Source organism: Phacochoerus africanus, chromosome 8, assembly GCF_016906955.1.
Source record: "Phacochoerus africanus isolate WHEZ1 chromosome 8, ROS_Pafr_v1, whole genome shotgun sequence".
In the NCBI taxonomy this organism is placed as follows: domain Eukaryota; kingdom Metazoa; phylum Chordata; class Mammalia; order Artiodactyla; family Suidae; genus Phacochoerus; species Phacochoerus africanus.
In genome coordinates this window covers 35900795-36044973 of record NC_062551.1, presented here as the reverse complement: position 1 = coordinate 36044973, position 144179 = coordinate 35900795, and the positions used below count along the sequence as shown (strand labels likewise).

At 46.4% G+C, this 144179-nt stretch overlaps 1 protein-coding gene across 3 annotated transcripts; it reads right to left on the bottom strand.

Annotated features, from left to right (window-relative positions):
• Nucleotides 1-45403: 45403 nt before the first annotated feature.
• Nucleotides 45404-100714, bottom strand: N4BP1 (NEDD4 binding protein 1). Of its 3 annotated transcripts, none has more exons than XM_047794001.1 (7): nt 100268-100714; nt 67126-68819; nt 58982-59112; nt 56893-56989; nt 54476-54583; nt 52465-52572; nt 45404-50156 (listed from the first exon to the last, which is right to left on the bottom strand). In XM_047794001.1, the coding sequence occupies exons 1-7, from the start codon at nt 100463-100465 to the stop codon at nt 49796-49798; spliced, it is 2697 nt and encodes an 898-aa protein (XP_047649957.1). In that variant the 5' UTR covers nt 100466-100714; the 3' UTR covers nt 45404-49795. The 3 variants fall into 3 exon arrangements, with proteins under 3 accessions (XP_047649957.1, XP_047649958.1, XP_047649959.1); XM_047794002.1 differs by having other exon boundaries at nt 45404-51050; nt 100268-100684; XM_047794003.1 differs by lacking the exons at nt 52465-52572; nt 54476-54583; nt 56893-56989; nt 58982-59112 and having other exon boundaries at nt 100268-100682.
• Nucleotides 100715-144179: the final 43465 nt, after the last annotated feature.

The following is a 144179-nucleotide window of genomic DNA, read 5'->3' as shown; positions in this document are numbered from 1 at the left end:
AAGTAAAGGTGTCAGTATATGACTAAAAGTTATTGGGCAGACATACTAGCCAACCAACGTCCAATCCCCTCTGCTTCTTAGTAACAGACTGCCAGTTTTGTTCAAGGTATCAAAGTGCCCAGCCACAAAGCCATGCTTTTCAACAATGCATGCACATTGGAACTACCAATTAACTTAATTAGTTTTGGGGAAATTTTCTCAATCTTGACTCTATTGACATTTTGGACTGGAACATTCTTTGTTATGGGGGCTGTCCTATACATTGTAAAATATTTGGCAGTACCCTAGCTTTTACCCCCCAAATGGCAGAATACCCATCCCTATTCATGACAATAAGAAATATCTTCAGACCTGGCCAAATGTCCTATGGGGGACAAAATCACCTGTTTGAGAATCACCAGACTAGGGTAAGACCATGTACATATCATTACATCTTAAAATATCCCTAGGAGATTCTAATAGGCGGCCAGAGTCGAGAACCAACTCTAAGCCAATGATGTCAGTCTTGTTTCTTGCAGGCTTCTCCAGCTCCCTGACAGCTAGGCTAGGCTGTGTGATATAGTTCTGGCTAATGAGATTTAAGTAGAAGGAAGGCTAAGAAATCTTATGCTTTTTTTTTTTGGCAGCTCCCACAGCAGGCAGAAATTCTCAGGCTAGGGATCGAACCTGAGCCACAGCAGTGACCCAAGCCACAGCAGAGACAACACTGTATCCTTAACCCACTGAGCCACCAGGGAACTCACTCTTATGCTTTCTTGATAAAAGGCAACATAGTTCTTGTTTCTCAGCCATTCTCCTCTTCTTCCCTGCTTGTATGCAGATGTCATGTCTGAGACATCAGCAGCCATCTTGTAATCAAAAGGAGACAAACATGAATATAAAAGCTAATCTTGGAGTTCCTGTTGTGGCTCACTGGGTTAAGAACCTGACTAGTATCCATGAGGATGCGAGATCGATCCCTGGGCTCACTCAGTGGGTTAAGGATCCGGTATTGCCACAAATGGTGGTGTAGGTCTCAGATGCAGCTCCAGTTGGACCTCTAGCCTGGGAACTTCCATATGCCACAGGTTTGGCCCTAAAAAAAAGAAAGAAAGAAAAAAGAAAGAAAGCTAGTTTATTAAGGACAGCTGAGAGAACCTGGGCCCCTGCTGGAAGTTTTTGGCAGCTGAACTAGTGATAAACTGGATTTGTTTTGTTGTTTTGTTTTGTTTTTTGTTGTTGTTGTTTTTTCTTTTGTCTTTTTAGGGCTGCACCCACAACATATGGAGGTTCCCAGGCTAGGGGTCAAGTTAGAGCTGTAGCCACTGGCCTATGCCATAGCCACAGCCACAGCAATGCAGGATCTGAGCTGAGTCTGTGACTTACACCACAGCTCGCAGCAACGCTGGATCCTTAACCCACTGAGCAAGGCCAGGGGTTGAACCCGTGTCCCCTTGGATGCCAGGCGGGTTCATTAACTGCTGAGCCATGATGGGAACTCCTAAACTGGATTTGCTAAGTGAGAAAAGTAGCTCCCTTTGTGTTTAAGCCACTGTCATCAGGTTTCTATTATTTGAGTGAAAAGCAGGCACAACCACTATCGTCACAAATGAACTACAAATGAAGAGAGGAAGTAAAAATATAGAATACTATATTGGTGGGATGGGGCAGAGGAGGAGAGAGAGTAGTCTTAGCAGCTAAATATTCATAACAGGAAGTCTAAAGGGATAAATCAAAAACAGTTATACACACCCCCAAGGGATTGAAAACGTATGTTCATACAAACACCTGTACATGAATGTTCATAGCAGTATTATTCATAACAGCCCCCAAAGGAAACCAGCCAGATATTCATCATCAACTGATGAATGGATAATCAGTGTGGTATATCTATACAACTGAATATTATTCAGCCATAAAAAAGGAATGAAGTACTTATATACATATTTCAACATGGATGAACTTTGAAAACATTTTGCTACGTGAAAGAAGACAGGTAATGAAAGGTCACATATTGTGTGATGCTGTTGGTATGAAAAGTCCAGATGAGTCAAATCCATAGATACATGAAGTAGATCAGTAGTTGTCAGGAGCTGGGGAGGAGAAACAATGGGAGGTGATCACTGATGAATATAGTTTTTCTTGGGAGGGGGGTGAAAATGTTCTAGAATTAGGCGTGATGGTCATACAAATTTATGAATATAAAACATTCACTGAATTGCACTCTTTGAAGTGATGAATTTTTTTCTATGTGCATTCCAAAAACAAGAACAGAGGCATTCCTTTGTGGCACAGTGGGTTAAGGATCCAACATCATCACTGAAGTGGCAGAGGGTCGCTGCTATGGCTCGAGTTCAATTCCTGGCCCAGGAACTTTCACATGCTGCAGCTGCAACCACGCAAAAAACAAAAGCAAAAAAACCAAGAACAGTAGTTCCCGTCATGGTGTAGCAGTTAACGAATCCAACTAGGAACCATGAGGTTGCGGGTTCGATCCCTGGCCTTGCTCAGTGGGTTAAGGATCTGGCGTGGCCGTGAGCTGTGGTGTAGATTGCAGATGTGGCTCAGATCCCGCGTTGCTGTGGCTGTGGTGTAGGCCGGCAGCTACAGCTCTGGTTTGACCCCTAGCCTGGGAACCTCCATGTGCTGCGGGAGCGGCCCAAGAAATGGCAAAAAGACAAAGAAAAAATAAATAAATAAAAGCAAAACCAAGAACAGAAACAGCTATGTAAGTGGAGTATTAGGGATATGGAAGGATCCACCAAAAGGCAGGCTTGAAAATGATTCCTTCTTAGAAGCAGGAACAATAAAAAAAATTCCTTTTCATTATTAGCCCTTCTGTATCACCTGATTTTTAAAAACATGTTTGTGTTACTTTGATTAAAAAAAACTTAAAGGTAAAAAAAGTTGCATAAGAATCTTTCTTTCTTTGGAGGCTTGGCTAAGCTAGCAGCTCTAGTAAGGAAGAGCTTTTTCTTGCTCTCATTTCCAGGCAGTTTGCCAATTTACATCTCCTTCCTTTTCAGCTGATCTCTGCCAACCTGGTGTCAGACACTGAAAACTCACTTCGAAGTAAGAAAGTATCTAAGAAAAATAAAAGGCACATTCTTCACGAAAATCACACATTTATAATTCTTCAGCCCCATGACTAGTGAAATGTTTTTCATAACAGAGAAAAAGTGAGGAGGAGCCTAACTCAAAAATAATCTTCAAACCCCTTTCAGAGCTTTTCACAAGAATAAGGAAGGAGCTCATCGAACAGCAATAACCAGATCTCAGTTCCAAACCAGCAGTACTGAGGTACCTGGTCGTTAAAGACAGGATTCTGCAGATATCAAAGCAGAAGCTTAGTCTCTCCCCTTTCCTGGAGAAGCCACTTGCCCCCTGCAGATGACTATGAAAGGCCTATAATCCAAGACTTAGTCAACTGATCCTTCATGAATCCACAGTCCCAACTTCTTACAAGATGCAACTCATTTAGAAAGAAAAAAAATATAGGCCTACTTTCATTAGCTATCCCATGATTTTGGCACCTGGTTGAATGTTTGATGGCTGGCTGACAGTGAACGTGGAGGGAGATGGGAGCTGGTGTGTTTCCTCCCCAACCCCGCCTCCACTTCTGTCTCCTGGTGACTTCTGCAAGATCCAAAACCAGAACCTAAAGCAAATGGATTCAGAAGTGCTTTTAGCTGAAGTTCCTTCTGTGGTGCAACAAGATTGGTGGCATCTTGGGAGAGCTGGGATGCAGGTTCATTCCCCAGCCTGGCACAGTGGGTTAAGTTTCCAGAGTTTCCATAGCTGTGGCTTAGGTCAGGACCGTGGCTTGAATCTGATCCCTGGCCTGGGAACTCCATGTGCCATGGGGTGGCCAAAAAAGAAAAAAAAAAAATAGAAGTGCATTTAGCTTCTCCTGGCTACTTCTGGTGGTTGTCCAACCCAGAAGAAAAAGCTACTTCCTGTTTAGGGTAAGGAGCGAAATCTTTGGCTTCTATCACGGACAAAGATTCTCTTGAAGTCAGTCTGTACCTTTTTAATCCTTCAAGTCTGGAAAGATTTTTTTTTTCTTCACTCAACCTACTTTTCATACCACAATCTCACATTTTCTCTCTACATTCTTAAAGCACCGAGATCCTGCTGTGCCCTTACCACACCCACTCACCCAAGTGAATTATTTCGCTTGCTCAAGGAGTTACAGGGGATGAGCAGAAAAACTTGGATGCTCTCAATCAGTCCCTGATCTTGGCAACCTCCCTGCCTGCCTTGGTATTATTTTCATCAGGCTCCACAGCAAATGGGCCCCAAGGATAGGATTCTGATCGATTTTAGTTACTGACTCATGTGGTGCTGCCCAAGGGCATTGCCCACAGACTTTCAAGTCTAGAAGGCCTACACCAGTCAAAGGAAAAATGGTAGTGGAACTTCTGATGACGTGGTTGAGGGTCAGGAAGGACTGAGCTCCCACTTTGCACACTATCCCTTATAATTGAGGAAGAGGGCACCCTCCAGCTGGAATGAGGGTCAGGACGGCTACCAAAAGCACCAGGCTCACGTCCTGCAAGTTTCATAACATCCATGAAAATGAATGTCTCTTTCCCAGTAGTTCCAATAGAAGTCTCAGGACCGAATCCCATTGGCCTGGTTCAGTCACGTGTTCATCCCTGGACCAATCACTGTGGCCCAGTGGGAGGGTTCTGATTGGCCATGTCAACGTCACATGTCCACCCTTCCTGGAATCCGTGGACTGATTGTGTGGGAGAAAAATAGGGGCGGGGGGGGGGGAGGGCTGTAGTTATCCAAAAAGGAGGATGAATGTCAGAGGGACTAGAACAATGACTTTATATATGTCTACTTAAAAAAAATAAGAAGAAGAGACAAAGACAAATACTGAACATGAAAGTCACACATGATCCCTAGACAGATACGTCTTGGGGAGCCATCTCTGCTTACCATTTTGTAACAGGCTCTTATGTATTGACTGATCGTGGCATGGACCCAGGGCTCTAAGCTCAGCAAGGAGGTCTGGACAGTAAGACTGGGTCATAGAGTAAGCACATTTGAAAACCTCTTGATAGAAATGAGCAAACCACCTCAGGAAGATTTCATCAATGTACCCCACACTCAGGGTGCCTGGAGCCCCACTTCCTTAACCCTGCCCCGGCACAGCACAGCTGGGAAAGGGTACAGAAGTCAACTCTTCCCAGGAAGGTATTTTCAGGAACCTCCACCTCCAACTCACATCTTTGAGGCTGGCAAGTTGGGAAGGCTGGAAAATCTGCCCCTCACACCCATTCACCTCCTTTTGGGGGGCACCACGCCCCTTCTGGTATCCTTCTCTCCTGCTTCCACTCCAGGTTGGCTGGGGCAGGCTTATGGCAGGACCTTTCCAGGGGCCATTTACATTCTTTTTTTTTTTTTTTTTTAGAACCATACCCACAGCAAATGGAGGTTCCTAGGCTAGGGGTTGAATCGAAGCTGTAGCTGCCGGCCTGCACCACAGCCACAGCAACCTGGGATCTGAACTGCGTCTGCCAGGTCCTTAACCCACTAGACGAGGCCAGGGATCGAACCTGTGTCCTCTTGGATTATAGTTGGGTTTGTTAACCACTGAGCCGCAATGGGAACTCCTACATTCTTTTTTATTATTTTATTTTATCTCATTTTATTTATTTACCTACTTATTTATTTACTTTTTAGGGCCACACCTGTGGCATATGGAAGTTCCTGAACTAGGGGTTGAATCGGAGCTGCAACTTCTGGCCTACACCACAGCCACAGCAACACTGGGTCCAAGCTGCACCTGAGACCTACACCACAACTCATGGCAACGCTGAACCCTTAACCCACTGAGGGAGGCCAGGGATCGAACCCGCATCCTCATGGATACTAGTTGGGTTCCTTACAGCTGAGCTACAATGGGAACTCCAGCCATTTACATTCTAATCACAGGGCCTGAGGAGACTAACTAGTGGAATTTCAGGCATCAGACCTGCAGTGGAGGAAATCCTATCTTCTGATGTGAGGCAGACCTGAGTTTGATCCCCAGCTTTGTCACTTTTTAAGTATATGGGTTTAGGAGAAATATTTAACCTCATCGAGGCTTGAGTTATTTTGAGGATTAATTTAGAAGAATGACTGTATTTCAGAAACCCATCTGGAGATCATGTTTAAGTTAGACACCCAGTAAACATAAGGTCACTATGTTACTTGTTTGCAGTGGAATGCACTGGAATGGGGACCCGTGCTGCTGGGTGCCTTTGTCTAATCCGTGACCCTCTCTGGACAATGAAGCTTGGACTAGATGTTCTGCCTGCTTGGGGAGCCTGGGATTTCCAAATGCAGGCCGTGATGGAACTGGCATACCTGCACCTGTGTGTGTGTGTGTGTGTGTGTGTGTGTGGAGAGAGCATAAGCGTAGGTGTGTCCCTTTGCACCAGGTGGAGGTGTTACCCCTGGGGCCCCCAAATCCATGCATGCAGGGAGCCATAGCAAGCACTAGGCTGGCAGGGAGACCAGCCTGCTGGGGACAATGGTTGGGTCGCCAGCAAATGCTGATTGCTCCCTCTCCTTCCCTGGGCTGCTTGGAAGGTGCTGCGGGTGGTGGGGAGGTGGGAGTGTGGGGTGAGGAGTCGGGGCCGGGGTGAGTCCTCAGCAACTCTATCTCCGTGGAAAAGGCAAGGACGAGCTCGGGCCTCCTGCCGGGTGCTGGCCGGCAGCCAGGCCTCGCTGTCCATGGGCCACAGCTAAATTGGGTCCAGCTGTTGCCCAGGAATCTGATATTAACAAACGTGTCCCTGGGGCAGCCGCTCCTTCTTACCGCCAGAGGTTTCGGCCCCTAAGCCTGCAGCCCAGGAAGAGATTTTGGAGGGCCCTGGGCCCATGGGATCCCAGGTTGGTGGCTTCTTCCGTGGGGAGATAGGCTGTGTCCCCTATCTGGGCTGATTTCATGCCAGGTTATCATCTCAAGTGTCTGGTCAAGATGAGGGTTGGGGTCTCTTTCAAAGGTGCTCGAATCCCACTTCTCCATCTTGGGAGGCAGCTGCAGACCAGCCTGGTTTCCTGTGCTTAAATGTGCTTTTCCTCACCAGAGGCTCTCTCTCCACCAGGCTTAGGACGCTCAGGCAACCTAGAGCCTTGGTGGTGGAGAGTGGCAGTGAGTCCAGGAATTCAGAGTTGCTCTGGGTTGGTGCTCCATTGCCCTCCTAGGTTTTGTTTGTTTCTTTCTTTTTTTCTTTTAAAAGCTGCACCCGCAGCATATGGAAGTTCCTGGGCTAGGGGTTGAATCAGAGCTGCAGCTGCCAACCTACACCACAGTAAAGCAATGCTGGATCCTAGCCACATCTTCAACCTACACCACAGCTCAGGGCAATGCTGGATCCTTAACCCACGAAGCAAGGCCTGGGATCGAACCCTCATCCTCACCGAGACTACGTTGGGTTCTTAACCCACTGAGCCGCAAAGGGAACTCCACCCTCCTAGGTGATGAGCTCTACTGGTCCTTCTCTTCCCCACTCCCTCCACCCCTCCCTCCCTATCTCCTTCCTGCCTTCCTTCCAGGCTATTATGTGCCAGGACCTAAGGAAATACTCATAGTATGCCCTGCAGGGAGGCTGTGTTACCTGCTTGGAGCTGCTGCTAAATAACCTGATGGAGGGTATGACAGCAGAGGCTGGTGGAGCCTCAGTTTAAATCCAGTCTGGGTGACCCCTGGCAGACATTTCTCCCACTCTTCCAAGATGTATGCCCCAAGCAGGGGCCTGGCATGGAGGATAACGAGATGAACTCGGATCCGTGCCCATGGAGGCTGGCAATGCCGGGAGCAGTAAATAACCATGAGATAGAGAAGGGGGACACAGCAGAAGCCATGTGCAGAGGGGTGGCGACCAAAGTCAGAGAGGCTCTTTCTGAGGGCGGGCAGTCCTTGGAGTCAGTGGCTCTCTGAAAGGGAGCAGGATGTGACAACTCAGTGCAGTGTGACTCCAGGTTGGTTGGCTCTTGGATTGGGGAAAAAATATTTCCAAAGACATGAATTGGGAGTTCCCTTTGTGGCTCAGCGGTTAGCGAACCCGACTAGGATCCATGAGGATGTGGGTTCGATCCCTGGCCTTGCTCAGTGGGTTAAGGATCTGGTCTTGCCCTGAGCTGTGTAAGTCACAGACACAGCTTGGATCCCATGTTGCTGTGGCTGTGGTGTAGGCCGGTGGCTACAGCTTCGATTCAACCCCTAGCCTGGGAACTTCCATATGCTTCAAGAACAGCTCTAAAAAGCAAAAAAAAAAAAAAAAAAAAAAGTCATGAATTAGGGAAATTGATGAAATTTAAATTCAGAATGGGAGTTCCCGTCGTGGCACAGTGGTTAACGAATCGGACTAGGAACCATGAGGTTGCGGGTTCGGTCCCTGCCCTTGCTCAGTGGGTTAACGATCTGGCGTTGCCGTGAGCTGTGGTGTAGGTTGCAGACTTGGCTCGGATCCCGTGTTGCTGTGACTCTGGCGTAGTCCTGCAGCTACAGCTCCAATTCGACCCCTAGCCTGGGAACCTCCATATGCCGCGGAAGCGGCCCAAAGAAATAGCAAAAAGACAAAAATAAATAAATAAATAAATAAATAAATAAATAAATAAATAAATAAATAAATAAATTCAGAATGTATGTTAGGTAGTAAATTGTCCTATAAAAATTCCCTTCAGGGAGTTCCCGTCGTGGCGCAGTGGTTAATGAATCCGACTAGGAACCATGAGGTTGCGGGTTTGGTCCCTGCCCTTGCTCAGTGGGTTAAGGATCCGGCATTGCCATGAGCTGTGGTGTAGGTTGCAGACTTGGCTCGGATCCCGTGTTGCTGTGACTCTGGCGTAGTCCTGCAGCTACAGCTCCAATTTGACCCCTAGCCTGGGAACCTCCATATGCCGCAGGAGCGGCCCAAGAAATAGCAAAAAAGACAAAAAAAAAGAAAAAAGAAATTCCCTTCATTCAGGAGTTCCCCTATGGTACAGTGGGTTAAGGATCCAGTGTTGTCACTGCAGCTGCTATGGCATGGGCTCAGTCCCTGGCCTGGGAGTTTTTAGAGGCCTTTTTTCCCTCTTTTTTAAAAAATGTAATGACTTACAATGTTGTGCCAATTTCTGCTGTACAGCTAAGTGACCCGGTCACACATATATATAACAATCCCATTTTTATATTATCTTCCATCATGTTCTATCCCATGAGATTGGGTATAGTTCCCTGTGCTACACAGTAGGACCCCATTGCTTATCCAGTCTAAATGGAATAGTTTGCATCTACTAACTCCAATAAGTGTCCTACTTTTAGGAGATACAGCTGAAGTATTTCAGGATGATGAGTCATAATGGCTCTAACTTCTTCTCCAATGGTTCAGCAGATAATAATAGTTAAATATACAAATGTAGTGATAGAGCAAAGGGGCAAAATGTTCACAATGGGTGAATTTGTTTATTTATTTATTTTTGTCTTTTTAGGGCCGCGCCCACGGCACATGGAGGTTCCTAGGCTAGGGTCGAATCAGAGCTGTAGCCGCCAGCCTACACCACAGCCACAGCAATGTAGGATCCGAGCCGCGTCTGTAACCTACACCACAGCTCACAGCAACACCAGATCCTTAACCCACTGAGTGAGGCCAAGGATCGAACCCACAACCTCATGGTTCCTACTCAGATTCGTTTCTGCTGTGCCATGAGGGGAATTCCAATACAATGGGCAAATTTAGAAGAAAATATAAGGGAATTCATTGTACTGTTACTGCAACTTTTCTGTAATCTTGAAATTCTTCCAAATGCAAAAGTAAAGAAGTGGGAGCAGGGAGATGAGGCAGCAAAGGAGAAGAGCACCGGGAGAGAGGGCAGGATCCCGGCAGCTGAAAGAGGACATTAGTCCAGGAAGGCAGCAGAGGCTTTGGGAAGGTGGGGGTGGCGGGGATGTGGGGGGTGGCTGAGGAGCAATCTGGGGAGTCCTGGGGAGGATGCTGAGGTCCTGGAGGTTAGGAAGTGCAGGGGAGCTGGGGTGCCAGGAGAGGGGGGTGCGTTTTCAAGGGTTTCTCCAGAGATGGGATGGAGGCCGGCTGCACAGGCTGGCGGAGCACAGCAGCATTGGACAAAGGCCTTATTGGCTTGGGGAAGACCTGAACCCTTTTCTCAGAAAAGACAAAAGGGCTAATGGGGAGAGATGATAAAGAGCCGAGAGACCCCCTGTTTTGTTTCCTTCAGAGCTCTTATCAGTGTGGAATTACTGCATCTTAAGGTGTTTATTATCTGCCTGTGGACGCTCCATGAAGTGTAAGCTCCACGAAGGCAATCCCTTCATGTTATCTGTCTTCTAACCCTTCTGTTAATCTTCTCTGCTTTATTCCTGGCACACGTCAGGGGCTCTGTATTTCTGTTTTGTTTTGTTTTTTTGGCCACCCCGAGGCATCTGGAGGTCCTGGGCCAGGGGTCAGATCAAAGCCACAGTTGGTACCTACGCCATAGCTGTGGCAACAGGAGATCCTTGAACCTATGGTGCTGGGCCAGGATCAAACCTGTTTGCTGGCGCTGCAGAGATGCCGCCAGTCCCAGGGGGAACTCCAGGGGCTTCAGTGAAGGAGGGACGGGGGGTGCATTTGTTTTCTGGGACTGCCATAAGGAAGAACCACAGACTAGGGGCTTAATCACAGAAATGTACTGTCTCCACTTCTGGGAGCTGAAAGCTCAAGGTCACGGGGTCAGCAGGGCTGCTTCCTTCTAAGGGCTCTTGTTTCCTTCCAGGCCTCTCTCCTTGGCTCGAAGATCAGCATCTTCTCCCCATGCATCTTCACTTCCTTCTATGCGTGTTCTCCCCTGTACCCAAATTCCCCCTTTATATAAGGGACCCAGTTGTATTGGCTTAGGACCCACCCCCGTGATTTCATCTTAACTAAGTGTGTTGCAAGACATGTTTCCTTGAAAACTCCATCTTGTCCTTCTTTACTTTATCCCATCTTCTTGTCTTACTTTATCCCATCTTCCTGCTTTGAAAAACAGTCACAGTGCTGGTAAATGACTTAAGCTTAAGAGCAGAGACCTAAAGGTCAGAGTAAGAGCTTAACCCTTTACCACTTAAGTGGCTTTCTAAATAGTAAAAGAACTTATATAATAGTAAACAAACCCTGTATCATCCACCCATAGCCACTCCTCACTTGATCTCATCTAAAGAGCACAATAAAAGCAGTGTGGTTTCTTGAGGCAGGGCGCTCTTGGTCCCTGAGACCTTGAGTTCCCTGGCTCCCACCTCTACTTAAGATAAATGTCTCTGTGTCGTGTTTTGTGTTAACTATTTTTCCTTAAGTTCCACAGCACCCGTTCTTCAGCCCCATCCTGCTGAGTTGGCCCCGGCATAAGTGTATCTGCGATGACCCTATTACCAAATAAGATCACATTTCGAGGTACTAGCCATCAGGACTTCACCGTATCAATTTTGGGGTATGACATTCAACCTGTTACAGGAACAGGAGGGGAAAGAAGGAAGTGGGGGTGCATTAGGGTGCGGAGGGTACAGGTGGGGCCCTGGGGGACACTGGCCCAGAGGTGAAGCTGAGGCATCTTGGGGTGGGCCTGGATCAGCCAGCGTGGTGTTAAAAGAAGAGAAAAAGGCCCTCTTGTTGTGTGTGGTCCCAGAGGCTTGAACTAAAACCATAGGGAGAGTGTTTGGGTTCAATTAAAGGGAAATCTAAAAGATAGGATGTAGGACCGTCCAAAAACAGAGGCAGGTGCTCTGAGGGTGGGCAGCGAACATCCATCTATGAGAAGAAGGAGGGATTGGTGGCACCCCAGGGCCAAAGAGGTTGGCATTCCAGCCCATGGGCACTGGACTGACTTATTCATGCCTCAGCTTGAATAAGTGTGAGTGTTGCTCTGTGCAGGCTCGGGGCCAGGCTGGGAAGGCAGCTGTGGACAGAAGCTCCCAGGCTGTCTGTCTGATGTCCGGGAAAGGGCAATTGTGGAAGTCCTTTCTGGTCCCTTGGCTGCTGGGAAGTGGCTGGGAACACTGGTCCCACCTGGGCTGCCCTGCAGGGAAAAGAGACAGGACCACCAAGCCAGCAGGAGAGGGGGCCCAGGGCTGGGGAAGACTCCACCCACACTAGCTTCCCTGGCTGGGCTCTAGCATTGACACTGGGCTGGCCCTGGCTGGATCAGGACACATAGGTTCTGATCCAGGTCCATCAGTAATGATGGGCTGGGCCACTGTGGACCAGGGCCCCTCTCCTCTGTGAGCCTCGGTCTCTTCATTTGTATAAACGAGAACAGTGGTTATAAATGAATGTGGGTGGGTGACAGCGTAATAGAGAAAGCCTGGACTTGAGTCAGGTCCGGTCTGTGTTTGAATCTCTGTTTTCTCACTTCTCAGCCTCATGTTGCGGCCTTTTTTTTTCTGCCTAGAGAAGTTCCTTTAGTATTGGTTGTAAGGCTGGTTTAGTGTTACTGAATTATCTTAGCTTTTGCTTCTCTGTGAAGCTTTTGATTTCTCCTTCAAATCTGAATGAGAGCCTTGCTGGGTAAAGTAATCTTGGTTGGAGGTGTTTTCCTTTCATCCCGTTAAGTATATCATGCCACTGCCTTCTGGCCTGCAGAGTTTCTGCGGAAAAAACTTCTCAGCCTCATGGCTGGGCAAGTCATTTAGCCTCAGTGAGCCTATTTCTCATCTGTGTAATGGGCATGATATCCGCCCCCCTCCAGGGCTACTAACAATAACCCTTTGCCTCAATGCCCTACACTGGGGCAACTTTCCTCATGATTCATTTTGTTATTAATAAGAACCCTTTGTAAGCTCTGAATGCTAGGCGTTTTATTAATAATCAACTTTGGGCCATGAACTTGAGTCATTTAGGAAGGAAGTCTGGGAGAGGACATTGCCGGAGGCGGGGGGTGGGGTGTTGGGGGTGGCCCTAGTCTGGCTGCATCCTTTTTCCTCTTCTCTGCTGGTCTGGGAAATCAGCCAGTATGAGGAGGGTCTGTCAGAATGAAAGAAGTTCCTCCTCTGAAAGGAAGGCACACGTCTGGCAAATCCCAACTGATGGACATTGTATAATGGATGAGACTGGTTCTCAGAACCTTCAAGGTCATCAAAAACAAGGGAAGTCCGAGAAACTGTCACCACCAAGGGGAACCTAAGGAAATATGACAAATCCTGGGTGGGATCCTGGAACAAGAAGAAGACTTGGGGAAAACTAAGGAAATCTGAGAAACGTATAGGCTTTAGTTAATAATGTGTCAATGTTGGTTCATTGGTTATAACTAATGTGCCCTACATACTTGAGAAGTTAACAATACGAGGAGAAATCACGTGCGGGGTGTATGGACTGAGTATTTGTGACCTTCCCAACTTTGTATGTTGCAATCCTAGCACCGAATGTGATGCTGTTAGAAGGTGGGAGCCTTTGGGGGGATGAGGTCATGAGGGTGGAGCCTTCCTGAATGGGATTAGGGTCCTTGTAAGAAGAGACCCAGGAGTTCCGGTCATGGCTCAGCAGAAACAAATCTGACTAGCATCCATGAGGATGCAGGTTCGATCCCTGCCCTCGCTCAGTGGGTTAAGGATCGGGTGTTGCCATGAGCCGTGGTGTAGGGCGCAGACTGGGCTCAGATCTGACATTGCTGTGGTGTAGGCCAGCGGCTATAGCTCCGATTCAGCCCCTAGCCCGGGAACCTCCATGTGCCACAGGGGTGGCCCTAAGAAGCAAAAAAAAAAAAAAAAAAAAAAAGACAGCTTGTTTATGGTCTCTGCTCTGTGAGGATACAAGGGGAACCCAGCACAAAGAGCACCCTCACCAGACACCAGATCTGCTGGTACCTTGATCTTGGACTTCCCAGCCTCTACTATGAGAAATAAATGTTTATTGAAGCCACCCGTTCTATGGTATTTTTCTCACAGCAGCCCACACTACGACAGGGCCACGTGTGGGAATGCTCTGCAATATTTTTGCATGTTTTCTGAATATCTAAATCTATTTTTAAATTATTTACTTTTAAAAACGGCCAGTTGTTAAAAGCATGAAAAGGTTGTCACAGAAATGGTGATTATCTCCGGGAGGGTGGGAACTCAGATATTTTTATTTTCTTCCATATTCTTTTGGGTATTTTTTGGTATCTGTTACAATAAAATTTTAAAATTTAAAGAAAGGAAGGAAGGGGAGGGAGCAAGGGAAGAAGGCAGAGAAGGAGAGAGAGGGAAGGAGGGATGGAGGAAGGAAGAGAGGAAAGAAAGAGGAGGAAAGGCAGGGAGGACAGAGGGAGGGAAGGAAAGAAGGGAGGGAAAAAAAGGAGGAAGGAAGAAGGAAATCTAAAGCCTACGAGGCACCATAGGGTGAATCTGTTTGAGGGGAGGGAAGAATTGGGAGGGTGAGAATAACACGACTGTATGAAATAGATGATTAATAAGAACCTGGCGTATAGGCGTTCCTGTTGTGGCTCAGTGATTAACAAACCTGATTAGCATCCATGAGGACTCGGGTTCGATCCCTGGCCTCGCTCAGTGGGTTAAGGATCCGGTGTTGCCGTGAGCTGTGGTGTAGGTCACAGATGCAACTCGGATCCCACGTTGCTGTGGCTGTGGTGTAGGCCGGCGACTTCAGCTCTGTTTGGACCCCTAGCCTGGGAACCTCTATATGCCGCAGGTGCAGCCCTAAAAAGCAAAAAAAAAAAAAAAAAAAAAAAAACCCTACTGTATAGCATAGGAAAATCTTTGTAAAAAAGAATGGCTCTACTTGTATGTATGACTGATTCGCTTTGCTGTACACCTGAAATGAATACAACATTGTAAGTCAACTCCATTCCAATAACATTAAATTTTAAAAATAAAGCATACGGGGCAAGTCGCCGCCAGCTAGCTCAGCCATCAGCTGTCTTGGGGTGAGATGCAGGGAGGCCTGGGCCCCTTCCTGCCAGATGATTCCAGAGGTACGGAGGCATCTCAGCCATCCCCCAAGACCTGGGTTCCTCTCACACCCCCATGCAGGTTTGCCCCGGGAGCCTGATGAGGCCTTAAGCTCCAGCATCTCCATCCCAACTACAGCAACACCTTGGGCGTCTCCTTCACCTTCCCTGGGAAAGCTGCGGGGGGCTGGGGGTCCAGCTGGCACAGGGGGATGACTCAGAGGTGCTGAGAGGACCAGACAATCCATCGCCCTGGCCCGAGGCTTTTTGTTTCCCTAAAGCCCTCTCCCAACCAGTGACTCACCCCCCAACCCCCACCGCCCTAGACCAGCTGCTCAGAGCTGCGTCACCAACTGTTGAGGGGGAGGGGGCGTCTGGCATCCAGGTCCAGACAAGCCAGGCTCCCCCCTCCCCCTGCCCCTGCTCTGAGAAGCCCCAAGTTCTTCCTGAGTTTTGGGCATATTCCCAGAGGCCTCGCTTTCTCGTGGTTGGTTTTGGCCTTTGCCCTTTCTTCTATGTCTGCTGTCTCTGTTCTGCCCTTTGCCCGTTTCTTTCTTTTTTTTTTCTTTTTGGCCTTGCCCATGTGGCATGCGGAAGTTCCCTATCCAGGGTTCAAAAATGCACCACAAGCTACTGCCATGACGACACTGGATCCTTAACCCACTGAGCCACAAGGGGACTCCCACCCTTTGTCGGTTTCTATTTCAAAAGATAAAAAGCTATTCTCACCCAGGGTTCAGGAGTGAGAGCTCGTCCAAGGCATCAAGCGAAAGGGTCACACATGGGCCACACACCAAACCCTTAAAATAGTTAAGGGCCTTCCTGGCCCTCTCCCAGCTCCTCCCCTGGGCTGCCTCCACAGCTGGGCTTTCCCCCTCCCTCTGTAGGCCAGGAGGCTCTCCCGAGTCCCTGTTCCCCTACTTACCATCCAGACCTCTCAAAATGCACCCCAGACAGCCTGGCTGCTGGTTTGACAGGAGCCGCTGTCTGCTGGAGGCAGGTGCATTTTACTTAAGCGTTTGTGCTAAAGGGGACATCACAGCGTGAACGGTGCACGCAGCATATTGTATCACCCAAACATATCCATGTCACTTGCACTCTGACCAAAAATGGAGTGCAGCTGGCACCTAGAAGCCCCCTCCTGCCCTCCTTCCCCAAGGAGACCACCCTCTTGACTCCCAGTGGCACAGAGGGATTTCTCCTGGATCTATTCTTCAGTGGCTTCACCTGGTATGCGCTTCTTTGCATCTGACCTCTTCTCAGCATCCTGTTCCTTGTGCGGGGCCATAGATCTTTATTCTCATTGCTGCAGAGTATACCATTATGTAACTATATCACAATTTATTCTAGTTTTGTTTTTTGGGTTTTTTTTGTTTTTTTGTTTTTTTTTTTTTGGGGGCCATGCCTGTGGCATTCGGAAGTTCCCAGGCCAGGGATGGAACTTTGGCCACAGCTTCGACCCAGGCCACAGCTGAGACAACCCCAGCTCCTTAACCCCCAGAGTGAGTGGGGAACTCCAGTTTATTCTACCCTTGATGGGCACTGGGGCTGTTTCCAGTTTGGGGCTGTTACTTATAGCATCGCCATGAAAGGTCACATGTGTGTCTTTGGGTGGATTTCCACTGGGAGTGGAATAGCTGGGTCCTAGGAGATGCACCTGTTTCCAAACAGTTTTCCAAAGTGGTTGTAACAATTTGCTCTGCCGTCATGGATTTATGGCAAAGAATTCCAGTTGCTCCCCACCCTCACCAGCACTTGATATTTTTCCTTTCATTTCAGCTTTTCTGTTGTATATAGCTGAGGTATGTTTAAAGAAAATTTTTTTAATACCATTTGACTATTTTTACCCATTTTGCTTACCCACACACCCCACCTCTGGGAGCCACTAATCTGTTCTCTGTATCTATGAGTCGGTTGTGCTTTTTTAAGATTCCACGTATAAGTGAGGTCATACAGTATTTGTCCTTTTCTGTCTGACTTATCTCACTTAACATAATGCACGCCCTCATTGTCCATCTCTGTGGTCACAAATAGCAGGATTTCCTTCTTTCTCATGGCTGAATAATGTTCCATTGTGTGTGTGTGTGTGTGTACACACATATTTATTTATTTGTGTATTTACTTATTTTTATTTTTATATTCAGGGCCACACTTGCAGCATATGGAAGTTCCCAGGCTAGGGGTCGAATCGAAGCTGTAGCCACCGGCCTACGCCACAGCCCCAGCAATGTGGGATCCAAGCCGCATCTTCAACCCATGCCAGTGCTTGCAGTAACGTCGGATCCTTAACCCATTGAGCAAGGCCAGGGATTGGACCCATATCCTCATGGATACTAGTCAGGTTCCTAACCTGCTGAACCATAATGGGAACTCCCACACACATATATATTTAGATGCATACATCTTTTTTATCCATTTACCCATTTAGCACTTAGGTTGCTTCCATGTCTTGGCTATTGTAAATCATGCTGATATCTGTGGTTTTAAATAGCAAACGGTATTTTTTCCATTAAACAACACAAGAGCAATCCCAGAGTAAGCACTAATGATTTACAGGCATTATTGTCAGTATTGGTTTTAGGAGGAAGACTGTACTTGCCGTGGCTCGTGTGGTCTGGCCCCTGCCTCGCGCGCCCCTCACTGTGAGGTCCCAGCTCTGCCCGTGACCTCCCTGACCCTTTCCTATTGTCTCTCTGTGCCATCGTCCCTCCTGCTTTACTTTGCTACAGTCGTCCCCTCTCACCCTTCAGATCGCTGGTTACATGTGGTTTCTTCAGGATCCTTCCATGCCCCCGAGGAGATCAGGTCCTGTATTGTCCATCCTCAGGCATGCTGGTACTTTTCTTTCTTTTTTTAATCTTTTTAGGGCCGCACCCGTAGCATATGGAGGTTCCCAGGCTAGGGGTCTAATCAGAGAGTTGCTGGTCTCCACCACAGCCGCAGCAACGCCAGATCCAAGCTGCGTCTGCGACCTACACCACAGCTCACGGCAACGCTGGATCCTTAACACTTGTAGTTTTCACTTCTGTATGTGCTTTTCATTTCTTTTCTTTTTTTAGGGCCACACCTTCAGCACATGGAGGTTCCCAGGCTAGGGGTCGAATCAGAGCTTTAGCTGCCAGTCTACACCACAGCCACGGCCACAGGGGATCTCAGCCACATCTCCAACCTACACCACAGCTCAGGGCAACGCCAGATTCTTAACCCACTGAGTGAGACCAGGGATTGAACCTTCTTCCTCATGGATACTGGTTGGGTTCGTTAACCATGGAGCCACAACGGCAACTCCTGCATGTGCTTTTCTGATTGTCTCTTGCCTCCACCAGACTGGAGGCTTCAGGAGGGAAGAGACTGCATGTGGTTCTGTTTTCTGCTTTATCCCAGTCCAGAGCCCAGGGCCTGGCACAAAAATGGCTCTCATATCAACTGGGATTGGGTGTAACGGTGAGTGACAGAAAACCCAGAGTAATAGTGACTTGCAGAAATACACATATTTATTTATTTATTTATTTTTAAGATTTTTATTTTTTTCCATTATGGTTGATTTACAAAGTTCTGTCAAGGACGATTTTTTTTTTGGGGGGGTCTTTTTTCTCTATAGGGTTGCACCTGCGGCATATGGTGGTTCCCAGGCTAGGGGTCTGATCAGAACTGTTGCAACTGGCCTACACCACAGCTCACAGCAATGCCAGATCCTTAACCCACTAAACGAGGTCAGGGGTTGAACCCACAACCTCATGGTTCCTAGTCGGATTTGCTTCTGCTGCGCCACAACGGAAACTTCAAAGTTCTGTCAATACATTTATTTTTGTCTTATGTGAACAAGGGCCACTGATGGGGAGTCCCATTGCTTACACCATAATTATCGAGTGGGAACCCCCATGATGAGCAAGACCCCAGGCATCTTCTGCTTTGACTTCCATGCCATGGTCCATGATGGCTGCTCTAGACATCATTGCCAAATTCTAGCCAGCAAGAAGGAGGGAACCCAAATCATGCTTCTTTGTAAGGCTTCCCCAAAGTTCACATACCGCGAGTCCCTGCTGTGGCTCAGTAGGTTAAGGACCTGACATTGTCTCCATGAGGATGCGGGTTTGATCCCTGGCCTCTCTCAGTGGGTTAAGGATCCGGCATTGCCGCAAGCCGTAGTGTAGGTCTCAGATTGGCTTGGATTTGGTGTTGCTGTGGTTATGGTGTAGGCCTGCACCTGCAGCTCCAATTCAACCCCTAGCCCGGGAAGTTCCAATGCCTCAGAGATAGCCATAGGAAAAAAAAATGAAAAAAAGCAGGGGTTTTGTTCCCAAGAAAGGAGAATAACTAGCAGTGACTGCCAGAGCCCTCAATAGATATTTATTGAGTGGAGGAATGCTCTTCTTTAACATGACAATCCTCTAAGGTAGGTATTATTATCACCCCCATTTTATAGATGAGTACACTGAGGCCCAAGAAGATTAGGGCAACCTTCCAAAGATAGTAAATAGGTGGCCTTGGAGCTCTGGCCCAGCGTTCAGATTACCTACTGCTTTTCTGTGGCACCCTGGACATTGTCTTACGCACTCTGGGTCTGTTTTTCCATCTCTCTGACCTTCTGCGTTGTCACTCCAAATCTGAGGTCCTGCACTGGGACGATCCAGAGCCTTGTAGTTCCCAGCATAGGGTTCCATCCATGGGATGATAAAAGTCTAAGGCTCGCTCCATGAGAGCCTGGCCTCCATTCCTCCCACTGAGGGCTCTGACGACCAGGGACGACCTGCTCGTGACATCAGCTTCCTCCATCAGAACCCCCACCCCACCTTCCCTTAGGGCCCCATGAGCCTCTGTCACTCTGTTTAGTTTCCTACAGTCCACCGAGCAGGATCCCAACCTCCTCACCAAGACAGGGCCCCAGGTTTGGAGGGTCGGTTTCTGCTCCCCACTTAGAGGGAACGTGAGTCAGTAGCTGCTGGGAACACTGGCTGGTGTCTGGTCCCAACAAGCTCTCCTCCCACCTAGGCCTGCCCGCTCTCTCCCTGCCTGCCTTTGACATGAGCTGCTCTGGGGTTAAAACACTTCCTTTCCCCCATCACCCCAGCACCTCCACCAAAAAATGCTCCTGCATAATCCACAAGGAATTTGGCCTCCAGGTGCTAGATCGTCTTGCTGACAGTCTCCCCAGAAGACCAGGGAGTTCATTCTCCCAGCTCCGTGCTTTCCCACTCCTGCTGTCACGTCTGTGACATGGGCTCCTGAACATGTTTAAACCCCTCTACTCAGCAAGGGACTTAATTCATCTCTCGCCATTCATCCATCCATCCATCCATTCATTCATGAAATATTTGCGGAGCACTTACTATATGCCACGTTGGGCTAAATGCAGGGAATTCCTGTTATGAAAAAATAAATGCTCATGATCTAAAGGGACAGGTGGATGTTATAATTATATATCACCATTTCAATGAATGTTTGATTGTAGCAGGAGGCTCACACACCCAAGGAAGGGAACACAGGTCTGTGCACTCATATCTGCCACAAGGTTTTTGAAGGCCTTCTATGAGTCAGGCTCTGTTCCGTGACAGCAGAACAGAAAATCCCAAACTAGACTGGGGTCAGGTGGCTGGAGTTATTCTGAGGCTGGGTCGGAGCTAGTTAGGAAAGTTAGGAGGGAGCCCAGGGTGAGTGAGTGGGTGGGGAGGGTGTTTTAGACTGAGAATGTACAAGTATAAAACTTGGGTGTCTCCCAGAAGAAGGCAGTGGGGCCATGGGATGGAGCGTGGAGCATGGTGGTACCCTTGGAATTCCCGTTGTAGCTCATGGTAGCCCGACTGATATTCATGAGGACTCGGGTTTGATCCCTGGCCTCGCTCAGTGGATTAAGGACCCAGCGTTGCTGTGAGCTGCAGTGTAGGTTGTAGATGTGGCTCAGGTCCAGCGTTGCTGTGGCCGTGGTATAGGCTGGCAGCTACAACTCCAATTCGACCCCTAGCCTAGGAAACTCCATAGCCATGGGTGCAGTCTTAAAGACAAAAAAAAAAACCAAAAAACAGACCAGTGCCCTTGTGCCACCTGCTAGTCATTTCCACTGGTCAAATGTAACCTCCCCAGCAATTTTTCTTCATGCCTTGGGGCCCCAGAGAGTCACCTGCACAGCCCTGTTCATGAGGGAGAAGGGATTCTTGGAGGGCAGGCATTAGAAGGCAGAGGAAGGGACTCCCAGTTTCTCGTGTGGCATGTAAGGAGCTAGAAGTTGCCACTATGTCCTAACAACAAGTTTAAAAACTGAAAACTGAAAATTCAACAACTCTTCTTAAGTCCATCAGAGAAGCGAGGTCACAAGGTGAACTGCTGTTTCCCCCCCCACACCCCCCGCCCCCGCCTCCAGATTGGAGACACACAGGCTGGATACAGAGAATCACAACTTAGTGGAGCAGAAGCCTCTGTGCGAACCAGTGCTCATGTAGGGAAAGTAGAACTTTGCTTAGTAAGTCATTGTGCACAACTCTGAGAGTTAAAACCTCTAGGGGGAGCCCTGTCGTGGGAAGTCCCCTATGCGTTTGTGAGTTTTACCTCCGGGAACTCCACCAAGTTCTCACAGTGAATAATTGGAGGGACAAAAACGATTCCCTTGTGCTTCTAGCAGGGGGAAGGGAAAAGGGATCATTTTGAAACACGCTATTGCATTCTGTTCTTCTCAACAGGCCAGGAGAATCTATTTTGTCAGAGCCCAAACCACTGGGGTTTTGTCAGAGCCTCACCGACCTAGGGGAAGGGGAATACTTAACTCGATCCCACTTCCATAGGAAGGAAGGGAAACACACAACCCCAGCCCCTTGCAGCCACCCTACCCCAGGCAGGGGACAGATGAGAGGCACTGATGTAATTCAGGGCACAGGCTCACTGAAAGATAAGAGTTAATCACAGGATGATAGAATGCTTCCCCTCCCCCCACACCTCACCACTACTTTACTGAAGTCCTATTTGCCACAGTTCCTTTTACCCAGTATATCATGTCTGCCTTTCAACAAAAAAATTACTAGACACACTAACAGTCAAAAACTACAGTATGAAGAGACTGAACAAGGATCAGAACCAGAGCCAATGGGGTGGGAGCGTTGGAACTACCAGATCAAGAATGTTTTAAAATTATGATTAACATGCTAAAAGTGTGAACAGAAAAAGGAGAGAACATGCAAGAACAGATGGATAAAGTAAGTAGTAATATGTAATTTCTAAGAAGGAACCAAAAAGAAATGCTAGAGATTTAAAAAAAAAAAAAAAACTGAATCAGAAATGAAGAATGCCTTTGATAAGTTCATTAGCAGCTGGTCATGGCTGAGTAAGGAATCTCTGAGCTTGAAAATATGACAATAGAAACTTCCAAAGTTGAAGAACAAAGAGAAAAAAAACTTAAAAAACCCACAGAGGACTTTCCTGGTGGTGCAGTGGATTAAAGATCTGGTGGTGTCACTGCTGTGGCTCAGGTCACTGCTGTAGAGTGTGTTTAATACCTGGTCCTAGAACTTCCACAAGCCGTGAGCACAGCAAAGACAAAGCAAAAAACAAAACAAAACAAAACAAAAAAACCACAAAGCAAAATATTCAAGAATTGTGAGACAACTTAAAAAGTATAATGGAAATATCAGGAGAAGAACAAGAAAGGAAAAGAAGCAATATTTGAAGCAATAGTGTCTGAAAAATTTCCAAAATTAATGTTAGACACTAAAAACAGACCAGGAAACTCAGAAAACAGCAAGCAATATAAATGCTGAAACAAAACAAACAACTATACCCAGGCAGAAAATTAATCTTCAGAAAAACAAAAATAAGGAAAAAATCTTGAAAGGCACCAGAAGAAAAAAAAATTTTTGGTAGGAATCACATCTGATGTCTCTCCGTGCAAGCAAAAAAGGGTACAGTGAAATATTTAGTGTTGAGAGAAAAAAAAAAATCACCTACCTTGAATTCTGTGCCCTGCAAAATTATCCTTCAAAAATGGAAAAATTGACTTCCTCAGACAATAAAAATTGAGGAAATTTGTTCTCAGTAGACCTGCCTTGAAAGATATGTTAAAAGAAGTTCTTCAGAGAAGGAAAATGACATAGATCAGAAGTTCTGACTTACATAAAGCAAGAGCATTAAAGAATTAATAAGTGAATATAAACCAAAAACCTTAATTTTTATGTCCTAATTGATCTAAGAGATAATTTGTTCAAAATAATAACAGCAACATTACACTTGCATATATATAATATATATAAATGATTGCAATGACACAAGGGATGAGGGAGAGAATTAAGAATATTTTGCTATAAGGTCTTGCACTACCCATGAAGTGGTATCGTGTTATTTGAAAGTGGGCTTGGATTAATTGCAAATATATATTGCAAAGTCTAGAGCAACCATTAAGAAAAGTAAAAATATTTATTATTGATATGCTAAGAAAGAAGAGAAATTAGTATTATATAAAATGCTCACTTAAGGCGTTCTCTTCATGGCTCAGTGGAAACCAATCTGACTAGTACCCATGAGGCTGCAAGTTCAATTCCTGGCCTTGCTCAGTGGGTTAAGGATCTGGTGTTGTAGTGAGCTGTGGCATAGACTCTAATTCAACACCTAGCCTGGGAACCTCCGTATGCCACAGGTGCGGCCCTAAAAAGACCAGGAAAAAAAAAAAAAAAAGCTCACTTGAAATCACAAAAAGCAGAAAAAATGTAGTAGAAGACAAAACTAGGGGAAAAAAAAGAACAATGAATAGAAATCAGTAAGGAATATGACACATATTAATCCAATTAGATCAATAATCACCCTAAACATCAGTGGCTTAAATGCATCAATTAAAAGCAGGTATTATCAGAGTGGATTAAAAAAAGACCCAACTATATGTTGTCTAAGGAAACACAATTAAATATAAATATATATATATAAGTTATAAGTAAAGGAATGGAGAAAGTTATACCCTTCTAACACAAACCAAAAGAAAGAGTAACTGTATTAATTTTATGAGCAGACTTCAGAGCAAGGAAAGTTATCATGGGTAGGGACATCACATACAGAGGTCAGTTCTCCAAGAAGATATAAAAATTTCTTTGTATACACATCAAAATATGTGAGGCAAAAACTGGTAGAATTACAGGAAGAAACGGATTGTCCACTCTTATTGTTATTAACACCCACTCAATGGAAACGTGCAGACCCAGCAATCATAAAATCAGTAAATACATAGTTGAACTCAACAACACCATCAATCAACTGGGTGTAATTGACATCTACAGACTAGGTCACCCAACAATAGCAGATTTCACCTTCTTCTCAAGATCACATGGAACATTCACCAAGATAGACCACATTCTGAGCCATAAAATACAATTTAACAAATTTAAAAGACTATAAATCATACTATGTCTGCTCTCAGACCATAAAGGAATTAAACTAGAAATAAACAACAGAAAAATAGTTAGAAAATCCCAAACTATTTGTAGATGAAACAATACACTTCTGAAAAACACATGGGTCAAAGATGAGTTAAAAAATATAATGGACTATAAATGTAATAAAATTCACAAAGTAATTAAAAATATATATATATTGGACTAAATGAAAATGAAAACAACATCAAAATTTGTGGGATGCAGTGAAGGTGGTACTTAGAGGGAATTTTATAGCATTGAATGCATGTATTAGAGAAGAAGAAAGATTTAAAATCAATAATGTAGAGTTCCCATCGTGGCACAGTGGTTAACGAGTCCGACTAGGAACCATTAGGTTGCAGGTTCGATCCCTGGCCTTGCTCAGTGGGTTAAGGACCCGGCGTTGCCCTGAGCTGTGGTGTAGGTCACAGACGTGGCTCAGATCCCAAGTTGCTATGGCTCTGGCGTAGGTGGGCATCTATAGCTCTGACTGGACCCCTAGCCTGGGAACCTCCATATGCCGTGGGAAGCGGCCCTAGAAAAGGCAAAACGACAAAAAGTAAAATAAAATTTAAAAATAAAATAAAATCAATAATGTAAGCTTCCTCCTCAGGAAAACAGAAAAAAAGAAAAGCATATTCAATCCAAAGTAAGCAGAAGAAAATGAATAATAAAAATTAGCACAGAAATCAGTGAAATTGAAAATAGGAAAGAAATCAATAAAGAAAAATCAATGAAACCAAAAGCTGTTTCTCTGAAATGATCAATAAAATCAATAAGCCTCTAGCTATTCCAAGAAAAATAGGAGTCACAATTACTAATATCAGAAATGAAAGAGGAAACATTATTATAGACCTCATGGATATTAAAACAATAAGAAAGAACTATTGTTTGAACAACTCAATACCAAGTTTGACAACCTAGTTGGAATGGGGCCAATTCTTTTAAAGACACAATCTGCCAAAACTCACAGAAGAAGAAATATACAATCTGAATAGGCCTATATCTGTTTAAAGACATTGAATCAATAATTAATAACCTTTCAAAACAGAAAACATCAGGCAGGCCCACATGGGTTCGTTGGTAAATTCTATCAAATATTTAATGAAGAAATTATACCAATTCTTTACAACTTCTTCCAGAATATAGAAGTAGAAGGAATACTTCACAAGAAGTCATTCTATGAGGCCGGCACTACCCTAATATCAAAATCAAACAAAAACATTACACCCCCCCCACAAACCAATATCTGTCATAAAAATAGATGCAAAATCCTTCAACAAAATATAGCATATCAAATTCAACAATGTATAAAAAGAAATATACACCATGACCAAGTGAGATTTCTTCCATGTGTGTGGGAATGGCTCCACATTAGAATATCAATTAATGTAATCCATTACATCAAGAGGCTAAAAGTGGAAAAATCATATGATCATATCAATAGTTTATGAAAAGGATTCGATGATATCCAACATTCATTCATGATAAAAACTCTCAGCAAATTAGGAAAAGGGAATTTCTTCTACCTGATAAAAAACATCTACAAAAATCAACAGTTGGAGTTCCCATCGTGGTGCGGTGGTTAACGAATCCGACTAGGAACCATGAGGTTGCGGGTTCCATCCCTGGCCTTGCTCAGAGGGTTGAGGATCCAGCGTTGCCATGAGCTGCTGTGGTGTAGGTTGCAGACGCAGCTCAGATCCCGCGTTGCTGTGGCTCTGGTGTAAGCTGGTGGCTACAGCTCCGATTCGACCCCTAGCCTGGGAACCTCCAAATGCCGCGGGAGTGGCCCTAGAAATCAACAGTTAATGTCATACTTGATGACAAACTCAAAGCTTTTTTGTTAAGATCAGGAACAAGGCAAGGATGTTCCTCACACCATTCCTTTTCTTTTACTGGAAGTCCTAGTTAATGCAATGAGACAAGAAAAAGACATAAAAATTATACAGACTGGGAAGGAAGATACAAGACTCTTTGTTCACAGACGACGTCAACCTTTATATAGACAATTTGAAAGAACTGACCAAAAAATTCCTAGAATTAACATGTGATTGTAGCAAGTTGCAAGATACAAGGGTAATGCACAAAAGTTAATGCTCTCCTACACACCAGTAATGAATACATGAAATTTCAAATTAAAAATATATTGCCACTTCTATTAGCATGCCCCAAAATAAAATAGTATAAATCCAGCAAAATATGTACAAAATTTTTTTTTTTTTCCGCCCCACGGCATATGGAGTTCCCGCTGCTTTGGCAATACCAGATCCTTTAATCCATTGTGCCAGGTGGATCTAAACTGCATCCTGGCACCGCAGAAGCAGAGATGCCACTGTTCCTGTGGCACCACAGTGAGAACTCCTATGTACAAGATCTATTTGAAGAAAACAACACAATTCTGAGTAATGGAATCAGGGAGAAGTAAGTAAATGCAGAGATATTCCATAGTCATGGAAAGAAAATCTCATTATTGGAGTTCCTGTCATGGCGCAGGGAAAACGAACCCGACTAGGAACCATGAGGTTGCGGGTTCAATCCCTAGCCTTACTCAGTGGGTTAAGGATCTGGCGTTGCCATGAGCTATGGCACAGGTCGCAGACGTGGCTCGGATCTGGCATTGCTGTGGCTATGGTGTAGGCTGGTGGCTACAGCTCTGATTAGACCCCTAGCCTGGGAACCTCCATATGCTGCGGGTGCAGCCCTAGAAAGACAAAAAAAGAAAAATGAAAAAAAAGGGAAATATTTGCAAAAGATGTATCTGATAAAGGATGGTTATCCGAAATACAGAAAGAACTCTTAAAATTCAACAGTAAAAGTGGACATCCCAATCAAAACAGTGGGCAACAGACACCTCCTCAAAAAAAAAAGATATACAGATGGCAAGTAAGGATATGAAAGGATGTTCAATATTATGTATCACTAGGGAACTGCAAATTAAAGCAATGAGATACTACTCTGCGTCTATTAAAATGGCCAAAATCCAAAGCACTGGCAACACCAAAGGCTGGAGAGGATGTGGAGCAACAAGAATTCCCATTCACTGCTGGTGGGAATGCAAAACGGTACACTCACTTTGGAAGACAGTTTTGTAGGATATCTTCCTACAAAATGGAACATACTCTTACCTTAAGATGCAGGACTCACTCCTTGGTATTTACCCAAGTGAAATGAAAACTTACGGAGTTCCCATCGTGGCTCAGTGGTTAACGAATCCAACTAGGAACCATGAGGTTGCGGGTTCGATCCCTGGCCTTGCTCAGTGGGTTAAGGATCCGGCGTTGCCGTGAGCCGTGGTGTAGGTTGCAGACGCGGCTCGGATCCCACGTTGCTGTGGCTGCAGTGTAGGCCGGTGGCTACAGCTCTGATTGGACCCCTGGCCTGGGAACCTCCATATGCTGCCCTAGAAAAGCCAAAAGACAAAAAAAAAAAAAAGAAAGAAAGAAAAAGAAAACTTATGTTCACACAAAAACCTGCACATGGATGTTTATAGCCGCTTTAGTCTTAGTTGTCAAGATTCGGAATCGACCAAGATATCCTTCAGTCGGTGAGTGGACACAGAAGAGGTGATTCAGATCGTTACTCAGCCCTAAAAAGAAATGTGCTATCCAGCGATGCAAAGGCGTGGAGGGAAGTTAAAGGGGTGTGACCGAGTCAAAGGATACACACTATGGTTGCAACTGTATGACCTTCTGAAAAAGGCAGAACTCTGGAGCCAGGAAACGGATCGGTGGTTGAGGAGAGGGGGAGGTGAACAAGGAGAGCACGGAGGATTTTTAGGGCAGTGAAACGCCTCGGTGTGATGTATGTCATTATACACGTGTTCAGACCCACAGAAAGTCCAAGAGCAAGAGTGAATCCTGGGAATTCCCTGGTGGTCTAGGACGTAGTGCTCGCACCGCCGCAGCCTGGGTTCCATCCCTGGTCTGGGAACTGAGATCCCACATCAAGCTACCGCATGCGGTGGCCAAAAAAGAAAAAAAAAAAAAAAAGAGTGAACCCTAATGCAGACCTTGGACTCTGGGATCGTCAGAGATGGATAATAATAGGCTCACGGATTATAACAATTCCCCCCTTCTATGGGGGTGTCAGTAGTGGGGAGATTGTGTATATTTAGGAAAAGGGAGCCTCGGTACTTTCTGCTCAGTTTTGCTGTGCACCTCACCTGCTCTAAGGAATGAAGTTTATTAATTAAAAGAAGAATGAGAAGGAGGGAGAAGGGAGGAGAAAGGGAGAGGGAGCAGGAGAGGAACAGGAAGGATTCCCCTGTCTCTGGGCGCTCACAGCAGCCACCTGGCTCCCTAGACTGTCTGGGGTCACCCCATTCATTTATCCTAACACTGAGTGAGACGGACCGAGTGCCCGCTTCAGGGCAGAGACAGGTATGAATCAGCTCCAGTCCGGGTTAGCAGTAGCTCTCAGCGCTGACCTGTCACTATAGTCTCATGGGGCATTTTTTTTTTTTTTTTTTTTGTCTCTGCTTTTTAGGGCCACACCCATGGCATACGGAGGTTCCCAGGCTAGGAGTCGAATCGGAGCTACAGCTGCCAGCCTGCATCACAGCCACAGCAACACCGGATCCAAGCCATGTCTGTGACCTATACCACAGACCATGGCAACGCCGGATCCTTAACCCACTAAGCGAGACCAGGGATCGCACCCACAGCCTCATGGTTCCTAGTTGGATTCCTTTCCGCTGTGCCACAACAGGAACTCCTCATGGGTCCCTTTAAAGCTCTCAATGCCCAGACCACACTCCCAAACAATGGGATCAGAATTTCTGGGGGTGGGACTTGAGCATCAGTATTTAACGTTCCTCAGGTAATGAATGTACAGGTGGAGATGGCCCATGGGAGAGACAGAGCTGTAATGAGCAGAGACAACCCCTGGAAAGTTCTGGGAGCATTGGGAGAGCCCTGCCGGGGACAGTGATCTGAAAGAGGAGTCAGAGCATCGGCCGAGTAGGGGGTGGACGGCAGGTTTCAGGCAGAGGGCAGCGTGCAAACAGAGGCCAGAAGGAACAGGAAGGGCCCATGGTCCATGCTAAGTACTATGGACTGTGCCCTAAAGTAAACGGGGGCCACTGAAGCGTTTAATGCAGAGGAGGACAGGACCCAGTGCTCCTGCCAAGGCATGGAGACTGGCCTGAAGGGTCCCGGAGACCAGGTCATTGCCACCTTCGTTGCTTTTCTCCAAAACGAAGTGCAAAGTGGAGAGCAGGGCCCTCTGCCTTCCTTGGCATGAAGCAGGTGCTCAAGAAACATTTCCTGGTTGATGTCTTTGCTTTTCAAGTCAATAGGATGCAAGCTAATGCGTTTGGAAAATGGGGCAGGTCATTGAGAAGGGATTGAGGCACCTGATTCTTCCTGTGTCCTCAGACACCCATCAGGCAGCAATAAAACAACGACTGTGTGCAGAGGCAGGGCCCCTCTTCCAGGGGATGTGAGAGGGAAGATGAGAGAAGACAGCTGAGTCAGGAGGGCCCCTCGCTCCTGGGACAGGCTCCACCACCATCAGGCCAGCTCTTCCCTAGAGGCCTGGGCAGGAGACCAGTTTCCAGATCTGAGGATGGGAAGTCAGGAACGGAGTTTCCTTTGGTGCAGGGAGTCAAAGGGGGCCCATTTCTCCACCCTGGGCTCTCCAGTGGGCAGGGCGCCCCATCAGAGGGAGGCAGAGCACACAGTGCCTGGTTGCTGCGGGATGCCTGGCTGACAGCTCCTCCTGGGGGCCTGTTCTGACTTACTGTCTTCTCCAGGGGAGGCACCCAGCCACCACAGTGGCCAAGCTAGGGTACAGAGGGGAGGGACTCAGCAACGGGGGTGACGTTGGGTGTGCAGGTGTGGTCAGTCCTATCTGACCCCTCAGGGCCTTTGGGGTCAGACAGGACTGAGCTGAATCTCTACGAGGTGTCCTCAGGTGAAACCAGCAATCCCCTGAGCCTGAGTTTCCTCCTTGGGGAAATGGGGATTCATAAGGCATATGTGGTCATCATTTTGCTGATTATCAGGCACATGGTAGGCACCTGATAAACAGGGTGGGGGCTGTTGTTTGGTCCCAAAGCTTGAAGGGCTGGCATTTGACCAAACAACAGCTTGAAAGACTCCCAGCCAAGGGCTGGCATTGCCCTGAAAACCAGGAGCACTTCCAAGATCCCCCAGTGGGAGGACCCCCACCCCCACCCCAGGCCCAAGGCAGCAGCAGCCCTGGGAGGGGAGGGGGTGTGTGACTTTAGGTTGAGGGTGGCGTGGGAGTCAGTCCACTAGAGAGCCAGTGAGCGGGACAAATGAGAGGTCAAGAGGCGAGAGGAGCTTTGGGCTCTAAATGTCAAGGCTGCTCAGAACCTCAGAGCAGGCTGGGGCCCAGGGATCCATCCTGGTAGTGAGGCTTGGCTGGATGGGTGTCCAGAGCAAAGCTCTAGCTCAGGGCCAGCCATGCAAAAGACAGATGCTGCCCGGGAAAGGGAAGCTCCCAGCTCCTGGCTGTAGACTGAGCTGCACCCATCTTGGGCAAGGAAGTAAGCAGGTGGCCCCGGCACCAAATGTCACCCAGCTCCGGTGAAGCCATTTGCTGGCCTGACTGGAGCCAGGACAGTGACATGGAGCACCCCACCCCCCTTCCCCCATCCCTGGCTCCCATCTCCAGAGCAGCCCTTGGCTCCTGGCTGGATTCAGTTCTGCTGGGATCCCTAAGGCTTCCAGGGAAGGCATGTCTCCGGCATCCATGCAGGTAACTCGCAGGACAACCAGGTGGCTGGGAAGAGTGTTTTGTTGGGGACCGAGTGTGGGAAGACAAGGAAAGACAGCCTTTGTTTGGGAGGCGAGTGGCCGGCCGTCTGCTGCTTTGGGACCTCTGGTGGGGCTGTCTGTTGGGACCTCTGGTGGGGGTCCCTTGGCTGTGTAGACTGCTGCCTTGCGCTCTCTCCACCCGGAAGCTCAGAACAGCAGGGCTGGAGGGACCCTCGGAGATCAGCGGGGCCAGCCCTTCCCTCCACCACTGGAGAAACAGGCCCTACCACTCTGTCACCCAAGGGCAATGGGGCAGGAGGACTGACTTAAACATGAACGCGGGGGTCTGCTCCCTGCTGCTGTCAACACTGCGGGATGTCCCCCAGCGTGCAGAGGTCAGGCTTGTGACTCACCTGAAGCCCAGGGAGGAAAGGAGTAGCCCAGGTTTCCAGGCAGAATGGCCTCAGAGAGCCTTTGTTGATGAAAAGTGGGCTCATTAGCCTGACTGCACAGGGCGGCGAGGTGGGGATGGGGTGGGCTTTGGGCTTCAGAGGAGAAGAGGGAGGGGCCCAGTACAGGAAGCTGGACTCCCAGAAGATGGCATTTTTCCCCCTAGTGGAGACCCCAGGCAGTGGCTTGTCCTGGGGTGGGGGGGGGGGCGTCCTGCCTTTGGCGATTTCAGTCACATCCCGATGGCAGACCTGGACCTCAAGATACCTCTCTTCAAGGAGCCTCTCATCCTAAACCTGGGGCCCCAGCATGGGACACCCCAGGTGAGAAGTGGGGCCTTACCCCCTGGATCTCGGATGGCAATGTTCCTGAAACACGGTGGGTGTGGGGTCTCTGCACCCTTGACAAATGGGGCGTCCAAACAGATTTCATTTTATTTCATTTTATATTTATTTATTTATTGCTTCTTTAGGGCTGCACCTGCGGCATAAGACAGTTCCCAGGCTAGGGGTAGAATTGGAGCTGTACCTGCTGGTCTACACCATGGCCAACACAGGATCTGAGCCGTGTCTACAACCCACACCACAGCTCACGACAAGGCAGGATCCTTAACTCACTGAGCGAGGCGAGGAATCAAACCTGTATCCTCCAGGATGCTAGTCAGGTTCGTTCCCACGGCACCACCACGGGAACTCCCTCATTTTATTAGAAAAACCAAGAAATGGTGCTGAGAAGGGCCGAGAAATGCAGCGTTCCATTTACCTGGGATGCCTCAGACTGATTTGCACCTGTCATGGAGATTTTGCAAGGTTCTTCAGCAGCTCTTCACTCCCATTGACCCTGGTCCCTTTCCAGGACACCTCTCCCTCTTTGCTGCCCCCCCACACACACACACACTCCATCAGTCCCACCCAGCCTTCTCTGGGGGCCTTTTCTATGCCGCTGGATGGGATCGGTCCTCGACCCTCTGCCCCCAGCATGTTCTCAGACATAAGGAGGGGCTGACACTTCCGCTTCCATTCATTTGCTCTTAGCCCCTCATCTCCGCTCGGCAGCATCTGTTTGATCAGGTCATTGCGTGGCTTCACGGTGTCCTCAGGTTCAAAACCTAAACCCACCTATGGCACCAGAGCCTTGTGCCCTCTGCCAGCTTTTCCAGCCTCACTTTCTGTGCCTGTGCACCCTCGTTCTAGGAACACAGGGCTTTTCTTTAAGGCTCGCGTACACCCACCTCCTTCCCACCTCAGAGTTGTCCACATGCTCTGCCCAGAACCTAGCTGACTCCAGCGTTTTCTGCAGAGCTCGCCTCTGGCAGGTGTTCCCTATCTTCCAAAGATGGCTGTACCAATATATATGCACCCCATCCTTCATGCTCTTACACCATGGCATTGATGCTTTTCTTCCAAGAGGCCCGGTCGTCTGCACTTGGACGGGGCTCCATCCTTCTAACTGCCTTGACCAATAGAAAATGCGGAAGTCAGTGTTCCCATCATGGCTCAGTGGAAACGAATCTGACTAGCATCCCAGAAGCCGCAAGTTCAATCCCTGGCCTTACTCAGTGGGTTAAGGATCTGGCGTAACCATGAACTGTGGTGTAGGTCGCAGATGCAGCTCAGATCCCATGTTGCTGTGGCTGTGGCTGTGGCTATAGTGTAGGCCAGCAGCTACAGCTCCGATTGGACCCCTAGCCTGGGAACCTCCATATGTCGTAAGAGCAGCACTAAAAAGACAGACAGACAGACAGACAGAAAGAAAAAAAGAGGAATTCCCGTCGTGGCTCAGTGGTTAACGAATCTGACTAGGAACCATGAGGTTGTGGGTTCAATCCCTGGCATTTCTCAGTGGGTTAGGGATCCGGTGTTGCCCTGAGCTGTGGTGTAGGTTGCAGACGTGGCTGGGATCCCGCGTTGCTGTGGCTCTGGCGTAGGCCGGTGGCTACAGCTCCGATTGGGCCCCTAGCCCGGCAACCTCCATATGCTGCAAGAGCAGCCCAAGAAATGGCAAAAAGACAGGAGAAAAAAAAAAAAAAAGAAGGAAAAAAAGAGAGAGAAAGAGGAAAAGAAAATGTGGAAGTGACACCATATGACTTCTGAAGCCTCTACAGGGCTATGTGGCTTCCTTCCAGCTCTTTCTCTCTTGGGCTGCTTGTTCTTAGAACACAGCTACCCTGTTGTGAGGAAGCCCAGATCTCAGCAAGAGGCCGCACGAGTGTCCAAACCAACAGGACGGGCCCACGTGGGCGTGAGTGAGCTTTCAGATGGTTCCAGCACCCAGGCTTCAAGTCTCCCCGCTGAGTCTGCAAGCACCCCAGAGACAGCCAGCCCCACTTGGTCCTTTGCTTCTGCATTTCTGATCCACCGAAACTGTGAAAGATAATAAAAGATTATTGTTGTCTAAGCCGCAACACTTGGGGGTAATTTGTTTTTTGTTATTGTTTCTGTGAGTTTTTTTTTTTTTTTTTTTGCTTTTTAGGGCCATACCTGTGGCATATGAAAGTTCCCAGGCCAGGAGTCGAATGGGAGCTACAGCCACTGGCCTACACCACAGCCACAGCAATGCTGGATCCGAGCCGCATCTTCAACCCACACCACAGCTCACGGCAGATGGTGGATTCTTAACTCACTGAGTGAGGCCAGGGATCGAACCCTAGTCCTCATGCATGCTAGTCAGATTCATTTCCCCTGAGCCATGACGGGAACTCCATTTGGGGGTAATTTGTTACTCGGCAGTAGATGCAGTGACCAACCTCTTGTTATAATATACTCATTTCTCACCACTGTCATTATGTCAATTTGTAGGTTTGTTGGAGTGATGTCTCATTCCCCCCACTGGGACACAGGCTCCATGGGGGCCAGATCCCTGACTGCTGGGTCTGTTTTGCCCCTGGCAGTGAGCAACAGTGCCCAACTCTGTGTTCAAAACATGAGGCTTGAACCAAGTGGGTGAGAGCGCCCTGTTCCAACAACCTCAAGGCAGAATTCTGACCCTTCCAGGAATCTCTTGGCCACCAACAGGTGACAGAGTATGAGGCGCTTCCCTGGGATGGCCAGGGACAGGGTGAGTGGCAGCAGATGGCAGGTCCCCATGACCACTGGAGCAGGATGAACCTCCAACTCTGGTCCACTTGGTGGCTCCTCCCCAGGCCATTGGACACAACTTGCTACTTCTTGCAGGGGCCCTGGTACCTGGAGTGCTCTGTCCCTCTGCACACTCCCACAGTCCATGGTTTGTACAGCCTTTCAGACCCACTCCCACGTATGTCTCCTCCAGGAAGCCTTCCAGGATGGAGCCCCTTATATTTTGGGTCATCCTTGTCACCTGTCCCAGGAGGGCTCACACACCCAGTGGCCCCTGGTCAGTGCTAAGGGGAGGCCATGTTATGTCCATAGACCTCCTCAAATGAATGTAAGATGACAGAGGTACACAACAGAACAAGCAAATAGCCTCCCCCAGCATCTTCCCTTGGGCTCTTTCCCCAGTCTTCTCAGTCGGACCTTTCTTCTCTCTACCCATAACCATAGCAACCTGCATCTTGGGACAAGCAACAGAGGCATCGCAGGAGGCACAGGCCTTTACTTCTACCTGTCCTCAGAGGCTGTCACCCTGTCCCTCACCTCTGAGGTCTTCCCACATCATGAACTGGTTGGACGCCTGCCTGGCACCTTGTTCCAGGTAAGCAAGAGCCAGGCGACCCCTTGTCCTGCTTAGTCCCCATTTCCTTTCTTCTAGTTTTCTCTCTTGGAAAAGATATTGGCAGGTTTATAAAAGCATAAATCAAAACCAACTGAGATTGGAGTTCCCATCATGGCTTAGCGGAAACGAATCTGACTAGCATCCATGAGGATGCAGGTTCGATCCCTGGTCTTGCTCAATGAGTCAAGGATCCAGCATTGCCGTGAGCTGTGGCGTAGGTCGCAGATGCGACTCGGATCTGGCGTTGCTGTGGCTGTGGCATAGGCTGGCACCTACAGCTCTGATTGGACCCCTAGCCTGGGCACCTCCATATGCCATGGAGGCAACCCTAAAAAGAAAAAAACAAAAACAAAAACTGAGATTTACGTTTTGTGATTTTTCATGGGTGTCTTTTACCACTGAACCATGACGGGAACTCTCAAGTCTGGTTTTGCTCCTCCCTCCACAAATGCTGACACGTGCTTGGGTCACCAGCCATTCTGATCAGTTACTTGAGTGTCTTCCCAACTCCAGGTCCCTGTGATATGTCTGTCACAGCATCTGCATCATCTCTGGCACAGAGAAGTGCTGCTGAATTTACTCCACCCCGAGGCTCCTTGGCGCCGGTTGGCGGTGGTGACTCAGGGGCTGTGTTGCTTATTTTCCCGGAGCGTCTTCTCAGGAAGGGATGGGCCCTGCCTTCCCAGGTAGCTTTCTGCACACACCCCACCCCACCCCACCCCCCAACGTCTGACACCTGTCTTTGTGGAGTCGCCTCCCAGGCGTCCCGGCTGGGGCTTCTGGGCAGCCGCAGCTTGCCTGAGCCTGTAGCCCGGCAGCCCAGCGGGAGCTGATGGCAGGCAGTGATGGCATGGGAGGCACCTGAGGGCCATGGGATCCCTGGCCTGTGTCCCTCTTCAGGGAACCTCAGAACGTGGGCACAAAAGGGACTCGGCTCCTTGACGGGCAGCAGAGGAGGTGGGGGCGCAAGAGAGAAGGCTGTTTTCTGATGTGTCTGTCACAGCATCTCTATCATCCAGTGTCCCTCCCTTTGCCCCTCTGGGAGGTGGCGATGGCTGGCTGTGCTCAGGGGTGGAAACTGATTAGACCTAGGAAGGGTGCTGACCCAGGGCTTTGGAGGGTGGTCAGCCAACTACGAAGGGGCCTGGGGCAAAGAACTCTGACCAGTGGGGGTGGTGTTACCTAAATTAATCAGATCTGGACTAGATCAGAGGATATAGAGGGATTGGGCAGTTAGGAGCAAGAGGAGACCAGAGGGGACCAGAGATGCCACCAGAGAGACCCCAGGGCCAAGGCTGCTGCTGTTCCCAGGCCACTTGGGCAGCTGTGGACCCCAAGTCCTAATGCGTCGCAACTGTGCTCCCCCCCATTGCCCCCTGGCTTCTCTCTTGACCCTTCTGTGCAAACATAGCTGTGTTCAATATTTTTGTTTTCTTCTATACATTTTATGGTTTTACAACTAGACCTATGATCCATTATTCCCTTCCTTCTTTCCTTCACTTCCTTTTTTTTTTTTTTTTTGGTCTTTTTAGGGCTGCCCCTTCAGCATATGGAGGTTCCCAGACTAGGGGTCAAATCGGAGCTGCAACTGCCTGCCACAGCCACAGCCACGCCAGATCTGAGCTGCATCTGCAGCCTGCACCACAGCTTGAGGCAATGCCAGATCCTTAACCCACTGAGTGAGGCCAGGGATCAAATCTTCCTCTTCATGGATGTTAGTGGGATTCTTAACCCACTGAGTCACAACAGGAACTCCATCTATGATCCATTTTGAATTAACTTTGGTATATGGTATGAGATATGGGTAGAAGTTTTGTTTTGGGATTATGGATTATACTAGTTTTCTAGGTGGCATCGTGAATTATCCCAAGTTTGGTGTTTAAAACAACACATTTATGATCTCACAGTTTCTGTGGGTCAGGAGTCTGAGCAGAGCTTAGCTGGGTCATCTTAGTGTCTCACTGGGCTGCAAACTGGCAGGGCTGTATACTCATCTGGAGACTTGGTTAGAAAGAATCTGCTTCCAAGCTCATTCAAGTTGTTGGTACAATTTCATTTCTTTGCAGCTGTAGGAATGAAGGCCCTGCTGGTGACTTTCAGTCTTAGAGGCCACCCGGTTCCTAGAGGTCCCTGCAGTGCTTTGTCACGTGGGCTTTCCAAACGCAGCTGGTTATTCCATCCAGCCAGCAGGGAGAGTCTTCAGAGCAAATGGCTGGCAGGATGGGGTCTCGTCAACATAACGCAACCTTGGTAACAACATCCGTTCGCTCTGCTGTATCCTATTGGTGAGAAGCAAGTTACAAGTCCCACCCACACCCAGGGGGGTGGGTTTCCACGAAGGTTTGAACACCAGGAGGCAAAGGGGCTTGGGGCTGCCAGGCAAGCGTCTGTCTGTCACACAGACCTATCATTTCCTGAAAAGATTATCCTTTCGTGAATTGCCTGCACTTTTGTCAAAAATCAATGGGCCATATTTGTGTCTCTATTTCTGGACACTCTTCTGTTCCATTCATCTATGTGTCTGTCCTTTAGCCAATAACATAATATCCTGTTTCAGTAAATTTCTCCTAAATCTGGAAATCAGGTCCTTCAGGCCCTCCAAATTTGTTGGTCTTTTACTAGATTTTTTTTTTTGTCTTTTTGCCATTTCTTGGGCCACTCCCGCAGCATATGGAGGTTCCCAAGCTAGGGGTCTGATTGGAGCTGTAGCCACCGGCCTATGCCAGAACCCAGCAACCCCAGATCCAAGCCGCATCTTCAACCTACACCACAGCTCATGGCAACACTGGATCCTTAACCCACTGAGCAAGGCCAGGGATCCAACCCGCAACCTCATGGTTCCTAGTCGGATTTGTTTCCACTGCGCCATGACGGGAACTCCCTAGATGTTTTTGTACAAGCCTTTTTGTGGCCATGTTTTCATTTTCTGCAGTCAATACCTAGGAATGGAATTACTGAATCAAAGAGTAGATACACGTCTAGCTTTGGAAGAAATGTCTGCGTTTTCTAAAGAAGCCTCAGTTTGTTCCTCCTGCTTTTGGCCTCCTTTTCTTTGGATGAGAAAAAGGGATTCCAAGGATCAGGGAGGCTGGAGCTGCAAGAGTTTTCAAAGGTCGGTCTCACCCCCACCCCTCATCCTGAAATGGGGATGCTGGCCTGGGTGTTGGAAATTACAATAACTCTGGCTCGGGTCGTCAGGGTTGGAAAGTGAGACACATGGACAAGGAGAAAGCTCGACAAGGCTTTTTACTTCTGCAGAAGGGCGTGGGCACTCCAAAAAGTGAGCGCTGAACAAAGGACCCTCCCCTATTATTCCTAACGCAGGTGATGTACCTGTCCCCTTCCCATTGGTTGGGTCAGGGCGCACACTCTTCCCCGTTGGCTATTTTGAAACACATTGTTACTGGGAGAAGGGGGAAAGGGGAGGGGTGGGGGTCACAGGAAGGTGAAACCAGAGCAAAATGGAGTCACCAGGAGTTCCCGTTGTGGCTCAGTGGTTAATGAATCCGACTAGGAACCATGAGGTTACAGGTTCGATCCCTGGCCTTGCTCAGTGGGTTAAGGATCTGGCATTGCCGTGAGCTGTGGTGTAGCCTGCAGACATGGCTCAGATCCCACATTGCTGTGGCTCTGGCATAGGCCAGTGGCTACAGCTCCAGTCAGACCCCTAGCTTGGGAACCTCCATATGCTGCGGGAGTGGCCCAAGAAATGGCAAAAAGACAAAAAAAAAAAATGGAGTCACCAAGATTTCCTTTGATAGAAAAGACATCATGTTACTTCCCACATGGGGATGGGCAAAGTTTGCCCAAGGTACATCCATGAGACCTGGAGAACTGGAACCAGTGTCTTCTGATAAATTGGCTCTTGGCTTCAGCCAGGTTGAGAGGGTGTCTGTTTTTGCAATGAAGTTTCTCGACAGAAACCTATAAGGAGTGCAAGCTCCAGCCCGTGCTTCCTACCCCACATAACACTTGCCCCACGAAAGGAGAGATGGGAGACGCCCGCTGGGAAAGGGACCCAGGCCACAGCTCCACGACGGCAGAGGCTGTGTCACCTTGTCCGCAGCACTGCGCCTGCCTGCAGACCCTGCTGCATGAAGACAGTCCAGAAGTCGATGTGCTGAGGGGCGTGGGGCCTTCCTGGAAGAGTGGGCTTGGAGCTGATGCCTTGAAAAGTGAACCTCTCAAATCTTCAGTGCTCTCACTTGCACGGGTCTGTCCCACAGCAGGTCAGGAGCAGTGTGGGGACTCACTTGCTTTACATATTGGGGCACTGAAGCCCAGGACCAGATGAGCCCAAGGGCATTCACAGCAGAGCTGGGACCAGAACTGGGGGACCCTTAACCTGAGAGGAGATGGACTTGTGGGCGGCAGGGGTAAGGACTTCCACCCTCGTCCCCTGCAAACACCCGGAGAACAAGCCTGCATGGGCCTGGAAGTGTGAGGTTCCGCTCTGGACAGCTGGTTGCAATTACCAAGTGCAGGAGGACAGGCAGGCGAGGGGTGTCCTCTCTCCCGAGAGGGGCGAGGGACAGCAGGAGCCTGAAAAAAGGCCCTGGAATGCAGGCCAGCTGGACGACTGTTCTTTAAACGTTCCAGCTTTAAAAAAAAAAAAAAAAAAAAAAAAAGGAAAGAAAAGAATAGAAAAAGAAAAAGAAACAGCCTTCTTTTGGCTACTTTTCTCTGGTCCACTATTGGGCATGTGATTCTGAAGACTTCAAACGATTTTTAAAGATAAGGGAGGGAAGAAGTGCTCTTTTTCTTGGAAAGAGATGCGCAAGTGCTTTTCTGCAGATTTGCTTTCCAGAGGTGCCTCCTGTCTTCCTCTGGGCAGGACTGGGTGGTAGAGGCCCAGGGCACGCGGGCCCCACGCAGCTCCAGGAGCCGGATGCTGTACACAGAGTCCTAGAGGCGGCTTTTCGGCTCTTTCTCTCCCCTTGTTTAATTAATTAATTAGTTAATTAATTTGCATTTTAGGGCCGCACCTGTGGCACATAGGAGTTCCCAGTCTACACCACAAATGAGACCTACACCGCAGCTCACAGCAACGCCAGATACTTAACCCACCGAGTGAGGCCAGGCATCGAACCTGCATCCTCATGGATATTAGGTTCATAACCCACTGGGCCACAACGGAAGCTTCCCTCTCCTCTGTGTTAAAAGGATCCTGTTCTGCCCTGTACAGAAGGAGGAGGGTGGAGCCTTATTAAAGCACCTAGGAAGTCAAGGCTGTGGTTACCTTGGTGGGGGTGGGGAGGGCACAGGAGAGGCTGGGGAGCTCACATGTTGTTTCTTTCTTTTTTTTTTTTTTTGCCTAGACCTATGGTACATGGATGTTCCCGGGCCAGGGATCAAATCTAAGTCACAGCTGTGACCTATACCTGAGCTGCAGCAACATCAGATCTTTAACCCACTGCACCACAGTGGGAACTCCCAAGTTCTCTTTCTTCATCCGGACGCTGATGGCACAGTGGGATGGAGCTGGGTTTGGGAACCCTCAGCCAGCTGCCTATTTATGATTTGTGTACTCTTCTATTTGTCAACTACCCTTTGAAAAAGTTGAAAAAAGGACAAAAGAACTAAGTCTTCTCGATAATATGGGGCGGATAATAGCATTATCCTGCCAAATGGCAGTGACCGAGTGTACAACAGAGGAACCAAAGTGCAGAGGAGTTAGGAGCTCATATATGGTCCTGACTGGGAATGAATGATGTCTCCCCAGCAGAAAGGCAGCTCTCAGAAGGGAGTAGAGATTGATCGGTGAATGGGTGCCTGGACACTGAGCTGTGGGTTCCTGAGGCATTCAGGGGACGAATGGAGGGTGGACACCCGGGTTCAAGACTTGGCTCTGCAAGTCACAGGATGGCCCTGCCTCAGTTTCCATATTTATAAGGTGGGGGAACCATGCTTGCTTACCCCTACCCGCTGGGTTGCCATAGAGACCCACCTGAGTAAGATGTGGCTGTGGCTCTGGCGGTGGCTGGGACTAAAGGATGCCTGGAAAGACCACACAGACGGGGTCTGGGTTCAGTCTGGGGTGTGGGGGGGGCTGTGAAGGGACAGGGTTGGGGCTCTTGTCTTCAAGTCACTTCCCGTTGGGAGGGGTCTCAGGTGCAGGCCCAGGCCGCAGACTTTTCTGCCACCATGACGGTGATGGCGGACATAGAGCCCCACGTGGTGGTTTAGGCTGGGACAGTAATTCCAACCAGCCTAAGGACAGCAGATGGATCCGAGCCGGGTGCTGGGACGTCTGAGGTGGGCAGTCCCTCTGTTGCCATCAGCTCTGTGGCGGAGGAGGGCCTCTTCCCACCAGCTGTGCCAGTGTCCTCTCAGCCCGTCACCCTCCACCATCCCTGCTCAGTGCCACCTCCAACTGGCCGTGATGCTCGGTCAGTCCCACGTGGTCTGGGGTGAGAAAGCTCGAGGTGACAGAGGGCTGGAAACACGCTGGGAGAAGACACTGTATCTCCCAGGGAGGCAGCCGGAGGACCACTGCTGGAATGACATCTGGACTCAACGTATCCCCTAGTGGCTGATGGTCCTAGGAGCCCAAGCCCGCCAGCCTCTGCTCACTGAGATCGGAGATCTCCAGGTAGAGGACCCCTCCTGTCCAGGTGGTGGGTGCTGACCCCATTGGGCCCCAGGCCCCATCAGCACCATGTGGGGCAGTGACTGGGGTCTACAGGGTGGGTGATGGGCAGCGGGAAGGCGCTCCTTTGGTGGAAAGAAGCCTGCATGCTCAGTGGGTGCCAGGTGCTCCACTCTCTCTGTCCTCGCTCAGAAATGTCCCCAGGTATAAGTGGAGCCAGCTTCTGCCAGGAAGTGAGGACACAGCTGAGCTGCAGGGTGGGAAGAAACAGCCAAGCCCGTCCCACTTGGCACAGGAGGGGGGGCCCCCATGGCCGCTCAGTCCCCCCGGCTTCCAGTCCTGCCTCCGCAGGGACTGCGATTTGAAAAACACGGAGGTCAATGAGGCCTTGAGCAGGGCCCTTTCTGGAACCACGTGTCGGGCTGAAGGTGGTGTCAGGAAAGGGAGGGACTCGCGGGGGCCACGCCCTTGTCTCAGGATTTCACCCCTGTGTTGGTTCTGAGGGTGCACGGTGTCCCTGGAGCTCCGGATGCTGATCTGACCCAGTCTGGGGCCTGGCCTGGGCATCAGCATGTTTAAAGCCCTTCCTCCAGGTGGTTCTACTGCACACCAGGACTGAAAATCACCAGCTGTGAAGACCCCTGCACCATCCCTTCCATTCACAGAGGAAGGAACTGGCCTCATCTGAGAAGCTGGGTAACTTCCTCAAGGTCACACAGCAAGAGCAGGTGGCAGAGCGAGGCCCACGCCCTCATCGCCAGGGCTGGGGAGCACAGGGTGCTTGGGCAAAGGGCCCTTCTGGCTGCTTCTCCCATTCCCCCAGCACTGTGGCCAGGCACACAGCTGCTGCCCGGGGACACCCAGGGGACAGGGGAAAGGGAGGCATCGCAGAGGCATGCAGAGGATCTGGACCCCCACCACTCACCATTGGGCCTCAGCTTCCTTAGCCTTAAAATGGGAATAAGTGCCCAGTGCCCTTCTGACAAAGGGAGAAGGGGCTTCTGACAAAGGGAGAAGAGGGACCTACTGTTCTGAGTGACGCTCCGGTCTGGGGAGGTCGTGTGAGCAAAGCAGTGTCTGCGGCTCCTGGAAGCCAGCTGCAGGAGGCCCCCTCCTTCCTGCAGCCTTTTTTGGTGGCTGAAACCTTAGACTGATCCTGGAGCCAGACAGGCGGGCAGACAAGCGCATTCTTTTCAGGGGAGGCCCCCTCCTCCTCTCTCTGGAAGCCAGGAGTGGGGAGGGCAGGGCCTGCCCAGGCCTGACCCCAGACTGGGTTTCAGGCTGTGGGGGCCAAACTGGGCTCCCTGGGGACTTGTGGGGGGGGGAGGGTTGGTGGGAAGGAAAGCCCCAAAAGCTGCGGTCTGTGGCTGGGAGTCCTGTGTGTGGGAGGAGGTGGCAGGGGGCGGTTCCAGAAGCCCCAGGGCAGGATCCTGGGCTCCAGCATGAGTTCTGGGCACTGATGCTCGGTTTCTGGGCAAATCCCTGCCTGCCCAGCCTCAGTTTCCCCGTTGACTGTCACCGGCCCTGGAACCACAGATGTCATAGGCTTGGAACCTGAGCTGTGAAAAAGGTCTGCTTTCAGTTTTCAAAAACCGTCACCGTCATTTTACTGTTCTGTGTCCCCCTCCATGAAAAGGAAGGCGGGTATGACGCATACCCAGGCGCACGCCGGCCGGGGAGCTTCTGCAGTGCTGCTCTGCTTTAAAAAATAAATAACATGCTCCTGGCACTCCTCCCGCTCCCCCGGCAGGAACAGGGCTGGACATGGGCCCCACTGCTCAGGAAGGTGGGAGGTGCGAGGCAGCTTCCTTCCACAGCCTCCCTCTGCCCAGCAGCCTGACAACCTTGACCCTGGTCACGAGCCCTCAATTCTGTTCATCGGGTGGGGGGAGGCAGTCCACCTCGGGGGCCATTCTGGCTGCCAAGTCGCCCCTGGCGGAGTCTGCCTCTTGCAGGGGTGGAACAGCCTGCTGGGATGGACACGCGGGCTCTGGGAAGTGCACGCCTCAGCATCCCTGGGCCTCACGTCCTCTCCTACAAGATGGGAGAGCTCAGAAGCGCGGTGAGAGGAGCAGATGTGGCAAATCCCAGCCCGGAGGGGGCTGTGTCAGCCAAGGATCGGCTTTCCCGTGCATCCTGTGGCCTAGCAGCAGCTGAGCAGGCGTCCCTCTGGGTCCCTCTCTGTGAGGACACAGAGGGGCTCTCCAGGTGCCCAGCGTGTTCAAGGCATGGTGTCCTTTCTAGGTCACAGCCAGACCTCCCATGGCTCCACCGGAGCTCTGAACAGGGTCTGGCCCCGAGTCTGCTGGCGAGTCAGCAGGGACAGAAGAGAGCATTCAGAATCCAGAAGGCGAGATCTCTGAGCTTTTTGGACACAAGATCTCTCCTTCTGGGATGACCTGGAGGGTGTTAACTGTTCCATGTAAGTGCCCACAGGGCTGGGGTTCCCATCGTGGCGCAGTGGTTAACAAATCCGACTAGGAACCATGAGGTTGCGGGTTCCATCCCTCGCCTTGCTCAGCGGGTTAAGGATCCGGTGTTGCCATGAGCTGTGGTGTAGGTCACAGACGCAGCTTGGATCCAGCATTGCTGTGGCTCTGGTGTAGGCCAGCGGCTACGGCTCCGATTAGACCCCTAGCTTGGGAACCTCCATATGCCTTGGGAGCGGCCCTAGAAAAGGCAAAAAGATAAAAAAAAACCCAAAAAACAAAAACAAAACAAAACGTGTTCACAGGGCCGCTGGGCAGAGTCACGGTCCCCACTGTCCCTGACAGGCTCTGTGTCAGGCACCGTCCTAGGCACATTATTCCTCGAGAGAGCCCTGGAGTAGGAAGGACTGTCCCATCACAGTTGTCTCACCAGTGTGAACACGGAAGGGTATGGAAGGTCTAACTCCTAAGGGGCAGGCCTGGGCTCTGCCCAGCTAGGGAACCTTTTTAGATGCCACCGTGGGAGGATGAGGGAATGCCACTTAAAGAGCCAGCTTGCTCAGGGTCGGGGTGGAGTCTCCTGAGGTAACCCGGAAACCATCAGGCTAACTAACCACTGTGTTCTGACGGGGGATGCTCCTGCCGCGTGGCTGCAGTGGCCTCTGGGATCTTCCTAAAGATATGATAAGCCTCCCGCACTTCATCTGCTGAAATATGTGATAACGTATTTCACTCAAGCCTCTTGACTTCAAGGGGTGTAAGCCCAGCTTAAGGGAAAACTGAAGTGTATCAGGATAACCTGGACCTCTGAAGAAGGGCTGGGGTGCCATCAAGTTTCCGTGACAAGGGATCCTGGAACTCGGGTCCCCGGGAAGCTTGCTGTCATGCTTCTGCTTCGCTCCCACCACAGACCAGCTCCCCCCACCCCCAGGCAGGGAACACCCTCCAACAGACCTGGGGGCAATACTCTTCAGCCCCCAACCCCCGTCCCCCACCTCCACCAGAGGGGACCATCCAAGGAGAGGCTATGACTGGACCAGCTTGGCCAGGTGCCTGCCCCAGGCCCCAGCACCCAGTCAGACAGAGCACACTGCTTGGCTCGGCCCAGAGCAGATGCCACCCCTGGACCAGGTGGTGTGGGAGCCTCGAAGAGACGGGAAAGTGCAGAGTATTGGGCTTTGGGGAGCAACTGCGGAGAATCTGACTTCAGAAGGCCTTGCTGGCTGCAAGATGCCACCGCAAGAAGGCACTGCCCTCCAGTTCAATTGAGCAGACTTTATTAAGCACCTATGAAGTGCAAGGCACTGTGCTAGGTGCCATGGGAAATACAGAAAGTGAACACAGACAGCCCTGCCCACGAGGAGCTCACAGTCTAGAAAGGGAGGTAAGACACAGTACACAATAGCGGCAGTGACACCGGCCAGAGGGGCAAGCGCCGAAAGCAAGACACAAGTGCTGTGAGGTCACAGAACACCGCGAGGCTGCTTCTGGTCAGAAGCTTTGGGCAAGGGGACAGGGGGACTCAGGGCTGGGCCTTTGAGGAGGGACGCCAAACGCCACTTGGGAGAAAGGGCATTTCCAGCAGAGAAGAGATGCACACGGAGGCAGAAGCCCAGGGCTAATGGAGGAGATGGTGCCTGTAGTGAGAGGGTGGGCGATACAAAGCGGGCCATCAAGTGGGACCGGGGGGTGGACAGCCACAGATACCAAGCTCAGGGAGGTCTGAACTTGATGCTCTGGTCAAGTGAGCCACTGATCACTGAATTAACAGGAGGGCTGTCCAGAACTGTGTTTTTATTGGATACACTAGCAGCTGGGCAGTCTGGGGGGAGGCGGGGAAAGCTGAGGGGTGACTGCCTGGTCAGAGGCTGATGCCCACAGGGAGGCCATGAGGGCACGACTAGGGGGGCAATGGCCAAAAAGGGACAAGGGTGGACAAGGGACCCTTGTGGCTGGCTGGGCGGGACGGGGCAGCAAGGAACCTAGACAAGCCGAGGGTCTGGGGAGTGAGTCTGAGGCTGTCCCGGGGCTTCTAGGTAGAGTCAGAAATGCATTCCTAAAGAGGAGGGCTGGAGCTGGGACCAGGAGTCACTGCAAAGGGGACAGCTGGAATCAGGGAGGCGTGGGGACCCTAAGGGTGAGAGCTTCTCAAACGTGGTCTAGGACCCCCTGCATGGGGTTTGCTGAAGCTGCAGATGCCAGCCAGGCTGGACTCCAGAGCTACTGAGTAGTGCCCTCGGAGCTGCCCTCCCTGCCATGAGCCCCAGAGCTGGTCCAAAGTTTGAGAACCACCTGTCAAACCAGCCTTTAGGTAAAACAAGGAAAAGGAATGAAGACTGTTTAGGAGTGAGGCAATCTTGGAGAAGAGGGAAAGTCAGGTCAGCGATGGCGTGCCATGGTCACTGAGTGTGGACGTGGGGATGGAGGAGAGAGGAAAGGCCACTGCACTTGGCCACGGAATCGTCCCCGGTGGCTTCCAAACTATGTCCGTGTGGTGGGGTGGAGGCCCAGCTTGCGGACGAGGAAGTGAGGAGTGGGAGGGGGAGGGAACGCGGTGAGCGGAGACGATGCTTAGAGAAATCAAGTTCTTTTCGTGGCAAGGATCTGAAACACGCGGGGAGTAATGGAGAGGTAGATGATGAAGAAACGAAACGGAGTGAGGCAGAGGAACTGAACAAACTACAGTTAGGAGATGAGGGGAGGAGGGCCCAGGGCCACAGGAAGGACGGGTGGGGACACAGAAGGGCTGCTGGTTGCTGCCGGTGGGGGTGGCGGGGTGGGGGTGAAAGTGGGGAGGGAGTTCCAGAAGAAGGCCACGTCTCGGGAGGCTGTGGGAGGCAGGCCAGGCCGAGGCCCATCTCTGGGGCACCCGGGGCCATTTCCCACGGTAGGGGGAGGGGCATGGGACCTGGCGGGGGGTGGGGTCCGTTCAGAGCATCATGGGTTTCTACATGGGGATCACAAGAGCCACAATAAGCCTAAGCAAAAAAAGCAAGACTCTCTCCTTTCACTGAGAGCCAAAGCTGTAACAGGACAACGATACCTGGCGACACAGCCTCACCTCTTGAAGCCTGTCGGAACAATGCCGACCCCTCAACCAGGATGGCCAAGAGGCCACCTTCCTGTTTTTCTAGCTGGTGGCCTACAGGGGCTCAAACACAGGCTACTTGACAGAAAGGTTAAACCAGTCCTTCTTCTGCCTTCAGAGGCAGCAGCCTGAGGCCTGGGAATCACTCAGCATCACCGCCTCCTTACTCTTTAACTCTGGACGAGCTCTCCAGGCACCAGACTTGTCTACTGGACGGGGGGGGGGGGGGGGGGGGGGGGAAGGGGTCCTCTGCCCTGACACCCACTTCACAGGAACACTGTGAAATACAGGACGCAGAGCCACCAGGCACGGCAGCCTGGAGGAGTTACAAGCAGCACTGCTGCTGAGGCCCCCAAAGTGCTGGCTTAGAAATCCACCACGGGAGGTGGACCATCGAAAACTATTTCGTAGCGTCAACGCTGAGCTTAGTACTAGGAGGAGTCTGAGAATAGGAATAACTTTGTAAATAATGGTTTGAGAATTGAGTTTTTAAATATTAAATATAACTCAACTTGAGCGACTTGAGAAAGAATTATGAATTTTGTTTCATGTTATAATTGTCCAAGGTGAGTGAGTAATGCTGTTCTGAACTTTTCCCACCTCAACATCTGCATTTCTTCCTTCCTGTACCCAAGAATGAGGAAAGGGGCAGAAAGAGCTCTCAGAAACAATACTAAGACCTCGGAGGGTCACATATTCAAAGGCCAAGTCACTTCTAGATTCCAAAAAACTCCTGACCTCTAGGTATCAGTGGAGGCTCCACCCCTTCCAGGAAGACCTGCGATGAAGCCCTGGCAACCGAGACACACCCCCTGGGTCCTTCTCTGAAACTGGAGGGCTGGATTGGCAAGGCCACAGGCCCAAACCTTGACCTGGAAGGTCGGAGTCACTGCAGACGGTCCTAGCCCTCAACAGTCTGCTGTCATTTTTAAAAACCACCGGTTGTGAAGCTGAGGCACAGGTGCTGTGACTGAAGTCACTTCCTGGCCAGACTCGAGTCTTCTCACTCCACATCCGAAGCTGGGTGGGTGCCTCGGCCCAACCTGCTCCACAGCTGACAACCAATTTCACGTCATGGTGTGGCTTAAGAGCAGCCAGGAGTAAAGAGAGCTGAAGCACAAGGCTGGCCACCTGCAGGACTCTGGACTCACCCCTCAAGGGGAGTGGGGATCACACATGCCTGGAGGGAGCACTGTGGGGAGCCACCCACATCGCTCATGGCCGACGAAGTCCTCTCACCACGAAGAACAAACCAGCACCAAGGCCTCGGCAGCGTTTCGGGGGCCAGAAGAGAAGTGAGCTACAGGGCAGATGTAAAACTGACCGTGAGCAGCCTGTGGAGGGAACAGGTATAAAATACAAAGCCCTTTGAAGGTCAGGAGAACACTCAAGATGTTAGGAATTAATTTTCCAGAAAAAGAATTTCACTGACACAAAACATTGGGCCACACTGAAAACACAATACTGAGATATCTGTTCTGAGAAAGACTCAGGGGAAAGGCAGCTTAGGAGGACACTAGAGACAAACACAGGAAAAATAAATACGGGGCTCTGGGCCCCCACAGAAGCGACTGATGCTATTTACTGGCTTGGGTCATTTTTGAGAATAGAAAACCATTTTTTTTTTTTTTTTTTTTTGGCAAAGCTGCACAAACTTCATATGGGGCATTTCCCATGGTTGTGGACACAAAAGTACTCTCACAATGAGGCTCTTCACTCGACTTCCTCACACCTCACTATTACCTCAGAAGCGAAGACGTGACTTCTAGAGTCCGTCAGGGACAGCGAGCCCTGGACAGGAGTCCGGTCCACAGCTGTGGACTTGGGTGCGTCCAGACGGGGGCACTCTGAGCCCAGCTCCCTCTGCTGCAGGGAGGAGGGAAGAGGGGCTGGACTAGATGGACTCTAGTTTCTTCCAGCCCTGATACTCTATGCGGCCACCTTTGCCCTGGTCACTAATAATGGCTGGGCACAAGGTGCCATCTAGTGGCACCACTTGTCCACTCACAAATGGCTCCAACGACAAGACCCCAGAGAAGGCAAGTTAACTCCAAGGGCTCTAATTCCAGGGATGAGGGTAGAGGAAGCTGGGAGGGATGAGCACGCTGCATGTTAGTGGACATGACATAGTCATCTCAAGAAAATATACTTTAAGAGGTCTTGCTTTCCCTAAGAAAGCAACTTTTTTTTTTTTTATTTAGAAAGGCTAATCATATCCATTTGTCAATTATTTTCAGCGTTAAGGAAAATAGTTTAAAAAACATAAAAATGTAAGTACACTCAAGAGTAACTGCTATTAAACAGTTCTGAACAGGCAGAAAATGTAGACTTTCCTTTTACAGAAAATGTTAAATCTGTAATAGCAGCATAATTTATATATAGAAAAAAAGCTGGTTTTGAAAACCCAGGTTTTTTTTATACACAGAACATCTGTTTTTTTTCTATACACTACAACAGCATTTCCACTGGGAAATTGGTTTCTTCACATTACGTCACTTGCGGCTGTGCCGTGCGGATACCAGCGCGAGTGCGTCCTCAGCCCTGAGCCCCAGCTCCCGACAGCTTCAGTCCAACACCATGGCGGAGAGCGCGTTCAGATCTTTCATGTACGGATGAGCTGCTAAGATCTGGTCGATTTTCAGTCTTTGCTCTGAGTCAGGGAAGATCTTCAGAAGGGCTTCCCTCAGCTCGTTGGTTTCGGCAGCAGATCGCTGTGCTGGCATGGGCAGGTTCTGCTGGATGCCGGACAGGTTCGACAACAGCGGGAAGCGGGGTTGCTGAGGAAGCCAGTGGCTGGGTGGCGTGCCCTGGATCCGGGCCGGAGGCTGATGGCTGGTGCTGCCTGCCTGAGGAGGGCCAGGGACTCTGAAGTTGGGGTCAAATATGCCCACATTTGGCAGGGCGTTGAGCAGGGGCTGCATATCTCTGTGAATGGAAGCAAGTCCTGGTGAGCTGGGTTATAAGTAAGAAATCTGTCTGAAAACACCAGCTGCTCACCTTGAGGCTCAAGGGGCTCCTGCTCCCTGGCCTCTGAAGGCAAGATGTAGGACTGCAGCCACAGCATGCCTGGCAGCTGCCCACAGAGGGGCCCGCCGGGATGCCACTGACACCAACTCCAGACTGCTCTTGACAGGGAATGATGGCTCTTCAAGAGCCATCCCTGTCACCTCCCTGGCCTGCTGCTGGGAAGACTGGCCGACCTGGCTGCCTGGCTCTAGATCAGGCGCACAAGAGTCACCTGGGAGCTTTCAAAAGATCTGGAAACAGGGCCCTTGTCTTCTTCGGAATCTGATTCTCTGTGGGGAGCTGGTTGATGGGCTCAGAAAAAGGAACCCACTTTGGGCAGAGAGGCCTGGGTGAGATGCTGATGCCCATATGAGTGTGTATAAGGGAGTGGGCACAGGGCATCCACACTGTTAAACAGCCTCCCCCTGGACTCTGACTGCAGCTGAAAAGAGGCTGGAGAAACACTTTTCCCAACTTCAAAAGCTCAGTCCCTCTGTGGGGGGCAGCAATCACCAACCTCTTACTCAATTAGTTAACACTTTTGTAAGGAGCCATTAGGTGAGCGGGGAATGACCCTGCTGCCAGGCTGCTGAGGTTGCAGAAGGAGCCAGAGAACGCTCCTTCCATTAAGTCTGAGCCTTGGCCTTGATGCTTGCACACAGGCCTCAGGTCTTAAAGCCGAGCAGAGGATTTCCAAGTTAAGACTTCTGGAAGAAAAATGACAGGTACAGACAGCTGGCAGGTGTTAAAAAAATGGCTGCTATGCTCCTGGTGCAGGCAGAGAAGCAGAACCTTTGGGAACTAAGTCTTCACCTGTGTAATAAAACCCAAAAGCGAAATGATACACAAGACCAGGGAGCTAAAATCATGCTGGTCTCCTGTGCAGAACATGTATGAGCCATATGCCCTTTTCCAATCCAAACCCAGAACCCCCAAAAGGCCCGATATATATGGAAAGGATCAGCTATAAAGCCTCACTGCCTTAAAAAGCTGCGAGAGCAGTGCATCTAATTCTTTTCAGTTTAGAGCCCGATAGTATACCCACGCAAGTATGTGCTGAGAAATACACAGAAATGTAGCCTATTTCAGTTTTAGGAAAAAAAGGAAAGGTCTATCACTGGGGTATATCATCTGTCAGTTAAGCACACAGGATATTTTAGTTAACAGTGTGTACTACCTGAGAATTCTGAAAATAGAAACAACCAATAGCAATGTATCTTTAACATAACAAACAAACCCTCCAAACTACAACAAAGAAAACCTAAATTAGCAAATCGATTTTGGGTAAATATGGAACATTGGCTTCTTCATTCAGTGGAGGTACAAAGAAACAGTTTCCCAGGTAATGATTTCTGAAAATAAATTAATATAAGCATAAAATATGCAAAGCAAATGACTTGGGAAAATGAACTTAAAAAAAAAAAAAAAGATATTTAGAAGTTCCTGTTGTGGCACAATTTGACTAGGAACCACAAGGTTGTGGGTTCGATCCTTGGCCTCGCTCAGTGGGTTAAGGATCCGGTGTTGCTGTGGCTATGGTGTAAGCCAGCTGCTATAGCTCTGATTAGACCCCCAGCCTGGGACTCTCCACATGTTGTGGGTGTGGACCTAAAAAAAAAAAGATACTTAGACACACATAATGAACCTAGGCAGCACTTACTACTCAGGGATCACCAGCAAAACATGCTTTGTCTTTTTGGACCTACAGAAAGTCTGAAACACCATCCTCTCCTGGGATTAAAACCAAAAGGACCACAAATGAAGATTGGCTCTTTGGGGTGCTTCCCAAAGAGCCAATCTTCATTTGCATATATTTCACCAGCACTAAATCTAAGGCTATTTTTTAAAATAAAATGCCATTTTTAGGAGTTCCCGTCGTGGCTCAGTGGTTAATGAATCCAACTAGGAACCATGAGGTTGCGGGTTCGATTCCTGGCCTTGCTCAGTGGGTTAAGGATCCGGCGTTGCCGTGAACTGTGGTGTAGGTCGCAGATGCGGCTCAGATCCCACGTTGCTGTGGCTCTGGCGTAGGCCAGTGGCTACAGCTCCGATTTGACCCCTAGCCTGGGAATCTCCATGTGCCATGGGAGCGGCCCAAGGAAATCACAAAAAGACCCCCCCCCAAAAAAAAATGCCATTTTTAAACTTTAGAGACAGAATACTTGCACTGAAGCACAAAAAACTGAAACAGGTTTGTAAACACAAGACAGCCTGGAAAAGGAAATACCTAAGGAAGACTTCCTTCCTAAGAAATTCTTCTAATCGAGGTCCGCTTCTTCCCAGAGGATCATCGGGAACCATAAATATGTCCCCCACGAAGGTATACTGGAGCAACCTAGGAGGCGGAGAACAATTACACTCCTGGAGGAAAAACCACGCCGAGAGACTACATCACTCCCTAAAGCAAAAAAACAAATACACTCCGGCTAAACCATTTTAATTCCTCTTTTGGAGACAAACACAAGAGAGTAAGAAACTGTTATCCACTGGCTCTCACATTTCTTATCAAGACTTTCAGATTTTTATCTGGGCCTGGGAAGCAGCTGCTTCTCCTAACATAACTTTCAATAAAAACCTTGAAAAACAAGACTGAGAGACTGTCAGCACAGGCTACGTAGGATAGGTGCTCAACAAAGGCTTAATTTCTGAATAAATGAGACCACAGCAAACCCACTGATGTCCTTTTAAAAAGGGGAAACAGTCTATGAAGAAAGAAAATCCAAGGTCAGCTGGGCATGATTTATAAAGTCTGGAAATGTTTAAAAAAGAAAAAAGTCCGAGTGCCTGGTTTGCTGTCTGGACCTTGGCTTCTACCTTGTTTAATGAATTCTGAGAGCAATGGGTTGGTGTGACAGCGAGTCTTGACTGCATTTAAACGTCTCGGGTGTACACAGATAAGTATCCAATAAATACTGACAATAAGCCCAGGGAAGGTGTGAAGATTCATGTAGAAGATTAATGGCTTGTTAACTGTGCCCAGAAGGTCAAAGACCAATTCTAAGTGCAGCCATCAACAACAGCTTTTAGCAGCCTATGGGTCAAAACGCATATAGTAATTAACTTTCACCTGGGCATCATTTTCTAAAATGATGAAATAAAGAACCATTTTCTAAAATCTTCTAATATCAGACAAGGGGCAACTGGGAAACCGCAAGAGAGGTAAGTATCTAGTTACACTAGTTATATACTAGTTATACTAGACAGACGCAGCCCTGAGGTACGTTTTTTAGATCTGTGGCATCCATGACTCTTTCCTGGCACTGCTTTAAGACCGCTGCTTTTTGTTAAGTAACCTGTCAGATGATGCTTGTTAACAAAAAGCCCTGGAAGTCTGTGGACACAGATCTTAATGCAACTGAACACTTTCAGAGTATCGTTACAAACAAAAAAAGAGTTCCCATCGTGGCTCAGCAGTTAAAGAACTTGACTAGTATCCATGAGGACGCGGGTTCAATCCCTGGCTTCACCCAGTGGGTTAAGGATCCAGCACTGCCGAGAGCCGTGGTGTAGGTCGCAGACATGGCTCGGATCTGATGTTGCTGTGGCTGTGCTGTAGGCCTGTGGCTACAGCTCCAACTGAACCCCTAGCCTGGGAACCTCCATATGTGGCAGATGTGGCCCAAAAAAAAAAAAAAAAAAGTACAACAGTGAATACAAACTCCTGACTTGACTTGGTTATTCTGGATGATATTCAACATGCTTTTAGTATAGATGACCAAGCGTTGATGGTAAAATGCTCAAGAAAGGCATCAGATTATTCAACAGCAGAAATACTCTTTTCTCTCCCCAAGTGGAAACCGATTCTGATCTTACCCTCTTGCTGGAAGGTTGTTTTAAACTCAACCTTACTATCTCACAGCTGAGTCAGGTAGGGAGGTCTAAAGACCTGCTCAAGTGTCCCTTGGCATCAGGATGAGGCCAACTTAGGCGGCCATTTCTGCTCCATCACACCGTTAACAGAGAGTTAACGATGCCACAAAGATGTGCCTCTTGCCTCCTGCCAGGGAAAATTCATCTCCAGAAGACACCTGTGCGCCCCAGAGCAGCTCATACGTCACCTGCAAGTGGTGCTGCTTTGTGCTGGGTCCTCCCACTTACTGAGAGGGGCCAGGCGTCCTGTGGACTAGGAGCACACTCTCAGGAAACTTTTGATCCTACACATTGCTTTCAAGGTGGACAAAAAACCAAGCAACACAACACAAACCACCTCTGACCCAAGACAAAGAAGAAAACATTACCTTTTTGTAATTATTTCTCTCCAAGAGGCTGACTCAGTCACAAATTCTCTGAAGTTATCATTTGTTACAATTATGCCACCAGTTTTGTCTGCTAAGTGCAGCAGAAACCTATGGTAATATAAGAGTGGTTAAAATGGGCAGGCAGGCAGTGGTTAAAATGGCTTAGAGAAGCTGTGTTTTAGGAAAGCAAAAACATTTCCTCTTCACAGGAAAATTACCAAAGATTTTAACCAAGGCTGGGAAACAGAAAAGTTAAGCCCTTGTGAACTGAAGAACAATCTGAAATAGTAAACATCTAAAATTATTAGAATGATTATACATGAAGATCTGGTTTTCATACAATCTAACTCTTTTTAAAAAAATGATCTCAACTATAATTTATACATTTTTCTAAAGAAGTTGTATTATCATAAAGAGTGGTAGTAAGATAATACATGAAGACTAGGGCGGAGAATGAATTAAGGGTTGACAAGCCTGTGAAATCACCATTAGGTTTTTAGTTGCTAAGCTACGGTACTCTGGTTCTAAGATTAGCTGCTTGGCACAGTCAGCCTTGCAACGTTTTACTTTTTTATTATTTTTTTTAATGCCTAAATTCACATTTTTTGCTCTGACTTAAGAAGAGATGTCTAGAACTGCCCTTTGGTTTCATCCAAGTTACAGACCCATTCAAATGCAAATTATGAAAAGATACATGGGGATAAACAAAAGGTGTAAGAATTAGATATTAAGGAGAATTGTATTTCATTGTTGGCGATTACTCATGTTCAAACCCTCTTAATGAGAGATTTGTAAAGACAATGTTTTATTCCCTAGTCAGGATGACCACATTTGTTTGAGCAAAGATAACGAAACAATAAAATAGAGAATCACTGGAACTGAAGGTACAAACTGCTTTTATTAATAGTTATGAGTACTTAAAGAGATTTTTTTAAAAAGCCTCATTAGTTTCAGAAAGCTCAGGAAACCTTAGTAAGTAAATACGATTTAGCATTTGGATTTATTAATGCATATTTTACAAATTTATTTCTAATAGGCATGAACTGTGTAAGTGGTGATGTTTGCCCAGAGGTATTTACAAAAATAGATAATAAGGCTTCTGCTGCATACTATCAATCAGGATACAAATTCATGTCCACTAAAAAACCAGAGAGCCACATAAACTAAGCAAATCCTAGACTGCATACTTGGGTATGCATTCAAATTCTGCTTGTGTGGGAAAGGTGCAGCGTTAGAGCATATGAAAGTTCTTCGTGAGCCTTTTGACCTGAGCACTCCAGGGTCCCTACCCAGTATCTTAAAGCTGGAATAATAGCTGCCCCTCCCTCCCAGTCTCCCGTACTTTCTCACCCAAGGCCCCACCCCAGCGTGCTTCCTCCCACATTCTTCTTTCACATCACCACTGATTCTCTCCATCAGAACCTGGTCTCTCACACAAGCCAAGTGAAGGGCAAGGGGCTGTCAGTGAGAAGGCCCTTTGGACCTTTTGCTGAATGAATGTCTGCTGTCACCCCAACTTTTCATTTCACCCATCAGACTATCACTCACTAGCTTAGGTTACAAGCCAAGCACTGTCCTCAATGTGGGGGAAGCACTGACGCAAAAACACTGGGCGCCAGAGTGAGAGAAAGAACAGGTGGCCACAGCTTAGGTCTCCAGACACCTGAAGGCTCATCAGACAAGAGGGTTTGAAAAACCACTGGTCATGTGCAGAACCTTCTGTCATTCAACCACAACAGAACTCTTCTCTATGATATGTGTGTCTTCTCCTCTTGATCAAAAAATCCTTGAAGGCAGGAAGTGCGTCTGCAACGTGTGTTCCCCAGAGCCCAGCTTGGCACACTGGACTTGGCTGGTGCTTAGGAAGGTTTTTAGAAAAAAAATGAATGTTTGGGATTAAAGCTTGTCTTGGATGCACAAGGTACCTGCTCTCTGAGCAACGTACCAGCCTAAGAAGTGCAACCCATTCCTGTAACACAAGGGGCAGGTGAGGCCATCTTCTATCATATGGAAGAAATACTGAGGGCTCAGGTATCACAATGACAGACTAAGTCACTGGCCAGACATAACCAGGAGGTTGAAAACTACTTCTGAGGCTACCATACTAAGATATTACTCACAGAAAGTATCAAAAAAGGACACAACTCAATATCTGCTTTTACTTATAGATTCTGAGTCATGTTTAATTCTAAAGAATAAACTTCTAACTCAGCTTCTTTGGTAATGTCTCTAAACCATATAGCAAAGACCACTAAAGAAATAACCCTAATGACCATAAATATTAAAATTCTCAACCCCTTGAGTCAACTGTGTCCTTTAAGGATGTGGGTCCAGATGCCTGATGAACTGTCTGGTAGCAGGTGGCTGGTTCCTCACCACCCCACACCCACTTTAGGAAGGAAAATGGCCTTTCATACCTGTCATCATGAGAAGCAATTCTTTCTCCAAAGACCATCCGTGCAGGAGTTAAAGATAATATTCCGAGCTCCTGGAGCTGGGTTAAGAAGTGCTGTTCTGTTCATGGAATAAGTTGAATATACATTCAGAAAAAGGCTATCTTCCCAGATGTTTAAATAAATGAAAGCACCCCCCCTCCCCCCGCATGTTTCCTTTGGAAAGTTGTTGGAATCCTTTTTTCTGCTGACTCAAGACTTAATTTTATTAACTTACTGGGAAGGAGGGAAAAAAAAAATCAAGCAAAACATATACTAAGACAAGTATAACATATAAACTATTTACTTATTTACATTTGATTTTTTTTTTTTTAGGGCCACACCTGAGGCATGTGGAAGTTCCCAGGCTAGGGGTTGAATTGGAGCTGCAGCTGCTAGCCTACGCCACAGCCACCCAAAACTGACTTTATTTATTTATTTATTTTGTGTGTGTATGTGTGTGTGTATTTTGTCTTTTTAGGGCCGCACTCTCGGCATATGGAGATTCCCAGGCTAGGGGTCTAATCGGAGCAATTGCTGCTGGCCTACACCACAGCCACAGATCTGAGCGGTGTCTGTGACCTACACCACAGCTCACGGCAACGCTGGATCCTTAACCCACTGAGCAAGGCCAGGGATCAAACCCGAAACCTCATGGTTCCTAGTCGGATTCACTTTCGCTGCGCCACGACAGGAACTCCAAAACTGACTTTATTTTTAAAAGATAAAATTGTTCAACTCATTGGCTTCTTAAATTAAGAAGACTAACCCCTAAACCTGTATTTAATGGATCTCACTAGCAAGAGCTTTTTCACAGCCACATTACAAGCAGCAGAGGACAAAGAGAGTGAGTATAAGAGTCCCTGAGAGAGGACAGGGGGTGGAGAAGGGAACAGGGATGGAGGCTGAGGCAGACACAACTGCTGTCCTATTCCAAGCAAGTCCTGCTGGTCGCTATTCCAAGAGTCTGTCAGTTCTCCCTCTGGTTGGCATACTACTGAAGGAGTTATCCATACAAATATTTACTGATTTTCACGGGAGTGGGTTGTGACAGAGGAGAAAGGAGAGCCGAAGCCACAAACAAGTAATGGGCAAAAAAGGCAGCTAAAAGCTCAGGGCCTAAGCTTCCTACACCTGCCTTCCCTACAATGGTACTCAACACTGACACAGAAACGCCCCAAATGTTTTTATTGTTCTAGAAATGCATGGCACAGAAAGCTTACAAGATTCTCTCAGGGATCCTACTGCATAAATAACTATGAAGTAAGTGGGTCTGCCTCATTTCTCAAGGACCTTCTGTTAGAATAAATACACTCTCCCAAAGTGAGGAAAGTTGGGATGCTTGGAAAATGTGATTTCACCATTTCCACCTTAACTCTGACTGTTTTGCTTCCTACTGAATGTATTGGGTGAGTCCTGGCCTCGTCCTTCCTCCTCCCAATCTACCTTCTATTGGAAGGCCCTCTTTGAGGTCTTAGGCTACCTGGCACCAGCCCTTTCACTAGTCTTCCTATTAAGGCCTAAGAAACAAAACACGTTAAGTTTCTCAGGAATATGTAAGGATCCGTAAGTTCAAACCTTTCATGTGTGGCCTGCAGGTCAACCACGTAGTACCATACCGTGAACATCAATGACTTCTACTAAGCATTCAATGACTGCTAAAAGGACATTCTCTTTGAGGATTTCAAATTTCTCAAATGATCATTTTCAAAAATACTACTTAAAGAGGAAGAAACCTAGCCTAATAGAAAGATATATTTACTTTTTAGAACGTCAAAGAAAATTTCTTGAATACATAATGAATGCTAGCATGACATGCTATAAACAGCTATTTCACTTTCCACCCTTCCTCCGAGTATTTCTTATGCTGTAATACTCTATTCAACAGGCTTTTTTAATGAGGCGCAACGAGTTTAGTTTTGTTTCTAAAGCTGCTGTCTATGGCACATGGCTCTATTCTTTCTTTTCTTTTCTTTTTTTTTTAATGGTTCTATTCTAAGCAGTGTATGTTGTAACTGTAAGCCAACGCATTAAATACCTAATTAGAAATCTGGAAAAAAACAGTTTGCCTCACCTGTGACATTAGGATCACGCCTTGTTCTCCACTGTGGGACAAATACAGTGATGTTTCTGTTGCCAAGCTTCCAAAAATATTCAACCGCAATTGCAATTCCACGACAAGAAAAGAACTTTTTCAGACCATGGCTATATGAAAATAAGTAAAATTTATTTCAGTTTAAAGCATATTTAAAGGATGCTAAGTTTCACCATAAGGTGAAAAGGTAAAATCCATATACACCAGAAACAATTAGAACAAAATTTCACTTAAGAGCCTGCTGATCTGCAAAGCCAAGAGAGAACCCAAGGTAGGAGATGTAATAAATCTTAACAGCTTCTCGATTTTTGCCACATTTAGGTGAGTTAACTGAGTGTGCTTTTGTGGTAGGAGGCAATTTCGGCTTGCAGCAACACTGGATCCTTAACCCACTGAGCAAGGCCAGAGTTGAACCCGCATCTTCACAGATACTATGTCATGTTTTTAACCCGCTGAGCCACAACAGGAACTGCTATTTATTTATTTATTCATTGGTCTTTTTAGGGCCAAACTGGCAGTATATGGAGGTTCCCAGGCCAGGGGTCGAATCAGAGATGTAGCCACTGGCTTACACCACAGCCACAGCAATGCCAGATCCCAGCCACGCCTGCAACTTACACCACAGTTCATGGCAATGCTGGATCCTTAACCCACTGATCGAGGCCAGGGATCGAACCTGCATCCTCATGGATGCTAGTCAGATTCGTTTCTGCTGAGCCACGACGGGAACTCCCTTATTTCTGTTTTTAGATAAAAGAGCCCATTCTATAGAGTCCTACCTGGTCACTGGCCTCTAAGAATCTGTTATGAACGTTACAGAGGAACTGGCTGCTGAAAGCAGAAGCAGCAATGGCCATGCCCACTCCATGACATGGTCCTCAACATCACAACTTCCAGGAGCTGCAAATGCCTCTGCCTCTTTCTGGAGAACTGTGAAACCTACTCAGTTTACAGCTTCCAGGAAACAAGGTGAAGGCCAGACTCAAATGAAACTACGGGGGGGGCGGGGGGGGGGGGGCATGGCAGGTGATTTTGTTGAAGAAAGCAGAAAAGGGGGGAAGGAAACAAACAAGCGACAGAACAGAACATGAAGACACGTTTTCTGTAAAGGGCCTCACACTGTCTGTGGCACCATGCAGCTGCCAACTATCAACGAAGGGGTGTGGCTATGTCCCATGGTGATGAAAACAGGTGGTGGCAGGGGCCAGATCTGCCACCACCTTTTTTGTAAACCTTGGTATAGAGGATTAAAAACTATCCCCACCCCAAAACCTGATGACAAATTTCAAAAGCAATGAAAATATTTCATTTTTACTCTCCAACAGTCAGGAAAGAGCAGAGGTTTAAAAAAAAAAGTGTTCTTTTCACAAAGTTTGCAGTTTTGCAGGTGGTCATCTGTTTGTCTACCCAGGAATATTAGAAAGACAGAAAGAAAGGAAAGAGAAAATCCCTGTGATGTTTATTGAGATCAGCATAATCTGTCTTCACTGCTTCAGGGGTCACCTATGATGCAATGAAAGTAAATCCTGCATCTTCAGCCCCAACTTCTCTCATGTCAGAACCACTGGGTAGACAGTTCCTTCACCTGGAGTTGACTCCTCAGGCACAGTGTCCCAAGTCGCCCCCAGGCTCTGCTGATTCTATCTAACCCACTCTGCAGCGGGCCTTCTACAGCACTAGCCTTCTAGAGCAGTTCTGTGCCTGGATGTGCGGCTGCCTCCACACCTGACTAGTCAGACGGGACCTGATTAACATGAACTTTCTGCTTCCACCACCATCCACCACCATCCTCCACCACACTCTTGGTTTTGGCCAGGTGGTCTTGCCATCTGACACTTCCTGGGCTCCAAGGGTTTCCCCCCCCCACCCCCCAATCTCTTATACCTCCTCCCCAAATGCCCCCAGGACCCAATTCCAGCCTCTCTTTTTCTATGAGGCCTCTCTAGACATGGGCCCTCTGCCATCCCTCTGCTTTTCTGACTTGCTATCGTGTACCGTGCACCAGAATCACAGAACTTAGGAGTGGATTTAGGTTCCTGTCAGAGGTAAAAAGAATGCAACACATCACCAGAGACAGAGCCACCTGCCCAGCTTGCACTGACAGAGGGTGGGTGAGCTGGAATCAGACTGATGCTTCCTCATGCTTGGGCCAGTGCCCTTTCAACTACCCCACAGTGGTACTGTCCCCAACTAAATCTACATTCTCATGAGGCAGGAATGGCCTGGACCAGGCAACAAACATCTAACATCCAGGAGGCCCACTCAGAAATGCCTCCATTTAGAGGCTAAAGTCCACTCTCTTCTCAGTGAATCATAAATAAGAGACTACACCGGCATCAGCTTTCCTCCAGGAAATATATGCAAGTAAACAAACACACACCCAGTTCTTGATGAAATAACTTAGCAGTGGTTTGTTTATCTAAAAGCATTCAAATATGGCAAGAATGTAGCAATTTGACATGTTACTGGGAAAAAAAGGTTGGGGAGGTAGTTTTTGTACAGGAGTTTTTTTTTTTTGTTTTTTGTTTTTTGTCTTTTTGCTATTTCTTTGGGCCGCTTCCACGGCATATGGAGGTTCCCAGGCTAGGGGTCGAATCGGAGCTGTAGCCACTGGCCTACGCCAGAGCCACAGCAACGCGGGATCCGAGCCGCGTCTGCAACCTACACCACAGCTCACGGCAACGCCGGATCGTTAACCCACTGAGCAAGGGCAGGGACCGAACCCGCAACCTCATGGTTCCTAGTCGGATTCGTTAACCACTGCGCCACGACGGGAACTCCAGGAGTTTTTTTTAAATCTCTAAAAAGAATAAATCTTTCTAACTGCTTAAAAGCACAGGGAGGCCTAGAGTTAATGTCAACCATAGCCCAAACATGAAAATCCAGAATACAATAAACAAGCCTGTGGTTCTTAGAAAAACCAAAGACTTTTATGTTAAGTATGTTAAGACCTGAAAAGAATAACTCTTGAGAGAAATGCACTAAAAAAGCTTATAAAGTGCCCTCTTGGCTTATTCATCAGCTACAAATGTGTACAACCATTTTCCTCTTTCCCTTAAATGTTTCTGTCAATAGCAACAGTAGAAACTGGGTGGAAATAAAGTCCCCAGTCCACTGTACTAGGTTAGTAAGGAAAAGGAGGGAAATGCCAGATACAATTCTGCTGCCCTGGTCTGCTCCCAAGCTTAGATGGGGAAAGCAGAGTTTCTAGAAACAGCTCTAAACAAATTTCCAAAGGGTCAGTTACTTCAGACCAAACCATTTTTGATACTCTGAAAAAGCTCTAGAGCTGTTTTAGGAATAAGCAACAGTTCAAAATTCTGGTGGAAAATATACAGACTAATCCAGAATAAAAAAAAAAAAAAATCAAGTGGAGCCCAATTACTGACCTCAAAATAATGAGGAGGGTCCTTGATCCTTCTTCCTTTTACTCTCACATCCCGACCAGGCAGAAAATGCGCTTAAACCATGGTTTCCTAGCCTCTCTGCAATCAAACCAAGTAACTTGCTGACAGGTAACCAGAGACAAAGTGTACACACACCATACACCTCCCTACCTCCGAGAGGGCCAAAGCCCTCGGGTCCCCAGATCCAAATGCAGAATTAACAGATATTAAGGCTGAGAAGCCATATGTGCAGGCTCTCAAGGGAGATTTAAACTCCTGTTTCCAAATACTTGGAAACAAGTTATAGCATCTGATTGTTTTCCACATTGTAGCAGACAGTCAACTAGAAAGGAGAAGGTCCAAAGGAGAGAGAGGGGCAATAAATACCTAATAAAACCCCAAGGCCATCAGCGAACCAGACAGGACAGTGTGGGGAAAGAGTGAAAACCCCTTTCTGAGTTACCCAGGAAAGACAACTTTCTTTCTATAGCTTCCACTTAACAAAAATAGCCATGGAACCCTGTTATAGTAAGACTAGCATGAACGATGGTTAAAATACAGAGTTCTGGCAAATGAAGAGGCAAATCTCATCTACATGGAAAATTATCTATCCAGATAAGTCAGGTGCTCTTATGCTGAAGTTTCAAAGTGACAGAGACGGAGTCTTATCTGGCCACCACGGTGATGTCTAGCCATACACCGCAAACAATTTCCATTTACTCATTGTTTGACTCATTCATGGTGACAAAGGGGAAAAACCAAGTAGAGATATGCATAATCAGCAGCATTAAGTAGGGTATTTCGGAATTTCTCACGGTGTGTAATAAACTGCAGACATCATGCTGGATAGGCAATAAACAAAGGCTTTGCAGAAACCCAGGGATAGGTGGGTCTGAGCCGGTTTAGGGTGGGGTTCAAACCTATTGCTTAAGATCGCAAATTTCCTTTTAAACTACCTCCCCAACTAGCTGGGTCAAATTAGTGAGGGTTACTCAGTGGTGCCTAAGCAACTCAAGACATGTATCCAATGCTGCCAAGGCCTAACCCGGCTTCTATGGGAGGAGGCGGGGGGGGGGGGGGGGGGGGAATGATGGCTCTGAAGAGAGCTATCATGGGCCCAAATCTCTTATCTTCGTAACTGTGGACAAGATTTTTAAGCCATTTCATGTCATCTGCATTACAGATAATTTTTGCCTCATAAAATTGGTGTGATAGAGTTCCCAGCGTGGCTCAGCAGTAACAAACCTGGCTAGTAGCCATGAGGAGTCGGTTCGATTCCTGGCCCTGCTTCGTAGGTTAAGGATCCCTCGTTGCCTTGAACTGCGATGTAGGCTGCAGACACGGCTCAAATCTGGCATTGCTGTGAGCTGAGGTGTAAGGTGGCAGCTGCAGCTCTGATTCAACCCTTAGCCTGGGAACCTCCATATGCCGCAGGTGAGGCCCTAAAAAGAAAAAAGAAAAGAAAATTGATGTGAAGATTATGTTTTAAAAGATAATAATACCTGATACATAATAGGTATTTCAGCTTTAAATGCCAAATATTTGTTGAAATTCAAACTAAATTGATTACCGGAATAGCAACTGGAAGAGCAAGTCATAAATGGGTGGTAAAAAAGTCACTTAAACAATCCTAATCTTCCTTAAATTATTCATTCATTCAACAAATCAGAGTGGCTACTATGGTGGTAGTTCAGCGAACAGAACAAATAGGAAACACTTCCTTTATAGAATTTATAGCTAATTCACATTTAACACCGAAGAAATTGCTTGAGCATAAGGACTCATTTTTTTGACTTAAAAAAATTAAGGTGAAATTCACATATCATAAAGCAATCATTTTCAGGTGAACAATGCAGTGGCATTTAGTACATTCAGTGCTGTGCAGCCACCACTTGTATCTTGTTCAAAAACATTTCCATCACTCCAAAATAAAAAAACTCTGTACCCCCCCCCCTTAAAAAGTTAATTTTAACTAGTGGTATTTTCAGATCACTCTACATCAAATTAAGTATAAGTTTGTCTTCTTAGGATAACACACCCTTTGTAAAAGAGCTACTTTTAAACTGAGACATCTATGAATTCAAAGAAAATTCAAAACCTCTTTCAAAATAATTACTTTTTTAAAAAAATGAACAAAAGTCAGCTTGTGGTTTCCCTTAGTGCACCAAGTCAGTGGTTTTCAAAAGAAATGGTACTGTACTAAGGGGTGTTAGGAAATATGTGACAGTGTTCTGGCGTGTCACAACGACTGGGGGGCATTATGGGTAAAGTGGGAGGGACTAGATATGCAAAACATCCTGGCTTGGACAGACAGTGTCACTCTAAATTCCAATAGTGACCCCTCTGAGCAATATATTAGTTACTACAGAAAGGTTTAAGAAGTGTCAGTATCACTGCTCATTTGATCTTAATTTGAATTTCTTAGTCTTTGAACACCAATTTGGGAAATCTTTTCATATATTGAAAATAAAAAAGGATTAATGTTACAGTTGTGGTCCAAATTTTATATCATCATTTGGCTCAAGAAACTGTAACAATGAGGAACTGCTATGGGCTTGGACTGTGAGTGACTGAAATTGCACTTGACATTTTTACTTAGATAATGCTATGCAGCTGTGGGCCATTTGCTGGGTTTCCCCCAAAAGAACTGCCAAAAAAACCCAAAGTGAAATGACAATAGACACTATTATTTGGAAATGAAAACAATTGTATTACATACTTTTACTGTCTATGTTCAAACTTTAAAATGTGAAATGCTGGCTTTATTTTATTTTATGTTATTTTTGACAGCAAAATATAGCACCATTTAAAAAAAAATTAAGGAGTTCCCGTCATGGCTCAGTGAAAACGAATCTGACTAGCATCCATAAGGACGCAGGTTCAATCCCTGGCCTCCATCGGTGGGTTAATAATCTGGCGTTGTCGTGAGCTCTGGTTTAGGTCTCAGACGTGGCTCAGATCCCAAGTTGCTGTTGCTGTGGCTGTGGTGTATGCCAGAGCTATAGCTCCGATTTGACCCCTAGTCTGGGAACCTCCATATGCTTCGGGTGCGACCGTAAAAAGACAAAAAATAAAATAAAATAATAAAAAAATCAAAAGAATCCTTGTATTTTAAAAGACAGATACTAAAATATTTATAGATGGAAATGAGATGTGAGAATGTCTTCAAAATAATACAGATGAAAGGGAGCAGGTAGGATATAAATGAAACAATGTTTGAAGGGATGAAACAAGACAGGCCAGGAGTTAACTACTGGAGGTAGGTGACGGGCACGTGGGAATCCCAAATGAGACCAACACAGAATTCATATTTTTCTGTTTGAAAATTCTAACCAAAAAACCGACAAAACAAAAAAGCAACAGATATATAATAAATGCTTATTTTAGTAATAAAAACTTACTTTATTTTTCAATCTCATCAAGTATTCCTGAAAAATCAGAGGATTAACTGATTTTTTAGAACTTCTACGAAGGAGTTACATAAACATTCAGGAATTCAGAAAAGTATGGCTGACCCTCGAACAACACAGGTTTGAACTTGGAGGGTCCATTTAAGTGCGGATTTTTTTCAACAGTGATCCTAGGATGCAGAACAACTCTATGAGGGCCAACTGTCAAGTTACACATGGATTTTTGACTGGGCAGAGAGTCAGCGCCCCCTAACTCCTGAGTAGTTAAAGGGTCAACTGTATTTCAACTTCTCCTTCACTCTTTGTCCAGGTGCCCCTTTTCTTGAATTGCAGCTACTTAACATGCTAAACCCTGAAGACGTCCTCAAACAGCAGGTCCACACTGGGGCAGAGATGCTGAGCGCTACACTCTCCTTAGTCACTTTATTGAACCGCCCCTTACAATCCCACACTGGAGGTATAAAATCAGAATCCTAAGAGGGTTCCAAGACAGGCTAACTAGAAATGATCATTTAACACTTTTTATTGAAAACAAATGTAAAAACGTCTAGTAAGAGCAAAGGCCCAAAAGGAAGCTCAAACTGTAGAACTGCCTTAGAAAGGAAATTGTTATCACTATCGACAAAAGTATAAGCCCACCACATCCACTATCACTGCACACTCTTGGTGAAAGACCTGGCATGCTGTATTATAAAAAGAAAAAAAAAATCTCTTTTTTTTTGCCTTAAGTGTCATCATATTCAGAACCTAATGTATTCATGGTATTAAGAACCTAAGGATTCACCGACTAGGAACCATGAGGTTGCGGGTTCGGTCCCTGGCCTTGCTCAGTGGGTTAACGGTCGGCGTTGCCGTGAGCTGTGGTGTAGGTTGCAGGCGCGGCTCGGATCCCGAGTTGCTGTGGCTCTGGCATAGGCCGGTGGCTACAGCTCCGATTCAACCCCTAGCCTGGGAACCTCCATATGCTGCGGGAGCGGCCCAAGAAATAGCAACAACAACAACAACAAGAAAAGACAAAAAAGACAAAAAAAAAAAAAACCTAAGGATTCAAAAGTCTCCACACTGCTTATTACGGGGAAATGCAATGTGAAAAAAACAAGTTTTCTACCATCCCTTGGCCTCAGATCTAGGTCCAGCAGAGTGAAGCAAAGTTCAGGATGCCAACGACACCAATCAGCCAGTTTTTCTTTCCTTTTTTCAGGTAAGGCTATATATATGTATCAACTACACAGAGGCACAGGACAGCTCCTACAAATTCATGCAATTCTGAGATGCTGCTAAGAGCCATATTGAAAACTGTAATATAATTTGCAGAGAGTGGACTTACGTAATTGCAACATTGCTGCCGTCTATAACAATGTGCTTCAGATCTGTTCTCCCTGGTTCATTTTTTAATTCCAGCTTGTAGGGCACTTTCAGAGTATCTCGAAACCTTTGAACCCCTGTAACTGAGGAATCAATATGCTCAGAAGGTCCTGCCAACCTGGCATCAGTCACTGAAGGTAACAGATGGGGCAGCGGCATCGGTGGAGAAAGGGGTGGGCAATTTGGCTTGGACTGAGGAGAGCCACCACATCCCGAACGGTTTTCACAGGCAGACTTCATATTATTCGGAAGCAAGGGCTCTGCTTGCGGCTGCAAACCGTTTTCAGGAAAAACTGGAATTCTGGGCTGGTGACTTGAAGCTCCTCTTGAAACAAAATTGACAACTTCTTTGGGACTTGAAGGGGCAACAGAGGGTGAAAGGCCATCGGTTTCAAGGTCTATGTTACAAACGTAGTTCTGATTTGAACTCCAGATTTCTTGTTTCTGTTCTATTGGCACTGTTCTGAAAGTATTAATTTTGCAATTTGAGGTACATGGTTTTGATTCAACTTTGAATGGTAGCTGAGAAAATTTTTCTACCATGTTTTGCTGTGCGTGAGTCTGTGTTTTCTTTGGAGTGGAATCTGTCGTAAGTTCATTTACGCTGCTACAAACACCTTTATTTTTGGTTTTGTTAGTCTCTGGGTACATAGTACCAGGTGAAAATTCTCTCTCTTCTTGGAATCTTTTATTTTCTTTCTCAATTTCCTCCAACAGCAATAATGGTTCAGTAGTTGGCCCGTACTCTCTAATGACCTTTTCAACAATTTCTTGAGAATAGCCCATGGTTTTAAAAAAGTTGACAAGGATATTGTATTCCATTTCCTCAGTAGTGTCTTTTACATCTGGATTTAAATTTTCGGCATCAGTAGAAGAATCAGATAGGTCAATGATTACATTTCCAGCTAATGTCTTACCTTCAGGTAAAAGCTCTCCCTCTTGAACATTTTCCAGAGAAAACTGTTTCTTGGTATGCCTTTCTTCAGAATCAGAAAATCTCCTTTTGTGACAAACTCTATCTTTGGAAAGCGCCTCTTCATCTGGGGTTAGTCCATTTATTGGAACAAAAAGTACATCTTGTGAGCTAGAAAAGATTGTGTCCATTTGTTTTGTAAGCTCAGTAACGGGAGTCCCAGCTTTGTTTCTTGCATCTTCCTGCAAAACAATTTCATCTCTGGAAATATTCAGCCCTGCGGCAGCACTCTGCGTAAACTCTCTTTGTTTAGAATCTCTAATTTCAACAACATCATTGTCTCCTGTTTCAAATAGATTCTCCTCGCCCTGGGTCAGTGCCAAAAGTTCTTTTTTCAAGGAAGTGGGCAAAATCAACAAGTCCATTGTGTAACTGTCTGCACGAGCTTCAACAAATTGTTTAAATTCCCTTTTTACCTCTGATTCTTTTTGGCTGTTGGGTAGGTTCTCATTATTCTCGAAGAGCTTTACAAACTGCTGAATGTGACTCCGAGCCATGACCACAGCTTCGGCACTTCCTCTGATGCCCAGAAGACCGATGTCAAGAATGCAGAGATCGGCACAGGTGTCCTGAATCAAGCTCTTCAGAAACAGGCTCTGAGCCCCAACAAAAATGCAGTGCATGGCCTTGGGGTAACATTCTCTTTCTTCTAGTTCAGGTTCACAGATTCCTTTAATATATTCCTGCAAAGAGAAGAGAAGAAAAATGAGATCAATTTACCAAAGCTCCTTACAGCACATATATTACGTTACACGTGAGATTACAAATGTCAAGCTGTATAAAAATCCGGAGCATGCTGGGAGTTCCCATGGTGGCTCAGCGGAAACAAATCTGACTAGTATCCATGAACATGTGGGTTTGATCCCTGGCCTTGCTCAGTGAGTTAAGGATTGGTGTTGCTGTGAGCTGTGGTGTAGGTCGCAGACAGGGCGTGGATCTGGCCTTGCTGTGGCTGTGGTAGAGGCGGCTACAGCTCGGACTCGATCCGTAGCCTGGTAACTTCCATATGCCGTGAGTACAGCCCTAAAAAGATTAAAAACAAAAAAACAAAAAAAAACCCAAAGCATGCTAATATCTTTGGGGAAGATACCACATTTTATCTAAAATATTTAAAATGACAAATATAAGTTGCTTAACTGTTTTCAGAGGAACTGAAAACTGTGCATCTAAGTCTAAAAAGCAGGTATTTATAACATTTTTCAATAGTGTATCTTGCCATGTGATCTTAGGCATCTACCCAGGTGCACAGTGGTTAATGACAAGACTGGATTTATTTATGTCTATAAACAATAAACATCTTTGCTTGCTACTAGTCACTTTTTAAAACTATGATATAATTAAGAGAGAAGATAATCAAGTCAAATAACTTTTACTCCAGAACAAACCCTGACTTTTGCTTTGCTACTACTGTTTCCAAATAAAACAGACTGATTTAAAAAAAAAAAAAACAATAAATTAACAAAAAACAAAAACAAAACTTTCCAGCTGCCTGGAACAATGTATACACTATATAATTTTATGTCTATTTACTAAGAAAGACCAGGCTATTTAAATGTAGATCTAAATATAAAGAACCACAAAGTGCAGAGTAGTACTGCCATTCTCAGAGATAAGGCTAGGGTTTCTAGTGAATTGGTATTGAAAGAGGTCTGAACAAGGTAAGAAAGGGAACTGGGTTCTTGAGCAATTTGGTTGCCACTGGAGGCAGAAGTGTGAATCATGTAAACAAGGAGGCACTCACAGTGACGGTGGAACATACTTGCTAATAAGTTGAGCACTGCAGTCAGCTCCTAGGCTCAAATTCCAGCCTTACAACTGGTGACCTTGCTCAAGTTACCCAGCCTTTCTGAGTCCAGTTTCTGCAACTGTGAGAGGCTAATGCTATCTTAGGTGTTTTGAGGAAATTCAATGAGAATGTAAAGTTTTGACAACAGTGTCTGACAGGTGTTGACTAAATAATAAAAGCACTGTTACTTAAATTAGCAGTGAAAACTTTTTGGACAGACAGCTGTAAGACATAAGCCTGGCAATACCTGATCTACACTTTCAACCAAAATTAGAATTGCGTTATCCAAAATGGTATTATTTAAAAATTCAACTTGTGTATCACCAGTTATGATGAGGTTTTACAAACTTGGACCTACTAGGTATACTTGCTCTCATAATGGCCACATATCTTCCATGAGAATTTATACACAAGTGTGTACATATTCCTTTTTTACACATTTCGCATTACAAATTCCTATGAGGAGGAGTTCCCACTGTGACTCAGTGAGTTAAGAACCTGTTGTCCCAATGAGGATGCAGGTTCAATCCCTGGCCTCACTCAGTGGGTCAAGAATCCAGCACTGCTGCGGCTGTGGCATAGGCCTCAGCTTCAGTTCCAATTCAATCCCTGGCCTGGCAACTTCCATATGCCACAGGTACGGCTGTAAAAAGGAAAAAAAAAAAAAAAATTCCCAGCAGGAGACGAAACACCAAAAATACAAGGAAGGTGCCAATTTGGAAAAGCTCAACCAAAGCAGTATAATGTCCAGTCATGAGTTCTTTACTTATGTTTTTTTGGATAAACCTGGAATATTTGTGAGCATGGTGATAACTGGTGCTGGACAGAAGAGCTTTTTTTTTTTTTTTTTGGCTTTTTAGAGCAGCATCTGTGGCATTATAGAAGTAGAAGTTCTCATGCTAGGGGTCAAATCAGAGTAGCAGCTGCCAGTCTACACCACAGCTCACGGCAACACTGGATCCTTAACCCACTGAGCAAGGCCAGAGTTTGAACCTGAATCTACTAGTCAGATTTGTTTCCATTAAGCCACAATGGGAACTCTGCCTTTTTTGGGTGTCGGGGACAAGTGGGGCATATGGAGGTTCCCAAGCTAGGAGTCAAAGTGGAGCTACATCTGCCTGTCATAGTCACAGCCACGAGGGATCCAAGCTACATTTGTGACCTACACCACAGTTCGCGGCAATGCCAGATCCTTGTTCTACCAAGCAATGCCAGGGATCGAACACACATCCTCATGGATACCAGTTAGATTCATTTCCACTGCGCCACAAGGAACTCCCAGTTTTGTTTTTTTTTTTTTTTTTTAAGAACAGTTTATTAGAGCTACTTTTGTAAGACAGAAATTGTGTTAAACACAAAGTATAGTAATTGACTGTCCTTTATTCCTAGATGTGTAAGCAGAGTGTTAAATACTGACATGAGCATCCTTTAAGGCCTCCAAATAGACATTTTAACTACCACTTGTTTGAACTTATACTGCATTTAGACTGTGGTTTGAAGCTATTTATTTTTATTCTGAAATAATTATAGGTTCATGAGAAGCTGCAAAGATAACACATAAAGGTTCTGTGTACTTTACCCAGTTTCCTCCAACCATTACAGCATACATTATTATAGTACAAAATCAAAACCAGGACATTGACATGGATACAGTGGGTGTATGCAGTTCTATGCCATTTTATCACATGTGTAGATTCATGAAAACTCAACTTCAATCAAGATACAGAATTAGGGGAGTTCCTGTTGTGGCTCAGTGGAAACAAATTTGACTAGTGTCCATAGGATGTAGGTTCGATCCCTGGCCTCACTCAGTGGGTTAAGGATCCAGCATTGCCATGAGCTACAGTGTAGGCCTGCAGCTGCAGCTCCGATTCGACCCCAAGCCTGGGAACTTCCATACGCCACAAGTGCGGCCCTGAAAAGACAGGATAAAAAAAAAAAAGATACAAAATTATTCTATCACCACAAAGATTTCCTTCATGCTACCCTTTCATAGTCACATATTTAGTCCACTTCCATGCCTACCATTGGCAATCACAAGGCTGTTTTTGTCTTTATAATTTTGTGACTTCAAAAATGTTACATAACCAGAATTATGCAGTATGAGTCCCTTTTTTTGGCACTGTATATATTTTTTTCCTTTTAGGGGCATACCTGCAGCATGTGGAAGTTCCCAGGCTAGGGGTCGAACTGGTGTGGCATGCCAGCCAACGCTACGGCCTTGGCAACGCCATATCCAAGCCATGTCTGTGACCTACACTGCACCTTGTGGCAACGCCAGATCCTTAACCCAGAGAGCGGGGCCAGGGATCAAACCTGCATCCTCATGCATACTAGTTGGGTTCTTAATGTGCTGAGCCACAACAGGAACTCTTAGTAGGTGACTTCCGAGAAAGGCTTCACTCAACATAATGCTTTAAAATCCAAGTTGTTGGAGTTCCCTTCGTGGCTCAGTGGTTAACGAATCCGACTAGGAACCACGAGGTTGCGGGTTCCGATCCCTGGCCTTGCTCAGTGGGTTAAGGATCTGGCGTTGCCGTGAGCTGTGGTATAGATTGCAGACGAGGCTCGGATCCCGTGTTGCTGTGGCTCTGGTGTAGGCCGGCGGCTACAGCTCTGATTAGACCCCTAGCCTGGGAACCTCCATATGCCGAGGGAGCGGCCCAAGAAATGGCAAAAAAAAAAAAAATCCAAGTTGTTGCATGTTATTGGTAGTTCATTCCTTGTTACCACTGAGTACTACTCCACAATATGGATGAACTACAGCACTTTTTTTTTTGTTTTTTTGTCTTTTGCCTTTTGTCTTTTTTAGGGCCACACCTGTGGCATATGGAGGTTCCCAGGCTAGGGGTCGAATCGGAGCTGCTGCCGATGGCCAAGCCAGATCCAAGCTGTGCCTGCGACTCACACCACAGCTCACCGCAACGCTGGATCCTTAACCCACTGGGCGAGGCCAGGGATCGAACCCACAACCTCTCGGTTCCTAGTCGGATTTATTTCCGCTGTGCCACAATAGGAACTCCCTGAGCTACATACAGTTTTTTAATCACTTGTCTACTGAGGGACATTTTGGTTGCTTCTGTTTGGGGCTATTACAGATGAAGCTGCCATGGTAAATCACACACAGGTTTTTATATGGATTTGCGTTTTCATTTCTCTGAGGTAACTGCCCAGGAGTGCAACTGCTGGGTTACCAGATTTAGTTTTTCAAGGAACTACTAAACTATTCGGAATGGCTATATCATTTTACATTCCCACGAGCATGTGCAAAAGATCCAGTTTCTCTTCATTCTTGCCAGCCTTTGGTATTGCCATTGGTATTGCCACTAGTTTTTTTTTTTTTTTTGTCTTTTTGCTATTTCTTGGGCCGCTCCCGTGGCATATGGAGGTTCCCAGGCTAGGGGTCCAATCGGAGCTGTAACCACCGGCCTATGCCAGAGCCACAGCAACGCGCCATCCGAGACGCGTCTGCACCCTACACCGCAAGCAGCTCAGGGCAACGCCAGATCCTTAACCCACTGAGCAAGGCCAGGGACCGAACCCGCAACCTCATGGTTCCTAGTCAGATTCGTTAACCACTGCGCCACGACGGGAACCCCTATTTTTGAAATTCTATTAAGAGTGTAATCGGTCTTTAATTACATTTCTCTAATGGCAAGCAATATTGAACATCTTTGGGTGTTCTATTTACTCTCTATATTCCCTCTCTGGTGATGTGTTTGCTCAATTTTGAAGTCCATTTTCTAAATGGACTGTGCAGGTTTTACTATTGAATTCTGGGAGTTTTTTTATGTATTCTAGTCATGAATCCTTCGTTAGAGAAGTAGCTTGTAAATATATTCTCCTAGTCTATCTATACTTCGTCTTTTAATCCTCCTAACAGAGTCTTTTGTGACAGGATTTTTTTTTTTTTTGCTTTCTAGGCCCATACCTGCGGCATATGGAGGTTCCCAGGCTAGGGGTCGAATCAGAGATACAGCTGCCAGCCTACACCACAGCCACAGCAATTTGGGATCCGAACCACATCTGTGACCTACACCACAGCTCACAGCAATACTGGATTCTTCACTGAGCAAAGCCAGGGATTGAACCCGCGACCTCTCTAATGGCAAGCACTGTTGGTTCCTAGTCAGATTCGTTTCCACTGAGCCACAACAGGAAATCTGGAATTTTTTTTTTTTTTTTTCCTTCAACAAGCCTTATGCTCCAAGGATTTCTCCTATGTTATCATCTAAATGTTTTACTTATAAATCTATAATCCATTTTGAGCTGATGTTTGTATCAAATGCGAGTTTAGGCCAAGGTTCCTGTTTTTGCTTATGGGAATCTAATTCCTCTAGCATCATTTCCTGAAAAGACTACTTTTTCTCTTTCAACTGCTTTTGTGTTTGTCAAAAATCAGTTGGTCATGTTTGTGTGGGGCTATTTCTGGGTTCCTGGTTCTGGTCCACTAATTAATGAATTTATCCCCTCACCAATACTACACAGTCTTGACCACTGTAATTGCACAATGTCATGAAATTGGAATAGTGACTGCTCCCACTTTATTTTTCTTTTTAAAACTGTTTTCGGCTGTTTTAGTTCCTTTGCTTTTCCATGTAAGTTTTTAGAATGATCTTACTTAGCAGTTATATTAACTTGCACACTGATCTGAGAATAAATGACATCTTTGATGCACGAACATCATATGTCTCTCCATTTCTCTAGATCTTTACTTTCATCACTACTGCATAGTTTTGAGCATACAGGTCCTATATATGTTTTGTAAGGTTTATACCCAAGTGTTTCATTTTTTGGAGCAACTGAACATGGCACTGCATTTTCATTTTGGTTTCTGTGTGTTCATTGCTAATAAACAGAAACAGCTGATTTCTGTATATGACTGATATATATCCTCTGACCCTGATGAACCTATTTCTAATTCCAGAATTTTTTTCTTCTAGATTCCCTGGGATTGTTTATGCAGACAATTATATCATTTACACTTTTTTCTTATCTATATGCCTTTTATTTTCTTGCCTTACTGCACTAGTTAGAACTTCCATACTGTGCTAAAGAGCAGTGGTTGAAACCTGACATGCTTGCTTTTGTTCACAATCTATGGAGAAAGCATTCAGTCTTTCACTATTAAGTTAGATTTTTATAGATGTTCTTTATCAGGTTAAGGACATTATACCATATTCCTACTTCTCTAGGAGGATGAACATGAAACACAGGTGTTGAAACTTGTTAAATGCTTTACTAAAGCTACTGATATGATCATGTCAAGATTTTACTTCTTCAGCCCATTAGTATGATAGGTCATATTAACTGATTTTTCAATACTGAACCAGGCCTGTAGCCCTGGAATAATCACCACTTGGCCATGATGTAGAATTCTTTTATGTATCAATAGATTCTATTTGCCATATTTTGTTAAGAATTTTTGGATCGATAAGTCATGAGGGACTCTGGTCTGTAGTTTTTCTTTTTGTCTGCCTTTGTCTGGTTTTAGCATCGGGAAAACACTGATTACAAATGAATAAAGGAGTGTTTACTCCCCTTGTATTTTCTAGAAGAGACCGGGTAGAACTAGTGTTAATTCTTTCAAAAAAACATTTCAGACTTCCCTAGTGAAACAACCTGGGCCCAGTGACTTCTTTTATGAGAATTTTAAATTTATTAATTCAATTTTCCTAATAGCTATAAGCCTATTTGAATTATCTATTTCATGTTGGGGAAGTTATGGTAGTTTGCCCTTTTTAAGGAATTGGCTGATGTCACCTAAGTTACCAAATTTATATGCATAAAGTTGTAGGATTGCCTTATCTTTTTGATGTCTGGCAGATCTGTAGTTGATATCCTGATATTACTAATTTATGTTCTCTTCAGTTTTGCTGAAGTTTGTCAATTCATTGATGTCTTTTTTTAAAAAAAATTTATTACAGGTGATTTACAATGTCATTGATTTCTTTTTTTCCCACACAAGCTTGTTTCATTGAGTTTCTCTATTATTTTCTACATTTTCAGCCTCACTGATCTCTGCTTTTTATTTCCTTCCTTTAGCTTACTTTGGGTTTATTTTACTCTATTCTTTTTTTAAGTTCCTAGAGGTGAACTAGGTGATTTGAGATTTTTCTTTTCTAGTGCATTATGTATTATAAATTTATTTGCTTTAGCTACATCTCACAAATTTTGATACGTAGTTTTTTGGGTTTTTTTTTGTCTTTTATTGTTGTTGTTGTTGTTGCTATTTCTTGGGCTGCTCCCGTGGCATATGGAGGTTCCCAGGCTAGGGATTGAATCGGAGCTATAGCCACCGGCCTACGCCAGAGCCACAGCAACGCGGGATCCGAGCCGCGCCTGCAACCTACACCACAGCTCACGGCAATGCCGGATCACTAACCCACAGAGCAAGGGCAGGAACCGAACCCGCAACCTCATGGTTCCTAGTCGGATTCGTCAACCACTGCGCCACGACGGGAACTCCGATACGTAGTATTTTTATTTTCCTTCAGTTCAACGTATTTTGGTGGGGGGTGGGGGCATGACTGCGGCATATCTAAGTTCCCAAGCCAGGGACTGAACCCACGCCACAGCAGCAACCCAAGCCACTGCAGTGACAACACCAGATTCTTAACCCACTGCACCGCAAGAGAATTCCCAGTTCAGTGTATTTTCTAAAATTTCTCTTCAAATTATCAATATTCGGAAGCATGTTGTTGAGTTTCCAAGTATTTGGAGAATTTCTTGTTCTCTTTCTGCTACTGATTTCTAGTTTGATTCCTCTGTAGTCAAAGAACACACTCTAAGATTTCAGTTCTTTCAAATTTGTTGAGACTTGTTTTAGGCCTGGGTTACAGTCTATCTTGATATATATTCTGTGGGCACTTCAAAAGAATATGTATTCTGTTGTTGCTGGGCACAGTGTTCTATAAACATCAATGAGACCCTGGCTGGTGTTGAGTTTTCCTATATCCTTGCTGATTTCCTGTCAAATGGGTCTATCAAATTTTGTTTGTTTGTTTGTTTTTTGGGGTTTTTTTGCCATTTTCCTGGGCCACTCCTGCACGGCATATGGAGGTTCCCAGGCCAGGGGTCCAATTGGAGCTACAGCTGCCGGCCTACACCAGAGCCACGGCAACACGGGGTCCGAGCCGCGTCTGCAACCTACACCACAGCTCACGGCAATGCCAGATCCTCAACCCGCTGAGCAAGGCCAGGGACTGAACCCGCAACCTCGTGGTTCCTAGTCGGATTCGTTAACCACTGAGCCACGACGGGAACTCCCTATCAATTGTTGAGAGATACATGTTGAAGTCTCCAAATACAACTGTGGATGTGTCAATTTCTCCTTTCAGTTCTGCCAGCTTTTGTTTCATCTATTTTGCAGCTCTACTCTTAGAGATATACACATTTAGCATTGCTACGTCTTCACGGGGAACTGAACCTCTCTTCTCTCTGAAGGCCATTTTGTCTGAGAGTAATAGCACCAGTCATTTTCTTCTGATTAATTGCCTAGTATGTTTCCCCTCCTTCAATTTTAACTTGCCTGTTTCATTGTATTTGAAATAAATTCCGTGAAGATGCCATACAATTTGGTTGTTTTTTAAATCCATTCTGACAATCTTTTAAATTAGTGTGTTTAGACTATTTAATTTTAATGAAATTACTGATAAGTCCAGATTTAAGTCTACCACTAGTTTTTTTTCTTTTCTGCCTGTTCTCTATTTTTAATTCCTTTTTTCCCCATCTGGCCTTCTTGTGCATTATCTAAACATTTTTTACTATTACAATTTAATTATTTATTGCAGATGTTCCAATTGTGGCTCAGCGATAACGAGTCCAACTAGTATCTGTGAAGATGCAGGTTTGATCCCTGGCCTTGCTCAGTGGGTTAAGGATCTGGCATTGCCGTGAGCTGTGGTATAGGAGGCAGATGCAGCTTGGATCCTGTGTTGCTATGACTGTGGTGTATGTAGGCCAGCAGCTACAGCTTTGATTCGCCCCCTAGCCTGGGAACTTGCATATGCTGAAGGTATGGCCCAAAAAAGACCAAAAAAAAAAAATTACTTATTGCATTTTTACTGTTATCTATATAGTTTTTAAAGTAGTCATGGTATCAATTACAATATACATACTCAATTTTCACAGTCTGCTTAAAGTCAATATTCTTTCATTTCAAGAGGAATGTCTAAAACTTACCACTTATACTATTTCCGTATGTTCTTTATTTTCTATATCTTATGATGTTCTGACATCTTAGGAGGTCCTCTGGATCTAGGGAGAGACTTATGCTCCCAGGGCTAGCTAACTCCTAGGAGTTGTAGACAGCTAGCTTAGAGCATGCAGATTACCTGATGAAACGCTGTGCCCTCACCCATCTCCTTATCGAATTCACATACCAAGCCCTGTGTCAAGCCAGGGTCCAGTGCCAAAACTATGCCCCAACGGCGGCAGCAATCACCCAAACTAGCCAATTCTAAACTGTTTATCCTACCCCTGCCCTCTATGCCGTTCCTATTGCTCCTTGCTTTTGCCTCCTGCCAAAAATCTGATGGCCCTGCAAGATGAGGCACTTATTTTTCTCTTGGGAATGTAAGCAATCAAAATCTTCTTTAATGGCATTGACTTCTCCGTGCCGTATCACTCAGTCACCTCCATAACTTAAACTCCTGTGGGCATAAATTCTACCACCACCACATAGGTTCCTTTACCCTTGGTCTCCACCCTCCTTGCTCTCTCCCTTGTATGTTACAGCAGCTACCTCATAAATCACATGCATGTACATATGAAATCCTATCAGACAAGGTCACATTTTACTTTCAACCATTAACTCACTTTAAAGAACTCAAGAGGAGACAGATCTATTACATTTACCCAGATAAAGTATATCATATCTGTCTGAAGAACTTCCTTTAGCAATTCTTTTGCAGCAAGCTAACCAGCAATGATTTTTCTTTAGTTTTTTCTTCAACCAAAATGCTTTATCATGCTTTATTTCACTTTCATTCTCAAAGGCTAATTTCACTGGACAGAGTTCTTGGTTAATAGTTCTTCTCTTTCACCATGTAACATAATATTGGGTCACTTTCTGACTTCTATGGTTTCTGATGAGAAATCTGCACTCATTCTAGTTGTTCCCTAAACTGCTTTTCTCTCGATGCTTTCATGGTTTTTAATGTGTCTTGTTTTTAGCAGTGCGGTTACTAAATGTTTGGGTGTAGAATTCTTTGAGTATGATTGTGTTCACAGTTTCTTGAATCATTATGTTCACATCTGCCAAATTTCGGAAGTCTGCCACTACTATTTTTCCAAATATTTTTTTTTAGCACCACTTTCTCCTCTGCTCCTCTTGTTCAGATGGGATAACTTCCACTGTTCTATCTTCAAGCTCACTGACTCCTCTGTCATCCTCATTTTAAAATCAAGTTCATCCACTGAGGTATTACTTAGGTTACTATAGTTCCATTCTAACTTTTCCATCTGATTCTTTTTTATATCTTCTATTTCTTTGCTGAAACTATTTTTCTAGTAATTTTAAGAGTACCTGTGATTCCCTGTTGGAGCACTTCCTAAATACATGTTTTACATTCCTTGTTAGGTAACTCCAACATCTGTGTCATCTTGGCACTGATGTCCGCTGTCTTTTCTCCTGAGAGATATTTTCCTGGTTCTTCAAATGCCAAGTAATTTTGTATTGTATTCGTTTTGAATACTATGAATTCCAGGCCTTGTTTAAATCCATGATGAACGTCGACAATTCTGTTCTAGCAGGTAACTGACCTAGTTAGATTCAGGCTGCAATCTGTACCTTGTCCTCTGTGAGCTGTGGTTCCAATATTAGTTGTTTTTAAAGCCTTTGCAGTGTTATATGCACCTGTCCCACATGTGTGCTCCCCAGTGGCCAATCTGGGACCTGGATGGTGATTGTTCTATCCAAAAGTCTTTGCTGAGCTGTTGAGGAGTAGATCTATGCATGTCTGTAGCTTAGGAATCAGCCTAGGGGATAATAAACAGCTTTTACGGAGTCATTTTCCTGAGCTCCTCCCTCTCTGCCATCTTCCTAGTGCTTTCGGGTTCCTGGGGCTCTTCTTTTCAGTCTTCCAGTCAGAAACCTGAGGCTCTGGTTATCCTACTTTGCCCGGCACTTCTGCAACTGTACCTGGGTCCACCCAAAGGACAGAGAGGGAGAAAAAACGAGATTGGCCTCATCCTCTTGGGACCATAACTCCACCAAACAGACGAAGGTTCTCCCTCAGAATTCTGGCTCCTGCAAGTTCCACTGTGCATTGGAATGAAGAAAAACAAAAAACAATTTCGCACTCTATTGGATACTCCATTTTCTGCCCCCTAAATCACAACTAGAGGACTTCCCCTGGTGCTCACTTGTGCCCCTAGTGACCACTTCCACCTCCAGGTTAAACTGGATTAAGTTCAGCCTGAGGGAGAACGCAGTGGGGGGATGATAACTAACTCACCACTCGTTTGGTGGTCATTTGAATACTGGTCTTCTTTCCCAGTTTATCTGCTACTGCTTCCTTTTCAGAGTGCTCAAATAGGTTCCCTGTTGCCTGCTAAAACTTACGTGGTGCTGCCTACTTAGCATAAGTAAATGTCTGGCTGAATTCCCATGAGTCAAATACTGCTGAGACTACTATGCAGCCATTGGATAAGAAAAAGTTGATTACAGCCACTCAGTGGAATGCCAGCAACAATGAGCCAACCTGGAGAGAAGAGGTTTCTTCTCTAGAAAAAGGGCTTCCAAAACAATATCCTCTCAAATAAGGGCTAATTCTCTAATTGGTCCAAGGTAAAGCCCATCTATCAACAGATCCTGTCCAGATACAGAGCTTCCAACTGGCTTTGGAGATTTAATATGAAACATTAAAAAAAAAAAATCCATTGCAGAAGAAAGTCTGACAAATATGAAGAAAAACAAACCAACAAAGAACACAAAAAAGGAGGAAAGTTGGCAATGCAGGGTAGAAAGGAAAACTTCAACAAAATTTTAGTGCTTTCACAGATACAAGATGATAATGAATTTATAAAATAGGAATTAAAATGCTAAAAAAGAAAATAATCAGAATAAAAGTAGTAGCAAATTGGAGTTCCCACTGTGGCGAAGCGGAAACAAATCTGACTAGGAACCATGAGGTTGTGGGTTCGATCCCTGGCCTTGCTCAGTGGGTTAAGGATCTGGAGTTGCTGTGAGCTGTGGTGTAGGTTGCAGATGTGGTTCGGATCTGGCGTTGCTGTGGCTGTGGTGTAGGCCGGCAGCTGTAGCTCTGATTTGCCCCCTAGCCTGGGAACTTCCATATGCTACGGGTGTGGCCCCAAAAAAGGAAAAGAAAAAAAAAATTTAAGAACACGATAGTCAAAATGAGTCAACAGAGGAGTTCCCATCGTGGTTCAGCTGTAAGGAACACGACCAGTATCCATGAGGACATAGGTTCAATTCCTGGCCTCACTGAGTGGAATGAGGATCTGGCGTTGAGGTGAGCTGTGATGTGGGTCACAGACACAGCTCAGATTTGGTGGATCTGGTGTTGCTGTGGCTGTGCTATTGGTTGGTAGCTATAGCTCCAATTCAGCCCCTGGCTTGGGAATTTCCACGTGCTGTGGGTATGACCCTAAACCAAAAAAAAAAAAAAAAAAAGTCAATGACAACTGAAAGACAAAGTGGAAGAAATCTCTGCAAAGGTATCAGAAAAAGAAAGAAATGAGAGAAGAGAAACTTTTAAGGGTCCACCTAGGATTTCCCAAATCCAAATAACTGACATTCCAAAAAGACAGAATACCACAAAGAAATACCACAAATCATTTCCTGGAACTAAAATACATAGTGAAAAAATTACATCAGTCTTGTTTGGGGACCAGTGCACACAGATCTCATTTTGAAAGGGTCCACAGAATACCCATGATTACTTTTTAAAAATCCTGGGGGCAAAGAGGCAATGGGGCACACATAAAATGATGACAATCAGAATGTCAAATTCTCAACAGCAGTTCTGGATAATCAGGGTCAAAAGGGTAGCGATGTTTTCAAAATTGGAAGGGAAAATAATTCTCAACTTATAATTCTATACCGTCCACATTATATACCAAATATAAGGCAGAACAAGACATTTCTAGCAAGCTAAAGGCTGAGAAAAGTACTCCCATGGAGTCTTTTCTTTAGGATGAAGGCCACCAAAAATATGGGAGACGAAGTAATTAATAAATTCCACCAAGAGCAGAAAATAGCAGTCCAAAGATTATAGCTGTGCAGCCGATAAGCTGAGCAACCAGCTGATTGGAGGAGGGAAGAGGGCTCCAGAGGTGTTTTCCCAGAAAAGGAGGCTCAAAGAATAGTGGATACAAAGGAATGTTTGTTTAAAAAAAACAACCACGAAGCATTAGGGATGTGTTTAAAGCAAATTTCATAAGTAGATGAGAAAAGGGCAGATAAAAATTCCAGGAAAAATTAAAAGCTTGGGAGTTTCTGCTGTGGCTCAGCAGAAACGAATCTGACTAGGAACCATGAGGTTGAGGGTTCAATCCCTGGCCTTGTTCTGGCGTTGCCTGTGAGCTGTGGTGTAGGTGGAAAATGCGGCTCAAATCTGACACTGTTGTAACTGTAGCTGTGGCTGTGGTGTAGGCCAGCAGCTATAGCTCTGATTCGCCCCCTAGCCTGAAAACCTCCATATGCCACAGGTGCAGCCCTAAAAAGAAAAAAAGAAGAAAAAATTAAAAGCTGTACCAGAAAGAGAACATAATGTAATACAGCACTTGGCCTTGCAATGAGTAGTATTTATATGCCAGGATTATAGAAACCTTATCTCTTGCTTTACCTAAAAACGAAAACAAAACTATATTGGTATCTTAGTCTGTTCCGGCTGCCATAACAAAACACCACAGACTGGATGGCTTATAAACAAGAGAAATTTATTTCTCTCAGTTCAGGAGGCTGGAAGTCCAAGATCAGGGTGCTAGCATGGCCGGTCGTGTGAGGACCCTCTTCCAGGCTGCAGACTTCCTGCTGTCTCCTCACTTGCTGCAAGGGGCAATGGCGCTCTCTCAGGCCTCCTTCTAAGGGTATTAATCTCCTTCCTGGGAGTTCTGTCCTTATGACCCAATCACCTCCCCCAAGGCCTCATTTTTATACAATCACATTGGATAGTAGGATTTCAACATAATGAAGTTTGAGGAGACACAAATATTCAGATCATAGCAACTGAAAAAATGGGGGTAGATTTTGCCTTGTTATTTATCTTAAAGGAAGTGAATAATGCCTAACACTGATAAGAAACAGCAGTATATCATTTATAATTATTTAGGTAAACCCCAGAACAAACAGCTAAAAACAATAAAAGGGGCTGCCTCTAGGAAGCTGGGGCAGGGCAGGGTAGAAGCAAGAGACTACTGTTTTTTTAACCATAAAAACTCTCAATACTACCTGATTTGTTTTAACCATATGCATATATTATTTTATTACACTCTCCTTCCTAAGTTTAATGAATTTAAAAAGCGATGCATAACATGCTGTGATGCTGTGTAACAAGATTACAGAGGGCCTCCCACAGGGGAGTTCCTGGTGTGTAAGCACTAGGAGGCCTGGCAGAGAAATGCCCAATACAAACAGAGCCATCTGACTTACCCCCAAACAATCAAAACTATTAAATACAAGATTAACTCGGAGTTCCTGTCGTGGCACAGTGGTTAACGAATCCGACTAGGAATCATGAGGTTGCGGGTTCGATCCCTGGCCTTGCTCACTGGGTTAAGGATCTGGTGTTGCCGTGAGCTGTGGTGTAGGTTGCAGACGCGGCTTGGATCCCGCGTTGCTGTGGCTCTGGCGTAGGCCGGTGGCTACACCTCCGATTAGACCCCTAGCCTGGGAACCTCCATATGCCGCAGGAGTGGCCCAAGAAATGGCAAAAAGCCAAAAAGCCAAAAAAAAAAAAAAAAAAGATTAACTCCACAGATGTGAAGAAGAGCTGTGCTAAGAGCTTGGTACAGCTCTACATACACGCAACTCCTTTTTGTTTGTTTCTACGTGCCCCAAAATTATCCTTTGAGACTCGGACTCCATTTTTACATTAATAAATTTACTTGGGGGAATTACTAAGTAGCAACAATTGATTTTTACACTCCAGGAATGAACAATAAAGTAGATAGGCATACCGTGTTATTACATTCTAAATGTCTGGCCACCAGTTGTAGTGATTAAAAAGATTCTGTGGATCCAAGTAGTCATCATACACATTTATCTGTATTTGGTATCTGAACATGTGAATGTTAGTCAAAAACTGTTTCTGCCATCCTGCAGCATTCATACTGTTTTTACTTGACTCAGGATTTTAAGAAAAAAGGAGGGGAGGCATACACTACACACAATAATAACTTTCCTTTCATATGGTAAAATGAATTTCTATTATTCTACCGTCTACAGACTCAGCTCTTCTTGACTTGAACATTTCACCAATCCAGAGAGAAACTCCTGGCAACCTCTGCCATTCAGAACATAGAACAAAGCTAAAACCAGAAAGGAGAGCAGTGGCCATTCAAGAGTCTGCAGATTTGACCTGAGGAAAGGGTTCTTGGCACCATTGTTCACATCTACCATTTCTTATTACGGGCACACGCTTGAGGGGCTTTATCAGCTTGTCTCCCATATCACATATGGTTTGAAGCAGCGGAATGAAAGTATAAAAGGAAGAGCATACCTGCAGAGCATGCAACTCCAAGTGATAACTGACAGCACAGGTGCAAAAAGAAATTTAAGGAAGACATAATGGTTAAAAAACATAGCAACTCGAGATCAGGTATCATGAGTGTGGATCTGACAGACTCTGACAGCTGACAGGGGTCTGCACCCTGGCAGGATGTAACAGAAGATACTCAAGCTGAGCACAAATTAATGGGGAAGGAGGAACCATACATGCAAGGAAGCTTTTAATACATTTTAGACAGTTCTAGTTCTCAATGTTGGCTGCAAAATCAGGATTTCTTACAACTTAAGATACTTTTGCATAGATGATGTTGTATGTTACCTTTAAGAGAAAAGAAAGTAGGAGGATTAATATGATTTTTAGATAGGAGTCCTAGAGAATGTACATAAATTAGAAGCACCACAGAACCTTTGAAAAAAACAATGTCATTAATATACAAATCTATTAACAGGTCCACTTTAACCTGTTAAGATAATGTCTCTATCTGGCCACCTACGCTAATAATACCACTATAGAGTTAAAGCAACCATTTTCAGCATTTTTCCAAATGCACTTCCAACATTTGCTTTCTGTCCCACCTTTCTCCTCAGTCTTATTTCTAAACCATCCACCAAGTTCTTCCCCAGGAGGGGTACCTTAACTGCTCTGCAGGGAACTTCCCTGCGTGCACTGAACTCTGCCCGTACTTCTGAAAAACAGGACTCCACTCGAGACCTCAACCCCATTACATCTGCAAATCAAAACTGTCAAGCTTCCAAAGCTCTTGGATCTCCCAAGCAATTTAATCTTTACTCTTAGCCAAATAATGTCTTCAGTGCCCAACCTCATTTCTGTCACTTTTCTCACTTAGTAAAAGACATTATATCATCAGTGCCTGGAGCCCAACATATGTGATTTCCTCTGCCTCTCCTTTTTCATCTAAAATTCATGAATTCTTACTCCTTCCTTCTGCCTCAAAGCCATGCCCTTTTCCCAGGCCTCAATTCATCACCCCCTCTTTACCCACCCACCCCTGCCCACAAACAGGCAGGGGACTCCCTGATCCTACGGAACACTTCCTTCAGCCCTACTGCCCTAGGCACCTGCCTTTTCACCGTTACACTTTTTTGAAAAAGTAGCCTCAAGCCCATTTCCCTGTCAACCCTTTGAAATCCGGATTCTGCCTCCATTCAAACTGAAACCACTTTCTTGAATGACAGCTAATGCCAAACCCAAAGGCCCTCTTCTCTGTACTCTCCTTTTTGGCCTCTCTACTTACTTAGTAGGTAGCATGATACCTACTGTGAACCAACTTCTCCTTGACAAATTCTTTCCTCTCCACACTTCTGCGATAGCACTGGCTGTCCTTACGCTCTCTCTTTCTGAGGATTCCCCAGAATCCTTTGCTGCCTTTTCGTACTGTACCTTAAGTGTAGATACTCCCCAAGGTTCTGTCCTGGTCCTGTCCCTCAATTACATGCTAAGAGGCTCTTCAAGTTCCAACCATGACTTTTACTTCTCGGTTGATATCTCCCAATGTCCATCTCTAGACTGGATGTTGTTTGGCTACAGACCATCCCCTGGGCATTTCTACCTATGCTATCCCACAAGGAGCTCAAACCTGACAGGTCTGAATCAGAACTCAAAGCTCTCCACCCCTCCATCTTTGGTCCAAGATCCTTTCAATGAAACGATAGCGAGAGTCAAAGCTTTCTTTCCTTCTTCGCCATCTGCAATCCTTCACAAATGTGAACACTACAACACTGCTAACATCTTTCTGTTGCCAGTCTTGTCCCACTCCCCTCCTTGTAATAGTATCAAAGTTATGTCTGCAAACACACCCTTCACTTCCTGACTCAAATACTTTCCAGAGCTCCTCTCTATATAGGATTAATAACGTTCTAAGATCCTCAGAATTACATTCGAAGTCCTTGGTGGTTCAGACTTCAACATGTTTTCTTATTTTTGGAGCCAAATTTAATCTTTCCTTCAAGAATTAGCAAAAATTAGGTGGGGGAATGTTTACGTGTTTTCTACACACAGTAGTATCTTATTATTTAAACAAGAGCATTTGTTTCTAGACCGTGTGCATACTGACCCTGGTCACTTAACCAGGGGTGACTGCGCTTGTCCTGGGGCCACTGGCAATGTCAGGAGACAATTCTGGTTGTCACAACTGAAGGGGGCCCCCAGCAAGTTGGGGGTAGAGACCAGGGATGCTGCTAAACATCCTACAGTGCACAGTACAGCCCCCTACAACAAAGTATTAGCTGACCAAAATATCAATGTTGAGAAATCCTGAACCAAGCAATAAATGTCTAACAAATACATGTCAAAACAGGGATTAGCAAGTTAGGGAATGCAGCTGACACCCAGCCTCATATAAATGATGTGGGTAACATCGTTCATGAGAGAGTGTGACCAAATGACAAAAAAAACCAAAAAACAAAAAACTGTGTGTGTTGGGGCTATTTCATTTTAATAGTTTGCATAACATTAAGAAAAACTATCAACTTTTCCAAATAAGACTACATGTAAAAGAGTGAAATCAGAACATTCTCTAATACCACACACAAAAATAAACTCAAAGTAGATTAAAGATCTAAATGTGGCGTTCCCATCGTGGCTCAGTAGAAATGAATCTGACTAGCATCTATGAGGACGCAGGTTTGATCCCTGGCCTTGCTCAGTGGGTTAAGGATCTGGCCTTGCATGAGCTGTGGTGCAGACCAGGAGCTAAAGCTCCAATTTGACCCCTAGCCTAGGAACCTCCATATGCTACAATTTCGGCCCTAAAAAGACCAAAAAAAGGATCTAAATGTAAGACCAGATACTATAAAACTCTTAAGAGAAAAACATAGGCAGAACACTTTGACATGAATCGCAGCAATATCTTTTTGTTTTCTGGGTTTTTTTTTGTTTTTGTTTTTGGTTTTTTTTGTCTTGTTTAGGGCCACACCTGCCGCATGTGGAGGTTCCCAGGCTAGGGGTCTAATTGGAGCTGTAGCCGCTGGCCTACACCACCACCACCACAGTAAACGCTGGATGCAAGCTGAGTCTGCAATCTACGCCACAGCTCATGGTGATGCCAGATCCCTAACCCACTGAGCAAGGCCAGGGATCGAACCTGAGTCCTCATGGGTGCTAGTCACACCGTGGTGCAGGTTCATTCACACCTGCACCACGATGGGAACTCCAGCAGTATCTTTTTGGATCCACCTCCTAGAGTAATGAAAATAAAAACAAAAATAAACAAGTGGGACCTAATTGAACTTAAAAGCATTTGGAGAGCAAAGGAAACCATAAACAATGAAAAGACAACCCACAGGATGGGAGAGAATATTTGCAAATGAAACAATCGAAAAGGGATTAATCTCTAAAATATACAAACAACTCATGCAGCTCAATATAAAAAAAAATCAAAAATTGGACAGAAGATCTAAATAGACATTTCTCCAAAGAAGACATACAGATAGTCAAAAAACACATGAAAAGATGCTGAACACTGCTGATTATTAGAGAAATGCATAAAAAAACTATGATGAGCTATCACCTCACAATAGTCAGATTGCTATCATCAAAAAGTCTATAAACAATAGGAGTTCCCATCGTGGCTCAGTGGAAACAAATCCAACTAGGAATCATGAGGTTGAGGGTTTGATCCCTGGTCTCGCTCAGTGGGTTAAGGATCCAGTGCTGCCGTGAGCTGTGGTGTAGGCTCGGATCCCGAGTTGCTGTAACTGTGGTGTAGGCTGGCAGCTGATTGGATCCCTAGCCTGGGAACCTCCATGTGCCACGGGTGCGGCCCTAAAAGCAAAAAAAAAGAAAAAAAGTCTATAAACAAATGCTGGACAGGGTGTGGAGAAAAGGAGAAAAGAAAACCCTTCTACACTGTTGGCAGGAATGTAAACTGGTACAACCATCATGGAAAACAGTTTGGAGGAGCCTCAAAAAACAGAACTACTTTATGACACAGCAATCCCACTCCTGTCCATCTATCCGAAGAAAACCAGACTTCAAAAAGATACATGCACCTCAATGTTTACTGCAGCACTACTTACAACAGCCAAGCTATGGAAGTAACCTAAATGTCCATCGACAGATGAAAGAAGATGTGGTACATATATATAATGGATTATTACTCAGCAATAAAGAAGAACGCAATAATGCCATTTGCAGCAACGTGGATGGAACTAGAGATCATACTAAGTGAAGCAAATCAGAAAAAGACAAACAGCATATGATACCACTTATATGTGGAATCTAAAAAAAATGACACAAATGTACTTATTTACAAAACAAACACTCCGACTTTGAAGACAAACTTACAGTTACAAGAGGGGGGGAGGGAGGATGGACTGGGGGTTTGAGACTGGCATGCGCACACTACTGTCAATGGGGACCTGTTATATAGCACAGGGAACTCCACCGAATATTGTGTGATAATCTATATGGGAAAAGAATCTGAAGAATGGATGTGTGTATACGTATAACTGAATCACTTTGTTGTACAGCAGATTATTATCACAACATTGTCAATCAAATATACTTCAACAAAATTTTAAAAAATGAAAAAAATAGTTTCTGTAACATTAAGAAATACTATCAAAAACTTCGAAATATAGCAAAAGGATGGGCGTTCCCATCGTGGCACAGTGGTTAACGAATCCGACTAGGAACCATGAGGTTGCGGGTTCGATCCCTGGCCTCGCTCAGTGGGTTAAGGATCCAGCATTGCCGTGAGCTGTGGTGTAGGTTGCAGACACGGCTCGGATCCTGCATTGCTGTGGCTCTGGCGTAGGCCGGTGGCTACAGCTCTGATTCGACCCCTAGCCTGGGAACCTCCATATTCCACGGGAGCGGCCCTAGAAAAGGCAAAAACACCAAAAAAAAAAAGCAAAAGGATAGCTTCTCAATCACAATGGCTTGCCCACCCAAAGATTATTTACTTCTCTGGGAAATGTACCTTTGTCTGACACACCATTCATTATTGATTAGGGCCTGGACTATGTTGCTGCATGTTAAAATGTAGATTTCTGTCCAGCGGAGATGCCAATTATCTCTGTCTAGTAGAAAAGATATCCCCAATGGTTATAACTTCACTGCTTTGTAAGATATTAGCCAATTTCACCTAATCAAGCAATTTTTTTCTACCCATTTTTTTTTTTTTTTAGCACAGAAACTAAGATACTCAAAAGCTCTTCGAACCACTTTTACGTCCTGGCTCGTTTCCTGACTGAAAGTCTTGTTTATAACTTTTTAAATAAATCTTCACTTTGGCAGTTTTGCACGGTCCATGGAGATGTCCAAGTGGGCTTACCTGCTTGGAGCTATTAAACTGAGTGGCCCAAGAAGGGCACCTCATCGGCTCTGTGAGCTCAAGTATATGTCACTTTGACTTCCAGGGTGAATCTCAAGCAGGAAGTGAATTTTACTAGTGCTGTTTCCCTGTTGTTCCTTTTCCTTCTGATTTTTCATTTTTATTTTATGGTTCTTAGCCACATGTCCCTTTCCACACTGGCTCTGGGACCAAATGGCTACAGACCACCAGGTCGGTCTCACACATGAACCTAGTCTGCAGGAATCTGACTTTCAATCTGACCATGTGGCCATCCGTCAGCAGATAACAGGGACCCACTTTTCATGGCATGAGAGAGTACCAGAAAATCTGGTTTTAGTCTTTTCTGTTCTTCTGTTTGTGCAAGAATATGTCTCAGGACTACTTAAAGCATAGCCCTTATGAAATATGGATCAGTTTTGTGTTTTTGAATTACTTTCAACCTGTGGCTAAGATTAGGGAACCAGAGTTGAAAGCTCTCTGCATGTTTGTGTCTATAAACAAGAAAATGCCTTTATTTCTTTATGGTGTGAATGTGAAGTGTATTCCTATCTCCAGGGGTTATTAATAAATTATATAATAAATTTCTTAAAGAACCTCTGTTGAATTGGTTTACAGAGAACAGGTTTTTACATAAATCTATATTCGTAGAACTTCTAGAAAATAGAGAAACTAAACATCCAAACTTATAATTATGTGTTAGCCTTTTAAGGACAAAACAAAAACACCCACGACACACAGAAACTCAAACTCTGAGAGCATTTGTATTTAAGAATCCAAATTCATGTAATAAAAATAATCCTTAGACAAATCAGTCTGATGTGATAATTTTTTCAATTTAAATTTTTTTGTCTTTTTTTATCCTTTTTGTCTTTTTTTTTTTGCCTTTTCTAGGGCCGCTTCCACAGCACATGGAGGTTCCCAGGATAGCGGTTGAATCGGAGCTACAGCCACCGGCCTACGCCAGAGCCACAGCAACGCGGGATCCAAGCCGCGTCTTCGACCCTCACCACAGCTCACGGCAACGCCGGATCCTTAACCCACTGAGCAAGGCCAGGGACCGAACCCGCAACCTCATGGTTCCTAGTCGGACTCGTTAACCACTACGCCACAACGGGAACTCTCCAATTTAATTATTTCATATTAGCATATACTTGATTTATGATTTGACAATTTTCATGCTAATTTAAAAACAGCTGTCCTTTCCCTGATTTTATCAATGTAGAGTACAGTGCATGAATAAAATTTTTTTCAACTTAAGATTTTTTTTATCATGAAGACACTAATCTGAACTTCCTAAACTTTATTGGCATACTGCTCAGATAAGCTATTTTACTTATAAATAATACTTATGATTATGGAAAATAAAAATGTATACATTCAATTAAGTCGAATTCTAACAGTGATTTTTTTTGGTATCAGAAATTCTATGTTGCTCAGTAGTTTGTCAGTTTAAGCAAATTTCCAATATCCTTAGTTAACTTTAATTCCTTGATTGGACTAACAGTAGATGGTTAATCAATTGACACTCCTTGGATACATGGATATTAATACACTAATTTCCAAGTGAGAGAGTCACCAAGTATAGTTTAATCACACACATTACACATGCTTTTTTTTTAATATAACCACAATGTCACTACTGCACCCAACAAAATAATTACTTAATATCATCTGATACCTGTATTAAATGTCTTTTTCCAGTTGTTATGATTTTTTCTCACCATAATTACACAACCAAGTCTTGCCTTGTCTAGTATGTCACATATACAGATTAGTAAGCACTCTTTTTTGTAAGACTTTTTTCACTTGGCATAATATTTTTGAGATTCATCCACATTACTGCATATCTCGGTAATTTGTTTTTTGCTATTACTATGCAGTATACCAGTCTGAATGTCTTTTACACCTAAACTATCTTTGATGTTTCACAAAAGCCCCCAAGCAATCAATCACAATGATTTGCCTTTCACCTTGTAAGGATGTTAAAACAGGTATTCTTCCCTCTCTCTCTCCCTCTCATTCTTTCTTTTGCTTGTAGCATGCAGTGCCTTGATGTGGGATCGCAGTTCCCAGAGCAGGGACTGAAATCAGGCCGCAGTGGTCAAAGCACCAAATCCTAACAACCAGACCACCAGGGAACTCTTCTAAAATTAAATTTAGTTATTTCCTTGGGGTACAATGAAATTTTTAAAAATATCGAACACTATTAACCATATCAAATCAACAGGGAAGCTTAGTCTACTTTCACTGAGTCTTTACTTTTCATGGCAATGTAGTTACTTGCATAGGATCATTAAGAATCTGTCCTCTCTTTCACTGGGATAAAATCAGACAAATCCACTCTGCAACCGAGGCCATAATTAGAATGCCATATTTAAGAATAAATCTCATTGAATCAGGTATGGAAAGATTACTGTTAAAAAACAAGAACTATAGTTCATGTATGACACCAATGCTCAGGACACTGCTCTGGAACCTACTCTGTGGCATACATGCAGCATAAGAAGGTTCCTTCCTGGCAGGCCAGAAATTTTAGCATATTTTGGGAATCTTGAGGAGAGAAGAATTCATCCAGATGTATAGGTACTACAGGTGATATATGTAGAGACAATTATTTTTATTTTTATTTTTTTTTGGGGGGGGGGGGGGGGGGGCGGGGGGTTCATTTCCTAGCTTTAAAACAGAAGAGCCAAAGAGGCATTAAACCAAAAACAGGGAGTTCCTATTGTGGCTCAGAGGTAATGAATGTGACTAGTGTTCATGAGGATGTGGGTTCAACCCCTGGCTCAGCTCAGTGGGTTAAGGATCCGGCATTGCGGTAAGCTTTGGTGTAGGTTGCAGATGTGGCTCAGATCTAGTGTTACTGTGGCTGTGGTGTAGGCTGGCAGCTGCAGCTCTGATTCGACCTCTAGCCTGGGAACTCCCATATGCCCAGACTGCGGCCCTAAAAGGAAAAACAAACTAAAAAAAAACAACAAAAAAAACAAATGACAACCACTTGGCTATGAAAAGGCAGCCTAAGGTTCCTCATGACATTTCCAGGGAAGATAATTCTCTAGTCTTAGTAGTTGCTAATACCTCCTGCCATAACCTAAGTACAATCAGGCTAGTCTATATGCATGTATGTGCGCATGTGTAATCAGAAGTAACCCTTGGCGGTTATTTATGACTACAAGGGACATGATTAACACAAATTACAGAAACTCTGGAAGAAAAGTTGCATGCTCTCTCAGTATCATACTAGCAGTCCCAAAGAAGAATTACCTAATAGCTAAGGCAGCCTGTCCAACAGAACTTTCTGTAATGACAAATGTTTTACATCTGCATGGTCCACATGGTACCCTACTAGCTACATCTGGCCACTGAGCACTTGAAATACACCTGAGGAAATGAATAGTTCATTTCGCTGAATTTTTCTTTTTTTTTGTTTACTATTTTTTTTTTTCCTATTCTTTTTTTCCCTTTTTCCTTTTTAGGCCCACACCCGAGGCATATGGAAGTCCCCAGGCTAGGGGTCAAATCGGAGTCATAGACTCGTCCGGGACCTGCACCACAGCCACACCAAGACCAGATCCCTGACCCACTGAGCAAGGCCAGGGATCGAACCCACATCCTCATGGATACTAGTCAGATTCATTTCCGCTGCGTCACAACGAGAACTCCTAATTTCACTGAATTTTAATTAAACAGTTATACGCGATAGTAGCTATATACTGAACAGTGTAAATCTAGCCGCCGGGCTCTTTTTGTACGTCCTAAGAATAGTTTTTACCTTCTAAAGGGTTGTAAAAAGCAAAAACAAAGAATATGAGACAGAGACGCTTTACCATTCACAAAGCCTAAAATATTTATTATATGGCCTTTTTTTTTTTTTCTTTTTATGGTCGCACTTGTGGCACATGGGGCCACAGGGTGGATCAGTGCACACATCTGTGACCTATGCTGCAGCTAGTAGCAACGCCAGATCCTTAACCCACTGAGTGAGGCCAGGGATAGAAGCTGCATCCTCACAGCATCTACTCAGCTTAACCTGCTGAGCCACAACAGGAACTTCATGGAATTGCATTTTAATTGAAAAAAAAAAAAAAAGAAAGAAAAGAAGAAGCAGTCATTTTTAAAGTTCCTACTCACAAAAGGAAAACAAAAAAATGGAAAAGTGGTGGGGATTCAGTCTGAGCTGTGGTATAGGTCACAGATGAGGCTTGGATCCCATGCTGCTGTGGTGTAGGCCCGCAGCTATAGCTCTAACTAGACCCCTAGCCTGGGAACTTCCATGTGCAGTGGGTGTGGCCCTAAAAAGCAAAAAAAAAAAAAAAAAAGTTCTTTTATTAATTACTGTAAGGATTCCCTCCCTATAATTTTGTCTTTGAAATGCAAGACAAATGCAATAATAATAATGCATATTATGCAATTATAATAATTTAGTAAAAAGCCAACACAGAACAAGATGTCCCTGTCTTAATCAAAACCCTACAATACTAGCTGGTAAACAGGGAAGAGGAAACTACAGTCGTGAGCAATCACTTTGACCCCTATAATCAGTGTGAGAGTATCCTTTATTTCAACATTCTGGTATAACCCCACAATATTAACCAGAAAAACAGACTGAACAAACCACTGTTTCTTAAGAAGATGATTTTTACAACCATAGTGAGTTAAAAAAAAGTATCATTCTAGGAAATGCAAAAGGCCACCAACCTCTTTTCTGGTAAAATCAAAACAAAAACTCTGTCGCTACTCAGTATTACATGTATGAATTATTTCCTCCATGAACAAATCTACTGTTCAAGAATTCATTCATGAAACCAGGTACCAAGTTCTTCTAACAGAAAAGCTAACGAAACAATACAGGGTCCATTTTAACCTTCTGAAGTCAGTGAAGCAATAGGCCACTCCTACAGGAATTGCATTTTCTTTATCCTTATCTTTCTCCTCTCAACTCCATAAATATTCAAGCAAAAACTCAGGTAAAGGACCATCGTCAACTACTCAGAAGGCCCTCTTTGCCCTTCCTCCCAAATTAAAAGCAGACTGGATGTTGGTCTACCTTATATTTTCTCAGGGGTACTGTAATTTCAATGTGAAAGATTGATGAATCCTCCAAATTTCTCTCCTTTGACGTCCTCCAGACTGATGCTCTTGCTAGGTCACTCGCTATGTCTCACGGTGGTTTTTCACTGCCGTGAGGTAAGGCCTGAAATACCACCAACTGATGGGCAGCTGCAGTTAGCAGACTGGCACCCTGAAGGTTCAGGAAGAAACCATACAAGTACCCATGCTGTTTACTGCCAATTACTCTTCTTTTGTTAGAGTCCAGGGCAGACTCTAAGCTCACCAAGCAACCCTAGCACCCAAGTCTCTGCTATGGATCCCTGTGACCTCAGCAAAGCATTATCTCTACAAGCCTCACACTTCCATCCTACTAGCCTCTCACTTCTCTTAAGAGGAATGCTTCCACTTCACCCATGACCACAGACGCACCACTCCTTGGTTCATCCTCAGAATTGCTCCACAGCCAAGATTCTGATCTCTGAAATGTCTCTCTAACTACAACCTCTAGAATTCTCCAATACTTACTGGGCTTGTCTTCTGCCTGTGTGGTTCCGAATCTAGGCGGGAACATGGTCTAAAGCCTTGCCCCTTCTTTTATTCTCAGTCTGAACCTCTCAAGCTATTAGTTCATTGACAAAAGGTACGTCTCACATATTTTTGGACTGTTCTAGCCCAAACAGGACTAACCATTCAGAGACACTTCTGAGGCCCATTCTGCCTTGCTCGACTGCACTTTAGATTCCTTTAGTCTTTGTGTGTTGGCTTCAGCAACACCCTGATGGGGGACATCATCACCTACTTGAGAATTTCTGGATCAAATGATATAATAAATTCATACATCTAATCTTTGCTGGCCCTTACTTCAGGTCCACGGTCCTTTTGTGTTCTTTTCCAATGTACTTCCAACAGCTCCACTGTGTCTATGCTAACATACTCCACTGCCTTCAAATTTTCACCCTCTCTCTCTGGCCATAAACTGGTATCCCACTTTACTAAGACAGCACTAATAAGCCATTAAGGCCTTCCATTCCCTCTTCACTGAATGGAAAAAAAAAAAAAAAAAAAGAGCATATCTTCACTCATTTGTTTCCTACTATCTATAGCAGAGGTCCTAAAAAGGCAGTTCAAAAGCTGAATCTGGTCCAGCGACATGTTTTGTTTAGCATGCATGGCTGCTTTCTGTTTTCTTTTTTTAGAATATGTACTTAAAAAGAATCTATTACTGCAAAACTTTTATTGAGATATAATTCATTGCATGCATGGTTTTCAAAACATAAATTAGCTGCCTCAAAAAAACCAAAACCAGATTACCCATTATGAAATGCAGACGTTTGGCTTCCCTTGAGTGAGAAGATCAGACTTTACTAGGTCCACACTGCGTGACTGCCTAACTGAGCATGGACATCTGCCATCTTCCATGGGCACCAGCACTGTGGCTCACCAGTTCCTTCTTATCAACCAGGCACTTCTCTATGCAGTATCCCCACTTGGTCCTGGGGAACATTCTGAAAACTCTGTGGCTCTCTGATCTAAAGGAAGAGTTCTGGAGTTCCCATCGTGGCTCAGTGGTTAACGAATCCAACTAGGAACCATGAGGTTGCGGGTTCAGTCCCTGGCCTCGCTCAGTGGTGTAGGTTGCAGACACAGCTTGGATCCTGAGTTGCTATGGCTCTGGCGTAGGCTCCAATTAGACCCCTAGCCTGGGAACCTCCATGTGCCGCGGGAGCGGCCCTAGAAAAGTCAAAAAGACAAACAAAATAAATAAATAAAGGAAAAGTTCTAACTCTTGGCACTCCCCAGGGCTGAGATCTCTTCAGCCTCATCTCCAGCCACACCACACTGCCTGACTCCAAGGATCCTGCTTTGCATTGATTTCTTTGTGAATGAGGTACCTCACCGTTAGTACCTCCACTTCCTCTCTGAAATTCAATCCTCAGCCTCCGTGGTTTCCAGGATGTGTACGTCCAGACTTCAGTCCCCTCCCACTGGACCCCTATAAACAATGCGTGCTTCTGGGTTTCCTCTCACTTTCAGACATTGCTTCTCTAGCCCCTGTAGTAATGTCACATTGCTATAAAAGTTGCTAAATGCTTACCCTCAATTTCTGTACTTCTATTATCACAAACCAGCAATGGACTATACTGAGTAGCACAAACCTAGAGGTATAAACACTGACGATGGAGGCGTTTCTTGGAAACATAAATTTGATGGCATCACTCATGTCCTTACAACTCTTCCACGACCCTCTGAAGCCTGCCTGCTTGGTAAAAGCCATGTTCTTTATCAAGTCCATGTGCTCTGTGTCCTGGCACATTTCCTCCACTCTTCTCACACTTGAGGAATCCATGACAAAATGGCACTACTTCATATCCCTGTGATTTTGCACATGCTCTTCCCTCTGGGAAACTCTCAAGCATCTTCCTGCACCCCACTGGGCAGAGTAATCCCCTTCCTCTCCTGTATTACTATGATATCTTGCACATACTTGAACTTTTTTTTTCTTTTTCTTTTTGGCCACACTCCCAGCATGCAGAAGTTCCTAGGCCAGGGATGTGGCCATCTACTCAGTTGCTAAATCCCAGTGAAAACTTCTGTCACCCACCCATGTCCAGTTCTAAATTGGAACAATGTCCCTTCTGCAGTTGGGTCTCCCTGCCTTCAAACATAGTTTCAGGCAAATCCTTCCTCTCCCCATATCATCACTGACTCCCTACTGAATAAGGGCCAATGGCATTTGGGTCCCTGGAGGCTCCATCTCTCACTGGGCACCTTGACACGTCCATGCTCTCCTGGCTTCTAGGGCCTTGCCTGCAACCACCACCACCACCTGGGAATCTTCCTGGCTCTTCAAAGCCCAGCTCAAGTGGGCTCCCACCAACAAGTTTCCCCTTTGATTAAGTGGCCACTCCTACTAGAGCGTGTGCCTTTTTAAAAAACTTCCCAGGACATTATCACTTTCTACAGAGTAGCCCCATCTCACCTCTCTCCAGCTAATGGAGCCCTAATTAATTAAACCTCTGCATTCTCCTCCACTGGAACATTTGCTAAAAAGTAGTAAATTAACATTTTTAAAGCAAGAAAACAACATGAACCACTTGATGGGACCCAGAAAGTTGCCAGCTAATCAGAGATTCTACCAGCTAGTTTAAAAAATTCTTTACTCTAAATCTTCCTTCCCCAAACCTTCTCCTTCTCCACAGCTTAACTGCAGATGCTGAAGTTTGTTTTCCTGTCCTTAATTTTTACAAACCAAGTTAATATTCTCTTCCTCAAAAGAATGCAAAACAAACTCCATAATGAATTAACAAGAACAAAAAGCCCCTTGAGTATGGCATTCAACTCTTACCCAGGAATCTCAAGAGGAAAAAAAAAAGAATTTCTTACAAATGGGAGAGTTGGATAATGAGTAACACATATAACAAAGATAAATAGGCAGGTGACACAAACTACTGAGATACTGTAAGACACACCTTTTCCAATTAGCTTATGTTGGACTGCACAACAGAAACAGGCACGAGCACTAGAGTTGGGAGGTCCGGCAGGGTTTTTCTTTAGAGCAAAAAAAAAAAAAAAAGAAAGAAAGAAAGAAAGAAAAAGAAGCACTTTCCATGCTTGTGGTGAGCCTCGAGTAATGCTGAACTGGAAGCAGGCAGAGGACACAGTAAAAGCTGTGAGGCTAGTGAGACTACAATGGAGGTTTAAGCTGAGAGCTGTTAACGCAGAGAATTGGGAAATTAAAGTGGGGTTGGACTAATAAGGGTTTTGTAAATCAGAGAAGTCTGGAGTGAATAAGACAGACAACAGGAGGCTCGAGGCGATTCCGGGACAGGAGAATGACTTTTTGTGGAAAGATTAGTCTAATGCAAGTTGTGCTAGGGAGAGAAGGGGTGAAGTGAAGACAATAAAGGGAGGGCACAGACCAAGAAAGAAGGTTTTAACTGCTACAAAAGTGATGGAAAAGAAAGGAAGGAATACACCTAAGAGACTTTTAGAAGCCATAATAGGACTTAGACATGTCAAATTTTTTCGCCTTCAGGAGTGGGAGAAATTGAGTGGCTGGGGTGAAAACAAGGAGGGAGACCAGTTGTCGGAAATCAGATCATTGGTTTCGAAAAATCAGGAACAGGAAAGCTAACTTGACTCAACATCTGCAGTGCTTTAAATCAAGCTGTGGAGAAGAATCAAGCTATTACGTTTCCTAATTCCTCTAAACATATTAAAAGCAAGCATTCAGGGTTCTTAATTTAAGAAAGCCAGAAGTTACAGCTAATCAGATCCTTCCAGGACACTGTGAAATTTCCCTCCCTCAGAGGGGTCATCATTTGGGAGGTGGGTATTAAGGACAAGCACCACCCCAGTCTGAATCCTGACTCTCCCACTTACTCAGTGGGAAAACCTGGAGGAACCGGGCTCCTCAGAAGTCTTGCTGTCTTTTGGCTTGAGGAAGGAAGGGAATAGCTGAAGGTGTCCAAAGAGGTATAAGACTGAAATGCTGATTTAGAGAGAGGGTGAGTCACCTCTTCGAAAGTTTCAGTTTCCCCAGCTGTTTAAGACAGGAAGACAACAAATTCTACCTCACTGGATTTTTTAAGGAATCCTTCTGCAGTACTCAACGTCTGAGGTGCTATAACCATTCAATAAATGTTAGTTGTACGTAAAATCGATACAGGGAACAAAGCTATTCTAAACACTGTTATAAACATCCCTCTCTTCTTGATGTTCTGAGGAACGTACTACCAACATGGTTTTGCTCACTCTTTCAAAAGGGGTCTGACACCCCCCAAAGGTTCAGAACCCCTCTGAACCTTCCCAGAGGAGACCTGGGAAGAGAAAAGCGGCTGAGGTGGTGGGCCAGAAAGCTGCGGGCCCAGCCATCAGGTCCTGCGCACCAGCCCGAGGGCTGGGGGGAAAGACAACAACAGGCAACATTCTTAGCTCGTTCACTCCTTGCCAGTCACTGTGCACCGCGCTTTACACAATCACCTAATCGAATCCTCGCGAAAGCCCTCCAAGTCAAGTGCTGTCGTCAGCGCCACTCTACAAACAGGGAAACTGAGGCGCCGAGGATAAAACCGCTAACCCAAGGTCACATGGCTCGAGAGCCGAGGCTCGGGAGATTGCACTTCCACCATCGCGCGTCGCGGAGTCCGCGCATGAAGGGCAAGAAGGAAAGGGTGTGTGGGGGTGCCCAGGGACCCCGACCGACGGAAGGCTGCGCGCGCCCGCGCGCTGGGGCCGGGCCGGGGAAGGCGATCGCGCGGGGGCGGCGGCCGCACTCACCTTGGCGCTGTGCACCGCCTCCTGCGCCCCGTGGAGCTGCAGCCAGATGCGCGCGGGCAGAGGTTCCTCAGCCCCGAGCGCGCCGAGCACCGCCAGGCTCACGCCGAACAGGCCCTCGATGCGGCCGCGGCTCCGCTCCAGCAGCGCCGCCTTCTCGGCTGGCGCCGTAAATTCGTCCAGCACCGCCCGGGCCGCCATGGCGGGCGCGGCCTCCCGCGGCGGCGCCGGGGGCCGGCGGCGGCGACGCCCCCTCAGCGTGCTGCCGCTACACTCGAGCCGGTCAGTCGGCGTCGGCCCTTCCGGCCGCCTCGCCTCGGCCCGCGCGCCGCCGCCTGCCCGGAGGCCCGGCTACACCATCCCCGCGCGGCCGCCACAGCTGGGCAACTGCGGGCAAATAGCCCCTGCGCCGCTGCCGCCGCCGCCGCCGCCGCCGCCGCGGGCCGGGCCCCGCAGCCGCGCCTGCGCACCGCCCGCCGCCGTCATTGAGAATCGCCGCCCCCGAGGGGCTGGGGCTGGAGTGTAGGCGACGGAGGCGACGTCACGCGCAGTCGCCATGCTTGTTGAGGGCAGAACGAAGGCAGGAACCTGGGCTGTCTTTGGTGGGGGTGCGACGCTTTGGGCGACCTGGTGGATGGTGAATTTCTGGATTTACAGTTGAGGTGGAGGCTCCGAGCCAGTAGGCGGGACGGAGCCGGTGTCACACAAGGGATCTGGCTTTTCTTCAAACATCTTGCAGCCCAATCTAGGGCTCTAACAGATTGAGTTATCGGCTTCTCAGTAATTGACCGATGGTTTTTCTCTCTTCCTCCTTCCTTCTCTCCCTCCCCCACCCTCCTGTCTCCCTGCCTGTCCTTTGCTTCCCTCTTTCCATTACTTTACTTTGTTCTTAAATAAAAATGTTGACGGGAAGAGAAGAAAATGGGAGTAATGTGTATGGTGATTTGAAAAGCAAAGAAATAATTAGGGAAAATTCAGAAGAGTGGTTTCTTCTGAGTGGGGAGGAGGAGAATGTGACATAGAAGTACCAGAAGTGGGGGTTTAGAGGCTCTTCCATGATGTCAGTGGGGGTTTGGGAAAGTATACCCTAAGCCCTCTCCAGGTCCGTTTTCCCATCTGTAAATTCAGCGGTTGCTCTTAGTTATCTCCAAAGTCTTTCCAGGTTTTTCATTCTCTGAGTCCATGGAAACAGGTTGTGGAAGATAAAGTGGTTTCCTTTGGGCTAATTGTTGGATAATTAGATACCATGATAATTAGGAACCATGAACGTACTTGTCTATGTTACACTGTCTCGTCTGTCAATGTAGATAACAATAGTACTTCCTATTATTGTGAAAATTAATATATAGTACCTGGACACGGTAAGTGAGCACCAAGTAGTAGCTGTTATTACTAAATTAGCCATATACTAAAGGCTTCATTTTCACAGAAAAGTTTTGTATGGATTATGCAGCCATACTGAACATGTGAGCCTGGGGGTCCCCTCCCTCTGTATAGATTCCCCCTTGAGAAAGAAGGGGATCTAAAGATGTGGCAGTTGGAAAGGCCAAGGGGGAATGGTTTTGGTAAGAGGGAATACCCGAGGTAAAACCTCAAGGATCCGGGCTGCTGGGGTTTTCCATTTGCCTCAGAAGTTCAGGCAGGTGTGATCCCCTAGTGCCCCACCTAAAGATGACTCAGCACAGGGAAAAGAACTACTAGGTTCACAGACAGACAACTTCCTGTTCCCCTGGGCTTTTCCCTTGGTGTCTACACAGCCAGCGGCCTTCCTCCATCAGGTAGATGACCTGAGATTGGCTGAGACAGGTCAGATTGGTATTCCCTCTTACCAATACATTGCACCCAGAGCTGGAGTGGCCTCGAAGATAAATTGCATCCTGAGCTAGAGTCAGCACAACACGTTATTTCCTGTCTTCTGGGTGCACTCACCTTAAATGGAGTTGCTATTGTTCAGTGATTGGACAAGGGCTTTCCCCAGCACAGTTCCTGTTTGCTTCCCTGCTGGTGATTGTTTATTACTTAATTGTTAGGGTGGGAAAGAGGGCTGCTTTGAAAAGCAAAGGCAACTCCCCCACCCCACCCCACCCCCAAACCTGCCCTAAAACAACACTAGTCGTCCTTACACACAACTGTAAAAGGAAGTTGGGCCCTTACACTGTGTCCGTAAGTCTCTGGATTAGCGTCTCCCCAGAGATACAGCTTTGGGGGTTTTCCCCAGTTCAGAATACTTGCCAGTTCATATCTGGTCAGCATTTCCCTTTAGGGAACTCTCAAGATTTCCTGAGTGTAGGGAATGAGGAGAGAAAGGGAGAGAGAGAAATCCCCTTTTAAGAAACTCCCTTTGCTTCCTATCATTTCTGAACCACAGCTTCCACTGGTTGGCCAAACTTGCCTACCTGGCTGGCCTCACCACCCAGGACAGTGGACTCCAGGGAGAAGACCTTCACAGACTCTATTCCAGACCCTTTATCTAACTTTTTCTCGAATCTCCATGACAACCTCATGAGAGGAAGTTGAGGGAATCACGTGTTTCCCCCTCCCAGATTTTCATGGCGGGAGGAGGGTGGGTTCCTCCTCTTTTCTCCAGCAGGGTCGACTGTGGGGAAACACAGCTTCCGTCTGCCCCTTGCCCACTCTTCTCCAGGGCAGGAGGGAAGCTTCTCTGAGCCAACTGTCAGGGATCAGCGCTGGGTTGGGCCACCCTGCCCCAGAAACTGTGTTATTATCTTGTGTTTGCGGTTGCCCACTTTGTCAGTGACTCGGTGAAGTATTTTCACTCAACCACATCCTCCAGTCCAGCTTTGTCAGTAACAAAGGCAGCCCTTTGAGCTCTACCTGTCTGACACCTTTTGTGTCTCACTTCTGAATGCTGGAGGGGCAGCAAGTGTTCACTGGCTTCCTAAAACTCCAGCAGTGCTCGCTATTTTTATCATTCCTATTTTATTTATTTATTTTTGTTTTTTGTCTTTTTAGGGCCGCACCGTGGCATATGGAAGTTCCCAGGCTAAGGGTCGAACGGGAGCTGTAGCTGCCAGCCTACACCACAGCTCACGACAACGCCAGATCCTTAACCCACGGAGCAAGGCCTGGGGTCAAACCTGAGTTTGATCCTGTTGCTATTTTAAAGATGAGGAAAGAGGAGTTCCTGTCGTGGTGCAGCGGAAACAAATCCAACTAGGATTCATGGTTGCAGATTCGATCCCTGGTCTTGCTCCGTGGGTTAAGGATCCGGTGTTGCCGTGAGCTGTGGTATAGGTCGCAGACACAGCTTGGATCTGGCGTTGCTGTGGCTGTGGCATAGGCCGGCGGTTGTAGCTCCAATTCGACCCCTAGCCTGGGAACCTCCATGTGCCATGGGTGCGGCCCTAAAAAGACAAGAGACAAAAAAATAAAATAAAAAATAAAAAAGTAAATAGGGAGGAAAGAAGCTGAGAGAAGTTCTGGAACATTCCACCAAACCAGTGAGTGAAGTGGTAGGAATAGGCATTTGAATCTAGGCAGTCTGACTCTGTGCTGGGTGCTCTTACATGCAATTACATGCTCTGCCATGCAACCAGCTGCTTTGTCTGCTCTTGTGCAGAAGTAAGCAGGAGGAGATGATATGTTCTCATGACCAGCCAACCCCCTAATGCTTGGACCCTCCTTGCCTTGGGATGCTGTCAAAACCAGACTTACACCTGTCATATTGCTTGACTTACCAACCAATTGATAAAGAGACTTAACATGGTGTGTCTTCCTGGGCTCTTTGGTTTTCATGTAATAACACCTAGGGCTTTAGAGTAAAAAACAGGATTACAGCTGTGCTTCCACCACACATAAATTTCAATACATTGGCAAACTGTTCAGTCTCTCATCTGCCTTGTCAGTAGTCCAACTCACCATCATCTTTCCCTCTGACAAATGTGGGGGGGTCCCCGACATACTTCCTGGCCTCTCTCGGAATTTCAGGAGCTACAAGGAGAAAGTATTTACAAATTCTCAAATGACAAATTTTATTACTTAATTTCGTGCTTAAGATGCTCTAGGAGCTTCCCCTTAGGCTCAGTATAAAAGTCAAACTCTTGGAGTTTCCTTGTGGCACAGTGGAAATGAATCTGACCAGTGTCAAATCACAGGTTTGATCCCTGGCCTTGCTGAGTGGGTCGGGGATCCAGCATTGCCATGAGCTGTGGTGATGGTCACAGATATGGGGGGGGGGGGAGCCAAACTCTTTGTCTTGGTTTGCAGCACTGGCAAGATCCATTGACCCTAAAGTTCCCTTTGTGGCTCAGCGGTTAACAAACCCAACTAGTATCCATGAAGATGTGGGTTCAATCCCTGGTCTCACTCAGTGGGTTGGGGATCCAGCATTGTTGTGAGCTATGGTGTAGTTCAAAGACAAGGCTCGCATACTTCGTTGCTGTGGCTGTGGTGCAGGCCAGCAGCTGTGGCTTTGCTCCAACCCTAGCCTGGGTACTTCCAAAAGCTGTGGGTGCAGCCCTAAAAATAAGCAAAAAAAAAAAAAAAATTTTTTTTTAATTAAAAAAAAAAAGATCCATTGCCCTGCTTATTCCACGTCTGCTCCCCCCTCCGCCCTAGGCTTGCACTGCCTGAAGGTATTTGCACAAGCTGTGGCTTCTTCCAGCTTTCTTTTCACTTAGTTAATTCTTGCCCATCTATCTGATCTCAGTTCCACACTGACTTGTTCAAGAATTCATTCACTGGCCTCTGATGAGCGTGGTCCCCTGGGCCCAGGTTCATGGGGCATTGTGGCCTTCTCATCGGAGGACTAGGGCCAGTTTTCTCTGTACTTGTATGACATGACTGGTCCAAGCCCATCTCCAGGTGTCATCAGAACTTCAGCTTCCTGGGGGCAGGGACCCGAGACTGGATTGAGCTAGAATATCCTAGGCATGGAGAGTAGACCTTCAGCACTGGAGTGAGCCGAGACAGGGTTGCACCTGAAGGTAAAATAGGATTGGATCTCTAGAGTTCCCTAGGAGCTCCATGGGTTAAGGACCTGACATTGTCCCTGGTGTGGCTCAGGTCACTGCTATGGTGTGTGTTGGATCCCTGGCTTCCGCATGCCGCAGGTGTGGCCAAAAAATAGGAGGTTCCCATTGTGGCACAGTTGAAAGGAATCCGATTAATATCCATACAGATGTGAGTTTGATCCCTGGCCTCACTCAGTGGGTTAAGGATCCAGCATTGCTGTGAGTTGTGGTATAGGTCACAGATGTGGCTCGGATCTTGCGTTGCTATGGCTGTGGCATAGGCTGGCAGCTATAGCTCTGATTTGACCTCTAGCTTGGGGACTTCCATATATGTCCCTGCTGTGGCCCTAAAAAGCAAAAAAAAAAAGAAAGAAAGAAAAATTAAAAACGATGTTGGATCCTCCAGAACCTGGAGGGCCAGTTACAGATTTTGTGGTTCATCTTAAGTGTCTTAAGTGCAGTGGTAAGCCTCCTCAGGTTTTGAAGTGGCAAATGAACCATTTATTTTATGCTCTCCCTTCGCTGGGGGAGGAAGCCCAGGGGGGGCCAGAGCAGACCTGGAAAGAGCATTTAGGGGATATTGGTTCAGGAGAAAGATGACAGTGGCTTGTAGCAGGGACAGTGGAGGGGAGACGGAGAAGGGAAATTTGAATGGGATTTTGGTGGTAGCATCTTGACATTAAAGTGCAGGGGCTTGTTTTTCCTTAGCTGCAGAGAAACCTTGGTGCTTCTGCTGCTTCCTGTCATGTATTTTCCTGCCGTTATAATTCCTGTGCATTTATATTATCCGTGCTATTTGAAACTCCCCCAACGTGAATTCAGACTGCTACAACATTGAGAGGAGTTATTTATAAAACTCAGTCATCTTAGGTGGGAATGCAATGTCTGGGCCAAACGCTCCTACAAAGATGGCCTGCCTGCCAGCTCCCTGTTGCGCCTCATCCACAATATTTTCCCGTCACCCTTTACAATAGGGTTTCTCAACAATGGCACAGTCGACATTTGGGCAGATAATTCTTTGTTGTGGGCGCCTGTCCTGTGAATTATATTTGGCAGCCACTGGATACCAGGAGCACCCTCCCAGCCCAACTGTGACCCCAACAAAAATGTCTCCAGATATTGGCTAATATCCCCTGAGAAAGTCGGGGGACTAACCCCCCTCCCCAGGAGAACCCCTGGTCTACACTGTCAGTTCAGAGAGAGCCTTGACCCTGGAACTGAGCTAGTGGTAATTCAGATCCCATCTCCTCCTCCTTTCCTCATACTACCTGTGGGGCCCCCTGCATGCATCAAGTATAATGAAAGCCCCCTGGGTTCCCTCTGATTTGCTGTCCTGTCTCTATTGTGTGTGGAACAACACAGGTGAAGAGAGTCCTGGTCAGTTGTGTGTCCACGAGGCAAGAGCCTGGGCCACTCAATATCTGTGGCCAATCACTGCTGCTCAGCCGATCTGCAGAACACTTTCTTGCCAGAACCACCTGCCTTTAAAGCCCAGCTTAAGTCTCGCTTTTCCCATGAATCCTTATTGGCCCGTTCAGCTTCCGGTGGCTGGTGAAGACAGTGGAATGACAGTTTGTTTCATTCATTTATTCTTTCAACAAAGATGTACTAAGCACCTCCTATGTGTCAGGCATTGTTCTGAGTCCCGGCAGCATAGCAATCGACAAAGCTAAGCGCTCGCTCTCATGAACTTACTCGAAGGGAAGAGGTAATGAAGGAACGTGTGATCTAGTGTGCAGGAGTCACTGTGGGGGTTTAGAGGGCTCGATATTCTATCCCCCGTTGTGCTAGGTAGTCTCCAAAGGTGGGCCTTCCCTCTCTGTGTGTGCAGACTGCTCTTCACATCAAGAATTTGCGTTGGCTCAGGAGTTCCGGTCATGGCTGAGTGGTTAACGAATCTGACTGGGAACCATGAGGTTGCAGGTTCGATCCCTGGCCTCAATCAGTGGGTGAAGGATCCGGCGTTGCCGTGAGCTGTGGTGTAGGTTGCAGATGAGGCTCGGATCCCGTGTTGCTGTGGCTCTGGTGTAGGCTGGCGGCTACAGCTCCAGTTTGACCCCTAGCCTGGGAACCTCCTTATGCTGTAGGAGCGGCCCGAGAAATGGCAAAAAGACAAAAAAAAAAAAAAAAAAAGAAGAAGAAGAAGAATCTGCGTTGGCTCTGTGAGTGACAGCGTGGACCAATAGAATTCACCAGAAGTGATACTCCATGTCTCCTAAGGCCAGCTGTTCACTTCTGCTGGGACACTTGCTTGTGGGACAGTCTTACTTGAAACCTGGTGGCCGTGATGCCAAGAGGAAGCCCAAATGACAATGTGGAGGTGCGTCAAGACTCCCCACAGCCCCCGTGGGCAGCCCTGGATGAGCTCACAGCTAGAGGCCAGCACCAAATACCAGCCACATGAGTGAGGCCATGTTGGACTTGCTGCCAGCCCAGCATTCTGGCTCCCAGCCGGGGCCGCAAACAAACTATCTGGTCCACCCACAAACTCACAAGAAATAGTAAACCATTAATTTAAGCTACTGAGTTTGGATGATTTTTATGCAGTAATAGGTGAAGGAAACACATCTAAATCCATAATCAATTGACAGGCCAACAGAGGAACCAGAAATTTATTTTATTTTATTTATTTATTTATTTATTTATGGCCGCACCTGCAGCATATGGAGACTCCCAGGCTAGGGGTCGAATCAGAGCTGCAGCTGCCAGCCTACATCACAGCCACAGCCATGCAGGATCTGTGCTGCATCTGTGACCTCTGCCACAACTTGTGGCAATGCCAGATCTTTAACCCACTCATGGACACCATGATGAGTCACAACGAGAACTCGACATTTAGTGATAACGGATCATGTGGACTAGAAGCTGTGGCTTTACTCATGAACTAGACGGAGTCCAGTGACTGGCATAGTTAGACCCCCCTCAGGCCTTCTCTTCTTTCCGTCCCTCCAGGGCAGGTGGGGAAGCCCCTTTTATGAGTGGAGAGCAGGCAAGAACTTGCTGTCTGCAGAAAGCCTGGCTCCCCCAGAGAAGGAGGCTGAGCTAAGCATCCCCCCATGGCTTCCCCCACCTCCTTTATCAGATGACTCAACCCCGCCTCGGAGAACAGGGGGCAATGGGTGGGGAGACAGGCTGAGAGAGAGGTAGTCTGGCTGGTCTCCCTCTGAGGTAGGAGGTAGACGGGCCCCTGGGCTGAGAACAGCTGGGACCCAATGGGCTGAGTAAATTGGGTCTTGCTCCCCTTTGACACATCAAGGAAAAAGTTATTGGCAGGAGCTGAGCTCTGCCGGAGTAGAAGGATAAAATGATCACTTCAGGAGTTCCTGTCATGGCTCCGTGGAGACGAATCTGACGAGCATCCATGAGGACGCAGGTTTGATCCCAGGCCTTGCTCAGTAGGTTGAGGATCCGGCGTTGCCATGAGCTGTGTAGTGTAGGTCACAGATGCGGCTTGGATCCCGAGTTGCTGTGGCTGTGGTGTAGGCCAGTGGCTACAGCTCTGATTCAACCCCTAGCGTGGGAACCTCCATATGCTGTGGGTGCGGCCCTCGAAAGACAAAAAACAAACACCTGTTGTCACAGTCTTTGCTTCCTTGAAACTTTCTTGATTTCAGCGGGGGGCAAGAATCAGGGCAACTCTGTTTTTAGCCTCTAGTCAGTCTAATGCCAGGATTCCTGGTTTTCAACCAGGCTGTCCAGGTTCAGTTCCTGAGCAGAAAATCAAGATCTTGCTTCAAGCCATTGCTCATTGCTGTCTCTCACAGATCACCTGCAACGGGAAAGATGAATAGAGAAAAAGCGCATCCCCACCGCAGTGAGGATTCTGCAAAGGAAAAGCTGTGTTTATGCCACTTTACAAACAGGCTGGCCAGGGACGGCCCCTCTGAGGGGCTGACATGTGAGCAGAGATCTGGATGGGGAGGTGGGGGGACATCTGGAGAAGAGCTTCGGGGCAGAGAGCGTGGTTAGTGTTTGCAGAGCCCAGAGAAGGCCCATGTGCCTGGAGCTGGAGCTGGAGCTGGGGGGTGAGGGGAGGCGAAGGGGGGTTTTGAGGTTGAGAGGAGGGCAGGAGCCAGAGCCAGGGGGCCCGGTGGACCTGGGAAAGACATCAGACTTTATTTTACATAGACGGGGAGTTATCAGAAGGTGGTAAGGTCCCCAAATCCCAGAGGCAAGGGCTTGGGCTTCAGCATCCTGGTAGTCTGGTTTCCTGTTGGTGGAGAGGGCGCGGTTGAGTCCGGGTGGAGGGGCGGGGGCGGCGGCAGTGGCTCATGTGACAGATGAGGCTGCGGAGCTGGAGGGGAGACCCCAGGTGCTCAGCCTCACGCACTGCAGTCGAGTCTGGGCACCTGGCTGCGCACAGCCTCCTTCAAAACAAAACAGCCCAAGGACAGGCATCGGCTGGGTGGGACCTCTGGGCTGAGCCACGTGGGCAGTGGAGTTTTAGATAACAAGCTTCACCGGAGTGTCTACAAGGCTCCGAGCATTCTCTAGACACGGGGTGGGAGAGAGGACAGCGATGGCTAAGGTAAGCTCTTCTTGTCTTCCTGGAGGAGAAGGAAGTTGTGATGTCTTCAGAGTGAAAGAGAGGAGCTGTCACCATCACAGGGAGAGCTGAGGGGCACTGAGAAGGCGCAGAGACCGCACTCGAGAAGGGGATTGGCTGAAGGTGCTGTGGCCGGAAGATATGCTGTACAAGCTGTATAAACATCTGTGTATGTTATATGCACCGCTTTTGCAAATACTCCTTTCATGCTTAACCCTATGTGAGAAGCTGGGCTATGCACACAGCACTTCCAACAGAAAGTCTTCTGCAGGAGTTCCCATCGTGACTCAGTGGAAATGAATCTGACTAGTATCCATGAGAACGTGGGTTTGACCCCTAGCCTTGCTCAGTGGGTTATGGATCCGGTGTTGCCATGAGCTGTGGTCTAGGTTGCAGAAGCAGCTCGGATCCCGAGTTCTGGTGGCTGTGGTGTAGGCGGGCAGCTGTAGCTCAGATTCGACCCCTAGCCTGGGAACCTCCATATGCTGTGGGTGTGACCCTAAAAAGACCAAGAAAAAAAAAAGAGAGAGAGAGAGAGAGAAAAAACGTCTCCTGCAAATGATTGATGGGTTGACTCTACACAAACAATCCTGCTGAGCCCCCACGAACAACCCTGGGAGGTAGGCATCCTTCCCACTTTACAGATGAGGAAGCTGAAACTTAAGGAGGTTGAGGAACTTGTCAGAAGTCTCTACCATGAAGAAGAGGCCAGGGCAGAGCTGGCTGGCACAGAGATCTGCAAAATCGAAGACTTCTCCGCAGAAGCAGAAGGGTGGAGGCCTGCTGTGGGGCCCCTCCAGCACCGGCTGGCTGAGGTCTAAGGACCTGCGCACCCTGAGATGTTATCTTGCTTTCAGGGCCGGGCAGGCTCACAGGAAGCCAGGTCTCCACCCTGTTCCTCCAGCTTCCAGAGTAAAAAATAACCTGGGCAGTTTCCAGAAGCGTATGCATACTGCAGGAAGGACGTGGGATAGCAGTCAAGGTTCCCTTTGTTCTCTAAGGGGGCAAAACGCATAGCTAGCTCTCCCCAGCTCCCCTCCCCACTCTCCCATCCCCACCTCTCGCCTCCTCTCATTCTGAATTCCTGGGAGAGAATTTCCTTTGTGGCTCAGCAGTTAACGAACCCGACTAGTATCTATGAAGATGTGGGTTCGATCCCTGGCCTTGCTCAGTGGGTTAAGGATCTGGCTTTGCTGTGAGCTGTGGTGTAGGTCGCAGACTCGGCTTGGATCCCACGCTGCTGTGCCTGTGGTGTAGGCGGCCGTTGTAGCTCCGATTTGACCCCTAACCTGGGAACTTCCATATGCCGAGGGTGCGGTCCTAAAAAGCAAAACAAAACAAAACAAAACAAAACACAGAACTCCTGGGAGAGCTTGTACTGGAATCCCAGAGTTTTTCCTAAGTGTGGAAAGCACACCACTGACGGGATGGCAAAGGATATTCATTGGGAAACCGCCAGGCTTTTAAGGAATTGTAATTGTAATGTGTTTATTTTCACGGTTCTGTTTTTGGCAAGAAATACCAGACTCCCAATCATTGTGGCAATAAAATGCTTCCCTTTTAATTATATTTGACTTTTTAAAATGAGTTGATTTTAAGAAAAATGTTAACCTAGTAGTAACTCGGGTGGGGTGGAGATCTGGCCAGAGAAGAGGGAAGAAAAGGACCCAAGTGCAGGAAATACTCATCTTAGCTCTGAACCCAGGACATCATCCTGGATGCAGGGATGGGCTCATAGCAGCAAATCTTTTTGGAAGAGCCACGTATGGGTCAAAGGGCAGCCCAGGCACCGGCAGGACAGAAGTCTTGACCCTGCCTTTCTCCGTGGGGGCCTGCATGAGCCTCCCGGCTCCCAGCCGAGTTCCCCTTTTCCGCAATGAGGAGGTTCCAGGCCCTTCCAGCCGACGACGCATTCTCATTCTTTCACTCTCCTGCCAGCCAGAGCTTAGTTAGACCAGGAGACGGTGTAACAGGAAACGATTTCACAAGCACAAGTCGCCTCGCTATCAAATATTTATCGCGCCCCTCCGCGCACGGGGTACCTCTGCTCTCTCTAGGAAAGTCTTGTTATAAGCAAGGCTTTCTTGATCCAGCCTCCATAGCCCAGGGCGCCACCTGCTGTCCATACGGCGCCAGTGCAGCCTCCGATTTTCGAGCCCCCTTCCCCGGGAGGGACAGGGAGAATCCCTGGGAAATCCGGGGACGCCGATCTTTTGGGAGGAGGTAGCGAGGCCAAAAGGGGATGCAAAGTAAATGGATCTCGGTGATGGGCAGAAAAGCCTCCCACGGATTGGAAGGGACCTCGGAGGGAACCGAAGGAAAGTGGTCAGCCGCAGCGCTGGCGTCCCGCCGTGCTTTTCTCTGACAAAAACCCTCACAACTGGCAGCTCCAGGCAACCAAGGGGACTGGATCTGCTCCCCAGCACAGCCCAGAGTGTGGAGAGAGCAACTTGGGAGCTGCATCAGAAGCTCAATAAATGGATGACGAAGCTCAGTAATTGGGACACTCACTCTCTTTTTGCCTGCTTTAAGTGGAGAGAGAGGCTATACAAGATTCAAGGTACAGAAAGGGCAATCCCCGGCCCCGTCCTCCCAACACACACAAGGAAATAGCTCCCTCAAGCTCTCTTAGCAGCCTCAGCGAGGCCTCCTCTGCTTCCAGAATGACATCTGCAGGTCAGTCGGCCTACCAACCCCCACCCCCAGAGCACCAAGCCCGCCCCCTAGTGGAAGCTAGAGCAAATGTCTCCAAATCTCCTTAAGTTTTGCAGCTGAAGGGTGGGGTGCAGTGCAGGAGCACAGACTCCCGGCCAAACGTGTTCTATCGCTTTGGTCTGGGTTGGCGGGGGCAGGGAGGGATGCATTAGAATAGGAGTGCTGTGGTCTTACCAGTAGGTTCTGGGGCGGTGGGTTTGGGGGAGGGTCCTGGAATGCACCCTCCAATGACTCTGGCCCTCCAAAGGTGGCACACCACTGCACTGGCCAAAGGCCCTCCTTTCTCCAGGATTCTTCCAGATGCGGTGAAAAAACACCCGTGATTGCGGGAACTTACTTTGGGAGACCTACTACCCCTGGGGCTTTATAAGAATTCTCATTCAATGCTCACCACTGCCCTTTGAGTGGCGCCATCTCTCTGGGGAAAGATTTTAAAGAAAGGGGAGACTAAGGCTTAGAGGATTCCTTCGCTTGCCCCAGACTCGTAAATGGCAGGGACCAGGTTGGAATTCAGCGCATTCTGATTTCCAAGCACATGTACTTTTTTTCCTGACTATTTCCGTGACAGTGATTCTCTTGATTTATCTTATTTGGGCCTAATGATTTTAAAGTTAATTTTCAAAATAGGTGGTACAGGAATGTGGCTCAAAAATATCTAAAAAAGTGATGAAACATACTTAGTACCATTGCACAGCAATATGACTACATGTAACCCTCCTGACCCACTGCACTGGAAAATTTAAAGATGGTGATTTTTGCTATGGTTTTTTAATCACATTAAAAAAAAAAGAAAAAAAAAGGCATTCAGGGAGTTCCTGTTGTGGCTCAGCAGTAATGAACCTGACTAGTATCCATGAGGCTGCAGTTTCCATCCCTGGCCTCTCTCAGTGGGTTAAGGATCTGGGGCATTGCCGAGAGCTGTGAGCTGTGGTGTAGGTTGCACGTTGCTGTGGCTATGCCCTAGGCTGGCAGCTGTAGCTCTGATTCGACCCCTAACCTGGGAATTTCCACATGCAGCAGGTGCAGCCTGAAAAGAAAAGGAAAGAAAAAGGCATTCAGAGGAAGGATTCCCTCTTGCCTTTGTACCCTGTCTGTCTCGTGACCCCTCACCATGGGTAACCATTGTCATTAGTTTTATATGGATCTTTCACTTTGACTTGTTTATTTATGGCAGCACCCAAGGCATGTGGAAGTTCCCAGGCCAGGGACTGAACCTGTGCCACAGCAGTTGGACCTTTAACCTCCATGTCACCAGGGAACTCCTGGACCTTTCGTTTTTAAAACGTACACACAGTAAATACGAATACGTCTCCCCCCTCCCTTTTTGCATAAATCGGCATCTTATAACTATATAGGATATCTTGGAGATATTTCTTTTTTTTTTAATGGAAGTTCCTGGGTTAGGGGTTGGATTGGAGCTGCAGCTGCCAACCTTTGCCAGAGCAACGCAACGCAGGATCTACAATGCAGCTTGCAGCAATATGGGATCCTTAACCCACTGAGCATGGCCAAGGATCGAACTCGCATCCTCATGGACACTATATCTGGTTTTTGCCCTCTGAGCAAATTAATTTTTGAAATTAATTAATTAAAATTTAAAAATTGAGATGTAATCAACATACCACATTATATGAGTTCCAGGTGTACAACGTAATGATTCAATAACTGTATACATTGTGACACAATCTCCCTAATAAGTCTTAGTTAACATCCATCATCTTTCATGGTTACAGAAATTTTTTTCTTTTTGTCTTTTTGGGGCCGTTCCAGGAGCATATGGACGTTCCCAGGCTAGGGGTTGACTCTTAGCTGTAGCTGCTGGCCTGTGCCACAGCCACAACAATGTGGGATCCGAGAGGTGTCTGTAACCTGCACTACAGACACAGCCACACCAGATCCTTAACCCACTGAGCGTGGCCAGGGATCGAACCTGTGTCCTCATGGATTCTAATTGTGTTCATTACCACTGACTGAGCCACAATGGGAACTCCTTTTTTTTCCCTCTTGTGACAAGAATCTTTAATATCTACTCTCTTAGCAACTTTCAAATATGCAGTACAGTATTATCAACTATAGTCGCCCTGTTGTATGTTACATCTCCAGACATCTATTTTATAACTGGACGTTTGTACCTTTTGACTCTCTTCACCCATATTCCCCACCCTGCTCTGTATCTACGTGTGTGTGTGTGTGTGTGTGTGTTTAGATTTCAATAAATGAGATCATGCAGTATTTGTTTTTCTCTGACTCATTTCCCTGAGCATAACACCCTCAAGGTCCACTCAGGTTGTCACAAATGGCAGGATTTCCTTCTTTTTTTATGATCAAATAGTTTTCCATTCCACACACACACACACACACACACATATATACACACACCACATCTCCTTTATCCATTCATCCATGGACACTTAGCGTCTCCACGTCTTGGCTGTTGCATAATGCTGCCTCTCCTTCTGTTTGTCAGCTGCTGTAGTACCTCATTGCACAGAGACCATAGTTTCCATAGTTTTGATCACCACTGCCCTGCTGATGGGCTTTAGGTTTGTTTCCAGTCTCTCTGTTTCTTTCTTTTCTTTTTTTTTTTTAAATAGCTGCACTGGCAGAGCCTCCTTGCCTGCCGGCTCGCAACTCTCACAAGTGTCCTATCTTAATAAATCTATATCTTGCCTATCGGAAAAAAAAAAAAAGGCTGCACCTGTAGTACGTGGAAGTTCCCTGGCCAAGGATTGAATCTGAGCTGCAACAACACTGGATGATCCTTTAACCTACTTTCCCAGGCTGGGGATTGAACCCGTGCCTTTGCAGTGGCTCCAGTGGGATTCTTAACCCACTGCGCCACAGTGGGAACCTTCTGTTTCGAGGCTTTTGAGGACAGGTTGTTAACGAACCCCCAAAGGTGCCCTCTCAAGATAGCCAGAGTTTAAACTCTGACCTCAAACTAAAATGTGTGGTTTCGAGCCTCTCGAAAATGGATGGACTCATGTTCAAGACCAGCCCCCTTCCCTCAGTGAATCCCGTGCTGCTTTTCTCCAGTGTTAGAATGGATCACGCACCGTATGGAGTAGCAGGTGCGTGTGTGTCGGGGCCTTGTGGTCCAAATCAGTGCTTTACACTTTGTGGTCACCCATGTCTCGGTCAGCTCACACCATGAGAGCCTTTTGGCACAGGGAGCCCAGCCAATTCACAGCCCCCAATTCATGCCCCTCTGGGCTCGTTGGGTGTGTTGGGGGTGGAGTCACTCAAGATATTAAGTTTTCCTGGGAGGAGGATACATACAAATGAATTAATATAAGTTGCAGGTGTGGGGGTGCTGGGTGCTGCCTCTGGCTGTGCTACACAGCGGAGGTCACTTGTCATGGGTGCTCTGATGGCTGCATTAGCATTTTCTCCCACTGTCCCTCACTAAACTGTGAACTCCAGGAAGCCCAAGGTGGAGACTTCATTGTCCCTGCAATTCTCACAGCCTTGGAGGTATGAACCCCCTAACCCCCCCTACACTCCCCATCCCCCTGCGATGCTGAGCGCTGATCACCTGCCAGGGGCTTGCTCGGCGCCTTAGTCAATTACCTCACTTAATCCGTGTGATGACTCCCTGCAGTAGGTGCTATTGTTATTTTCAGGTTTGGGGTGAAGAATATGAGGCACAGAGAGGCCAGGCAACCTGTTCAAGCCACACAGCTTCTAAGTGGCAGGACTGAGATGGTGAACCTGGTGGTTTGGTCCCAGAATCTGCCCTCTTCGCCGCTCTGCTGCCTCGTGGCCTTGTCTCTTTGTCCTGGAAAGTGAGGGAGGTCAGCTGTTTACCTTAACCTGCACTTTAGCCAAAGTGGGATCTGGGTCTCTTTGCCAGGACTCACAGTCCCCTTTTGCTAAAGTGAAGGCGAAGCGCCTGGAGACCCTTCCTCCTTCCTTTCTACTGCTTAGCTGTTTTGACCGTGGGGCCGTGTCCTGATGTTTTTGTTTCTCCTCCATAAAACAGGGACAATGGTGCTGATTGCATGGGGCTGTCCTGAGGGCTCAGTGAATCAGCACTCATAAGGAGCTGACACATCACCAACACTCAGGGCGTGTATGCTGCTTCCATCAGCCAGGCCATGGAGTTGGTCTTTTAGGCTCTTGGTACTCAGAGTAGGATGCGTGGACCAGCAGCCTGGGCATCACCTGAGAGCTTGTTAGAAATGCAGAATCCCAGGCCTCCCCCAGACCAGTTGAATCAAAATCTGCCTTCAGAATCCCCAGGTCATTTGCATGTGTGTTAAAATGCCTGAGAACTCTGCTCTATGGCAATGACTTTCTTTTTTAATTTATTTTTATTTATTTATTTTTGCTTTTTAGGGCGGCACCTGTGGCATAGGGAATTTCCCAGGCTAGGGGGTCGAATCGGAGCTACAGCTGCTGGCCTATGCCATAGATCACCCTGCATCACAGCTCCTGGTAATACTGGATCCCCAACCACTGAGCAAGGCGGGGGATCCAACCCGCATCCTCATGGATACTAGCTGGATTCGTTTCCACTGTGCCACAACAGGAACTCTGAGTTTCTTTCTTTCTTTTTTTTAAAAATAAATTATAGTTAATTTACAATGTTGTGTCAATTTCTGCTGTACAGCAAAGGGACCCAGTCTTACACATATATGTATATATACACATTCTTTTTCTCATATTATCTTTCATTATGCTCTATCATAAGAGACTGGATCTAGTTCACTGTGCTGTACAATTAGAGCTCACTGCTTATCCATTTTAAATGGATACGTTTGCATCTGCTAACCCCAAACTCCCAGTCCATCCCACTCCATCCTCCTCCCCTTTGGCAACCACAAGTCTGTTCTCCAAGCCTGTGAGTCGGTTTCTGGTCTGTAGGTAGGCTCATTTGTGTATGGCAGTGACTTTCAATCACTCTTCTCCATCAGACTCCCAGGCCTGACTCCTGACCTTCCCACCGAGGTGCGAGGGATGAAGCCAGACAAGCCAGTGTTACCGGTTCCTTCAGCCTCTTCTGAAGCTTGGAGACCAGCCAGGCTTGGGAATCCAGCTGTAAGAGCCGGCAAAGATGAATCAATGAAACAGGTTCTGCACTTTTGATGTGACAGGGCTTGGCTGGAGCGCCCAGACTTTTTATCTTTTTCTAGGTCTGCCTTTCGTCCTTACCCACCCTGGCCTCTTGAGCAATGACGCTTTGGGGACTCGGGAAGGAAGGGAGGCCAGAGCCAAGAGTGCCACCCTGTGGCAGGAGCCTTGCATTACAGTCCAAAACGCCCCCCAGAGTAGGGACTGAGCGATTTCTGTCTGGGATTATAGGATAGTGACAGCTATATATTATTGAGCCTTTCCAATCCATCTGACACTGTGCCAGGTCCTCCTCATGGATTAGTTTATTTGAAACACACAACAAGAGTATGAAGTAGGTGCTTTTGTTTCCCCCATGTTGCAGGGGAGCAGAGATGGATAGGGATGAAGGGATTTGCTTAGGGTTGCTGGGAGGTGAAAGCTGGAGCTGGGAGGGAACTCAGGGCAGCCTGGCTCCAAAGCCAGCAATTCTAACAGTTCTGATATATATTCTGATATATTTCCTCTGTGGCAAGAGAAGGCGGCCTTTCTGATGTAGACTGGCAATTTTATTTTATTTTATTATTTTTTTTCACTTTTTAAATTTTTTTTTTTGGGGGGGTGCCGCACCCATGGCATATAGAAGTTCCCAGTCTAGGTGTCGAATCAAAGCTACAGCTGCCAGCCTACGCCACAGCCGCAGCAACTTGGGATCCACCTCTCATCTGTGACCTACACCACGGCTCATGACAAAGCCAGATCCCCAACCCACTAAGCAAGGCCAGGGATCCAACCCACAACCCCATGGTTCCTAGTCGGATTTGTTTCTGCTGTGCCACAACAGAAACTCCCGTAGACTGGCAATTTTAGACTATTTCCGGACCAATGTTATTTTATTGACTAGAGCCAGGCAATGAGTGCTAGGCCAGGAGTCAGAGACAAAAGGTCTGGCAAAAGAGCCCCTCTCTCCTAACCAGGGACTCAGAAGTCACTCACCTAATCTTTCTGAGCATGTAGGAGAGGGGCAGGGGATACTATTTGAGCTGTTAATCTTACAGCATCTTTGTAGGATCCAGGGAAGCCATTGGGAAACACAAAAATGGATTTAAAATTGCATGGCTGTGGGAAAGGCTAGGGGGTATCTGATATTCTTGTGGGAATAAAAGGTTAAAAATATGTAATTTTCCCTAGCGCCTCAAAGCAACTGCCTCGGTCGGAACAGATATGACTATGCTGGGTTAACAATAAACCGTGACATCTCAGCAGCTGAAAGAACACACAATCTTTCTCATCAATGCTACGGGTCCACTACAGGTCAGCCAGGGCTCTGCTCAGCTTAATTACTCAGGGGCCCCGGCCGACAGAGGCTGCCTCTCAACAAATGATTCTAAGACCCTGCAGGCAGTGAAGAGCCTGGGGACCACAGATCTCTGCTTCTGCACAGCCGTGACATGTGACACTCACATTTCATGGGCCAAAGCAGGTGGCGAGGCTGTGCATGAGCTCAAGTGGATGGGGGAGGTGCAGCCCTGCCATGTGCTCCAGAGACCGCTGAATGTTTGTGATGAGTAATTTCCTTCTTTCCTCCCTGCTTCTCTTCCTGCCTTCCTGCCCCTTCTTATTCACTGAGTGCCTGCTATGCATAGATGCTGTGATTCAAGCTAGGATTATAGGATAAGACAAAATTCCCGTCCTCAAGGCACACACAATCTCAGGGTGAAGTTAGACCTCTGACACAGGGAGTCCCCATTGTGGCTCAGTGGAAACAAATCTGACTAGTATCCATGAGGACACAGGTGCAATCCCTGGCCTCGCTCAGTGGGTTAAGGATCTGGCATTGCCGTGAGCTGTGGTGTAGGCCAGCGGCTACACCTCTGATTTGACCCCTAGCCTGGGAACCTCCATATGCCTCGGGTACAGCCCTAAAAAGATAAAAAAAAAGTCAGACACAGGAAGCATGGGGAGATCTGTGAGCCCAGAGAAGGGGCAGCCCACTCAGCCAGAGGAGCAGTTAGGGAAGGCTTCCTGGAAGAGGTGGTATTCAAGTCCTCAAGGACAAGCCAGAGAAAAACTGATGAAAGAGGCAGCGGAGAGCTTTTTTTGGCAGAGAGGGCAGATGGTATAAAGGTATGCAGGAGAGCTTTTTGGCCGCAGTGAAAAATTTTGTAGTCTGGAGTAGGATGGAGGTAGATGAGAGAAAGAGGCATGGTGGGAGCTGGGGCCCAGCTGCATAGGCCGGTGGACCATTTTAGAGTCTGGATTTAGCCTGAGGCAGTGGGGCCATAGAAAGATTTTGAGCAGGGCAGCGACCCCTACTCTGTGGGGTAGGAGGGGCGAGAGCTGGTGGCAGAAAGAGTTAAGAAGCTATTGTGGAGTTCCCGTCGTGGCTCAGTGGTTAACGAATCCAACTAGGAACCATGGGGTTGCGGTTCAGTCCCTGGCCTTGCTCAGTGGGTTAAGGATCTGGCGTTGCCATGAGCTGTGGTGTAGGCCACAGATGTGGCTCGGATCCCACGTTGCTGTGGCTCTGGTGTAGGCTAGTGGCTACAGCTCCGATTCGACCCCTAGCCTGGGAATCTCCATATGCCGTGGAAGCGGCTCAAGAAAAGGCAAAAAGGGAAGCTATTGTAATAGCTGGGGGGAGAGGATGGAGAATCACCCTTGGGCAGAGTCGGGAGAGGAGGATGCTCAGGTCTGACAGGAGGTGCCCAGGGCCAGGCTACAGGACTTTTTTTTTTTTTTTTAATTAAAAAAATTAAAAAAAAATTTTTTTATGGCAGCATAGAAGTGGAAGTTTTTCCTGCAGCAGATGGAAGTTCCAGGCCAGGAATTGAATCCGAGCCTCAGCTGCAATCAGAGCCCCTGTCGTCAGTTTATTAACCCACAGCACTATAGCAGGAACTCCTACAGGACTTGTTTTAAATCAAAAGTGGGGGCAACACCTTAGACATGTCTGAGTTACGAACTGCGTGGAACGGATGATATTTATATATTTTTTTTCTTCTCACAGCTGAAAGTTGTGCAGCATATGGAAGTTCTCGGGCTAGAAGTCGAATAGGAGCTCCAGCTGCTGGCCTCCGCCACAGCCACAGCGACACAGGATCTGAGGCCTGTATGTGACCTACACCCCAGCTTGTGGAACACCAGATCCTTAACCCACTGAGGGAAGCCAGGGATCGAACCTGCATCCTCACAGACACTACGTCATGTCGTTAACCACTGAGCCACGACAGGATCTCCTGGGACCCCTGCCTTCTTGCCTGGCCTCCCAAGATGCCTTACACACCTTTCCTTTGGACAAGGACCAGTGGGTCTGCTGTTCATGCCTTCCTAGTGCCAGTTGTAACCATGTGATTCTTGGGTTGTTTCAAATGCATTTGGGATGTTCTCAGAAACTCATCTGTCTTTTTGTACTTAACCAGTCTTGGCCGCGAGCAATGTCTTCAGCTGTTTGGACCTGTGTCTTACGTGTTGCTTTCTTCTCTTTCTGATTTCATCTGCACAATTTAACTTTTCCTTTGAGATCCTTGGCAATCTGATTTTCCGTGCCATTGTCCCCCAAGTCTAGGTCCCCGTTCTCGCCCATCCTGCACTTACACCCTTTCGTGGGATGAATTGCATCCCCCTCCCCATTCATACATACAGGACCTCTATTTAGGGACAGGAACTTTAAAGAAATAATCAAAGTTAATTGAGGTCATACGGCTGGGCCCTAATCCTGTGTGGCTGGTGTCCTTATACAAGGAAAAGATTGGGACACAGACACACACAGAGGGAAGACTTTATATGAGGACATAGCAAGAAGATGGCAACTACAAGCTAAGGAGACAGAGTTCCCGTTGTGGTGCAGTGGAAACAAGTCTGACAAGTAGCCATGAAGATTCGGGTTCGATTCCTGGCTGCGCTCAGTGCGTTAAGAATCTGGCTGCTGTAAGCTGTGGTGTAGGTCACAGATGTGGCTTGGATCCTGTCTTCCTTTGGCTGTGGTGTAGGCAGGCAGCTGTGAGGCAGGCCGGCAGGTCAACCCTTAGCCTGGGAATTTCCATATGCTGCAGGTGTGGCCCTAAAAAGAAAAAACAAACAAACAAACAAAACAAGCCAAGGAGAAATCCACCCTGCCAACGACTTGATCCCAGACTCACAGCCTCCAGAACTTCAAGGAAATACATTTCGGCTATTGAAGCCTTCCAGTCTGTGGTAATTTGTAATGCCAGCCCCTAGCAAACTAATATAAGTCCCTAAAGCAATAACCTCAATAACCAGACTGGGCATATATAGTGGAAGCTTTAATATTTAAACAGTGGGGGCTCACTGTGGAGAACAGTATGGAAGTTTCTTAAAAAGCTAGAAATAGAGTTACCACATGATCTGGCAATCCAACTCCTGGGCATATATCCAGACAAAACTGTAATTCAAAAATGCACATGCACTCCTATGTTCACTGCAGCGCTATGCACAATAGCCGAGACATGGAAACAACCTAAATGTCCATCAACAGAAGCATGGATCAAGATGTGGTCCATACATCTTTGGCTGCCCTAAGGCATGTGGAGTTCTCGGGCCAGGAATCAGATCTGAGCTATGGTTTCAACCTGTGCCACAGCTCTGGCGATGCTGGATCCTTTAACGCACTGTGCGGGGCCAGGGATCGAACCTGGCTCCTGCACTGCGGAGAAACTGCTGATCCTGTTGGGCCACATCGGGAACTCCTAATTTACACTTTCTTGATGACTAATGATGTTGAGTATCTTTTAATGTACTTATCACCATTCATATGCCTTCTTTTGTGACGTGTCTACTCATTTTGGGGGGACCATTGTCTTACTATTGAGTTGTACGAGTGGTTTTTTTTTTTTTTTAATGTTTATCTGGACACCAATCCTTTAGCAAATATATGTATTACAAATATTTTCTCCCACTCTGTGACTTGCTCTTTTCTTTCTTTCTTTTTTTTTCTTTTTCCGCTTTTTAGGGCCATGCTCAAGGCATATGGACGTTCCCAGGCTAGGGGTCAAACCTGAGCTGTAGCCACTGGCCTACACCACAGCCACAGCAACGCAGGATTTGAGCCTCGTCTGCAATCTACACGACAACCCACTGAGCAAGGCCAGGGATCAAATCCACATCCTCATGGATACTAGTTGGATTTGTTTCCTCTGTACCATAAGGGGAACTTCTGCTCTTTCATTTTTTATAAATGATATCTTTAGAAGAGCAGGAGTTAAAAATTTTTTTCTTTTGCCAAGTGGATTTTCAAGGTCTTATTTTCACATTTTTTTTTTTTTGTGGTTATCTATTTGTTCACATAACATGCCCCAGTCCCCAGCCTTCCTCTGACCAAGTCTCTCCTACTGTAAGTATTTCACCACATTGCGTGGGAAGGATCCATCTGTTCCCCTGACTCGCTCTCAGTCAGCAATGCCAGCGGGGAAGTGCCTCGGCTCTGACACCGCAGCTGGGGAGGCTGCCAAGGGATGGGGCCAGGGAGGGGCCAGAGCTAAATCCTGGGTAAGCAGGGTAGGCTTATGATGGGGCCCTATTTTTACAACATCTGAGACTGTGAATCTAAATAGAAACAGCCTCTTCTTTTTCTATGCCTTTTGATTGAGTTTAATTCATCTACATTTAAAGTAATTGCTGATAGGGAAGGACTTACTTTTGCATTTAGTTATACTTTCTGTACATCTTATGACTTGTGTCTCATTTCTTCCCTTACTTTTTGTGTGTGTGTGTGTGTGTGTGTTTGGGTAATGCACATTTGATTCTCTTACTTCTTTTGTGCATGTTTATATATATTTTCTTTGGATTACCATGGAGATGACATATCATATTCAAAAAACAATTTAAAATGAGAACATCTCTTTTGGAGTTCCTGTTGTGGCTCAGTGGTAAAGAACCCAACTAGTATCCAAGAGGATGTGGGTTCGATCCCCAGCCTGGCTCAGTGGGTTAACGATCCGGCGTTGCCATGAGCTGTGGTGTAGGTTGCAGACGTGGCTCAGATCTGGTGTTGCTGTGGCTGTGGTATAGGCTGGCAGCTGCAACTTCAGTTCGACCCCTACCCTGGGAACTTCCATATGCCACAGGTGTAGCCCTAAAAAGACAAAAGACAAAAAAAAAAAGACAGAATATCTTCTTTTCCGGGGGTGCTATGCCCACAGCTTATGGAAGTTCCCAGGCCAGGGACTGAACCCAAGCCACAGCAGTGACAATGCCAAGTCCCTCACTGCTAGACCAGCAGGGAACTCCTATAAACAATCTCTTTTAGTTTAATTTGGTACTTTGCAGACAAAGACTCTACTCCTTTACGCTTCTGCCTTCTACTATATGTTATTGGTGTCACAAATTACGTCTTTATATATTGTGTACCCATAACAGAGATTTACACTTTTTTTTTTTTTTTTTCTGCGCCCATGGCATGTTGAAGTTCCTGGGCCAGGGATTGAACCTGCACTGCAGTTGCAGCCTGTGTCACTGCTGTGGCAATGCTGGCTCCTTAACTTGCTGCACCACATGGGAACTTCCAAGATGTACTTTTTTTTTTTTTTGTAATGTATTTGTCTTTTCAGTCCTGTAGCAAACAAGAAGTGAAGTTCCAGAGTCTTAAGACAAAAGCTTAGGTTTCTGATGGAAATGCTATAAAATTGGGTTGTGATGATCATTGCACAACTCTAAATGTAATAAAATTCATTGAGTTAAAAATAAAAAAAGGTGGAAGCTTAGATCATTAATTAAATTAATTAATTAATTTATTTTTTTGCTTTCTGCTTTTTTGGGGCCACACTCCTGGCATATGCAGGTTCCCAGGCTAGGGGTTCAATCAGAGCTACAGCTGCCGGCTTGCACCACAGCCACAGCAACACCAGATCCAAGCTGTGTCTGCAACCTACCCCACAGCTCACCCACTGAGGGAGGCCAGGGATTGAACCCACAACCTCATGGTTCCTAGTCAGATTCGTTTCTGCTGTGCAATGACGGGAACTTCCATTAATTTAATTTAAATTTAATTTAATTTTTTTTTTTGTCTTTTTAGGGCCACACCTTCAGCACATGGAAGTTCCCAGATTAGGGGTCAAACTGGAGCTGTAGCTGCTGGCCTACACCACAGCCACAGCAACACCAGATCTGAGCTGTGTCTGTGCAGAGTCTGTGATACTAGTCAGGTTCGTTACTACAGAGCCATGACGGGAACACCCAGTTCATTAATTTTAAAGCATCTGAAACTATAAATTCCCTTCTCAGTAGTACTGTTTTAGCTGTACCTCCCACATTTTCATACGTTGTGGTTTCATTTCCACTAGATCCAAAATTTTCTTCTTAGTATTGTAGGTTTTTTTATTCATATGTTTTTTAGAAAGTATTCTTTAATTTTCAAATATTTGGGGGATTTTCCACAAATTGCTATTGATTTCTGATTTAATTCCATTGTAGTTAGAGAAAATAGTCTTATATAAAATAGTCTTATATTTCAATTCATTTAAATTTATTGGGACTTGTTTTCTGGTCTAGTATGTAGTTTGTCTTGTTGAAAGGTCCAGGGAGTTCCTGTTGTGGCTTAGCAGTAATGAATCTGACTAGTATCCATGAGGATGCGGGTTCAATCCCTGGCCTCACTCAGTGAGTTAAGGATCAGGTGTTGCCGTGAGCTGTGGTGCAGGTTGCAGACATGGCTTGGATCTTGCATTGCTGTGACTGTGGCATAGGCAGGGGCTACAGCTCCAATTCGACCCCAAGCCTGGCAACCTCCATAGGCTGAGAGTCTGGCCCTAGGAAAAAAAATTCCATATGCCCTTGAAAAACTGTATATTCCACAGTTGCTTGGTGAAGTAGTCTATAAATGTCATCTATGTCAAGCTGATTGAAAGTATTAAGTATTCTGTAGCCCTATGGATTTACTGTCTACTGTTATATAAATTATTGAGAGAAGAGTGTTGAAATATCCACCTGTAATTGTGGATTATTCTATTTGTTTTCCTTTCTATTACTTCTTGCTTCATATATTTTGAAATTCTATTATCAGTTGCATTTGAATTTAGAGCCATTACATATTCTTGATACATTGATCCTTTATTATAGTGAAACATTCCTTTTTTTTTTTTTTGTCTTTCTAGGGCTGCACCCAGAGCACATGGAGGTTCCCAGGCTAGGGAACTACACCACAGCCACAGCAGTGCCAGATCCGTGCCGCATCTGCGACCTACACCACAGCGCACAGCAATGCTGGATCCTTAACCCACTGATCAAGGCCAGGGATTGAACCTGCAACCTCATGGTTCTTAGTCGGGCTCATTAGCCACTGAGCCACAATGGGAACTCTGAAACATTCATTTTGAATGCCAAACACCTATAGTAGTAGTCCTTGTTCTTTTTTATTTGTTCTTCTAGGGCCGCTTCTGCAGCATATGGAGGTTCCCAGGCTAGGGGTTGAATTGGAGCTGTAGCCCCTGGCCTATACCAGAGCCACGGCAACGCGGGATCCGAGCCTCGTCTGTGACCTACACCACAGCTCACGGCAATGCCGGATCCTTAACCCACTGAGCAAGCCCAGGGATCGAACTCTCAACCTCATGGTTCCTAGTCGGATTCCTTAACCACTGAGCCACGACGGGAACTCCAAGTAGTCCTTGTTCTGATGTTTACTTTGATTGATATTAATATAGCCATTCCATCTTCATTATTGCTAGTGTTTGTATTATACAGAGAAGTATAATACAAACACTATGTTTTATTTTATTTTATTTATTTCATTTTATTATTTTTTAAGGCCACACATGTAGCATATGGAAGTTCCCAGGCTAGGGGTCAAATGGGAGCTGCAGCTGCTGGCCTTACCCACAGCCACAGCAACGTGGGATCCAAGCAGCATCTGCGACCTACAGCACAGCTTGCCACAATGCTGGATCCTTAAGTCACTTAGCGGGGCCAGGGATGGAACTTGCATCCTCATGGATGCTAGTCAGATTCACTTCCACTGAGCTGCAATGGGGACTCCTCTATTTTGTTTTTGAAGAATATTTTTGTTTTTGATTTCATGTATAAGTGATACACAGTACTTTTCTTTCTCTGTCTGGTTTACCTCACTTAACTTGGTCCATTCGTGTTGCTGCAAATGGCAGAATATCCTCCTTTCTCATGGCTGAATCATATTCCACTGTGTGTATATTCTACGTCTTTTTTATCCATTCATTTGTTGGTGGGCATTTGGGTTGTTTACATATCAATTTTGTAATGTTTTCAGTCTTGATTTTCTCATTTTTCCTATGCTTGCCTCTCCTCTGGGGTTTTAATTTCATGTACATTAAAATGTTTGATATGGTTCCATAGGTTACTAGGGTTCTGTTCATTTTTTCAATCTCTTATTGTTATTGTTCTGTACCTTATTTTGCATTGTTTCTGTTGTTATGTCTTCAATTTCATGGTTCTTTTCTTCTGCAGTGTCTTTTTATTTTGGCCCCACCCATGCATGGCAGCATATGGAATTTCTTGGGCCAGGGATTGAATCTGTGCCACAATGGCGACTGAAGCTGCTGCAGTGACAGTGCCAGATCCTTAACCCATTGCACCACAAGGGAACACCTGCCATGTCTAGAATGTAGTTATTCCTATCCAATGAAGTTTTTTCTTGAAATATTGTACTTTTCATCTTTGGTATTTCCATTTGATTCTTTTTTATAACCTCAACTTCTTTTATTTTATTTTTTGTCTTTTGTCCTTTTAGGGCTGCACCCGAGGCATATGGGGTTTCCCAGGCTAGGGATCTAATCGGAGCTACAGCTGCTGGCCTATGCCACAGCCACAGCAACGCCAGATCTGAGCCACATCTGTGACCTACACCACAGCTCATGGCAATGCTGGATTCCTAACTCACTGAGCAAGGCCAGGGATTGAACTTGCGTCCTCATGGATACTCGCCAGCTTCATTAACCACTGAGCCATGAGGGGAACTCCCTCTTTTTTTTTTTTTTTTTTTTTTAATGGCCCTACCCATGGCACATGGAAATTCCCAGGCCAGGGATTGAATCTGAGCTACATCTGTGATCTATACTGGTGCTATGGGCAATGCCAGATCCCTTAACCCACCGTGCCAGGCCAGGGATCAAACCCACATCTCTGCAGCAACCGAGCTGCTGCAGTCAGATTTTTTTTTTTTTTTTGTCTTTTCCAGGGCCACATCAATAGCATACGGAGGTTCCCAGGCTAGGGGTCCAATCGGAGCTGTAGCCACCGGCCTACGCCAGAGCCACAGCAACGCGGGATCCGAGCCGCATCTGCAACCTACACCACAGCTCACGGCAACGCCGGATCCTTAACCCACTGAGCAAGGCCAGGGATCAAACGTGCAACCTCATGGTTCCTAGTCGGATTGGTTAACCACTGAGCCACGATAGGAACTCCTGCAGTCGGATTTTTAACCCACTGTGCCAAGAGGGAACTCCACTTCTGTCCTCATTATGTTAATGCTTGCCTTTAACTATTTTAAGCATTTTGAATGTATTTGTAAGAGTTGTTTTATGACCCTTGTTAATTACATAATTTCCGTCATTTCTACATCTATTGATTTTTTTTTCTTGTCATGGATCACATGCTTCTACATATGTCTAGTAATTTTTTATCAAATGCTGAACATTGCGTATTTTGTGTCACTGAGTGCTGCATTGAGTGTGTCAAGTTAATTTCTTTTTGTCGTTGTTGCTGTCATTGTTTTTTCTTTTTTGGCCATACCGATGGCATGCAGAAGTTCCTGAGCCAGGGATTGAATGTGACCTGAACAGTGACTTGAGCTATAGCAGGGACAATGCTGGATCCTTAACCCACTGAGCCACAAGAGAATTCCTGGCTTGATTCTTTTGAGGCTTATTTTTAAGCTCTTTAAGGGTGACATTTGTTTAACCTTTCCTCTAGGATTACTTTAGCCTCACTACTAAGACACTATATTTTTTGCCTTTTGCTAAAGACTCTTTGATGTAGGAAGGTCTCTCCATTATTGCTGGTGGAAAGATGGATGATTCCAGGTGCAGGGTAAACTCTGGGAATTATCTAGCTTACAGCCCTTCAGTAATTATTCTTGCCCCAGAGTTTGTCCTTTGCCCAGCTTTATGGAGTTTCACCACACGGAGCTTGTTATTTGGACAAAAAATCAGCTACTTGGAGGTCAATTTATAATAGCTCCCTCCTTCTTAACATTCTGCCCCCACAAATGTTAGCTAGCTCAGCTCCCTAAACTCTGATTTCTGACTCCTCAATTCAACAATACCCACTGTGCTCTATTCAGATTCCCCTCCCTTTGCTGCAATTCAGAAATTGACTCCATGCAGAAAGTTGGGTGATCATGAAATTCATTTTATTTCCCTTCTCTCTGGGATCACAGTCATTTGCTACCTGTTGTCCAATATTTGAAAAATATGTTTTCTATAGTTTACCAGTTGTTTATGGTGGGGGGGGGGTTAATCTGGACACGATTACTCCCTCGTGGCTGGAAGTAAAAATGGGGCTGGCATTTTTGACCCCTTTCTTTCCTTGTAAAATACCATCTCTCAGGTTAAGCTGTTGATCACCCCCTGCTTATTCTTTTTTTTTTTTTCTTTTGTGTTTTAGGGCCATACCCACGGAATATGGAGGTTCCCAGGCTAGGGGTCGAATCGGAGCTGTAGCTGCCGGCCGACGCCAGAGCCGCAGCAACGCAGGTTCTGAGCCAGGTCTGTGACCTACACCACAGCTCACGGCAATTCCAGATCCTTAACCCACTGAGCGAGGCCCGGGACCAAACCCACGTTCTCATGTTGCTTGTTGGGTTCGTCAACTACTGACTTGGCCACAATGAGAACTCCCCCCCTTTTTTTTTTTTTGGCCCCCTGCTTATTCTAAAGGCTGCCTCCTTTTATCGATCAATTCATCTGCTCAGGACATTCATATTTCATTTCTTTCTTGTTTTGTTTTGTGACCTCCTTGCTCAAAAATATTTAGCGATTCCTGGAGTGAATATATGTTGTTTTCCTGCTCTTTTATCATTTCATTTAGGACCCATCCTTCCTCCGTTACATTCTTTTTTTTTTTTGCTTTTTGCTTTTTAGGGCCACACCCAGGGCATATGGAGGTTCCCAGGCTAGGGGTTGAATAGGAGCTGTATCCACCAGCCTACACCATAGTCACAGCAACGCCAGATCTGAGCCGCAGCTGCAACGTACACCACAATTCAGTGCAATGCTGGATCCTTAACCCAATGAGCGAGGCCAGGGATCGAACCTGCGTCCTCATGGATTCTAGTCAGACTCATTTTCACTGAGCCACGACGGGACTTCCCCCTTTGTTTTTATAGTAAAAATGTAGCTTTAGGAAATCTGTTCCCTAACTCCAGATTTCCCTTATTGGTCCTTTGTGCTGACATTCCTATAAGGTGTGTGATTCATTGCTTATCAAAATGCTGGTCAGAGCATCTCTGTGGCAAATGTGGCAAGAACTCAGGAGAGGGATCTGGGGTGGTGCTCCTAGCTTCCCATTAGCTGTGTGATATGCAAGGTCTGTGCATATGTTTTAGTTCCTTCTCTCATAAAGAGGGGAGGAAGTAGGAAGCCCCATGGTATCAGGAAGAATTAGATTTAATCGCACAGAACCAAAACCCCAAGATAAGACTACTTTGAACAGAAACTTCCCCTGTGGCTCAGTGGGTTAAGGATCTAGCACTGTCACTGCTGTGGCATGGGTTTGATCCCTGGCCCAGGAACTTCTGCATGCCATGGGGGTGGCAAAACTAAATAAATAAATAAAGAATACTCTGAACAGATAGAAGTTTCTTTCTCATGTAAATTAAGGCTGAAGGTAAACATGTAGGTTTCACAAAGTATTTATTTATTTATTTATTTATTTATTTATTTATTTATTTATTTTGTCTTTTTAGGGCCACACCTGCAGCGGCATATGGAAGTTCTCAGGCTAGGGGTCGAATCAGAGCTGTAGCTGCTGGCCTACACCACAGCCACAGCAGCATGGGATCCGAGCCGCATCTGCAACCTACACCACCACTCATGGCAATGGCGGATCCTTAACTCACTGAGCGTGGCCAGGGATCGAACCCGTGTTCTCATGGATACCAGTCAGATTCCTTACTGCTGAGCCACAATAGGAACTCCCTTCACAAAATATTAAGGGAACCGTTCCTTGTCCCCCTTTCCTCCACCATTGTAAAATATGGTTTCAATATTAAAGGTACTCCTCTTTCTCTCTCTCTCTTTTTTTCTTTTTTCTTTTTTGGTCTTTTTAGAGCCACACCCAAAGCTCTAAAAAGAACCCCCTGGAGGTTCCCAGGCCAGGGGTCCAATTGGAGCTGAAGCTGCCAGCCTACGCCAGAGCCACAGCAACATGGGATACCAGCTATGTCTGCAACCTACCCCAAAGCTCATGGCAATGCTGGATCCTTAACCACTGAGCAAGGCCAGAGATGGAACCCGCATCTTTATGGATGCTAGTTGTGTTCACTAACCGCTGAGCCACAACGGGAACTCCTAAAAGTACTCCTCTCTTTATTGAAGTCAGCTGGACCTATGATGCAGCCTCAATATGTTATTCCCACCCAGGTACTTGGAGAAATGGTTTGGTAGAAGGAACAGGCATTTTTCTATGTTGGAAATTTTCTCCTCAGAAGGAAACTTTCCTTTGCTACTCTTGTTCACCTCCGTTAGCAGAAGCTGTCAAAATAGAAAGTTGAAAGCTCTCAGAATTTTCAAAAAAGAGGAGGGTATGATTAAAGGCTATGCAATAGTAGCAACTACGAAGAGTTGCAAGTTTTTGTTTTTTTGTTTTGTTTTGTTTTGTTTTTTACTTTCTGCAGCATATGGAGGTTCCCACGCTAGGGGTCTAATCAGAGCTGTAGCCACCAGCCTACATCACAGCCACAGCAATGTGAGATCCGAGCCATGTCTGAGACCTACACTACAGCTCACGGCAACGCCAGATCCTTAACCCACTGAGCAAGGCCGGGGATTGAACTTGAAACCTCATGGTTTCTAGTCAGATTCATTTCTGCTGAGCCACAATGGGAAGGCCAAAAGTTTTTTTTTTTTTTAGTGGTCACACCCACAGCATATGGAAATCCCTGGGCCAGAAACTGAATCCGAGCTGCAATGCTCAGATCCTTTAACCCTCTGTGCCAGGCCAGGGATTGAACCCGTGCTTCCTCAGGGACCCAAGCGGCTGCAGTTGGATTCTTAACCTACTGTGCCACAGTGGGAACTCTGTAATTTTTTTTTTTTTTTAATCAGCTAGGAAGATGGTGCTTTGCTTGAAATGGTTAGGCTTGGTCACGTTTGTGAGGATGGCAAGGAAAGGGAAGATACTGAGATGCCAAATGATTTGGGGGCTCTAGGAATACAGGCAAAGAAAGGACCAAACTTCACATAGCTGTCTGGCATGTCCAAAGCCGGCTTCTCACCATCTGCCATGATTCTCATGGTTCCTCTAGTATCATTCCATGGCCTTTTTTTCTCCATGTCTTTATCATTCCCAGCCTGATTTGTTCTCTACTCCCCTAGTCCTTACCTCCTCCAATATATCTTCCTATCAGAAAAAGAGAGTCTTCCAAGGACACAATTTTCATTATGTTGCGTTTCTGTTTTGGTGACTTCCCCCTTTTATTTTCTTTGTTTCATGGCGGCTGTGTTTTAGTACTAGGAATGTTCTCTTCAGGAGCTATGGCCCCCAGGGTCCTGGAATGATGTAATTTAAGAAATGAAGACAGGAGTTCCCATTGTGGCGCAGTGGTTAACGAATCCGACTAGGAACCATGAGGCTGCAGGTTCGATCCCTGGCCTTGCTCAGTGGGTTAAGGATCCGGCGTTGCCGTGAGCTGTGGTGTAGGTTGCAGATGCGGCTCGGATCCCACGTTGCTGTGGCTCTGGCGTAGGCCGGTGGCTACAGCTCCGATTCAACCCCTAGCCTGGGAACTTCCATATGCCGCGGGAGCGGCCCAAGAAATAGCAACAACAACAAGACAAAAAAAAAATACAGCGGAAAAAAAAGAAATGAAGACAGACTGGACAGTTGGACTCTTAGGAGATTTTCATTGATAGTCAACATGCAACGTGTCTTTGGCACTAAGCCATGCCGTAGTTCACACCTGATTCGCAGCATTGGGATGGTCTAAGTTATTCTGTTTTTGTTTGTTTGTTTGTTTGTTTGTTTCCTTTTTAGGCCCGCACCTGCAGCATATGGAGGTTCCCAGGCTAGGGGTTGAATCAGAGCTACAGCTGCCAGCCGACACCACAGCCACAGCAACATCAGATCCGAGCCATGTCTGCAACCTACACCACAGCTCAGGGCAACACCGGATCCTTAATCCACTGAGTGAGGCCAGGGATCGAACCTGCATCCTCATGGATACTAGCCTGGTTCATTAACCACCAAGCCACAGAGGGAACGCCTAAATTATGCTGTATTGACAAACATCCCTGGGCAATGCGGGCTGGCCAGAGGCGCTTCTCTACACAGACACTCGGTGAACCAGAGTCAGCATCTTCATGTAGCTGCATCACCTGGACCACGGGGTTCTCTCAGTCTCCCAGGTAAAAGGAGGCACTGGAGAGTCTGTCCTACGAGTCAGGTCTGCTCTCATAATCAGAGGAGAAGCCCCCTGAGGTAGGGGCTGTGATGAATAACTAACTATTCATCTATTCGTTCTTTCTTTTTTGTTGTTGTTATTTTATTTTTTTAAATATTTTTATGTATTTTTTAATTGTTGTTTCCCCAATACAATTTTTTTTTCCTATTGTACAGCATGGTGAGCCAGTCACACATACATGTATACATTCTTTTTTTCTCCCATTATCATGCTCCATCATAAGGGACTAGACATAGTGCCCAGTGCTACGCAGCAGGATCTCATTGCTAATTCATCTATTTGTTCTTTCTCAGGAAAACTCAAGTCCTGTCCTTTGCTACCAGAATCCTGAGCAATGGGAAATGGGAACTGGAAACTTGCCTCCAAAAGCAGAGGTCTCTGGTAGGCTGACCTGGGTAACACGGACCAACCTGAAAACTCAGACTATCTGGAAACCGAAGTGGGGGTTGGGTCCTGCTTTGCTGATGGGGTCCCTTTGTGTGAAGACTCAGTTCTTATCATGGAGAAGAAAGGCTGATCCATTCCACCCCTTCTGGAACCAGAAAACTCACAAGAGGGGCTGGTGTAGAAAGACAGCTCTAGTCTGCAGTGCTTGGTACCAGGCTGCCTAGTCCTGTGCCAGGGCTGCCACGAGGGAGAGGAGGCAGGTGGTGAGGAGGGGGGCTGGGTCTCAGCACCAATCTCCTACCCCTCTCACCTCCTGTGCATGGCTTCCCTAACCCAGGGTCTCTGTGCTCTTCTCCCCAATAGTGTTTTCTTGCCCAAGAGATGCCTCCTTCCTGGGCAAGCAGAGAAGAGGGTGGGACAAGGAAGTGGCTTTTGAATGTCAATTCATTAAGTCAAGGCAACCTATTTATTAGTGAAATTTAAAATGGTCTTGAACATCGCCCTTGGGCCAGACAGTCCCCACAGTTACCATAGCAAAACAGGGGTAAATAGGAAATACCTCATGATATAACAGGCCACCACTGGTTCTTTTCCTAATGAAATCTGCATCTTTTCAAAATCAAATCTGCTTGGCTGCCATCTCCTGGCGTTTGCTGGTAACAACAATGATGAGGATCAGACAGCAGTCGTGGTGCTTATTTGGTGTTTGCTATGAGCCAGTCCTAGTGCTACATGCAACGCACCATTGAATTCTCACAACACACCCAAAAATGTGGATGTCAGTGCATGCCATTTTGTAGGCAGGCTGACTGGGGTTCAGAGAGGTGAAGCGGCTCACCTAAAGACACACAGCAAGGGAGTTCCCTGGTGGCTCAGTGGGTTAAGGATCCAGTATTGTCACGGCTGTGGCACAGGTTCGGTCCCGGGCCGTATGCTGCAGGTGACTTCCATATGCTGCAGGCGTGGCCGCACACCTGAATCAAGTTCTGCTTGGACTTACAGTTCTAGGTCCTCCCCATGCCTTCTTGAGGAAAACGTAATTTTGAAGACAAGGAAGGGTTTAAATGTACCTAAAAGAGGTTATATTTAGATTTCAATAATAATGATTTTAATATTCATAATCACAATCATATTGATCCGACTACTAAGAAAGCATGAACTCATGTGCCAGATGCTTATTCTAAGCATTTTACATTTTTCCATGCATTGAATCTTCATGACTACATTGTGAGGCATATACTATTATTATCCCCATTCTTCAGATAAAGCAGCTGAGGCTAGAAGTTTTCCATCTAGTAAATGGGTCCTGGCTGGAATTGCCCAGGCTGTGTAGATAATAATAATGGCATACCCACAATTATTGCAATTATGTATATTAATAAATAGGGCTGTGTGTGTATTTAATAATTATATACACAGCCTGAAATGCTGAAGTGGCAGGACAAAGAGGCAGATTTCCCGGGGGGGGGGCTTTTAAAATTCATCTTACATCTATAATTTGCTTCATGTGACTGCACACATGAATGGAAGATCCACGAGGCAGAGATCTTTTTTGTTGTTGTCGTTTCCTGATATTTCTGCATTCCTGGCTCAAGGCTTGTCATACAGAGGGTACTTGGTAGCTCAGTGCCTCTTCTGTCTTTCCTTTATGGAGGTATGTGGTGGTTATACGGTGGCATGTGAAAAAGCACTGGGCTGGCAGGCAGACCTGGATTGGAGCTCTGCCCTGACTTACCTTCACGGTCACTGCCTTCAATCGCTGTGAGCCTCAGAGGGGGATGGAGCAGTCCCTGTGCTGCCTCCCTCTCTGGGCTGCTGTAAGGATTTGAGGCCAATGGGCTGTGAGAGAGCAGTGAAGACCCTAAGGTGCGTTGTCTGAGTAAAAGCCCTGGCTCAAGGAGTTCCTGTCGTGGCTCAGTGGCTAATGAATCCGACTAAGAACCATGAGGTTGCAGGTTCGATCCCTGGCCTTGTTCAGTGGGTTAAGGATCTGGCATTGCCTCGAGCTGTGGTGTAGGTCGCAGATGTGGCTCGGATCCCGCATTGCTGTGGCTCTAGACCCCTAGCCTGGGAACCGCCATATGCTGTGGGAGTGGCCCTAGAAAAGGCAAAAAGACAAAGATAAAAATAAAAGCCCTGGCTCAAGACATGAAAGCAACCTAAATGTCTACCCACAGGTAAATGGGTAAACAAAATATGTTTTATACACACACACACACACACACACACACACAATGGAATATTACTCAGCCATAAAAAAGAATGAAATAATACCATTTGCAGCAACATGGATGGACCCAGACATTATCATACTAAGTGAAATAAGCCAGAAAGACAAATATCATATGACATCACTTATATGTGGAATCCAATAAAATGATACAAATACCCTTCTATACAAAACAGAAATAGACCCACAGGCATAGAAAACAAATTTATGGTTACCAAGGGGGAAAGGTGGGGGAAGGGATAAAAATTAAGAGTTTGGGATTAACATCTACACACTACTATACGTATAAAATAGGTAACCAATAAGGACTTACTATATAGCACAGGGAACTATATTCCACATTTTATAATAACCTATAAGTGAAAAGAATCTGAAAAAGAATATATGTTTATATATATATAACAGAATCACTTTGCTGTGCACTTAAAACTAACACAACTTTGTAAATCAACTATACTTGAATTATTTAAAAAAAAGCCCTGGAGGTGTTCTTGTTGTGGCTCAGTGGAAATGAAACCAACTAGTATCCATGAGGATGTGGGTCTGATCCCTGGCCTCACTCAGTGGATTAAGGATCTGGCATTGCCATGAGCTGTGTTGTAGATTGAAGACTCTGCTTAGATCCTGCGTTGCTGTGGCTGTGGTGTAGGCCAGCAGCTGTAGTTCTGACCGACCCCTAAGCCTGGGAACTTCCATATGCTGAGGGGGTGCGGCCCTAAAAATACCAAAAAAAAGGCACACACACACAAAGCTCTGGAGTGGCTCATCAGGTGAAGGATCTGGTATTTTCATTGCTGTGGCTCTGGTTACTGCTGTGGCACAGGTTCAGTCCTTGGCTTGGGAATTTTGGCATGCTGTGGGTGTGCCCCCCACCAAATGCCTTGGCTCGTTTGGTTGCTTTGGTGTAAGGAGCAAGAGCAGTACCTTGCAAAGGTCACTTCAGTAATGAGGTTTTACAAGAGGATGCTTGTGGGGGAAAAAAAAAAAAAAAAAAAAGGAGAGAGAGAGAGAGAGAGAGAGAGTCAAGACTTGGGCTTGTCCCGGGAGTTGCCGAAGTAGGTCAGAGTCACAGTTCAGGGACTGGAAAAGCTTGAGCCCTTTCTACTGACAATATTCTTTTGGCCCTTCCGTTGGAATTTGCAGATATGCTGCCTTAAGGTAAAGTAATATCTCATAATACTTGCTTTTACCATTCCCGCCACCACAGACATCCTTCTTCCCTGTGCCCCGAGTCTCTCACCCCCTCTTAACCCCCAGCTGTTTTTCTCCTCCGGATGGCTTTTGCTTCTGCATAACTTCACCCCTCCAGTGTGTGTCTACCCTTAGGAATTAGGTTTTAACCACAAAATATTCTCGATCAAGTTCAGGCATAAGGTCTGACAATCTCCACTGTCTCCATATTCTATTTTTTATTTTTGAAATTTTTTTCCTTTTTTGGATGCACGCTTGGCATATGGAGGTTCCCGGGCCAGGGACTGAATCCAAGCTACACCTGCAGCAACATCAGACCTTTAACCCATTGCCCTGGGCTGGGGATCGAACAGGCACCTCCACGGAGACCTCCTGGATCATGAACCTGCTGCACCACAGCAGGAACACTATTTTGTCTTTTCTAGCAGAGACTTTCTTTCCCAGACACCTCATGGGCCAATGTCCATCCCTGGTTCAATCACAGGTGGCGAGGGGCTCGGGCTGTGTCTTCATTGGACTCTGTCGTGGATCAGTCACTTTCAGGAAACCCAGCCACCGTCTTGTGAGGCCACTCAAGCAGCCCTGTGGAGAGGTCCATGTGATGGGGAACTGAGGCCTCCAGCCAAGAGCCGGCAGCAAAGTTCCAGCTGTGGGAGTGCGCCTCTTGGAAGCAGGTGCCCCCGTCCACAGTTAAGCCTTCTGTTGACTTACTCCCTGCGGACGTCTTGATTGTAACCTCAGAAGAGACCTGAGCCAGAACTGCCCAGCTACGTTGCCCCTGAATTTCCAACTCACAGAAACCATGAAAAGTAATAAAAGTTGACTCTAGCTTTAGGCCACGAAGTTTTAAAGGAATTTGTTTTTAACTCATGAGTGAGTCTTAAGGAAAAAGGCATGCCCAAGCAAGACAGCAGATTATGGTATTACAAGGCCTTCGAGTCTCTTAGAAAAAGCGGGTGGTGCTGCTCTTTTCTATTAAAAAAAGAGGTGTAGAAAGACCCAGGCTTTTAGGAACTTTGGCTTCCTCTGGATCCACCCAGATATATTTTATTTTAAGTTTTGGGTCCCCTTCCTTTCCAAGCAATGCCTAAACTTTTGCATATGAGACTTGGTGAATCGGAGAATTAAACCTATGTTGTGATTCTGTAGGTTGCACAATTAAGTCTTGGGTTTGTTTTTTGTTAAGGTGTGAGCTGCAGCTGCAAGAAGCAAGAATTTCTTTTGGGGCTGCCGTCAAAGCTCTCTGGTTCTCCGACCACAGCTTAAGATGAACATGTAAAGCCCAGAGATTGTAATTTTCTTTCTCAGTCTTTTCAGCGTAGTTAGAAGCAACCATCCTACTACTATGATCTCTGGAGTAATGGTTACACCTCTAATGGTCAAGTGCAGCGGCCATTTGGTCCCCAAGGCCATTGCCTCAGGAGGCCTTCCATCACAGTTCACTACAGGTGCTAATGTGATTAATCATGATGTCACAGCGGACTAAAATTATTATTGCTAGCGTCCCATTTCTTGGGGTTGGCAGCACTGCATTGAAGACCAAGGACACGGAATTCCTGTTATGGCTCAGTGGAAACAAATCTGACTAGTACCCATGAGGACATAGGTTCAATCTCTGGCCTCGCTCAGTGGGTTAAGGATCCGGCGTTGCCATGGGCTGTGGTGTAGGTCACAGATGTGGCTCAGATCTAGCGTTGCTGTGGCTGTGGGGTAGGCCAGTAGCTACAGCTCCAACCCTAGCCTGGGAACCTTCATATGCTGTGGGTGTGGCCCTAAAAAAGCAAAAATAAATAAATAAAAAGATCAAGGACAGGACCAAACCAATCCCAGAATTCCATCTTTGAGTATTAACATCCTAGGACCACTTATGGCATCAAATATTGGATGAGAGTCAAGCCGGGGGAGGGGGGGAAAACACCTCAGTAGCTTTCTCTACATTACAGTCTCTCTTTTAAAGGGACTTAAAGGGCCAAAAGGGAACACGGAGGTATCAAAAGTTAGTAACTGCAGAAACGTGGATTAGTCTCAAGGCTTGAGAAACAAAGTTAAGAAGAAGGGGCTATTGGAACCTAGATTCATGGAGGGGCCTTATGGGACTTAGAACTCAGAGAAGGGGGAGTTCCCGTCATGGCGCAGTGGTTAACGAATCTGACTAGGAACCGTGAGGTTGTGGGTTGGGTCCCTGGCCTTGCTTGGGGGGTTAAGGATCCGGTGTTGGCGTGAGCTGTGGTGTAGGTCGCAGTCGTGGCTTGGACCCCGCGTTGCTGTGGCTCTGGTGTAGGCCGGCGGCTACAGCTCTGACTGGACCCCTAGCCTGGGAACCTCCATATGTTGAGGGAGCAGTCCTAGAAAAGGCAACAAGACAAAAAAAAAAAAAAAAAAGAACTCAGAGAAGGAAGTGCTCCTAGCTGGTGTTGGGGTGTCTGAGGGGGGTGTGATGAGTTTCTATCTAGGAGAGCTGGAAGGATCTGGGAAACAGAAGCAACTGTTGCTGAGGTGAAGGGCCCTTGCTTGGTCGATGCCCAGAGGCAACAGCAAAACAGAACAGAGGCAGTCCTCTCTCCACCCTCCAGCTTTTCAGTCTCCCTCCGGTACCCTCTTTCAGCAGCACTTAACAGGAAGCTAGCTGGCCCAGAGGACGTGAGTTTGCAGAGTCTTAGCCCCACACCTCGGAGGAGAGTGTAGAAGGGTGGGTTTGTTGCTGGGAACAATAGCTTAATAACCTGCATCCTGGCTCCTGGAGGCTGCGGCATCTATAAGCCCTGATTGAGATCCTGAAGGATAACGAATCTTTGCTTAAGACGAGGGCTCTCCTGGAGTTCCTGTTGTGGCATGGAGGAAACAATCCAACTAGAATCCATGAGGATGAGGGTTCAGTCCCTGGCCTCACTCAGTGGGTTGAGGATCCAGTGTTGCCGTGAGCTGTGGTGTAGGTCCCAGACGAAGCTCAGATCCTGCGTTGCTGTGGCTGTGGTGTGGGCCGGCAGCTACAGCTCCGATTAGATCCCTAGCCTGGGAACCTCCATATGCTGCAAGAGCGGCCCTAGAAAAGGCAAAAAGGCAAAAAAAAAAAAAAGGACAAGAAGATAGGAGAAACTCCATGCTATTTTGTTGCCTTTCATCTTCCCTCAGTGGCCTTCATTTCCTCCTTCTCCCAACACTGGTGAGAACTCAGTGTTAAGGGGAGGACTGCTGGGTTGGGGACACTTCTGCACACCCTGGACCACCGTGCATCCCAGTTAGAGCTCCGAAGAATGCCCCACATGTGGAATCATTTTTTTTGTGCTAAGTAGCATTAGCAAGCTTGCTTTCTTTTTTTAGCACCTAAACTTCCTTTTCTCATTAGCACAGGCTTCTGGAGGGAGAGGAAGGGGCAGAAGAGCTAATTAGTGAACCTGGGTGACTGCCTCCCACCTCCGACCTTTCCTGAACATCTGCCTCCCGCCCCCCATCGCTCCCCCTTCCCGGCCAGAGGAAGCCAGAGCCTGCTGCTAGTCCGCTTTCTCTTTTGAGATACTATCAAAAGACATTTGTAAATAACTGCGATGGCCTTAAAAATGGAGAAAAGAAGCATATTTTCCAATTACAGCCTGGGTGATTGCTCCGGCTTGTTTAATTAATGGAGCGGGCATCTGTTTGCTGAGGCCCTTTTGAATGTGTTTTCTGGAGTTCTTTAATTAGTTACAAAAAGCTGCAGGTGTACCGGCAGGGGAGAACAGTAGAGCTGGGATGTCTTCCAGAAGAGAGAATCTTTTCTAATGTAAATATTTAGTCGTCCGATGATGAGGTTCATTTTAAACTTCTCTTCGCTCTTTGGTCGGTGCGCCCGTGGCGTCGGAAGATAGATTCGGGTTCCGTTTGGATTGTTGACAGAATAAATTGAAATGGAAGAGACCAATTTTCATTATGACAGACACTTAGATGCAGTTAGACCATTACCAGGATGACAAGTTATTCGCGGGCTGTCACCAGGAGACTGCCGCCTGGTTTTTCAGGCAAAAATGCCTGCAAGCAGAGCGGAGATCTCGCATACTAATTCTGTGCACCCAGTCACCGTGTTAGGCGTGCTGGGCCAGAGGGGCTCTTGTTCCCTGCTTACGTGGAGATTGTCTTGCAGCAGGGATGTGTAGGAAGGGTTCCTCTCATTGTTTATGAGGAACCAGAGATGTTGCCACTCACAGTGGTAATTACCACCTCTGGATCTGAGAGATGATGCCACCATTTGAAAGTGTTCGGAGCCGACTTAGCGTCTGGGATGATAGGGTGTGGGGGTGACGAAGGGTACACTCTGGTCAACCATGGCAGGGATCAGTAAACCCCAGATTTGGGCCCCTGCTTATTTTGTTTGGCTATGCCTGAGGCATGTGCAAGTTCCTGGGCCAGGGATTGAATCTCTGCCATGGCAGTTACTAGAGCCCCAGCAGTGACAATGCCAGGTTCTTAACCTACCGAGCCACCAGGGAACTCCCTGGCCCACTGTTATTTATTTACTTATTTATTTGCTTTTTAGGGCCACATCTGCAGTATATGGAAGTTTCCAGGCTAGAGGTCGAATCAGAGCTGCATCTGCGACCTACACCACAGCTCATGGCAACACCAGATCCTTAACCTACTGAGCGAGGCTGGGGATTGAACCTGGATACAAGTCTGGTTCATTACCGCTGAGCCATAATGAGAACTCCCTGTTTTTTAAATAAACTTTTTTTCTTCTTAGGGTCGCACCTGTGGCATGTGGAAGTTCCTGGGCTGGTGGTTGAATCTGAGCAGAATCTTTGACATACACCGCAGCTTGGGACAACGCCAGATCCTTTAACCAACTAAGCGATGGCCAGGGATCGAAACTGCATCCTCACGGATACTATGTCAGGTTCCTAACCCACTGAGCCACAGTGGGAACTCCTCAACTTTTACCAGACCACATCTTTTCCCATTAGTTCATGTTTGTGGCTGCCTTCCCAACGTGGAGAGAATTGAGTAGTTGTGACTGTATGGCCTGTACAGTCTAAAACATTTACCATCTGGGTCTTTGTCAAAAAAGTTTGCTGACCTCTGAACTATAAGAGACTCTAGTCTACTGGATAAAGCTCGAGGAGAGGGGTTGCAACTTCTGTGTTCTTTTTTCCAGGCCTCAATTTCCAGATGTCTGGGATGGGGCTAAAACTTCCTGCCCTTTGTAACTTAGAGTGCTGTGTGCGATACAGTTGAAATATTTTCCAATGAATTTTTGTATTCTCTCACTAAGAAACACACAATCAGGAACTGAGAAAATGCAAGACATGCTTTCATTCAGTCCTTGATGTTCTGTATCTCGTGAACCAAGATTAAGACAAGCGAGGCACTGAAAGGAAACATTTCTCCCATCAGCCTCTCTGTTCTCCGTTACTACTCTTCTCTCATGACTTGTTTGTCTGTTTAGGGCCACATCTGTGTCACATGGAGGTTCCCAGGCTAAGGGTCTAATTGGAGCTACAGCTGCCTGCCTACAGCCACAGTGATGTGGGATCCGAGGCTTGTCTGTGACCTACACTGCAGCTCACGGCAACACCGGATCCTTAACCCACCGCATGGGGCCAGGGATCGAACTCGCATCCTCATGGATACTGGTCAGATTCATTTATGCTGAGCTACGAAGGGATCTCCAGTCCTCCCACATCTTTTGTAGCATCTTCCAGACAAAGGCTTTTTATCCTGGGAGAAAAGGTGTGCACACTTGACTGTCCCAGTGGCAGTTCATTGCATTTCTCATACATGCACCTCTCTTTCTACCTCTGGGTCCTCACCTGATTCCAGGAACCACACGTGGAGGCAGCTCTATATTGTAAATTTAATGGTATAATGTTCAAAACGTCTCACGACCTCGTTCTTAAGATTTCGTAAATCAGGGTTGCACTTCTGGACCAGGATTTAAGTTGGAAGGCAAACCGATTTCAGCAAAGCATCTTGTGAGGGTCTTGGCACAGTTTGGTGAGGGGAAGGGATGACCTTCTTTTTCTTTTTTTCTCTTTTGGCTGCCCGGCGGATTATGGAGTTCCCAGGCCAGGGATCAGATCTGAGCCACTGTTGTAACCTACGCCACAGCTGTGGCAACTCTGTGGCAACTTGGAATTCTTTAACCCACTGTGCCAGGCTAGGGATCGAACCTGCATCCTGGTGCTGCAGAGATGCCGCAGATCCCGTCTGGCCACAGGGGGATCTCCAGGGTGTTCCTTTTTGACCTAACTTCTGCCACATCCTGTTGCCCACAGATGCAACTGAGCAGCCAAGATAGAGAGGCTTGCAGAAGCTGCTATTAACTAGCGAGGTGAGCTTCCACATTGCACCTGCCTCCTCTGGCTTTCATCTGCCAAGTGAAAGGTGTGGGATAGATGTTTTCTAACAACCGTATCTGTTTAAAAAATTCAGTGCTTGGAGACTGATTCCTGTTTTCCGGGTAGCAGAGCGATATTCTTTTTTGTCTTTTTGCCTTTTCTAGGGCCACACACGGGGCATATGGAGGTTCCCAGGCTAGGGGTCCAAGTGGAGCTGTAGCCGCTGGCCTATACCACAGCCACAGCAACTCAGGATCTGAGCTGCATCTGCAACCCACACCACAACTCACGGCAACGCCAGATCCTTAACCCACTGAGCAAGGCCAGGGATCGAACCGGCAACCTCATGGTTCCTAGACGGATTTGTTAACCACTGAGCCATGACGGGAACTACAAAATGATATTCTTATTAAATACACTCTTTCCTTTCTAATTCACACACCCCATTAAGCCTGGCCATTGTCAGGTACCCTTACGGGGCAAAGCAAGAAAAGACACATTGGCAAGAAGAGGTGTGAGGTCAGGGTTCCCCTGGACACCAAATGTGCAAACAACAGAAACTGGAACAGACTGCTGGTTCCTCCTCATGAACCCCCTCTCAGGACCTCTGCTATTCATCTGTGAGGCTTAGATAAAGGAGCCTGCTTTGACACTGCACTAGAGGACCAGCTTGGCAAGCAGAGTTCCGACTAGATTCAGCCCCTCCATGCATCTTCTCCCAGGCAGGGGCCACCCTAGAGCAGAGGTCAGTGGCAGCAACCCCCCCCCCCCCACCGCCCCCGCCCTGCTGCTGGCCTCTCAACCCCAAGGCTGCTGTCTGATGATTTCTTCTTAGCCTACATTTTTGTGTCACTGCTTCTTATTTACTTATTTATTTTGAGGCATAGTTGATGTGTATAATAT

Bases quoted from the DNA above. Each gene is read 5' to 3' on its own strand.
- N4BP1 (XM_047794001.1), bottom strand. From the start codon at position 100,465: ATGGCGGCCCGGGCGGTGCTGGACGAATTTACGGCGCCAGCCGAGAAG. The intron at 56,990-58,981 runs GTGAGGCAAACT...TTCCATGAACAG, and splicing joins GCGTGATCCTAATGTCACAG to AACAGCACTTCTTAACCCAG. The intron at 52,573-54,475 runs GTAATGTTTTCT...TCCGCCTCCTAG, and splicing joins AGAGAAATAATTACAAAAAG to GTTGCTCCAGTATACCTTCG.